Source organism: Histomonas meleagridis (genome assembly GCF_020186115.1).
Source record: "Histomonas meleagridis strain 2922-C6/04-10x chromosome Unknown contig_80, whole genome shotgun sequence".
Taxonomy (NCBI): Eukaryota; Parabasalia; order Tritrichomonadida; family Dientamoebidae; genus Histomonas; species Histomonas meleagridis.
The window spans coordinates 1-130,000 of NW_027150918.1; the positions used below are offsets into that span (position 1 = coordinate 1).

The 130,000-nt window shown below is 31.0% G+C and overlaps 39 protein-coding genes across 39 annotated transcripts; 24 read left to right on the forward strand and 15 right to left on the reverse strand.

Moving 5' to 3' along the window:
* Positions 1-9,764: 9,764 nt before the first annotated feature.
* GO595_008924 (uncharacterized protein) lies at positions 9,765-12,459 on the reverse strand (the record flags this gene model as incomplete). Its single annotated transcript, XM_067922552.1, has 2 exons — positions 9,765-10,622; positions 12,280-12,459. 2 exons carry the CDS (start codon positions 12,457-12,459, stop codon positions 9,765-9,767), a joined length of 1,038 nt encoding a protein of 345 aa, XP_067770867.1.
* Positions 12,460-14,614: 2,155 nt separating this feature from the next.
* Positions 14,615-16,075, forward strand: GO595_008925 (Lipase family protein; the record flags this gene model as incomplete). The annotated part of the gene is made up of 1 exon (XM_067922553.1): positions 14,615-16,075. One exon carries the CDS (start codon positions 14,615-14,617, stop codon positions 16,073-16,075), a length of 1,461 nt encoding a protein of 486 aa, XP_067770868.1.
* A 9,835-nt stretch (positions 16,076-25,910) lies between these two features.
* GO595_008926 (transposase) lies at positions 25,911-27,293 on the forward strand (the record flags this gene model as incomplete). Its single annotated transcript, XM_067922554.1, has 1 exon — positions 25,911-27,293. The coding sequence occupies one exon, from the start codon at positions 25,911-25,913 to the stop codon at positions 27,291-27,293; it is 1,383 nt and encodes a 460-aa protein (XP_067770869.1).
* A 1,813-nt stretch (positions 27,294-29,106) lies between these two features.
* GO595_008927 (uncharacterized protein) lies at positions 29,107-29,709 on the reverse strand (the record flags this gene model as incomplete). Its single annotated transcript, XM_067922555.1, has 1 exon — positions 29,107-29,709. The coding sequence occupies one exon, from the start codon at positions 29,707-29,709 to the stop codon at positions 29,107-29,109; it is 603 nt and encodes a 200-aa protein (XP_067770870.1).
* An 8,102-nt stretch (positions 29,710-37,811) lies between these two features.
* GO595_008928 (Proteasome subunit alpha type-5) lies at positions 37,812-38,567 on the forward strand (the record flags this gene model as incomplete). Its single annotated transcript, XM_067922557.1, has 1 exon — positions 37,812-38,567. One exon carries the CDS (start codon positions 37,812-37,814, stop codon positions 38,565-38,567), a length of 756 nt encoding a protein of 251 aa, XP_067770871.1.
* Positions 38,568-39,005: 438 nt separating this feature from the next.
* On the forward strand, positions 39,006-39,956 carry GO595_008929 (uncharacterized protein; the record flags this gene model as incomplete). Its single annotated transcript, XM_067922558.1, has 1 exon — positions 39,006-39,956. The coding sequence occupies one exon, from the start codon at positions 39,006-39,008 to the stop codon at positions 39,954-39,956; it is 951 nt and encodes a 316-aa protein (XP_067770872.1).
* Positions 39,957-40,158: 202 nt separating this feature from the next.
* On the forward strand, positions 40,159-41,319 carry GO595_008930 (Kelch motif family protein; the record flags this gene model as incomplete). The annotated part of the gene is made up of 1 exon (XM_067922559.1): positions 40,159-41,319. The coding sequence occupies one exon, from the start codon at positions 40,159-40,161 to the stop codon at positions 41,317-41,319; it is 1,161 nt and encodes a 386-aa protein (XP_067770873.1).
* Positions 41,320-41,889: 570 nt separating this feature from the next.
* Positions 41,890-42,306, forward strand: GO595_008931 (histone H3.2; the record flags this gene model as incomplete). The annotated part of the gene is made up of 1 exon (XM_067922560.1): positions 41,890-42,306. One exon carries the CDS (start codon positions 41,890-41,892, stop codon positions 42,304-42,306), a length of 417 nt encoding a protein of 138 aa, XP_067770874.1.
* Positions 42,307-42,587: 281 nt separating this feature from the next.
* GO595_008932 (class I SAM-dependent methyltransferase) lies at positions 42,588-43,370 on the forward strand (the record flags this gene model as incomplete). The annotated part of the gene is made up of 1 exon (XM_067922561.1): positions 42,588-43,370. The coding sequence occupies one exon, from the start codon at positions 42,588-42,590 to the stop codon at positions 43,368-43,370; it is 783 nt and encodes a 260-aa protein (XP_067770875.1).
* Positions 43,371-43,455: 85 nt separating this feature from the next.
* Positions 43,456-43,983, forward strand: GO595_008933 (ribosomal protein L18ae; the record flags this gene model as incomplete). Its single annotated transcript, XM_067922562.1, has 1 exon — positions 43,456-43,983. One exon carries the CDS (start codon positions 43,456-43,458, stop codon positions 43,981-43,983), a length of 528 nt encoding a protein of 175 aa, XP_067770876.1.
* Positions 43,984-52,117: 8,134 nt separating this feature from the next.
* GO595_008934 (uncharacterized protein) lies at positions 52,118-52,813 on the forward strand (the record flags this gene model as incomplete). The annotated part of the gene is made up of 1 exon (XM_067922563.1): positions 52,118-52,813. One exon carries the CDS (start codon positions 52,118-52,120, stop codon positions 52,811-52,813), a length of 696 nt encoding a protein of 231 aa, XP_067770877.1.
* Positions 52,814-53,837: 1,024 nt separating this feature from the next.
* GO595_008935 (Bromodomain containing protein) lies at positions 53,838-54,197 on the forward strand (the record flags this gene model as incomplete). The annotated part of the gene is made up of 1 exon (XM_067922564.1): positions 53,838-54,197. The coding sequence occupies one exon, from the start codon at positions 53,838-53,840 to the stop codon at positions 54,195-54,197; it is 360 nt and encodes a 119-aa protein (XP_067770878.1).
* A 1,889-nt stretch (positions 54,198-56,086) lies between these two features.
* On the reverse strand, positions 56,087-56,776 carry GO595_008936 (CAMK family protein kinase; the record flags this gene model as incomplete). Its single annotated transcript, XM_067922565.1, has 1 exon — positions 56,087-56,776. The coding sequence occupies one exon, from the start codon at positions 56,774-56,776 to the stop codon at positions 56,087-56,089; it is 690 nt and encodes a 229-aa protein (XP_067770879.1).
* Positions 56,777-58,765: 1,989 nt separating this feature from the next.
* Positions 58,766-60,673, reverse strand: GO595_008937 (C2 domain containing protein; the record flags this gene model as incomplete). The annotated part of the gene is made up of 1 exon (XM_067922566.1): positions 58,766-60,673. One exon carries the CDS (start codon positions 60,671-60,673, stop codon positions 58,766-58,768), a length of 1,908 nt encoding a protein of 635 aa, XP_067770880.1.
* Positions 60,674-62,455: 1,782 nt separating this feature from the next.
* Positions 62,456-62,857, forward strand: GO595_008938 (potassium/sodium hyperpolarization-activated cyclic nucleotide-gated channel 1; the record flags this gene model as incomplete). Its single annotated transcript, XM_067922568.1, has 1 exon — positions 62,456-62,857. One exon carries the CDS (start codon positions 62,456-62,458, stop codon positions 62,855-62,857), a length of 402 nt encoding a protein of 133 aa, XP_067770881.1.
* Positions 62,858-63,108: 251 nt separating this feature from the next.
* Positions 63,109-63,615, forward strand: GO595_008939 (uncharacterized protein; the record flags this gene model as incomplete). The annotated part of the gene is made up of 1 exon (XM_067922569.1): positions 63,109-63,615. The coding sequence occupies one exon, from the start codon at positions 63,109-63,111 to the stop codon at positions 63,613-63,615; it is 507 nt and encodes a 168-aa protein (XP_067770882.1).
* Positions 63,616-63,953: 338 nt separating this feature from the next.
* Positions 63,954-64,865, reverse strand: GO595_008940 (uncharacterized protein; the record flags this gene model as incomplete). The annotated part of the gene is made up of 1 exon (XM_067922570.1): positions 63,954-64,865. The coding sequence occupies one exon, from the start codon at positions 64,863-64,865 to the stop codon at positions 63,954-63,956; it is 912 nt and encodes a 303-aa protein (XP_067770883.1).
* A 551-nt stretch (positions 64,866-65,416) lies between these two features.
* On the reverse strand, positions 65,417-65,923 carry GO595_008941 (uncharacterized protein; the record flags this gene model as incomplete). The annotated part of the gene is made up of 1 exon (XM_067922571.1): positions 65,417-65,923. The coding sequence occupies one exon, from the start codon at positions 65,921-65,923 to the stop codon at positions 65,417-65,419; it is 507 nt and encodes a 168-aa protein (XP_067770884.1).
* A 350-nt stretch (positions 65,924-66,273) lies between these two features.
* Positions 66,274-66,552, reverse strand: GO595_008942 (60S ribosomal protein L37a; the record flags this gene model as incomplete). Its single annotated transcript, XM_067922572.1, has 1 exon — positions 66,274-66,552. One exon carries the CDS (start codon positions 66,550-66,552, stop codon positions 66,274-66,276), a length of 279 nt encoding a protein of 92 aa, XP_067770885.1.
* Positions 66,553-66,865: 313 nt separating this feature from the next.
* Positions 66,866-68,962, forward strand: GO595_008943 (uncharacterized protein; the record flags this gene model as incomplete). Its single annotated transcript, XM_067922573.1, has 1 exon — positions 66,866-68,962. One exon carries the CDS (start codon positions 66,866-66,868, stop codon positions 68,960-68,962), a length of 2,097 nt encoding a protein of 698 aa, XP_067770886.1.
* A 320-nt stretch (positions 68,963-69,282) lies between these two features.
* On the forward strand, positions 69,283-69,633 carry GO595_008944 (putative exosome complex exonuclease rrp40-like protein; the record flags this gene model as incomplete). Its single annotated transcript, XM_067922574.1, has 1 exon — positions 69,283-69,633. One exon carries the CDS (start codon positions 69,283-69,285, stop codon positions 69,631-69,633), a length of 351 nt encoding a protein of 116 aa, XP_067770887.1.
* A 182-nt stretch (positions 69,634-69,815) lies between these two features.
* Positions 69,816-71,438, forward strand: GO595_008945 (uncharacterized protein; the record flags this gene model as incomplete). The annotated part of the gene is made up of 1 exon (XM_067922575.1): positions 69,816-71,438. One exon carries the CDS (start codon positions 69,816-69,818, stop codon positions 71,436-71,438), a length of 1,623 nt encoding a protein of 540 aa, XP_067770888.1.
* A 192-nt stretch (positions 71,439-71,630) lies between these two features.
* On the forward strand, positions 71,631-72,242 carry GO595_008946 (serine protease family; the record flags this gene model as incomplete). Its single annotated transcript, XM_067922576.1, has 1 exon — positions 71,631-72,242. The coding sequence occupies one exon, from the start codon at positions 71,631-71,633 to the stop codon at positions 72,240-72,242; it is 612 nt and encodes a 203-aa protein (XP_067770889.1).
* A 228-nt stretch (positions 72,243-72,470) lies between these two features.
* GO595_008947 (small GTP-binding protein) lies at positions 72,471-73,073 on the reverse strand (the record flags this gene model as incomplete). Its single annotated transcript, XM_067922577.1, has 1 exon — positions 72,471-73,073. The coding sequence occupies one exon, from the start codon at positions 73,071-73,073 to the stop codon at positions 72,471-72,473; it is 603 nt and encodes a 200-aa protein (XP_067770890.1).
* A 5,983-nt stretch (positions 73,074-79,056) lies between these two features.
* Positions 79,057-79,371, forward strand: GO595_008948 (uncharacterized protein; the record flags this gene model as incomplete). The annotated part of the gene is made up of 1 exon (XM_067922579.1): positions 79,057-79,371. The coding sequence occupies one exon, from the start codon at positions 79,057-79,059 to the stop codon at positions 79,369-79,371; it is 315 nt and encodes a 104-aa protein (XP_067770891.1).
* A 3,104-nt stretch (positions 79,372-82,475) lies between these two features.
* GO595_008949 (cell cycle checkpoint protein RAD1) lies at positions 82,476-83,339 on the reverse strand (the record flags this gene model as incomplete). The annotated part of the gene is made up of 1 exon (XM_067922580.1): positions 82,476-83,339. The coding sequence occupies one exon, from the start codon at positions 83,337-83,339 to the stop codon at positions 82,476-82,478; it is 864 nt and encodes a 287-aa protein (XP_067770892.1).
* Positions 83,340-84,151: 812 nt separating this feature from the next.
* Positions 84,152-84,631, reverse strand: GO595_008950 (V-type proton ATPase 16 kDa proteolipid subunit; the record flags this gene model as incomplete). The annotated part of the gene is made up of 1 exon (XM_067922581.1): positions 84,152-84,631. The coding sequence occupies one exon, from the start codon at positions 84,629-84,631 to the stop codon at positions 84,152-84,154; it is 480 nt and encodes a 159-aa protein (XP_067770893.1).
* A 617-nt stretch (positions 84,632-85,248) lies between these two features.
* GO595_008951 (CAMK family protein kinase) lies at positions 85,249-86,709 on the reverse strand (the record flags this gene model as incomplete). Its single annotated transcript, XM_067922582.1, has 1 exon — positions 85,249-86,709. One exon carries the CDS (start codon positions 86,707-86,709, stop codon positions 85,249-85,251), a length of 1,461 nt encoding a protein of 486 aa, XP_067770894.1.
* A 4,570-nt stretch (positions 86,710-91,279) lies between these two features.
* GO595_008952 (40S ribosomal protein S20) lies at positions 91,280-91,642 on the forward strand (the record flags this gene model as incomplete). The annotated part of the gene is made up of 1 exon (XM_067922583.1): positions 91,280-91,642. One exon carries the CDS (start codon positions 91,280-91,282, stop codon positions 91,640-91,642), a length of 363 nt encoding a protein of 120 aa, XP_067770895.1.
* A 101-nt stretch (positions 91,643-91,743) lies between these two features.
* GO595_008953 (protein KRTCAP2-like) lies at positions 91,744-92,142 on the forward strand (the record flags this gene model as incomplete). Its single annotated transcript, XM_067922584.1, has 1 exon — positions 91,744-92,142. The coding sequence occupies one exon, from the start codon at positions 91,744-91,746 to the stop codon at positions 92,140-92,142; it is 399 nt and encodes a 132-aa protein (XP_067770896.1).
* Positions 92,143-92,345: 203 nt separating this feature from the next.
* GO595_008954 (cytoplasmic heat shock protein 70) lies at positions 92,346-94,289 on the forward strand (the record flags this gene model as incomplete). The annotated part of the gene is made up of 1 exon (XM_067922585.1): positions 92,346-94,289. The coding sequence occupies one exon, from the start codon at positions 92,346-92,348 to the stop codon at positions 94,287-94,289; it is 1,944 nt and encodes a 647-aa protein (XP_067770897.1).
* A 4,155-nt stretch (positions 94,290-98,444) lies between these two features.
* On the forward strand, positions 98,445-100,010 carry GO595_008955 (cytoplasmic heat shock protein 70; the record flags this gene model as incomplete). The annotated part of the gene is made up of 1 exon (XM_067922586.1): positions 98,445-100,010. One exon carries the CDS (start codon positions 98,445-98,447, stop codon positions 100,008-100,010), a length of 1,566 nt encoding a protein of 521 aa, XP_067770898.1.
* A 516-nt stretch (positions 100,011-100,526) lies between these two features.
* Positions 100,527-101,108, reverse strand: GO595_008956 (uncharacterized protein; the record flags this gene model as incomplete). Its single annotated transcript, XM_067922587.1, has 1 exon — positions 100,527-101,108. One exon carries the CDS (start codon positions 101,106-101,108, stop codon positions 100,527-100,529), a length of 582 nt encoding a protein of 193 aa, XP_067770899.1.
* Positions 101,109-102,574: 1,466 nt separating this feature from the next.
* Positions 102,575-103,252, forward strand: GO595_008957 (uncharacterized protein; the record flags this gene model as incomplete). The annotated part of the gene is made up of 1 exon (XM_067922588.1): positions 102,575-103,252. The coding sequence occupies one exon, from the start codon at positions 102,575-102,577 to the stop codon at positions 103,250-103,252; it is 678 nt and encodes a 225-aa protein (XP_067770900.1).
* A 708-nt stretch (positions 103,253-103,960) lies between these two features.
* GO595_008958 (TBCC domain-containing protein 1) lies at positions 103,961-105,556 on the reverse strand (the record flags this gene model as incomplete). Its single annotated transcript, XM_067922590.1, has 1 exon — positions 103,961-105,556. The coding sequence occupies one exon, from the start codon at positions 105,554-105,556 to the stop codon at positions 103,961-103,963; it is 1,596 nt and encodes a 531-aa protein (XP_067770901.1).
* A 111-nt stretch (positions 105,557-105,667) lies between these two features.
* Positions 105,668-106,279, forward strand: GO595_008959 (pyroglutamyl-peptidase I; the record flags this gene model as incomplete). Its single annotated transcript, XM_067922591.1, has 1 exon — positions 105,668-106,279. The coding sequence occupies one exon, from the start codon at positions 105,668-105,670 to the stop codon at positions 106,277-106,279; it is 612 nt and encodes a 203-aa protein (XP_067770902.1).
* Positions 106,280-111,763: 5,484 nt separating this feature from the next.
* Positions 111,764-114,732, reverse strand: GO595_008960 (uncharacterized protein; the record flags this gene model as incomplete). The annotated part of the gene is made up of 2 exons (XM_067922592.1): positions 111,764-111,776; positions 112,652-114,732. The coding sequence occupies 2 exons, from the start codon at positions 114,730-114,732 to the stop codon at positions 111,764-111,766; spliced, it is 2,094 nt and encodes a 697-aa protein (XP_067770903.1).
* Positions 114,733-121,211: 6,479 nt separating this feature from the next.
* GO595_008961 (uncharacterized protein) lies at positions 121,212-122,762 on the reverse strand (the record flags this gene model as incomplete). Its single annotated transcript, XM_067922593.1, has 1 exon — positions 121,212-122,762. One exon carries the CDS (start codon positions 122,760-122,762, stop codon positions 121,212-121,214), a length of 1,551 nt encoding a protein of 516 aa, XP_067770904.1.
* Positions 122,763-124,885: 2,123 nt separating this feature from the next.
* Positions 124,886-126,280, forward strand: GO595_008962 (CK1 family protein kinase; the record flags this gene model as incomplete). Its single annotated transcript, XM_067922594.1, has 1 exon — positions 124,886-126,280. One exon carries the CDS (start codon positions 124,886-124,888, stop codon positions 126,278-126,280), a length of 1,395 nt encoding a protein of 464 aa, XP_067770905.1.
* Between the last annotated feature and the right edge of the window lie 3,720 nt (positions 126,281-130,000).

Consider the following 130,000-nt stretch of genomic DNA (forward strand, 5'->3'; position numbering starts at 1 on the left):
GTGTGTGTGGTACTTGTGTGTGTGGTACTTGTGTGTGTGGTACTTGTGTGTGTGGTACTTGTGTGTGTGGTACTTGTGTGTGTGGTACTTGTGTGTGTGGTACTTGTGTGTGTGGTACTTGTGTGTGTGGTACTTGTGTGTGTGTGGTACTTGTGTGTGTGGTACTTGTGTGTGTGGTACTTGTGTGTGTGTGGTACTTGTGTGTGTGGTACTTGTGTGTGTGGTACTTGTGTGTGTGGTACTTGTGTGTGTGGTACTTGTGTGTGTGGTACTTGTGTGTGTGGTACTTGTGTGTGTGGTACTTGTGTGTGTGGTACTTGTGTGTGTGGTACTTGTGTGTGTGGTACTTGTGTGTGTGGTACTTGTGTGTGTGGTACTTGTGTGTGTGGTACTTGTGTGTGTGGTACTTGTGTGTGTGGTACTTGTGTGTGTGGTACTTGTGTGTGTGGTACTTGTGTGTGTGGTACTTGTGTGTGTGGTACTTGTGTGTGTGGTACTTGTGTGTGTGTGGTACTTGTGTGTGTGGTACTTGTGTGTGTGGTACTTGTGTGTGTGGTACTTGTGTGTGTGGTACTTGTGTGTGTGGTACTTGTGTGTGTGGTACTTGTGTGTGTGGTACTTGTGTGTGTGGTACTTGTGTGTGTGTGGTACTTGTGTGTGTGGTACTTGTGTGTGTGGTACTTGTGTGTGTGTGGTACTTGTGTGTGTGGTACTTGTGTGTGTGGTACTTGTGTGTGTGGTACTTGTGTGTGTGGTACTTGTGTGTGTGTGTGGTACTTGTGTGTGTGGTACTTGTGTGTGTGGTACTTGTGTGTGTGGTACTTGTGTGTGTGGTACTTGTGTGTGTGGTACTTGTGTGTGTGGTACTTGTGTGTGTGGTACTTGTGTGTGTGGTACTTGTGTGTGTGGTACTTGTGTGTGTGGTACTTGTGTGTGTGGTACTTGTGTGTGTGGTACTTGTGTGTGTGGTACTTGTGTGTGTGGGTACTTGTGTGTGTGGTACTTGTGTGTGTGGTACTTGTGTGTGTGGTACTTGTGTGTGTGGTACTTGTGTGTGTGGTACTTGTGTGTGTGGTACTTGTGTGTGTGGTACTTGTGTGTGTGGGTCTTGTGTGTGTGGTACTTGTGTGTGTGGTACTTGTGTGTGTGGTACTTGTGTGTGTGGTACTTGTGTGTGTGGTACTTGTGTGTGTGGTACTTGTGTGTGTGGTACTTGTGTGTGTGGTACTTGTGTGTGTGGTACTTGTGTGTGTGGTACTTGTGTGTGTGGTACTTGTGTGTGTGGTACTTGTGTGTGTGGTACTTGTGTGTGTGGTACTTGTGTGTGTGGTACTTGTGTGTGTGGTACTTGTGTGTGTGGTACTTGTGTGTGTGGTACTTGTGTGTGTGGTACTTGTGTGTGTGGTACTTGTGTGTGTGGTACTTGTGTGTGTGGTACTTGTGTGTGTGGTACTTGTGTGTGTGGTACTTGTGTGTGTGGTACTTGTGTGTGTGGTACTTGTGTGTGTGGTACTTGTGTGTGTGGTACTTGTGTGTGTGGTACTTGTGTGTGTGTGGTACTTGTGTGTGTGTGTGGTGTGTGTGTGTGTGGTACTTGTGTGTGTGGTACTTGTGTGTGTGGTACTTGTGTGTGTGGTACTTGTGTGTGGTACTTGTGTGTGTGGTACTTGTGTGTGTGGTACTTGTGTGTGTGGTACTTGTGTGTGTGGTACTTGTGTGTGTGTGGTACTTGTGTGTGTGGTACTTGTGTGTGTGGTACTTGTGTGTGTGGTACTTGTGTGTGTGGTACTTGTGTGTGTGGTACTTGTGTGTGTGGTACTTGTGTGTGTGGTACTTGTGTGTGTGGTACTTGTGTGTGTGGTACTTGTGTGTGTGTGGTACTTGTGTGTGTGGTACTTGTGTGTGTGGTACTTGTGTGTGTGGTACTTGTGTGTGTGGTACTTGTGTGTGTGGTACTTGTGTGTGTGGTACTTGTGTGTGTGGTACTTGTGTGTGTGGTACTTGTGTGTGGTTCTTGTGTGTGGTACTTGTGTGTGTGGTACTTGTGTGTGTGGTACTTGTGTGTGTGGTACTTGTGTGTGTGGTACTTGTGTGTGTGGTACTTGTGTGTGTGGTACTTGTGTGTGTGGTACTTGTGTGTGTGGTACTTGTGTGTGTGGTACTTGTGTATGTGTGGTACTTGTGTGTGTGGTACTTGTGTGTGTGGTACTTGTGTGTGTGGTACTTGTGTGTGTGGTACTTGTGTGTGTGTGGTACTTGTGTGTGTGGTACTTGTGTGTGGTACTTGTGTGTGGTACTTGTGTGTGTGGTACTTGTGTGTGTGGTACTTGTGTGTGTGGTACTTGTGTGTGTGGTACTTGTGTGTGTGGTACTTGTGTGTGTGGTACTTGTGTGTGTGGTACTTGTGTGTGTGGTACTTGTGTGTGTGGTACTTGTGTGTGTGGTACTTGTGTGTGTGGTACTTGTGTGTGTGGTACTTGTGTGTGTGGTACTTGTGTGTGTGTGGTACTTGTGTGTGTGGTACTTGTGTGTGTGTGGTACTTGTGTGTGTGGTACTTGTGTGTGTGTGGTACTTGTGTGTGTGGTACTTGTGTGTGTGGTACTTGTGTGTGTGGTACTTGTGTGTGTGGTACTTGTGTGTGTGGTACTTGTGTGTGTGGTACTTGTGTGTGTGGTACTTGTGTGTGTGGTACTTGTGTGTGTGGTACTTGTGTGTGTGGTACTTGTGTGTGTGGTACTTGTGTGTGTGGTACTTGTGTGTGTGGTACTTGTGTGTGTGGTACTTGTGTGTGTGGTACTTGTGTGTGTGTGGTACTTGTGTGTGTGTGGTACTTGTGTGTGTGGTACTTGTGTGTGTGGTACTTGTGTGTGTGGTACTTGTGTGTGTGGTACTTGTGTGTGTGTGGTACTTGTGTGTGTGGTACTTGTGTGTGTGGTACTTGTGTGTGTGGTACTTGTGTGTGTGGTACTTGTGTGTGTGGTACTTGTGTGTGTGTGGTACTTGTGTGTGTGGTACTTGTGTGTGTGGTACTTGTGTGTGTGGTACTTGTGTGTGTGGTACTTGTGTGTGTGGTACTTGTGTGTGTGGTACTTGTGTGTGTGGTACTTGTGTGTGTGGTACTTGTGTGTGTGGTACTTGTGTGTGTGGTACTTGTGTGTGTGTGGTACTTGTGTGTGTGGTACTTGTGTGTGTGGTACTTGTGTGTGTGTGGTACTTGTGTGTGTGTGGTACTTGTGTGTGTGGTACTTGTGTGTGTGGTACTTGTGTGTGTGTGGTACTTGTGTGTGTGGTACTTGTGTGTGTGGTACTTGTGTGTGTGGTACTTGTGTGTGTGGTACTTGTGTGTGTGGTACTTGTGTGTGTGGTACTTGTGTGTGTGGTACTTGTGTGTGTGGTACTTGTGTGTGTGGTACTTGTGTGTGTGGTACTTGTGTGTGTGGTACTTGTGTGTGTGGTACTTGTGTGTGTGGTACTTGTGTGTGTGGTACTTGTGTGTGTGTGGTACTTGTGTGTGTGGTACTTGTGTGTGTGGTACTTGTGTGTGTGGTACTTGTGTGTGTGGTACTTGTGTGTGTGGTACTTGTGTGTGTGGTACTTGTGTGTGTGGTACTTGTGTGTGTGGTACTTGTGTGTGTGGTACTTGTGTGTGTGGTACTTGTGTGTGTGGTACTTGTGTGTGTGGTACTTGTGTGTGTGGTACTTGTGTGTGTGGTACTTGTGTGTGTGGTACTTGTGTGTGTGGTACTTGTGTGTGTGGTACTTGTGTGTGTGGTACTTGTGTGTGTGGTACTTGTGTGTGTGGTACTTGTGTGTGTGGTACTTGTGTGTGTGGTACTTGTGTGTGTGTGGTACTTGTGTGTGTGGTACTTGTGTGTGTGGTACTTGTGTGTGTGTGGTACTTGTGTGTGTGGTACTTGTGTGTGTGGTACTTGTGTGTGTGGTACTTGTGTGTGTGGTACTTGTGTGTGTGTGGTACTTGTGTGTGTGGTACTTTGTGTGTGTGGTACTTGTGTGTGTGGTACTTGTGTGTGTGGTACTTGTGTGTGTGGTACTTGTGTGTGTGGTACTTGTGTGTGTGGTACTTGTGTGTGGTACTTGTGTGTGTGGTACTTGTGTGTGTGGTACTTGTGTGTGTGGTACTTGTGTGTGTGGTACTTGTGTGTGTGGTACTTGTGTGTGTGGTACTTGTGTGTGTGGTACTTGTGTGTGTGGGTACTTGTGTGTGTGGTACTTGTGTGTGTGGTACTTGTGTGTGTGGTACTTGTGTGTGTGGTACTTGTGTGTGTGGTACTTGTGTGTGTGGTACTTGTGTGTGGTACTTGTGTGTGTGGTACTTGTGTGTGTGGTACTTGTGTGTGTGGTACTTGTGTGTGTGGTACTTGTGTGTGTGGTACTTGTGTGTGTGGTACTTGTGTGTGTGTGGTACTTGTGTGTGTGGTACTTGTGTGTGTGGTACTTGTGTGTGTGTGGTACTTGTGTGTGTGGTACTTGTGTGTGTGTGGTACTTGTGTGTGTGTGGTACTTGTGTGTGTGGTACTTGTGTGTGTGGTACTTGTGTGTGTGGTACTTGTGTGTGTGGTACTTGTGTGTGTGGTACTTGTGTGTGTGGTACTTGTGTGTGTGGTACTTGTGTGTGTGGTACTTGTGTGTGTGGTACTTGTGTGTGTGGTACTTGTGTGTGTGGTACTTGTGTGTGTGGTACTTGTGTGTGTGGTACTTGTGTGTGTGGTACTGGTGTGTGTGTGTGTGGTACTTGTGTGTGTGGGGTACTTGTGTGTGTGGTACTTGTGTGTGTGGTACTTGTGTGTGTGGTACTTGTGTGTGTGGTACTTGTGTGTGTGGTACTTGTGTGTGTGGTACTGTACTTGTGTGTGTGGTACTTGTGTGTGTGGTACTTGTGTGTGTGGTACTTGTGTGTGTGGTACTTGTGTGTGTGGTACTTGTGTGTGTGTGGTACTTGTGTGTGTGGTACTTGTGTGTGTGTGGTACTTGTGTGTGTGGTACTTGTGTGTGTGGTACTTGTGTGTGTGGTACTTGTGTGTGTGGTACTTGTGTGTGTGGTACTTGTGTGTGTGGTACTTGTGTGTGTGGTACTTGTGTGTGTGGGTACTTGTGTGTGTGGTACTTGTGTGTGTGGTACTTGTGTGTGTGGTACTTGTGTGTGTGGTACTTGTGTGTGTGGTACTTGTGTGTGTGTGGTACTTGTGTGTGTGGTACTTGTGTGTGTGTGGTACTTGTGTGTGTGGTACTTGTGTGTGTGGTACTTGTGTGTGTGGTACTTGTGTGTGTGGTACTTGTGTGTGTGGTACTTGTGTGTGTGGTACTTGTGTGTGTGGTACTTGTGTGTGTGTGGTACTTGTGTGTGTGGTACTTGTGTGTGTGGTACTTGTGTGTGTGGTACTTGTGTGTGTGGTACTTGTGTGTGTGGTACTTGTGTGTGTGGTACTTGTGTGTGTGGTACTTGTGTGTGTGGTACTTGTGTGTGTGGTACTTGTGTGTGTGTGGTACTTGTGTGTGTGGTACTTGTGTGTGTGGTACTTGTGTGTGTGGTACTTGTGTGTGTGGTACTTGTGTGTGTGGTACTTGTGTGTGTGGTACTTGTGTGTGTGGTACTTGTGTGTGTGGTACTTGTGTGTGTGGTACTTGTGTGTGTGGTACTTGTGTGTGTGGTACTTGTGTGTGTGGTACTTGTGTGTGTGGTACTTGTGTGTGTGGTACTTGTGTGTGTGGTACTTGTGTGTGTGGTACTTGTGTGTGTGGTACTTGTGTGTGTGGTACTTGTGTGTGTGGTACTTGTGTGTGTGGTACTTGTGTGTGTGGTACTTGTGTGTGTGGTACTTGTGTGTGTGGTACTTGTGTGTGTGGTACTTGTGTGTGTGGTACTTGTGTGTGTGGTACTTGTGTGTGTGGTACTTGTGTGTGTGGTACTTGTGTGTGTGGTACTTGTGTGTGTGTGGTACTTGTGTGTGTGGTACTTGTGTGTGTGGTACTTGTGTGTGTGGTACTTGTGTGTGTGGTACTTGTGTGTGTGGTACTTGTGTGTGTGGTACTTGTGTGTGTGGTACTTGTGTGTGTGGTACTTGTGTGTGTGGTACTTGTGTGTGTGGTACTTGTGTGTGTGGTACTTGTGTGTGTGGTACTTGTGTGTGTGGTACTTGTGTGTGTGGTACTTGTGTGTGTGGTACTTGTGTGTGTGGTACTTGTGTTTGTGTTGTGTGTGGTACTTGTGTGTGTGGGGTACTTGTGTGTGTGGTACTTGTGTGTGTGGTACTTGTGTGTGTGGTACTTGTGTGTGTGGTACTTGTGTGTGTGGTACTTGTGTGTGTGGTACTTGTGTGTGTGGTACTTGTGTGTGTGGTACTTGTGTGTGTGGTACTTGTGTGTGTGGTACTTGTGTGTGTGGGTACTTGTGTGTGTGGTACTTGTGTGTGTGGTACTTGTGTGTGTGGTACTTGTGTGTGTGGTACTTGTGTGTGTGGTACTTGTGTGTGTGGTACTTGTGTGTGTGGTACTTGTGTGTGTGTGGTACTTGTGTGTGTGGTACTTGTGTGTGTAGGTGGTACGTGTGTGTGTGTGGTACTTGTGTGTGTGGTACTTGTGTGTGTGTGGTACTTGTGTGTGTGGTACTTGTGTGTGTGGTACTTGTGTGTGTGGTACTTGTGTGTGTGGTACTTGTGTGTGTGGTACTTGTGTGTGTGGTACTTGTGTGTGTGGTACTTGTGTGTGTGTGGTACTTGTGTGTGTGTGGTACTTGTGTGTGTGGTACTTGTGTGTGTGGTACTTGTGTGTGTGGTACTTGTGTGTATGTGTGTGGTACTTGTGTGTGTGTGGTACTTGTGTGTGTGGTACTTGTGTGTGTGGTACTTGTGTGTGTGTGTGTGGTACTTGTGTGTGTGGTACTTGTGTGTGTGGTACTTGTGTGTGTGGTACTTGTGTGTGTGTGGTACTTGTGTGTGTGGTACTTGTGTGTGTGTGGTACTTGTGTGTGTGGTACTTGTGTGTGTGGTACTTGTGTGTGTGGTACTTGTGTGTGTGGTACTTGTGTGTGTGGTACTTGTGTGTGTGGTACTTGTGTGTGTGGTACTTGTGTGTGTGGTACTTGTGTGTGTGGTACTTGTGTGTGTGGTACTTGTGTGTGTGGTACTTGTGTGTGTGGTACTTGTGTGTGTGGTACTTGTGTGTGTGGTACTTGTGTGTGTGGTACTTGTGTGTGTGGTACTTGTGTGTGTGGTACTTGTGTGTGTGGTACTTGTGTGTGTGGTACTTGTGTGTGTGGTACTTGTGTGTGTGGTACTTTTGTGTGTGGTACTTGTGTGTGTGGTACTTGTGTGTGTGGTACTTGTGTGTGTGGTACTTGTGTGTGTGGTACTTGTGTGTGTGGTACTTGTGTGTGTGGTACTTGTGTGTGTGGTACTTGTGTGTGTGGTACTTGTGTGTGTGGTACTTGTGTGGTACTTGTGTGTGTGGTACTTGTGTGTGTGGTACTTGTGTGTGTGTGTGTGTACTTGTGTGTGTGGTACTTGTGTGTGTGTGGTACTTGTGTGTGTGGTACTTGTGTGTGTGGTACTTGTGTGTGTGGTACTTGTGTGTGTGGTACTTGTGTGTGGTACTGTGTGTGTGTGGTGCTTGTGTGTGTGGGGTACTTGTGTGTGTGGTACTTGTGTGTGTGGTACTTGTGTGTGTGGTACTTGTGTGTGTGGTACTTGTGTGTGTGTGGTACTTGTGTGTGTGTGGTACTTGTGTGTGTGGTACTTGTGTGTGTGGTACTTGTGTGTGTGGTACTTGTGTGTGTGGTACTTGTGTGTGTGTGGTACTTGTGTGTGGGGTACTTGTGTGTGTGGTACTTGTGTGTGTGGTACTTGTGTGTGTGGTACTTGTGTGTGTGGTACTTGTGTGTGTGGTACTTGTGTGTGTGGTACTTGTGTGTGTGGTACTTGTGTGTGTGTGGTACTTGTGTGTGTGGTACTTGTGTGTGTGGTACTTGTGTGTGTGGTACTTGTGTGTGTGGTACTTGTGTGTGTGGTACTTGTGTGTGTGGTACTTGTGTGTGTGTGGTACTTGTGTGTGTGGTACTTGTGTGTGTGGTACTTGTGTGTGTGGTACTTGTGTGTGTGGTACTTGTGTGTGTGGTACTTGTGTGTGTGGTACGTGTGTGTGTGTGGTACTTGTGTGTGTGGTACTTGTGTGTGTGGTACTTGTGTGTGTGGTACTTGTGTGTGTGTGGTACTTGTGTGTGTGGTACTTGTGTGTGTGTGGTACTTGTGTGTGTGGTACTTGTGTGTGTGGTACTTGTGTGTGTGTGGTACTTGTGTGTGTGGTACTTGTGTGTGTGGTACTTGTGTGTGTGGTACTTGTGTGTGTGGTACTTGTGTGTGTGTGGTACTTGTGTGTGTGGTACTTGTGTGTGTGTGGTACTTGTGTGTGTGGTACTTGTGTGTGTGGTACTTGTGTGTGTGGTACTTGTGTGTGTGGTACTTGTGTGTGTGTGGTACTTGTGTGTGTGGTACTTGTGTGTGTGGTACTTGTGTGTGTGGTACTTGTGTGTGTGGTACTTGTGTGTGTGGTACTTGTGTGTGTGTGTGGTACTTGTGTGTGTGTGGTACTTGTGTGTGTGGTACTTGTGTGTGTGGTACTTGTGTGTGTGGTACTTGTGTGTGTGGTACTTGTGTGTGTGGTACTTGTGTGTGTGGTACTTGTGTGTGTGGTACTTGTGTGTGTAGGTGGTACTTGTGTGTGTGTGGTACTTGTGTGTGTGGTACTTGTGTGTGTGTGGTACTTGTGTGTGTGTGGTACTTGTGTGTGTGGTACTTGTGTGTGTGGTACTTGTGTGTGTGGTACTTGTGTGTGTGTGGTACTTGTGTGTGTGTGGTACTTGTGTGTGTGGTACTTGTGTGTGTGTGGTACTTGTGTGTGTGGTACTTGTGTGTGTGGTACTTGTGTGTGTGGTACTTGTGTGTGTGGTACTTGTGTGTGTGTGTACTTGTGTGTGTGTGGTACTTGTGTGTGTGGTACTTGTGTGTGTGTGGTACTTGTGTGTGTGGTACTTGTGTGTGTGGTACTTGTGTGTGTGGTACTTGTGTGTGTGGTACTTGTGTGTGTGGTACTTGTGTGTGTGGTACTTGTGTGTGTGGTACTTGTGTGTGTGGTACTTGTGTGTGTGGTACTTGTGTGTGTGTGGTACTTGTGTGTGTGGTACTTGTGTGTGTGGTACTTGTGTGTGTGGTACTTGTGTGTGTGGTACTTGTGTGTGTGGTACTTGTGTGTGTGTGGTACTTGTGTGTGTGGTACTTGTGTGTGTGGTACTTGTGTGTGTGGTACTTGTGTGTGTGGGTACTTGTGTGTGTGGGTGGTACTTGTGTGTGTAGGTGGTACTTGTGTGTGTGGGTGGTACTTGTGTGTGTGGTACTTGTGTGTGTGGTACTTGTGTGTGTGTGGTACTTGTGTGTGTGGTACTTGTGTGTGTGTGGTACTTGTGTGTGTGTGGTACTTGTCTTGTGTGTGTAGGTGGTACTTGTGTGTGTAGGTGGTACTTGTGTGTGTAGGTGGTACTTGTGTGTGTGGGTGGTACTTGTGTGTGTAGGTGGTACTTGTGTGTGTAGGTGGTACTTGTGTGTGTAGGTGGTACTTGTGTGTGTAGGTGGTACTTGTGTGTGTAGGTGGTACTTGTGTGTGTAGGTGGTACTTGTGTGTGTAGGTGGTACTTGTGTGTGTAGGTGGTACTTGTGTGTGTGGTACTTGTGTGTGTGGTACTTGTGTGTGTGTGTTACTTGTGTGTGTGTGGTACTTGTGTGTGTGTGGTACTTGTGTGTGTGTGGTACTTGTGTGTGTGGTACTTGTGTGTGTGTGGTACTTGTGTGTGTGGTACTTGTGTGTGTGGTACTTGTGTGTGTAGGTGGTACTTGTGTGTGTAGGTGGTACTTGTGTGTGTAGGTGGTACTTGTGTGTGTAGGTGGTACTTGTGTGTGTAGGTGGTACTTGTGTGTGTAGGTGGTACTTGTGTGTGTAGGTGGTACTTGTGTGTGTAGGTGGTACGTGTGTGTGTAGGTGGTACTTGTGTGTGTAGGTGGTACTTGTGTGTGTGGTACTTGTGTGTGTGGTACTTGTGTGTGTGTGGTACTTGTGTGTGTAGGTGGTACGTGTGTGTGTGTGGTACTTGTGTGTGTGGTACTTGTGTGTGTGGTACTTGTGTGTTGTGTGTGTGTGTGTGTGGTACTTGTGTGTGTAGGTGGTACTTGTGTGTGTGGTACTTGTGTGTGTGTGGTACTTGTGTGTGTAGGTGGTACTTGTGTGTGTAGGTGGTACTTGTGTGTGTAGGTGGTACTTGTGTGTGTAGGTGGTACTTGTGTGTGTGGTAGGTGGTACTTGTGTGTGTGTGGTACTTGTGTGTGTAGGTGTTACTTGTGTGTGTAGGTGGTACTTGTGTGTGTAGGTGGTACTTGTGTGTGTAGGTGTTACTTGTGTGTGTAGGTGGTACTTGTGTGTGTAGGTGGTACTTGTGTGTGTGGTACTTGTGTGTGTAGGTGTTACTTGTGTGTGTAGGTGGTACTTGTGTGTGTAGGTGGTACTTGTGTGTGTAGGTGGTACTTGTGTGTGTAGGTGGTACTTGTGTGTGTAGGTGGTACTTGTGTGTGTAGGTGTTACTTGTGTGTGTAGGTGTTACTTGTGTGTGTAGGTGTTACTTGTGTGTGTAGGTGGTACTTGTGTGTGTAGGTGTTACTTGTGTGTGTAGGTGGTACTTGTGTGTGTAGGTGTTACTTGTGTGTGTAGGTGGTACTTGTGTGTGTAGGTGTTACTTGTGTGTGTAGGTGTTACTTGTGTGTGTAGGTGGTACTTGTGTGTGTAGGTGTTACTTGTGTGTGTAGGTGTTACTTGTGTGTGTAGGTGGTACTTGTGTGTGTAGGTGTTACTTGTGTGTGTAGGTGTTACTTGTGTGTGTAGGTGGTACTTGTGTGTGTAGGTGTTACTTGTGTGTGTTGGTGTTACTTGTGTGTGTAGAGTGGTACTTGGTGTTACTTGTGTGTGTAGGTGTTACTTGTGTGTGTAGGTGGTACTTGTGTGTGTGGTACTTGTGTGTGTAGGTGTTACTTGTGTGTGTAGGTGGTACTTGTGTGTGTAGGTGTTACTTGTGTGTGTAGGTGGTACTTGTGTGTGTAGGTGTTACTTGTGTGTGTAGGTGTTACTTGTGTGTGTAGGTGGTACTTGTGTGTGTAGGTGTTACTTGTGTGTGTAGGTGGTACTTGTGTGTGTAGGTGTTACTTGTGTGTGTAGGTGTTACTTGTGTGTGTAGGTGGTACTTGTGTGTGTAGGTGGTACTTGTGTGTGTAGGTGTTACTTGTGTGTGTAGGTGGTACGTGTGGGTGTAGGTGTTACTTGTGTGTGGTAGGTGGTACTTGTGTGTGTAGGTGTTACTTGTGTGTGTAGGGTGTTACTTGTGTGTGTAGAGTGTTACTTGTGTGTAGGTGGTACTTGTGTGTGTAGGTGTTACTTGTGTGTGTAGGTGTTACTTGTGTGTGTAGGTGTTACTTGTGTGTGTAGGTGTTACTTGTGTGTGTAGGTGTTACTTGTGTGTGTAGGTGTTACTTGTGTGTGTAGGTGTTACTTGTGTGTGTAGGTGTTACTTGTGTGTGTAGGTGTTACCTGTGTATGTGGGTGTTACTTGTGGATACTGTGGTGTGGTATGGGGGGAGGGGTGAGTATATCAGATCACAATAAATTGGAACCAGTATGTTATATATACACATATATTTATTAATTGAATTATACTTGGATCAACGAAATCTCATTTTGGATTAAATCAAAAAAAAGTATTTTAATTATATAAAAATCAATGATGAACTTGTTTATTTTTTGGTTTGCTTTAGAGGAGTAATTATTTTCAATATTTTGCTTAGATTATCTTTGTATTTTTTGATTTGTTGGTGATATTTTTGCCAGATTCTTCTCTCTTGAAGAATATAATGTGCAGCCAGAAATATTAGGTGTTTCACTGCAAATGAAGTATCATTTGGAAGATTCATAAAGAATCTAAAAATTAACTCTGGTACTACGCAGTATTGGGTAACTACAAATATTTCAGTTATCGTTCCAATTGGTACAATAACGGAAATAAACAAAATTATCGAGCTGATGATAAATGAAATCGAAGGAACATAAAGTAGGACATTTAAAAAGAACAATACTGCCTCCGAAATATAAACATGATCAAGAATTGAGCAAAATAAAAAGTATGTGCCTCCTACAATATCAAAAAATAAATTACATTTGTTAAATGAATCTACCGTTATAAGAGAGCCAATCGCTAATGCAAATTCTATAAATAATATAATTGTCGTAACAAGTTTGAAATATTGGTTGATACGTTCGACTTCATTATTGGGTAACTCATTATTCTCGCGATTTTTTACTTCTATAGTTGAATGTTGCGTGTTTTTATTTTGGTCTTTTGTATCAGTAGACATTTTCACAATTTGGTTGTTTGGTGAATTTATTTCAAATTTTTCTAAAAAAATGCCAAATAACCCACTGTTGCAAAAAGTAAAACGCCTGACTCCACCTTATTCACTTTTTGATATAATTTGTATGATTATTTATGCCGTTGTAAGTATGAATGTTGCTGAAATCAACGGTTATCGGTTTTCAAAACTCCATTAATTCAAAAAGTTGGGTACTTCGAAATATTTTAAACGTCCTCTATCGTGTTTGTATCGAGATATATGTTGGTTTACATTAATTACTTTACAGAAAAGTGACGTTTAAACAAACTGAGTGAAGATAAAAATCTCAAAATTAACAAATGAACAAATTTTGTATATCAAAAAATAACAAATGACTTGGAGTGCTGGTATATCTGGTAGGTATGAAGCAACTTCGAAAAAAATTTTAAGAAACATTCATTCCAATACAAAAGTGACAACTCCATATCTTTTGATGTCATATATTAAATTCGACTTGCGATTTCCACCCATCGTATATAGCGATCATACTACGATCTTGATATTATGGATATATAATATATATACATAGTCGCACATATGATTAATAAAAAACTAAGTATTATATCATGATTAGCACAAGATAAATTTATTCTTTCATCATTAAAAAAAGTGACAAAAATCGACTTTTGCATAGTTTATGTCGAACGATAGGAGCAACGATGAGTGACTACAGAATTCAATTTGAATGATGGTAAATATTATCAAAATTTCCATTTTTTTCAAAAAAATACGTTTTTTTTTTACTTTCTATCATTGTAATTTGTAAACAGACAAATCAAATGATTTTTGGGTTGTTAATGAACGAAAATTTTGATATTTAATCATAGAATCGTGATTTGTTATTTATTCCGAATAATTATATGAAATCTTGATTTCATTGAATTCGATGGAAAAAGGAATGATATAATAATTTTCGTAATACCTTAATAAAATACTAATTTAACCTGGATAAAAAATTTATTATCGATAATATGGTTTCTGTGTAAGTACATATTTTTCTTGAAGTCTCTTGACAAACGATACATTTTTTTCTGATAAAAACGATCCTCGATAATTATTAAATTTATTAGATGTTTTTTTTTTAAATTTTTGTATTTTAGCAATATGTCCAATCCGAATATGAGTCAATACCACCGTTTCTTGAACAAGCTTTATTCTGAAAATTGTTTTTTATAACGATACAAGCTGATTGAGTAATTTTTATTCGTCCGCTGATTCAAATTTGACTCGTAACCGCTTGAACATATGAAATGATATCATTATATTTCTCATATAGGTTTTATTTTATGTCTTCGGCAAAAAATAAGTCGATACTCTCATAAATTATTAGTTTTGTGTTTATATCTTAATTAATTTTTAAATTCTTTCTTATCATATTTTGAATTTTGTTAAATTTTGTATATTCTCATTATTCTAGATAACATATCATTTAATTCACAGATTTAAAATCGAAGAAATATAAAATAATTTGTGTAAACTATTATAAAATTATAATATCATTATTATACTAAATTTTTTATGAATGACTTTTATATAAAATTTCATATGAAAATTATTTATTATCTTATTATTATTTTGCATCATTTAGAAATATTTAAAAACTAATTCAAGTACCATTGTCTATCGGGGATGCTTGTATTATATACATTTAAAAAGCTTTGATTAAAATGGAAATTATACAAATAAGCTAGAAAGGATTTCTGCTTGCCAGTCTTGATGCTAAATATAGTTCGATTTAAAGGTAGTTTTTCCCGCTACAACATTTGGGGTGCCTTACCGACTGTATTCAAAAAGTGGAGATATAAAATTCAGTATGATTATCAGCTTTTTGAATCTCATACAAATAATTTTAGAAATTCTCTCAAAAAGTGGAGAAAGTGAAGTCATGTACATGTTGTAAACAAACAAGTACCCAACCGTAAAAAACCGAACAAAACACAAACCTATAAAAACGGTTTCTATTAATTTTCAGTAAAATTTGATCAGAGTTAGTCAGCTTGAATACAAAAATTTGAATTATTACACAGAAAAATTTCCAAACCGCTTTTTAATGCAAAAAAATGCCATGAAAGGTTAAAAAAACTTATCTGGCAAAAATATTTGGCACATCACAAATCAAATGGGTCTTGCGAGTCTCTTCGTTTTGCTCAGTTCCCAATGGAGAATGTTAGCTTCTCGCCTTCACTTAATAAAACTTGAAATACCCTCAATTGACATGGATAATCAAAATATATTCAAGAGAGTACTTCAACTTACATCTGACTTTGAAGAAGACATGTATTGTAATACATATGATATGGCTAGTTGTGGTAATAATTATTTTAAATTTACAACCAACCCAAGGTATTCAGCAGGTAAAACAGTTATAACATTTAGTGCAAGAATAGTTGATCATCTTCCAAAGTTATTGATATGGGATTGGGATGGTGATGCAAATCTTGGAATACCAGCTACGAGGATTGTGGCCCTTCGAGGAACACATTCTGAAGAGGAATGGATTGGAAATTTTGAGTGTACTGAAATGACAGGGGATCAACTTGGAATGGGTATAAAAGGTTGGTTCCATAAAGATTTTAGAACTACTGCATTAAAAGTATGGAAAAACATTAAAACATATATCGAGAATTCAGATAAGCCAATCATTATCACAGGGCATTCACGAGGAGGTGCACTCGCAGAACTTCTGTTTATACTTGCAAAGAAAAACGTTCAAAACAAACCAATGTATTGTTTTGCTTATGCGCCACCTCCATCAATGATATTAGATACATCGGAAGAATACTTAACGGAAGGTATTTATGGGTTTATTCATGGAAATGACCCAATACCAAGGTTTACAATTGCTGCAATACATGAGGCAATATGCAGAAATGTAATCACTTGCTCAATAGGTTATATAACTGTTTTTGTCAAAGAAGCATTCAAATTTTGTTCACTTGCGCTCCCACAAGAGGTGTGTAATTTACTTGATGGCCTTGGCTTTGTTCTTTCAGGTATTTTGGATTTAATTACATATTCAATTAGTGTTAAACAAAAAACTTTTGCAGTATCAGCAGCTAAGAAGCAAGCTGGACTTCTGGTTGATACATTTAAAAAATATATTTTGAATCCATCGAGTTTTCATATCACTGGCCATCAAGGGAAGCTGTTTCTATTGAATTGGAGGAATACTGAAAAGTCAGGAAAAGATTATGATGTCCATACAACAAGAGGTTGTACAGAATATTCCACTCCAAGACAAATTTCACCAAATGGAAGATTAATGATTAGTTGGAAAACTTCGACTCAAAATGAAGGTAAAAGTATTATTGATCATCACGGAGTAATATATCGACGTGCTATTCATGATGATGTTTGCTTACCCCCTTTTCAAAATAATGTATTATTAGATTATCAGTCATTAATTTTAGGATCAAATAGAACACTTTATAATAACATAATTTCGAACATAAATTCAGAAGAAAAAATAGACTATCCTTCATGGGTTCCATCTATAGACGATGGGGATGATTATGTTTCATGTGATTTTAGTTGTATGGAAAAAGAAGGCTTTGATCCTTCTACAACTCAATTTTTTTGATGTGTTTTTTAATGCATTTTTCGTTTTTTTGTTTTTTCTCTCTCATTTTTTTGAATTCTAAATTTATTTCGAAAAATATTATTACATTATTAAATGGAATTTCGCATATTTAATTTCAGAATTGAATTTTGCTTTTATGATGATTTGTTCCTTATTTTTCTTAATTTTCTTCCTTTTTTCCTTATTTTTCTTCAATTTCCTTCCTTTTCAGGACCATATGAGAAAAATTCATAAATATGTAATAGAACGAATTTTTCATTTTATTTTAATATAAGATTTAATTATCTGTCATATTTTATCAAAAATCTTAATTTTTCAATGAAAAAATAATGCATCATTAGATAGAAATATTGATTATTTTTAATCGTAATTATTACATTCTTCCATCACGAGATTTCTTGAGAAAAAATAAATTATCGGGGAGACCGTTTATAAATTTCAATTATGTGTACCTCTAAATAAGATTTTTTTTTCTTTGTTAAATTTGGATTCTATGAATATTATATAATTTCCCTAAAAATCAATTTTTTTATAATAATATAAATAATAATGGTTATTCTAATAATAATAGTTTAATAATTTCTCGCCTATTATATATATCAATAGATTGATATATCAATTATTTGAATGTACAATGATTTTCCCGTTGATTGATGCATAATTTTTTTGATCTAAGAACAAAATAATTGTATTAAACTTTGATTTTAACCTCTATATATGGATTAACATTCCTTCTTACATTATTTATATTATCTCTCACAAAAACTAGACTTATTAAAAATACAGATCACGATCGAAAGTGGGTGATTAATTTTATGTTTCATATTAAGATTTGGAAATTATTCGAAACATTTAACACAGAACTTACGAAAGCATCTAATAATGGTGATCTAGAAATAGTTAAATTACTTCTTGAACATTAAGGAATTGATATTAAGATTACGATATGGTGTTTATTATAAAATGGGTTGAACCGTTAAAAAGTGATCGAACCTCAAAATAAAGCAAAAATATCTTCTTTAATTATCAATATTTTTTTAAATTTATAAATACATTTATTATAAAAATGACTATTCAATTATATATTGTAATATTATATTCAGAATTTAGAGAGAATAAAATTAGCAAAATCGATTATTTATAAATTCGAGCCTTTTTTTCTTGCTTATAGGATATTGAACTAAGTTATTTTTTAGATATTTCTAACAACCAGCTCACCTCATGTTTTATATTTATGTTTTATTATTTACAATTTTTATCATGTTTTTTTACCCCATAATTTTTATTATCAATTTTTTTTAAATTTAACTTTGACATCTCAATGGTAGGATAATCATATTTGAGTTAAAAATTCTATGCTCACAGAAAAACTCCATAATCACTTCACTTCTTTAGATGGAATTCTACAATGAATTCTTCGCCATAAACAGATTCATTTTCGATCATTTAATCACAAAGCAATAAAGCCTACTCTTTCTTCTCTTTCTTCTTGTTTGTGTTATTCTGTTTCTTCATTCCGTACACAACTTTTAAAGTTTAATTATCCAACAAGATTGAATAGACTTATTTCATTAGCAAAATCTGCCACCGTTAATTCAGACCCCCCTCAAATTTACCTTTTACTAAAAGATTGTATTGAAAATGATAAACGTTTGAATACTCTTTACATTGAACACTTTAAACCGTTAAAACCTTATCATTTCGACTTTTTAAATTTACTAAGAAAATATTCAAGTTATTCTTCACCACCAATATTGGATGTTGACAAAAATTATGAATTAGATTATAAAAATTATTTTATGTGGAATAGTTATATACATATTATGCATAATATTGAAATATTCAATCGTAAGATGGAAGAAATGTATGATAATATTCTTGAAATCTTCAAATTATATGTAAATACAGATGTAATAACTGATATATTTAATCGTCCCTCAGATTTTCAGATAAATAAATATATCAGAGAGCGGAATGGCCGTATAGTGGATTTGTGATAGCACATTAAATTCATATCATCATGTGAACAGTTATGTAGAAAAAGTGGGTTTCCGATAGAGACGATACAATAATCAAGAGGAAAATGTGAATTGATACATTCAATCTGACTATACGGCCAATTGAGTCAAAACGTTATGTTTTGTATACTTTACATACGATTTTTTGATAGAATCGATAACAGTTAAATAGAATTATTTATAAGAATGAAATGCCATCTTTCTCACAATGTCAGGGCAAAAAATTTTGCTCTGCAAGCTCCTCCAAGTACAAGTAATAATAATACATGTTTTATTCCAGATCTTGGGAAAAGATCTGGAAATGATTAAAATTATTTTTCAAGTTCGCAACCTCAAAATATCACAGTACAAGCTCCTCTTAGCACACATAATAATAACACAAGTTTTATTCCAGATATTAATGAATGCATCCTTTCTCAACATCCAAATCTTGCCCAATTTGTGAATCCAAATCCTGTTCCCAAAAATGTTTCTTACAATAAGGAGACAGAAAAAAGGCAAGAGAAGAGAACGAAAATGTTTGCCCTGCAAAATAGCTTTATAATAAATAATCCTCAGTGTGCAACCGATTTAATACAGGAGTTGATAAAGGCATCGACTAACGAATCCATCCTTTCTACGAAACAGGTAATGATTTACATGGAAAAACTTACTGGAAAGACCTTCGCACAAATAAGAGAGAAGCATAAATTATGTGGTGATAAAGTTGTTGGACGAATATTATTGAGAACAGCTTGTGGGGAATATTGGGACAAAAATCTAAAGGGAGGTGGGGAGACAATCTTTCCTGATTTGGATATGAAGAAGTTTATAGATATAGTTCATGAAAGAGAAAATGATATACATTGTTTGTCAACATGTGAGGCAATAAAAATAGCAACAACTCTCATAAAAAGAGAGAGCTGAAAAGACCAGAAAACTATTGGAAATATGCAACTGCAAAAAAATATTAACGAGAGTGAGAGAAATACATCCTGATGTAACTTAGTAGCAAAAAATGGCTAAAGCAAATAATCTAAGTGTGGTTCCTGCTGCTGAATTTGAAACATTAAGAAGAATTGCTTGTGATAAAGTTGCAATAGAAGCCTTTTTTTCCAAGCATTCTCACCTACTTAAGAGGGATCCTGCATTAATTTTTAACATGGATGAAACTATAGTTTCATCAAAACAGAAATATAAGGTATTGGTAACTCAAGGCAAAATGCCATTTACAGAATCATCTCCAGTATTTCCACACATCACTGCTTGTATAACGGTATCTGCAAGTGGATATGTTATGAAACCATTGTTTTACCTAAAGGATAAAAAAATATTAAGTGGGCTTAAAGAAGTCAAAGAACTTGAGCATTTTGCAACATCACCAACAGGTTGGACCAACAAAAAACTATTTACTTACTGGGCATATACATTCTTAGCTGAAATTCAAATTAATAGACTTCAGCTTAAACCAGAACTGAGAAAACAGAGGATTCTATTGCTGGTTGATGGACATAAAAGTAGGGCCAATTATAATGTTGCAAGATTTTTTGAGATGTTTGGGATTGATATATTAGTATTTCCTGGGCATACTTCTCATTTATTAAGGCCTTTTGATGTTGCTATAGCTTCACCATTGAAGACAATATATAAGAAAAAGTTATTGCAATATGAGCTATATTTATTTGGTAATACTGATAGAACTCAAAGGAATCTCAAAGCTATAAGAATTATGATGATAAAATGTCTGGTATCTGCATTATCAGAAGCTGCTTCAATCGATGATATTCAAAGCGGGTTTAGAGCCTCAGGATTATATCCATTAAATCCAAAAATGCCTTTATCTAGTCAATATGCAATGGACACTTCTCTAAGAACCAATTTTTTATGAATTATATGACAAAATTCAAAATGGAAATTTGGTAAATAATCACCATTTGAATGGAAGCCTGGAAAACTTGAAATTTGTTTATGAAGTAGATAATAATAGGAATTTGACGACCATTGAACCAGTTTATTCTCTAGAAAAAATGAAGTGTGATATCAAATTTTTCTATGCATATATAGAAAAAATGGGGGGAATTTTGACACCTGTTCCAGATCTGATCATAGAAAATACCAATGGAATCAAAAGAATCCACTTAAACGAAAAATATCGCTAAATAAACAATTAGCCTAGGATATTCTATTGTTATATATGTCAAAAATGAATGAAACATTTTACATAAACAATGTTGAGTCTGTTGAATCTATTTAGTTCAGTTAGACAATTTTGTTGGTTTAAGAAATGATAAAATATAAGCTAATAATCTCATTTTGTGTTTAGGAAGTAAAATTGATCAAAATATGTTTATTATTTATTCTTAAAATTTACTCTTATGGTGTTCAATATCTTTGATATTTTAGTCGCTGAAATCTGAATATTTGACGTGATATTTTTGTTTTTATTTTTTCTATTCAATTTTGAATAGCATTTTTTCTATGGTTTACATCGATAAAGGTGAAGTGATAATAAATTTGAATAGTTTATATGACTTCATATGACCAAATAGTAATTCAAAAAAACCGTGATGTAGTTAAATCCACTATACGGCCAATTCAATGACTACCGGTTAATTCCGCTTACTGTATGTCATTCATTCAATAATCAAGAAATCAATAAATCAAACATTAATTTAGCAAATTTCGAGAGAAAATTTAACAATGGACAGCGTTATATATTCAATCAAGTTAAGAATAGATTATTAGCCGGACAACAATTAACTGCATTTATAAAAGGAAAATCAGGGACAGGAAATAGTTTTCTCATCAATTCCATAATAAATTTGTTGAAAGTCAATAAAATTCCATATGTTGTATGTGCTTCTGCAGGTGTTGCAGCAAGTTTAATAGATGGTAAAACAGTTCATTCAACATTTGGATTATTTACTATAAAAAAAATGATATTGAAGAAATTATCTGTTCATTGGATGTTTCAAAGCCAAATGGACTAGCTATGACTTATGCTAAAGTGATTATAATTGACGAAGCAACAATGATGTCTGCTAAAGTTCTTTCTGCGCTTGAAAATGGTCTGAGAAAAATTATGGCACAGGTAAAAAGTCCATTTGGAATTTCTCCTTTTGGCGGCAAAAGTATTCTATTATTTGGAGATTTAGCACAAGTACCTGCAGTAACAAGAGCACCTGACGATTTTTTAGAGTCACTTCAGCAATTTCATGAAATGTAGCACGATGGGAATTGAAAACACTAATGCGGCAATCAGAAGATGAGATAATATTTATAAAACTTTTCGGAAAATATCCGGCAGCATAAAAAAGGTGAAACTCTAGATCCTGAAGTAGAAAAACTACTTAAAAAGAGATTTTGTCCTGGAAAAGTCGATGATTTACTCGAAGCAATAAATTTTTTTGTTGGTGGTGATAATCCTAATGGTATGGTTATTACATTATCAAATCAACATGCACAAATGTATAACATGTTAAAATTAGAAAAGAGGAACGAAATCTTTAATTGCAGAAAAATTAAGATTGATGCACAATTTTTCGTTCGTCAACAAAACTCTTATGTTGGTAATATAAATGATGGAATAGAAGATGCTATAAGAAGACAATTATCAATTTCAGATATACGTGCTGCTACTAAATCTGAAATTGGAATTTTGTGTGGAGCTTTGAAAAAAAAAAAATATAATTCGATCATTCCATTTAAATTAATAATTTCTAATGGTGCAAGAGTCATGCTACTTCAAAATCTTAATGTTGAACGTCATTTAATAAATGGTTCGAGAGGTTATGTAAATAGATATGATGAACAACTTGATGTTCAATTTATTCGATTTGATACTCAGGATAGCAGTGAAAATCCAGTAATGGTAACAAGAACAAAATCAACTAAGTATCAAATTAATAATGGAAAAATTATTTTTATGTATCAATTCCCTGTAAAGTTATAATGGGCAGTTACTGCACATAAAAGCCAAGGTCAAACACTAGAAAAATGTGAAATTGATATCGGTGAAAAGGCTTTCGCCCATGGATCACTTAATGTAGCTTTATCTAATGTGAAGTATTCAAATAATGTAATGCTATTTGGTTTTGATAAATGGCCAGATGATGGACCTACATTTCATATAAAGTCTCATATTCAAACAAAACAAAATGAACAGGCCGAAAATGAGTTTGAATAAAAGACCATAAACAAATTTTTTTTTTAATTTTGATATGTGTGAGTTATATACGAGTTTGTTGATATTTAAAACAACTAAACGCTTTAACATAGTTTTCTTTCTGTTCTATTGTCACTTTTCTTGTTAGTTTTAATATCTAAAATCATTTGGTGGTAAAATCAATTTATAATTGTAGAATATAAAAGAAAGAGTAATATCTTTATTTCAATAATAATTGATAATGTATCAATTTATGGGATAAAATGTATTCATCAAAATTTGTAAAATAATAGTGATGAAATAAAAAAGTTAATCAATTTAAGAGGATATATCATTTATAATAATTTAAATAAATTTTAAGTATTAGTTTTAAAACATATTTGCTTCCGCATAGTTTAAGAAATAGATATAGAGCTGCATTCATCAATGAATTGATTTGACCAAGAATCAGGGAACATTCGTTCGTAATATTTAAAAATATAAAATATTTATAATATTTTGTTAATTTCATTTGTATTTTCTGAAATAATATTCATATAATGAAATGGAATTTATTATGTACATTATTAAAGTTTTTATGTAAAAAAAAGACGCTTACAACCAAATAAAAGGTCGTTTCAAATCAGGAAATCAATTTTTTTCATTTTCCAAAGAACTATATTTGAAAAAATATAAATAAATAAGTATGCACATTGTATTCAATGAAATTATCTAACTAAATTCTGTTATCTTATATATTTATGAGCAATCTTAAAAATTTCAAAATGCTTTTTTGGGCCATAGGATTAAATACAGAAGTTCGAATTCAATAAATATATAGAACTAACAAAAGTCAATATTAATTTATATAATTTTATATAGTTTTGATTATGTTTTTAAGTTATACAAGATTTTCAATATCTATAGACCAGAGCAAAAATTCAAAAATCTGTCTTTGCAATTTTTTATAATTTATATGTTCTATAAATAGGATAATTCTTGAAGCAATTTATTCATTATTGGAGGCTCTGGACAAAGAAGAAAAAATGACTTTTTGAATTAATTTTGCGGTTACAAATCCATCAGAATTTAAATGTGGGCAGTCAAATTTTAATACTTTACAAAAAAAATTTGAAAGCAAATCCATCAGGGTTCGTTCCTGCACGAGTGAACGATACTCACAACAAGGAATCACATCCAGTCTTTGCTTAGATGACTGTTTGTGTATTGTATCGTACACGAATATAAAGGAAAGTGACTAGATTCAAAGGAAATATCAAAATAATAATTATATCTTCATAAAAATTCGTCCACTGTTCTTATATGTTAAAATCTGATATGTATTAAATACATTACAAATAATTTCAGAATAAAAAAAAAATCTATAAGAGAAATAGTTAGATGACAGTGTCATTCTTGTAAAAAGTGATGTAATAAAGGAAAGTTATGTTTAGAAAATGAATGATACGAAAAAAGTTAGAACAAAGAAATCACATTAACATTTTAGGAAGAAATTATTCAAATTCAATATTCTTGAAAGTAGCTTTATTGAAGCATTTTGTCATGATCATAAAAATTGCATATATGCAATTCATATGAAAAATATAAAAAATTCCAAAGGAAAAAGATGTTCTCAATGGAGATATCTAACTAAGATAATTACTATCTGTAATCATATTTCGTGACATGTGGAGTATATTGATATTATAAATGTTCAGAACCTTTCATAATCCGTAATTGTTGGTATAATCACACTCATGAGAAACGTGAAGGGTTTAATGATAGAGTTTTAGACAAGGAAATTATCTTGTTCTATATTTAATGTTGAATATTTATCATATTTTTGAATCATAAGTTCTTTCTTAATAATAACTTTAAATCAATAAAATCAGATAATAATTTCTTTTATAAAAACCTAATCTCTAATTTTAATCGTGTACAAAAAGCCATACTGCAATGGTGTTTCCAATTCTTTTGACATATTCATCATAGCTCAAAAATGTGGACATATGTCGAAAAGCTTCAATATAAATTTTTGGACGTTTATCAAAAACATTTGTAGATGATTGAACTAAAGAATGCAACGTATCATATCATCTTTTTATTTTTCTCCAATTTTGATCATATATGAATGGCGCCGATCATTTCCATGCCAACAAACTTAGTCAATTAAATTGTATACCATTTGTCCTTATTCAATTACTAAAGCAAGGTCCAGAATTTTTTCGAATTGTTTACTTATTATGTAATGCAATTTATGAAATGACTTTTATTTCATTTCAGTATTGATTTAGGCATTCACCATTATGTTGTATGCATACAATACATATGTAATAATCTGAATCATACAAATTAATGATAGTTTCTTGTGGAATTCGGTTCCATTCTCCTTTCATTGCTAAGTATAATTCATCTTTGTTTCGGAAAATTCTACCTCGATATTTTTCTTTGATTATTACCCATAATTGCTCTATGGGTGATAAATCTGGCGAAAAACACTTAACTTCCTTCTTCCATTCAAAATTTGTTCAATAATTTCATGACATGGCTGATGAGGACCTGCTCCATCCTATCGCCAAATAAAATTGGGAATACTTTGTCCAATCAAATATAAAATAATATTTTCTGCGAGCATTGAGGCATCTGTCAAAGCGATCATTCGTGGTGAACACTTAAGGTCAAGAGTTTTAAACCCATTTGGCCCAATTCCTCCCCAAACCATCGGAGAAATTGGATGCTGTTCATTGAAAGCGAACGAACCTTCTGGATAACAATATCTTTTTCTCCAAATTCCTCTCTTTTTCATGTTTTGTGGAACCATACTTTCATCAGTAGAAATAAGAGATGGCATTGAAGGATAAGATAATATATAATTACTATAATCTAGTTGCTTTGTGTTTTTCATCCAATGGTAGCATATCTTTTACTTTATGATTTTGTCCACTGTTCGTTGCAATTGTATGAATTGTTTCATGACTAGAATGATAATTCTCTGCTTGATCTCTTAGAATTAAAAATGGTGAGTTCTGTACTTCTCAAATCACCCTATTTTGTAGTTCTTCAGTTTGTTTAATCTTTGGTCCCCTTTTGGCAAAACAATTCATGAGTATTTTCACAATTTTTGTAAAAACTAAATATAGTAGAATTCGGTCGACCTACCGAAGAAGATATTACTCCAAATAATAAATTTTGGTTTCTCATTGATATTATATTTATTTATTCTTCTTTGCTTAACTCTTTTTGTTTCATTTTATTGTTATAATAAACGTCCTCAGAATTGAGAGTAGTCTGTTCGTGCGAACATTCAAACTGCGAGACATTCAAATATGGCAACAGACTTAGTGAAATATATTTCAATATCTATTCAAATATGGCAACAAACTTAGTCAAATATCTGACAAATGGAAAACCTTATTTTATTACAAATTCTAAAGAAATAATATTTCTACCCATGAGGTGGTATAAAAAGGGCTTACAAAAATCAAACGAAACATGTTATAAAACTTTTTTAAAAAATGTGTTGCCATTTTTTAAAATTTCAGGAAAGAATTTAGAGTCACAGCAAAAACCCCGTTGACTGTGACACATTACCATTGACAAAGTTTTGAAAAAGTTAAAAATTGATATTGATGCATTCAAAATTTGTGATACGATCAAAATCTTCTGACGTTTTTTCACTTCATTAAATGTTCGGATGCTGGAGAAACCCGAAGAATACTTTCAGGTTCCACACAGCAGAGGCATTTATGAGAAGCCGTGTACTCTTGATCAATTAGACCTTGGGGCAGTGGGTCCGGACAAAGCAAAGATTGCATATGAAATATTACAATGGAACTCTAATGCATCCTCAAAGCGTGAGCAAATATATAACCTCTATTATTATGGAAATAAAAGAGAACTCAAACTTTCGATGTCAGACATTGGGAAGATTTTTGGTGTATCTAAACAAAGGATTTCCAATGTAATAAGTTCTTATTGCAAGTGGAATGGAGAACCTGGAATTATTGGGCGTCCATCTTCACTTAATGATCAACAAATGGGAAGATTAAGTAGTTACATTTCTTCACAATATAACCAGAAGACCCCATGCACAATACAAAGAATAGTTAATTTCGTTTTTAATGCTTTCGAAATGATTCTAACTCCAGAATCTGTAAGGCATATGATATCTAACTCGCAGTTATTCAGGTTAGTCAAGGGGACAAGAATGGAAGCAGATCGTGTCCACTGCGATGAAGGCCAAATAGATGAATGGTTCAAGCAATTTCATGAAACATTTGAATTTCCAATACCAGCATCATTTGTTGCAAATGTTGATGAAGTAGGATTTGGTGGACGCGAACTTGATCGCGCTGTTTCTTGTGTTGTACCGATGGAATATGTTGGAAATGAAATTCCAATTGGGCAAGATGTTAATGTGGATCACCACACAATGATTGCTGCAATAGTTGCAGATAGTTCAGTTATCAAACCACTAATTGTTATTCGAAGAGAAACAGTTGATTATGAATTATATCAGCTGGGATACACAACAGATAAAATAACATATCCCAAAAGCGATACTGGGTATATCAATGCAAGGATATTTAAGGAATGGTCGGATGATTGTTACTTGACAGATTTGCAAATAAGACGACAAATAACTGGATATGATGGTCCAGCAATTCTAATCCTTGATGGGTGTTCGTGCCATGGAGCCGATGGTATTGATGACTATTTATCCGAGAACAATGTATATCTTAGATATATTCTTTCGCATTCGAGCACTCAATTGCAATTTCTTGACATCTGTGTTTTTGCGAATCAAAAAGGAAAAATGGCCAACATATATCTTGATTCAACACTTTCTTATCAAACAAAAAAAGTTATAAGGATTCATGATTCATATATAATGTCTACTGTTACAAGATGCGTTGTCAATGCCTTTTGGAGAGGAGGACTTCTAACAGAATATTCTCGAAATGACAATATCCTCTACATCAAGGTTGATGAGAGGTATGCTGATCGAGTACGGCACTTCAGAAATTCACCGAATTTTTTAGTCTATTCAAAAAATAGAAAGAGAACAAAGTTATGAATAAAATATTATTTTTTTTTATAAAATCTCGACAAAAAATTGTTTAAAATTTTTCGATATTCAAAAGATAACATGGGTCAACGGGGTTTCTACCGAGTCAACCCCCTTATTGCTGCCACTCTAGATTCATCAAAGAAAAACGAAAAAATAAATTTAAATGATCCATTAGTTTCTGTCATTTTGATTGCTAGTTACCATTATAACAAAGTTATTTTCTGACGTTACTTTTAATTCACTTAATTCTTAATCGAATCCCTTCCATCTGATCAACAAAAATCACCAACAAAACACATAAACAAGTCAACACATTACATATTTCTTTAAGGGTTAATTCAGATGTCCCCAGGGAACAGTCACCGGGGACATGTCCCCGGGTGTTCAATTTTTTAACAGTCATTGTGAAAATTTATGGATTTCAGCAGTGGATTTTTTTTTGATGTTGGAGAAAACCGAATAAATTGAGTTTATCGGTAATACAAAAAGTTAAAAAGACGATTAAATTGCTTTTAAAAAAAACACACTGATACCCTACCCATGAGGTTGAACAAAAGATACTTCCAATGTTTTATTTATTAAAAAATCGTCTAAAAATGTTTATTAGCACCACCCAATGGTCACTGCCTCTAATTGTGAATGTGTTTGATTCTGTGAATGTGAGCGTTGGCATCAGGAGTCATCCTTCAATTGTCGTTCCTTTGGATGTTTACAAATCTCCAAATGTCTCGCTTTGATATGTTACCAACGTCTAATAGATGATGTTGGTACTTTAGAAAAGGCACTGTTGGCGATGTTTCGTCCCAAAAATAATGCATTACTTGGAATTGTGATGTTTTTCAATGATGAACATGAATAAAATGCACAATCCTCATATATTTTCACTTTTTCTCCAAAAGAAAATGTCTCCAATGCCAACATGATTCAAATGCATAATTCCCAATCGATGTGACCGCACTCGAAATTGTGATATTTTTCAACGAAGTACGTGAAGCATATACGTGTTCCCCAATTGCTTCAACGCTTTCTTCAACGTGATTCATTCTGAAACGAAAAAGTCATTTTTTGACAAATGTTTTGGGAAAAAATTTGATGCAAAATTATTATACGATCAATAACTGTTGATACAATGAAAATTTCTATATATCCAAATCACATATGAATGTAATAACATTGAATTCAAAAACGACGACATAGAATTGAAACACACAATATACATTCATGGCATGAGTTTAATCGTCTTCACCGCTGGCTTTTTCAATTTTTAATGGACTTCGAAAACCTTTCTCCTTTTTCATTTACATGTGGATCGGAGCTTTGCAATTACCTCAAAGAGTTAGCAACCAGAAATGGATATAGTATTTATTTAAAAGATTCGAAAAATTCAAACAGATTAAGATTTTTATGTTCCAACGCTCACATTCACAGAATCAAACACATTCACAATTAGAGGCAGTGACCATTGGGTGGTGCTAATAAACATTTTTAGACGATTTTTTAATAAATAAAACATTGGAAGTATCTTTTGTTCAACCTCATGGGTAGGGTATCAGTGTGTTTTTTTTAAAAGCAATTTAATCGTCTTTTTAACTTTTTGTATTACCGATAAACTCAATTTATTCGGTTTTCTCCAACATCAAAAAAAAATCCACTGCTGAAATCCATAAATTTTCACAATGACTGTTAAAAAATTGAACACCCGGGGACATGTCCCCGGTGACTGTTCCCTGGGGACATCTGAATTAACCCTTTCTTTAATTTTTTTGAATTAATAAAGTAATTAAAGTTTTGTTTTACAATCTGTTTAAGGGCTTTAACTCTATTCAGATTCACTTGTCTCAGACTCTGTTTCATCCGAACTTTGCTCTGTTTCCTGATCGCTTGTGTCTGCTTCGCTATCTTCTGAATATTGTTCATGTTCACTTGACTCTTTATCACTTACTTCAGTATCACTTTCACTATCATTTTCAGTGCTTTCATCAGTATCCTCATTGTTGGACTCAGTTTCGTTTTGGTCATTTGATTCTGCTTCACCTGAATCAGTTTCATTTTCTTCTGTATTTTCTTCATCTAATTCTGTTTCTGTTTCTGTTTCTTCATCACTTGTTTCTGATTCCTTTTCTTTATTCTTTTTAACATTTTTATTTTTCTTATTGTCATCATCCGATAACTTTGTATGTTTTAATTCTGGGTCATAATTTTCTTCCAATTTTTTATCATTTTTCTTTGTTCTATTTTTACTTTTAATATTATCAACAGATTGGAAATTAAATCGATTTGATTCTATGCTATTTAATGAATTCATTGTTACTTTATTAAAATCACTTCCTCTATTGGTAATATCTGAAAATGTTTGTGTTGGAAGAGGAATACCGTATAACTTTGATAAATCATTTAAATCATTTACGTTCATATTTCCCATTAATTTCTTGTTTTGTTCGACAGCCAATTCAATGATTTCATCAATTATTGGATTCTGTTGTAATGATAAACTTGATTGAATACCAAATTTATTTCTATTTCTAAATAAGTTTTGATTAACTTTATCTTGTAATTGAGCAATTTTATTTAATATATCACTTTTTTCATTTAATGTCTTATTTAAAACGATATTTTCTAAATCAATTTTAGGAACTTTAGCTTCTAATAATGATTTACTTTGAGCACAAGCTTCTAGATAATCATAAATTGTTTCGATATTTGTTACACCACTTCCATCGATTTCTAATGATTGAATATTATTATTTGCTCTTATTAAATTTGAAGCAGTTTTTACTCCAATTTCACCAATTTTGTTATGACTAAAATTAATATTTTTTATTATTTTATTATCAAACAAACCACATAATATTGGTATTGCTTGATTCATTAAATATGTTTTACTATTACCTTTAATTGTTAATACTTCAAGTGTTTTAGATGTTAATAAAGCAAGAATTGTCTCAATAATATTTGGATTCTTATGACCAAAAGTTCCTGAAATTGATAATTTCTTTAATTGATGCATAACATGAACATTTACAATAAATTCATTTAATTCTTTATCAGTAATTCCATTATTATCAATATGAATTTCGACTATTTTATTCGAAAGTCCTTTAGATAAGAATTCAGTTAATGTTTTAATTTTACTTCCATGAAGTTTTAATCGATTTAAACCTAATGAAAGTTGTTGAATTTTTGTATTTTCTTGTAATGCTTTTAATACACTTCTAAAAGCTTTATTTGATATTGAACAACCAGAAATATCAAATTCTTTTAATGTTGAAGTTCTTAAAAGAAATCTTGAAATATCATATAATGAATCATCTGTTAACTTACTGTCTACAATACGTACAACAGTTAATGGTTGATTACATCCATCAATTAAATCAGTAATAAGTGGCGGCTTAGATAAAGGTCCAAGTGATAAATGTTGCAAATAGAATTTCTTATTACTTTTTAATGTTTTAATCCATTTCCTTATATTTTGACAATTATTTTTTGATATTTTATTACCAACTAAACTTAATTCTTTAATTTCATGAAGATTTTTATTATTTGTTAAACTTTGGAAAAGATTTGTTATTGCTAACTCATTCATTTGTACATTGTTTAATCTTAATCCATATAAAGTTGATTTATATTTAATTAATGAAGTAGTAAAATCATTAATATCTTCAATTACATTGTCACTAAGATCCCAAAACAAAATTGAGTTTTTCTTCGAATGTTTAATTGCATTTGATAATTTGTTACACCCATTTGTTGCGCCAACATCAACAAGACTTATGATTTTAATGTTTTCATTTGAGATAACTAATGACGAAATAGCAGAGATAATGTTTTTACTGGAAATATGGTTCAATGAAAATGATTGAATATATGGAAAATATTTTAGAGATGATGCAACTGGTTGAAAATCAGCTGCACTACCAAGATTTGAATCAACAATATGTGTCGGAAGTTGTTTGGAATCGAAAAAAGGATTATGGGCTTGAAGTAAATTATGGATGTATTTCACAATTGGATGATTATATCTGACTTTATAAAATGAACAATATGCATTATAAGTAAATTGAAAACGTTGAGAAAATGACATTAATGGTTCAAGGCGTCCTATTTTGCCTTTTTTACGAGTAACAACTTTCCACCGATGACGATCAGGAAGTAATGACGAAGCAACTGCATAATTTTTTGAAAGATTCCGTGCAAACATAACACAATCTTTTGATTTTATATGCAATTTCCCGCAGGATTGTGATTCAATCATTATTGTTTCCGAATCAATGATTTCAACAAAAGATATTGAAAAGAAATGAATAGAATATAGAACTTCTAGCACCCTATCCTTTTGGTTTTGTATAATAATTACAACAAAATGTTCTGTAAGAAGGATAATTGCGTTATCATCTTTAAGTTTATCGTTTTGAATAGATCCATGAAATGACATATGAATTTTCCTTTGATACCTTGGTGCTAACTTCAACACCTGATCTTTTTCTACCCTTGACAAACCACTGTTTGATTCTTTCTGCATTTTGATTCTTTTTTCTCCCGCCACAAATTTGAAAGAAATTTTTTTTGGACGATGAAATATAAATATATCAATTTTCTTATCAAAAATCTTTCTGGAAAAAACTTTTTATACAACTTTTGTAATCCACCATCTTAAATTCATTGTATTTAAAGTTTCATCCTATACTTGGTTCAACATTTTATATTTTTAATCATGGCAGAAAAATATCAACGTAGTGAATAAGTCAATTTTTATCTTCATATCTGTTAATTTTACTTTAAAATAGCTTTTATTGGACAACATAATATGTAAAACCATGTTGTATACATTTAATTTGATAAACAAGAAAGTTTTGACTATTTCAATTGAAAATATAAACACATGCTACTTACAATTATTTTAAATTATTTTGAAAAAAACATTATTTTATCATTAAAATCAATTCTTTTTAGATCCTTGTTTACAGTAGTTTATCTTCATTCAAAAAACATGTACAATTTTTTTTATTTCAGGTCAAATGTCTTTAATAAACGTACATTTAATGAATGAATGCAATCTCAAGAAAACATTAATATCAGCACTAAAAAAGAATGGAGATTTAGGAAAAATTGCAGCTGAAATTAGAACAGAAATTTATAATTTACTTATTAAAGAAAATGTGGATCAACGAAATATCCCACTTTGTCAAGAAAATCTAATTATTAACGAATTAATACGTGAATACTTTCATGCAAACGGAATGGTTCACTCCGAATCTGTTTTTTTAAATGAGACAGGTCAGCCAAAAGATCAAATGAACAGAGAATTTCTTGCTCACAATCTTGAAATTGTTCCATTAAATGACCAACCCTTACTTAATTTGCTTGTTCGGAAATACAAATCAGTTAAAACTATGTCGTCTCCAAATGAAAAAAATGGAATCAGCTTTAATGAAAACGGATTTTTCCAAATAGATTCAAATTAGCAATATTAGCAAAGTCAGTTGAGATAAAACTTAGCATGTTAATATTTTTGTAAATAAAACATCATTTTTGCTGTATTCATGTCACATGTCGCATAAAAGCTTTTAGTTGAGCTCAACACGCGCGCCCGTTAACTTATGAAATTTGTATCAAATCTGACACTTTGGGCTTAAGGAAAAGCAATACTCTAAATTTATTTTTAATGCAATATTGGCGATATGATATTTATACATATACATAATGTAATTCAGAATAATTTCATAAAATCAATGAGAAAAAAAAATTCTTATTTCTTTTCGTATTTTTTTGTTCTTTTTGATTCTTTTCAAATAATTATAATATTACATTCTCATCAAATCAAAGGAAAAATAAATATTAAATATATTTTCTTTTTATTTATTTTCTTTTTTTCTCATTCGCTGCAAAAATTCGATTGGGAAACGTCAACATTAATTACGATTGCAAGTGAATTTACACAACGATACAAAAGCTATGCAAAGCATGACAATATTGTCATTTCAAATGGAATAACTACAATTCCAAGTCAAGCTTTTAGAGATTGGATATCATTACTTACTGTTGTAATTAATAATTCAGTAGCTTCTATTGGAGGAAATGCATTTGATTCATGTATTTTACCGAAAAATGTTTCATTTGGGGAAGGGATAAAAGAAATTGGGAATTATGATTTTACTGTACTAGTACAGTTTCAACATTATTAAAAAATCCTTTTATTAGATGTTATGAACTGATATCTATAAATGTTTCCAAGGATCATCCCAATTATTATGATGATGATGGAATTTTATATGATAAAAATGTTAACATGAATGAAACTCATATTTTATCCATATGGACAGTTATCTACAATATTTAAAATACCAGAAACAGTCATTTCAATTGGAGAAAGTGCATTTGCTTATTGTTATTTCATGGAAAATATTTCATTTGGAAAAAACATAACAAGCATTGAATCAGATGCTTTTAGAGATTGTTCGTCATTAAAAAATCTAACATTTAATATTGCTCTTACAAAAATTGGATCATATGTGTTTTCTGGTTGTACTTGCCTTGAAATTGTCTGTTTCAATGAAGGTGTTCAAACAATTGGATCTTTAATGTTTTACAAATGCGAGAAACTTAAAGCTATTACAATTTCAAGTACAGTTTCTTCAATATCAAAAAATCCATTTCTTTGTTGTGAAAACCTATAATTTATTAAAGTTTCCAAGAAAAACCCCAATTAATTTGTTAACTGAAACAAATACATTTACACAATCAAATACATTTTCTTCGTATAATACTAATACAATTTCATCTGACATATCTTTATCACATTCATTTGTTACTTCATGTGTTTTATCATTTACACAATCATTAAGTAATTACACTTCATATACAAATTCATTTATTTTTACAGAAATTAATTAAACATTTACATATGTCACAACATTAATTATATCTTATTATTATACGGCTACAATTTATTCTAATTATTTCACATCTTATACTGATTTTTATATACCTGGAAATGATAATGCAAAAATAGCAATAAAACAGTTTATACAACTGTTTATATTGGCGTTGGAGTTTCTACAGGTGTAGTTACTGTTGTTTTATTAATCACTATGTCATTAATTTGTATTCGAACACAAATATCGAAAAAGTGAAGAACATCCAAAGCAGTTGAAATAAATAGCCAAATGGATATTTAATGAATAATAAGAATAAAAATTAGAAAAACATCAAAAATAAAATAATTTTGCTTTTCACATATAACTTAATTTTTGAATAAAACAACAAAATTGTTTAGTTTTTCATTATGAATTTCATCATAAATCTTATCAAGCACTTAATTTAATAATTAACTTTATTTTTCATAATTCAATAATTCTTTGTTTGGTACTATTGCCACTTTTCTTGCTAATTTTACAATGTATATTGGGAAATATTAATCACAATTAAGTTTCTTGTTAAAAGTTAAAAATAAGATATATAAAGATGGATAAGTGTAGTTCTAATTAAAAAAAAAACTTTGAATTTTTAGGGAAAACATCAAATTTTGTCACTTTTCTGACATTACACAAACAATGGTAGCGCTAAATTCCGATGATGAAAGTTGGTTGTAAACCCTGGATATTCAATATTTTATACATAAAAAACCGTCAATTTTCCAAGAATGTTTCTGCTTTTTCCTTTTTTTAGTGTATCGATTCTTGAAATCCTTGTTAATAAAAACATCCATGCAACTGGAGAAACCCTATATGAAGCGCTTATAAATCAAACGTTATCAAATGTATCAAATTTTACAGAAGTGGATGTTCTTAGTGGGAAACTTATAATTGGAGAAATCAATAATTTTACCTTCGTTGACACTGTTATAAATATTTCAATTTCAAGTAATGTTGAAATTGTTGATATTTATGAATTTTATGATTTAATAGATTTTATTAATATTAAAACTCTTAATGTTGATGCACATGTTGATATGGTTGATTCAGTATTTCGATTTTTCGAACATATTTATTTTGGTAACACATTAAATATTTCTGATAATGCATTTAAGGGGAATAATGTTTTGATTACATTTGATTCGCCTACTATCGCGTATATTGGCAATTACGCTTTTCAATTTTGCCAAAATCTCGAAACCTTAATACTTCCAAATGTCACAGAAATTCCACCAAATGCATTCTATGGATGTTTATCTCTTAAAAACGTTTTTCTTCCGAAGTTAAAAAACAGTGGTGAAATGGCGTTTATGCATTGTAGTTGTATTCCTTCAATAAATTTTGAAGAAATTGAACATATTTCAAATTATATGTTTTCTCATTGCGGCTCTATTGAAAGTATTAATTTACCAAATGTAATCACAATTGGAAAATATGCATTTGAATACTGTTTTTCATTATCCGATGTAAAAGTCCCAAAAGTTAGGAATATTTCAGAAGGAGCATTTTCAACCAACATCAATTTAGTAGAGTTTCATTTAGAAACACTCACATATGCTGGTGGTCCTTTTCTTCAAAACTGTATTTCTTTGGAGGTGATTATCATATCTAAATTAGTTCATATTCCTGATTATTTATTTACAGGCTTTACCCAATCATTTTCAATTGGAGTAAAGAATGTTAGGACAATTGGAAAACATGCGTTTGAGCAATGTATAATTCCAAGTGAAGATTTCTCTGAACTTAATATTAAATATATTGATGATTACGCTTTTTCAAAAATTAAAATTTATAATACCAATATTAACAATAAATTATCATTTCCAGAATGTGAATATATTGGGAATTACGCATTTTCAGAAACAGAAGTTGAAATTATATCATTACCAAATCTTAAATATTGTGGGGAAAGAGCATTTTGTGAATGCAAAAATCTTAAAGAAATATATTTTCCTCAACTTGAAAATTGTTCTAATTATGCATTTGCAAATATTACAAATCTAATTAATATTACTTTACCTATGCTTGAGTCAGTTGGAATTTATCCATTTTTACATTCAGAAAAAATATCATATCTCAACTTACCAAACCTAAAATACGCTCAAGATGACTTTATGACACCACTTAATATTACTCACTTTGAATTTCCTTCTTTACTTAATATTGGTTCAAATGCGTTTACGCTTGCTAATGAAATTGTTGAAAGCATTAGTTTACCAAATGTTACAATTATTAAAAATTATTTTTTAATTAATTGTAATAAAATAACAGAAATAGAATTACCAAAACTTAGCAGAATTGGTTTTTATGCATTTATGCATTGTGATAATTTAATTAATGTTTCATTACCAAAACTTGAATGTTTTGAATCAAATTTATTTTATAAATGTAATAAAATTCAAACAATTTATTTACCAGCACTTGAATTAATCGGTAATAATCTTATCTTTGAATGTAATCAAGTTAAAAATATTACATTGCCAAATGCAAGTTACATAGGAGACACTGCATTTGTTAATTGTATTTCGCTTGAAATATTAAATTTAAGTCGCGTATCAATGATTGATAGAGGTCCAATTGCTATAAATTGTAGTTCATTAAAACAGATTTATATGGATTTCATTGAAACAGTACCAACAAATCTTTTCAGTAACATGACGAGTATTCAATATGTATCTCTTCGTCGTCTTACAACTTCAAATGGTTATATGTTTTATAATTGTACTTCTCTGAAAAAAATATATGCTCCAAATTTTGGAGAAATGAGTCAATCTTCATCCGGCTATGAATTTTCTCATTGTTCATCTCTTACTAGTATTTCGTTTTCTAAATCAACGTATATCATCGGATCAAATACATTTGAATATTGTACTTCTCTTACCACAGTTGATTTAGACTGTTCAAAAATTACTGAATATGCATTTTTGGGGTGTACCAAACTTGTTAATGTCACGTTAAATTCTCTTGCACAACTCCCAGCATATTGTTTTAAAGATTGTACATCGCTGGTAAATATATCACTCTCTACTGTTATCACTATTACTGGTGATTATCAATTCGCAGGGTGTGTTAACTTGCGGCTCTTAAATATGACAAGTTTATCCACTGTTCCAGTTTCTTCTTCACATATTTTTAGCGGATGTACAAACTTAAGTGTTATTTTATTTCCTTCTAACCCTCCACAAAACTTTAGTGAAAACATATTTGATGATACGACTGTTTTAAGTATTTGTCTTCCAACTGAAGATTCTTATGAGAATTATAAAAATGATTGCAATGGAACGAGTTGTGAAGATGATTTATGGAAGGGCGTATCCATCAATTTTAAGACAGTGAAAAATAAATGCAGAAATTACATATCATATGATTCATCAGATATCACGAAAATAATCCTATGTGTTGTATTGCCATGCGTTTTGGTTATAGTAATTTTAGTAGTAGTTGGTATATTGTTGTGCAGAAAGAATAGGGAAATTGCACGCGTGCCTCATGTTAACATTAATATTGTTGATCCTATGTTTATTTAAAAAAAATTTGCAAATAAACGGTCGTTTTAATTTGGTTGTTCAAACAGACTTACTTGAAAAATTGTCTGCTTTTTATTCTTGAAAAAATGTTCCAAAGTTCTTCTGAGTATGATCGTAATGTTAACACATTCAGTCCTGATGGTCGTCTTCTTCAAGTCGAGTATGCAAATGAAGCTGTAAAACTTGGTTCATCAGCAATCGCAATTCTCTGCCCAGAAGGTGTTGTATTTGCTGTCGAAAAAAGACTTTCGTCACCACTTTTAATCCCATCATCAGTAGAAAAAGTTTATGCCATTGATGATCATATTGGTGTTGTAATGGCAGGACTCACAGCAGACGGTAGAACAATGGTTGATCACATGCGTGTGGCAGCTCAAAATCATCGATTTTCATTTGGTGAACCAATTGGTATTCATGCAGTTACCGAATCTGTTTGTGATTTAGCACTTTCATTCGGAGAAGGAAGGAAAAAGAAACGCGAGGGGCAAATGTCACGTCCATTTGGAACAGCTCTTCTTGTTTCCGGAGTAGAAGATGGAAAACCATATCTTTATCATACTGATCCAAGCGGAACATATACTAAATGTCGCGCTCGAGCAATTGGCGGAGGTAGCGAAGGTGCAGAAGCTATTCTCCGTGAATCTTACCATGACGGTCTTACGCTCAAAGAGGCAGAAGACCTTGCATTGTCAACTCTTAGACAAGTTATTCAGGAAAAATTAAGCGAAAATAATATTGAAGTCGCATGCGCCAGAGCCTCAACGGGAATGTTCGAAATTTATACTGCTGAACAGAGACAAGAAATTGTGGAAAGACTTCCACCACCACTTATTCAGGAATAAAAACAGTTTTCATTAGAACACTTCAATTTTATTTCTTTCTGACAGAAATTAAAACATTATGCAATTTGTTAAACCTTTTTTATGATTGCCTTTGGTATTATCATTTGAATTCACTTTTCCATTAATGGTATAAAAAGTCGAACGCATAAACTTTTTAAAAAGTTGAGGACGTTTATTTTCAAATAAAAAACTGGTTTTTCAACCGATAACCGCAATACTAAAGGAAAAGTGACCAAAATATTAAACGTAATCCAATTAATGGATGAAATTTATTATTTTGAAGACAGTGGAAATTGCAAAGCCGCATATTCCAGTGACGGGAAAGCTCTAGATAAATCTGCTGCTCAATTATGGGCAGCTGTACAAAAATTTTTAGATGTTTGTCATTCAAAACACACAATTACTTCCCCTTCTGGCAAAACAATTTCAATATTTCCAATGCTAAAATCAGATGAAATTATGATTTATATAGGGCGTAACTCATATCCAGCATATGCAATTTATTGTATGCAAAGATCACAATGTGTAATGGTTGACTCTTTCGAAAATAATTTTCTTCGTCCTATTCATATGAGTGGAATCCACCTTCATAATTTATTTGGAGCCCCACGTTATTATCCACATGCACCAAAATCAGCACTTGCAGCTGAACCAATTATTCAAGATCTTAGCTTTCTCAAATCCACGAAAGTTTATGCTCTGTATTCTCAGAACATGATTGTTGCTGCCAGTAGTTGGTTTTGGAAGATGACGAAACAAGAATTACATGCAGTTGATCTCTTAACACGAAACAGTGAAGCACCGTTCACTGACCAGATCTTTATTAGAGAATCTGGTACCATTGAACGAGTTGTTGTTGTTCTTCTCTTTAAAACAATGAAATTAGCTATCGTCTGCGGGAGTACGTTTAATCTTTTGAATGAAATTTCATCGTCCATCCCACAATCCCTTCGTCAACACATTTCTTCACTTGAACAAATTGAGAAAGTTCCACCTGTTGTGAATAAGCAAAATGGTATTGTCGGATGGATTGTTCTTGATTTAGCCACACATCGATTTTTTGGTGATGTTCCTGAAAAACATGAGAAAAAGTTTATTACAATGATTTGTAAGGCATATGATATCCAAGACAAAACAAATCGTATTTGCGACATATCAGTACGTTTGGAAGATCATATGTTTTTCTTCATGCCACAAGTTCTTGTGAAGAATGACTTCTTCAGTCGATCTCCACATTTTTGGAGTATTTTTTTATTACATGACTTCAAGAAGAGTGTTGAAGAGATGAGACATTTTGCAGAGAAATTCATGTTAAGTCTTATTCAGTATGTTGAACCTGTTAATGATTTTAAAGTTGAAGATTTTGTTGTTGTTAATAAAGTATCTTAAATTGTTTAAATGATCCTCTTCATAAATATATATTAAGGAAATCATAGAGCTTGCAAAATAATCAAAATGGAATTTTCTCTATTTATGGTCTATAGTTGTTATCAAATTTAAATTCAATCAGGTCATTTGCATCTGAAATCGACTTTTTGTTTAACTATTTCATGTAACATGTCAGCCGTTCATTCAAAATTTATAAATAAAAATGGGAAACGAAACCAGTCAAGCAGACAAACAGACATATGCTAAAACGTATGACTCATTTCAGTATACACCAGTAACTTCGCAACGTACCGAAGCAAATTACACATCAAGTTTTAAACCTGATTTAATTAAAGAAAGACCAACACAATTAATGAACACTGCTTATTATGGAAAGTGGTCAATGCATTTATCAAGTGGAATTTCTCCAATACCACGAATAGGTCAATGTCATGTTTACGATCCAGTTACAGATTCTATAGTTATTGCATATGGTTCGGATCCAAATAGTGTTTGTCTTAATGATTGTTGGGCTTTGAATTTGGGAACCATGAAATGGCGCCTTATTAATAGACAACTTCATGAGCCTCGGCAATATTGTTCTGCTTGTTTAATGGGACGCAACATGGTTATTTTTGGCGGTGCTGCAAATGGACAATTCTTTTCTGATCTTCATTGTATCAATTTAGATGATGGGTCTGTTCATGATATTCCAGTCACAGGAACACTTCCACCAGCTCGTATCAATCCAGCTCTATTTACCTCTGACAAATATCTCTTTCTTTGGGCTGGTTATGATGGCCGAATTCATAATGGCTTATATCGAATTGACATCACAGAAGGTGTTTGGCAGAAAGCATCAACCTCACAGACCGGGATAGCAGCCCCTGCTTTTTGTTTTTTCCAGGGGAAGTATTTCATATTTGGATCATCAGGAACACCAATGAGTACATTTGATCCCTCTACATGTCATTTCGAGCCTTTCCCTTGTACTGGTACAGAGCCTTCTGCAAACTTACCACATGCCACACTAATTGCTGGCGATGAGTATATTTTCCTCGTTGGAGGTGAATCGAGCCAAAGATTTATGCACATATTTGCACTTGATGTTAAACGTCAGTGGTGGTTTGCATTTCATGTGCGTCCTGATAATAATACTTTATCAATAAGTGACGGAATTGTTAATAATTCGGGCCTTTTCATGTTACCAAGAGAACACTCAACATCTGCTGTGTACTCACCAGCACAGAGAGCACTCGTAAGTGTAATGGGATCGAGGTTTCATGAACCTGCACCAATATTCAAAATATCTGTGGATACAGCACTAGCATTTTGCCATGCGAGAAGTGACCTTTACGAGATGTATCATTTTACAAACCCATAATAATATTAAACATTTTTTATTGTTAAGGATTTGGATTTTAATACATTATATTACTAATAATAAAATGCAGTTAAATTATAACGAGTTCTTAATGAAATTACTGGAAGTTTTAGATAAAGATACACAGTATATCTATTTTATGCGCTTCCAAACAAGTCAAAGTCAAAAAAGTCATTTGTTTATACATGTAACTTTTATTGGTAGTGTCATCATTAGGCATGTGCTTTGGCAAAACCATAGCTTTAAATCAAATTGTACTTAAGTACCAAATGTCACTTTTAATTCAATTCCTTTTTCTGGTACCAGCAAAGCTATATTCAAATAAAATGAAACAAGCTTCCCGTCCGGCCAAAATATTTATTCATGTTACACTAATTTATCTGCAAAATCAAAATGAATATATTTTTAATCAGATACGATAAGGAATGAAAACTTAAGTTGATTGTCTATACGTTTAGATTTTTAAGAATGTATTGAATTTTATGTGGATTAAAACGACATTTAAATCCAATAAAAGCCGCGCTTTTTGAACAAATTTGGCGCCCTAAAAAAAGCAGCTCATTTTTTTTAATGGCTCGTACAAAACAAACAGCTCGTAAATCTACTGGTGGTAAGACTCCACGTAAATCACTTGGTGCTAAGGCAGCTCGTAAGTCAACACCAGTTGTTGATTCACAAGGTGCTAAGAAGCAACATCGTTTCAGACCAGGTACAGTTGCTCTTCGAGAAATTCGTAAATATCAAAAGAGTACAGATCTTTTAATCCGTAAGCTTCCATTCCAACGTCTTGTTCGTGAAATCGCTTCTGGATTCCGTGGCGATCTTCGTTTCCAATCATCAGCTATTGCAGCTCTTCAAGAAGCTTCAGAAGCTTATCTTGTTGGTCTCTTTGAAGATACAAACCTTTGCGCTATTCATGCAAATCGTGTTACAATCATGGAACGTGATGTTCAACTTGCCCAAAGAATCCGTGGTGAGCGTAACTAAAGAAAAGATATATGTTCATTTAAGATTTTCTCAATATGTGCTTTTTTAAAAGGTGGTACCTTCAGCTTTTCTTCATATATTGACGAATATGTTTATTTTATAAGAAACAGGTAAGAAATATATACAATTGGTAAAAATAAAAAGATTGGAAACCGTAACTGTAATTTGGTTGCAACTTCAGCTTCGTTTGGAGCGATCGAAAGTGAAATAAGTAAACTACACAATATTCAGAGGCCTTTTAAAATAGTCTATTTTAAAAATTTTTACTTCATTTTTCGCTGATGTCAAAGTGTGAGTTAACTGGTGTACCAGAAACACTTTTAATACCTCTTCTTGCGAGGGCACTTGAACAAGAAAAACCACAAAACGAAATTCGATTTTCTGATCCAAAAGCACTTGAGATCAAGAATCAAATTGATTATGATTTTACTAAATTCGACAAGAATTTATCAATGACTGGTTGCCAATCTAGGACAATTCTAATTGATCGATGCTTGGGGAATCTTATTAACGAAAATCCTAATTGTGTCTTTGTCAATCTTGGTTGTGGACTTGACACCAGATTCTTTCGATTAGATAATGGGCAACTTGATTGGTATGACCTTGATTTACCCGAAGTTATAGAATTCAGAAGAAACTTTATTGAAGATACAGAAAGACATCATGCTATACCCAAAAGTATATTTGATGAATCATGGTCTAATGACGTTAAGGTAAATGGAAGGAAGGTAATTATTTTATGTGAAGGAACATCAATGTATTTTACTCGTGAACAAAATATTGAGATGTTAACATATCTTAAAACTAATTTTCCCGGAGCTTCATTTGTTGTCGAACTAATGACTCCATTTATTGCTTCACACAGTGATATGCATGATACAGTATCACAAACATCAGCACATTTTGAATGGGGAACATATGATCCAAAAGAAATTGAAGCAATGTGTCCTGGTATTAAGTTCATTGAGTACTGGAGTGTTTCAGATGAAATGAAATGGTGGGCTCAACTCTTCCGATACTTTAATAATTATATAGCTCATTATGAGATTAATAAACCAGTTTAAAATGACCGTTTAATTTTTTTAAATAAATAAACGTGTTTTGTCTTGATTTCAAATAACATGTCGGTTTGGTCCATCCTTTTTACAGATGCTCAAGAACTACGAGGTCATTGCACGTCCTCTTCCAACTGAAGCAGTTCCAAACCCAGCTGCTATTCGCGTTCAAGTTTTTGCTCCTGATGAAGTTATTGCAAAATCAAAATTCTGGGGTGTTGCTCGTCGCATTGCTCGTCTTAAGAAATCACATGGTGAAATCCTTGCAGTTAAGCATGTTATTGAACCTGAACCAGAGCGCGTTAAAAACTATGGAATTTGGTTAACTTATCGTGCTACAAATTCAATTAACAACATTTACAAGGAATTCCGTGACACAACAACAGAGGGTGCTGTTTTACGTCTTTATCAAGAAATGGCTGGTACTCATAATGTTCAAGCCAAGAATATTTCCATCATTCGTGTTAGCGAAATCAAAGATGAAGATGTAGTTCATCACAACCTTCGCATGTTCCTTAACCCTGGCGTCAAGTTCCCAATCCTTAAGAAATCAATACGTCCAACACATCCATCACAAAAGAAGATTTTCTCTAGCAAACGCCCCACAGTTTGCGGTTTCTAAAATATCACGTTAACTATATATATTGCTAGTTTTTTGTTATTTCATTTATATATATATCATATGATGAGTTTTGAGATGAAAAATTAACGGAAAAAAATAGATAACAAAAAATTATCATCTACAAACATTTCAAATGTTGTTCACAACCTTCTCATGTTCCAGGACAATGACGTCAAGTCCCCTTCTCAAAAGGAGATTCTTACCACCAGCGCCCAACAGCTTGTTGCTAAACAATAACTTTTACCAACTAACACTATCTTTTTATGCAAAAAAATTACATTGATTATACATTGTTAAAATTACAGACAATGAATTAGAAAAAATCACTACAATATTCATTTTAAGATTGAATTATTTTTTATACATGGATATCCATGGATATAAAAATAATAAAAAGAAAATTCCGTTTGAAATGTTGCGTGATAATAACATAATCCATCAAATTTGAACACCAATTCAAATACGTCTGGATTTCTTGGAGATGAAGGTTTAAACAGCAAAATTAACACTAAAATTTGTTTTTATTTTTTTGTACATAGCTTCCTTTTTTTCCCCCTAGAAAAAAGAAATATAACAATAAAAAAATTTATCAATTATATTAAGACAGTTTTTTGCTCATATAATGAAATCGAAATTTGCAACAAAATTATAAAATAAAAATCAAAACATAGCATGCACCTTTCTACGAAAATCTTTAGCATTTGTATGTACGAAAAATGTCCTTAAAAATCATTGTTTGTACGAAATGATGTAATTTTCTACCAGCCAAAAAATTTGGAATTGATCTTTAAAATATAAAAAATAGGTCATTGTGTTCTATTTTTGATTAATGTCATTAACCTACAGAATTTTTCACTAAATATAATGAATATCCATTGTGGGAACCGTTAATTTGGCTGGTTCAGCTAGGTAAATGCGTTTAATTCATTGAAATTAAATTCTTTACACTGTTTGTAAACTATTAAAATTTTTTTTGCGTTTTGCATTTTTGGTTAAACGACATGTAAACTATTCAATTCTCAGGGAAAAATGGAAGGAAATTGCGATGAATTTGATAAAGAAATTAGAAAAATACTTAAAAAGAAAGTTTCAAAACTTCCATTTCCAAAGGACGTAGTAACAAATAGAACATTCTCACCAGAGACAAGTATTTTAAGTAATGGTTATGGTATCGAATTAGAAGATTTAAGGAAATATTCTTCTACTCTTAGCTATATTGAAAGGGAATTTAGCTCAATGGAAGATAGAGCCCAAGATACAAAACAAATTGGAATATTTTTACTTCAAAATTTTATTCCATTCGTTTATGCAAACATATTAGAAGCATCCATTGACACCTGGATTATTTTTTTAAAAGCCTTAAATTTGTCGTATAAACTATTAAATTCTAATTATCAAGAAATAATAATTAAATTATTTCATAATGTTTATAAAATTTCTGCGGGCTATCCAGGTTTATCTTCCATTTTTACAGAGTTACATTCTTTATTATTGACATTTGGGAATTTACCAGATTATTTTTTTCGTGAGCATTTAACTATTTGCAATATATTACTTCATTTTCATAAAGCTAAAACAAATACTGAACATCAAATCAATGCTAATATTCATATATTATATATTTTAAACATTGCAACAACATTACAGAAATTAGAAGTTTCTGTAAATGATTCATTATTAGCGATTTATAATTGTGTTAAAGAAATGATTACAAATAATATTAATGATTCTTTAATTATTCCAACACTTGGACTTTGTGTTGAATTTATTCGCCTTACTAAATGTGAATTTCCTAATTTTCCACAATTAATATATGAAATAATTGAACGAAATCCACTCCAAAACATTGAGTTTCCAATTGTTTCTACAAATCCAAATGATTTATTTCATGAGATTAAATCAATTAGTTTTTATTTAAATCAATCTAATCATATCATAGGTAAATTTATAGAACTTACACAATTATTATCAAAAAACTCAATTTTTATTTTTTTAAAAACATTATTTAAATCTAATGATGATGAATTATACAGTGTTAACTTAACAACTTTTACATTTCTTTTTTTATATTTTTTAAGACTTGAAAATAATAAATTTATAAAACTATTTAAAGATACAAAAATTACACTTCCTGATTTATTTCTTAATAAAGAAATATTTGATCCAAATATAAATATATTTGAATCAATAAACAACAAAAAGTTATCGATTTTAATACCAATTCGATTTTTAGAATTTAAAATCATTATTAGTTATTCAACTTTATTTCAAATCCAACAAATATTTATATCATTTTTTATTAATACAAATATATCATTAGTAATTGAAATGATTCTTAATATGAATCAATCTTCTTTAACATATAATTCACAATTTATTGATTCATTCAAATTTTGTATTGAAGAAAAATTAAGAATTTTTCCAGATAATTTCGATATGTTCTTACAAATTCTTTATACTTTGTTAAAAAATCAAGTTGAATTATCAAAAAAAATTTCCGAAAGTGAGTTTTTCATTGAGAAATTAATTTCTTGTCTAAAAAATAATGAATGTTCTTCAAATGTTTTAAATATTTTTTCGATTTTATTAGTAAATTATAAAAATGATTTTGATTTGTTTTCTAATAGTTTAATAATAAAAAGTTTTTTACAAACTATGAATGAACAAAATGATTTATATTATTATTGGATCGAAATATTTACTAATTTCTTAAAAGATTTATCATATGAATTCAAAATTGATTTTGCTCATAATTATTTATTAATAATGACAACAAAATTTGAAACTAATACATTAGAACCTATAAAATTTCTTAAATTTCTAAAAAATTTTATGGAACCAAATGTAGTAGAAAACATTAAAATCGAATGGGATAATATTAATAAAGGAATTTTATCGATTGAATTTAATGAAACAATATATAAATATTTATTAAAATTAATAAATAATAATCAATCTAATAACATCCAAATTAAATCTAAATATTCATATGAAATAGCAAAAATTATTTTAAGTACTCAATATAAAAATGATTTCTTACAATTACTTAAAGAAATTACATCAAAATCAAGAATTCAATGTTATAAATGTTATCATTATAATTTCCATTCATTAATACTTCAAGAAATGGAATCAACAACTAATGAAACGATTTTCAGATTATTATTAAACATCTTTACAAGAATATCAATGGTAATTTGTGATCGACAAACATTATTTACATATTTACGTTATTTAAATCCTCAAAATTATCAACAAATTGAAGTATTTTATCCAGAAATGTTAAAATATATGGAAAAGATTATATCTTATAAAGAAGATAATGTTGATACTTTTTTATTATTATCTTCAAGTTTAGATTATATTACATTTCCAGGAATTTCATTTAAAGATTATTCAAATGGTTTTGCATTATCTTTATGGTTTTTAATTTCTGATTTTTTTGATGATTTTATAACGTTATTAAATTTCGAGAATAATAAAACAAATATTTTAATAAATTTATATAATGAGAAAATCGAAATTAAATCATCAAATGATTTATTTGATCCAATTACACATAATTTTATTATAAAAATTAATCAATGGAATAATTTATATTTCGAATATAATTCATCAAATTATATTAGAATATTATTAAATAATAAATTTGAAATTAAAGTAAAATTAAAGACAAACGTTTTGTTTGAAGGATTTGATCATATTTATATATATAAAAATAATTTTGATAATAATAAAATGGCTGATATGTTATTTACACAAATTAGTTTTTATTCATTACCTGTACCGAAAACATTAATAAAACAAATATATAAAACTCCAATAAAGAAATTTCCACTTTTATTAGGTGAACCTAAATTAATTTTCTTATATACAACAAAATTAGAAAAAAATAATACATTTTATTATGTAAAAAATCAATCAAGTCAATATCATGGAATAATGTTTAAGTTTGTTAATAAATTTGGAAGAGTTTTTGAAGCATCTAAAGGTATTCCTTATATAGTAACATTGATACAATTTATTACTGAAGATAAATATAAATATCTTAAAATTTTAATCAATTTTTTATTTAAAGTATTATCAAATAATACGACTTTTTTAGAACAAATGAATTCATTTGGTGGATTTTCAATCATAAGTTATTTTTTAATAGAAAAAGAAAAGTTAATTACATGTGAAATATGGAAAATGATATATAAATATAAAGAAACATTTCATTCTTCAAATGATTATAATTATTGTCTTTTATTTCATTCCGAATTATGGAAAAATTCGAAAATTTCAACAATTCAAATTATTTTAAATGATTGGCATAAAATTATAATAAAAATTACTGATAAAGATGAATTACAAAACATTTTTGATAAAGTATTATATTTCTTTCATAAATGTATTTTATCACAAAAAATTAATAAAAAAATATTAGAATCATTTGAAACTATATTAATTAAATTATTTCAATGTATTAATTCTTATAAAAATATTGTTTTCTTGATTAGATTAATAGAAACTAAAAATATTAATGATGAAATAATATGTTCAATATTACAAATTTTAGTAAATAATCATGATATGAAAGAAGAAATAACAAAATTTATTTTAAAGACGAAAATTATATATTGTTCAAATGCAAAAAATTTATCAATTTTAATTAATAATTTTGTTTCAACAAATGAAGATTTTTATGAACAATTTTTGTTATTTTTTGTTCAACAAATTGATCAATTATCAATTGATGTATTACATGAATTAACAAAATATTTATGTCAAACAAAAAACATTCAATATATTCCAATAATAATAGTATTATCATATAAATTAGATGAAAAAGATTCAAAATTTGTTTATAAATATATTAAGAAATCATTTAAGACTAAAAAATTTAAACAATATCCAAAAACTACATTTTTTACATATTTCTTAAGTTTTGCAATTTTATTTAAATGGAATAAATTAATTAATTATATTGATGAAATATTAATTGAAGATTTTAATTTCTTAAATTGTATGTTATCATGTTTTGATATTATTTTAATGTTAAAGAAAAGTAATGATCGAACAATAATTAATAATTTAATTATTAATATTATAAACAAAATTAATAACGATGTTAATCTTTTAAATAATTTTACTTCATTAATTTGTTCATATTATTTTTATAATTATCATTCATCAATTATTGAACCTACAAAAAATATGATTCCTACAATTGAATTCGATATATTTCAATTTAATTATTTTATACAATTAAATTTTGAACCAATTTATGGTGCACATATATATAATAATGAATGGCAAGATTCAAAATCAATATTTCATTTAATAAATTTATATAAAACTTTAATACAAGAAAAAGATTTAAATATTTTACCATTTTTTATACTTTGTTCATTTTTATATAAAACTAATTCACAAGAAATAATTAATATAATTCAAGAAATCTTTGAAGGTTTAACTCAAAACAAAGAAAATGAAAAATATTTTTCATTAATAGCTTATAAAACACCAGAACAAAATATAAATTCTTATACAGTTACTGAAAATGTAGAAATTTCTTATCAATTATATGATGAATTTTATAAAACATTAAAAATATATAAAATCGAAATTCCTGTAATTAAACCATTAATAACAGAAATATTAAAGAAATTAAAATATAAATCACAAATAAATGATTTTCGTAAACAATGGCAACGTTTATATTCATCATTATCATATAATCGTTCACCATTTTATCAACATAAGAAACATCAATATTTTAAACGAGGAAATCAATTTGATTTTCGTTTTAGGCCAATAATAGAAACACAAAATAATCATTTTGATAATCATTCTAAAGAATCAATGTTAAGATGGCAACGAGCTAAAGATATCCAATCTAATGAACCATTATCAACAGTAACATATTTTAAAGATTGTGAGAAAGATCATAAACTATTATTAACTATAATGAACCAACAAATCATTTGGAGTGATGATTGTCATCGACAATTAATAATTCAAAATGAAAATGATATTGGAATGTTTTATGTCACCGCAAAAGGTTATTATTATTCTGCAGAGAATAAAAGTGTTTTCATTAAGAACACTAAAGTTCAATATTTGTTTTGGTGTTGGAATGATCAAATTCCTCAATCAATACAAATATTTACTACAAATCATAAATGTTATTTATTTGTTTTTCCGAAACAAAAATCACATAAATTCGTATCAAATCTAAAGAAGATTTCTTTACCTAATAAAATATTTTTCCAAGAAAATCCTCCAAATATTGAAATAGAAAACCTTAAATTAACTCAACGTTGGAGAAATCATCAATTAAGTAATTTCGATTATTTAATATGGTTAAATTTATTATCAGGAAGATCATTTTTAGATACAAGAATTTATCCTGTTTTCCCTATTTTATTAGTTGATTTTGATACTAAAAATTTGGATTTTGAAGATCCGAAAATTTATAGAGATTTATCAAAAAATATTTTGTATCAAAATTTGACTGGTTTACGCACGCTTAATGAAACAATTAAATGCTCTGGCAGAAATTATCTGTTTTCAGCACTTTACATCAGCACTTTTTTGGTTGCATTATATTTAATACGTTTAGAGCCTTTTACTTCATTACATATTAAACTTCAAGATGGTCGATTTGATGTCCCATCAAGATTATTCTTTTCTATTAGAGGTAATGTTGAATCGACAATTCGAATTTGTAAATCGATCAAAGAATATATTCCAGAATTTTATTTTGATTGCGAATTTTTAGAGAATTCAAATAATTTTGATTTAGGTAGAGATGATAAAGATGTATCTATTTCAAATGTCAATCTTTCTAATGAATGGGAAACACCAGTTGAACAAATATATAATCATATTTGTGCATTAGAAAGTAATTACGTACGTAATAACTTAAATCTATGGATTGATTTAATATGGGGCGTTAAACAATCATCAGCAGAAGATATGAATACATTTCCACCACAAGTTTTCCCTAATGTTTGGAGCAAAATCAAAAGTCATACTGAAGAAAGTTTAGTTGTCGAATTCTTAAATTCCGTTGGAGAAATTCCACAACAATTATTTACTTCTCCACATCCGACATCACAAAAAATTAAAGAATCTGAAGAACAGCGAATTTTTTTCTTGCAAAATATTGTTGCACCTGTTGTTCAATTTAAGACACTTAATAATTCATTTGATGATTTAAAGGTTTATACTGTTCTACAAAACAACAAATTGTTTTGCATTCGATCTGCTTCGTCATATTTCGAAGTTAATTTTAAGTCAAAGAAACTTGTAGTGTTTCCAAAGACGCCAAAGTTAATATCATATTTATCTGATACTTCATTTGCTTATGCGGCTGAGAACTCATTGTTTTTACGTGTGTTCGATGCGAATACTCGATCAATTATAGTTAGTAATAACACACCACACTTATCAACGATTTTATGCATTTGTTCATTTGAGAATTATATCATTAGTGGTGGAGAAGATTCTTGTATTGGCTTATGGAAATATAAAGAAAAAGACTTACGAATTAATTTAATTAATACATTAATGGTTCATCATGACGCTGTTATATATTGCGTAGCAAGTGTCGAATATGGAATTGTTGTTACATGTTCAAAAGATAATTCATTAGTGATTAGTACCTTACCACAATTATCTTTGTTAAGAGTTATTGACCTTGGATTTAAGCAAAATATACATGTAACTGATATTATAATTTGTCATTCAATGGGTACTATTGTTGTTATTGCTGAAGGTAACGATAAATTTTATATAAAAAATTATACGGTTAACGGTCGCCCGATAGGAGAAATTGAATTGGACATCAAAATCATCGGAGCTGCAAACGCTTGGAATGATAAACAATTCGATTATATAGGAATAGTCGACCAAGAAAATAGAATTGTAATTTATAACGCTGTAACATTGAAGAAGAAAAAGATTTTGTGGAAATGTGAATCGAAAATTACATCAATTAAGTTCGAAAATGAATTTTGTCGTTTCGTTGTTTCAACTGATGATGTTTCATTAGTATTTGTCCCTGCTAATATTGATTAAATGTGTTTTTTCTGTAAATTTTTATGTTTTAAAACGTTTTCTTATTAATGTGCGTTTAAAATTCCAAATGGAAGCTGCAGTTGAAAGGCTCAAAGTTACGTGCGATGATACTAAATATTCAATTGATAAAATAGAACAAAAAATAATTGAAAATATGCCAGAATCACGTGAAATTCTTGAGCTATGCCAAAGATTAAGAAATGCAAAATTCAGATTATTAACTTTAAAGACTAATGTAACAAAGTTAACACTTGCACAAGAAATGCTAAACCAGGTTTTAACAGAAAATTTATTCCCTGCTTCTGCAATAATTGAAAAAGCATGTTATTCAAGAAATTTGCCAAAACCAAATGTTATATTTTCACCAAAAGATGATCACACATATGCCAATGAGCCACAGTTAACGCCTGTTAAGGCAGCTCCTGTCAAACAACCAATTAAACAGACACCCAAAAAGTCAAATCAACAAAAGTCTTCTTCTCGAAACGCTCCGGTTGCTAAGTTCGTTGAAATTACTGATAAAGAATATTCCACACTTGACACGCGAACGATGGGTCATGTTGGACTGAATGAGCTAAAAGATCTTCATCAATTTTTATGGAATTATTCACAAGAAAACGAACCAAACAAAATTATTACAAAACAAGAAATCATTAACGCCGGAATAAAAGTTAGAGTTCTTCATGTCGCACTTCGTTTCTTGAAAACACTTAAAAGAATTGACCTCACTAAAGACGGTGACGTTAAATGTGTATTATCATGAAATATATCATTAATAAATTTATCCGTTTTAACTTTCATAAATTTTACAGTGGGTATTTTCTAATTCAGTTATAACATTTGGAAATTTTGCATTTTTTGCTTGTTATTCATTAATAAATTTTACCATTCCTGAATCAGTGACATTGGGAATGCTGTATTTTTTGCGTGTAAAAATCTTCAAAATATTAAAGTAAATAAAAAGAATGTTGTTTATTCATTCTATGAATAAAACAATTTATAGTGAAGCTTTTCGGAATATATCCACAGCTATTGCTATGGCATCAGATTCATTTCAAGGTTCATTCTTTGATAGTTTAAGTGCTTCTAAGGGATCTACAATTAATGGTTGCCAATCAATATTATCTCATGCATTTTCTCAACCATACACATTTACAAAATCAAATTCATTCACAAAATCAAATACATTTAGAAATCAAATATAATAAATGTTTCACGCTCTTCTTTTGCTATTTATTTTCAATCTCTAACATTAATTCTTTCTTTGTCTTTCACAGTGATAAGCACTGCCAATTCATTCTTATCACATTCTCAAAGTCTTACTTAGTGGGATAAAAGGGAATGAATTTAGCATAACGTTTCTTCTCATAAACAAATTTTATTATGATTATTTTTAACATTTTAAATTTTTTTCTCCCAAAAAATGAAAAAATTTTATTTTATGCAGTGAATCGAACCTCTGCCTTTGAGCCTCGAACACATACCTATCATTTTATGGTTAACAACTACCATTGAGCCAAAAAATTTTTGTTTATTATTGGTCACATTATCATTTAATTGATCAACTTAGAAAAGCACAATAATTTCGTGCTACCAAGGGCGCCCCAAATCAGAGGTACCAAATGAACAGAACTTCTTCATCTTCAACGATGACAAAAGTCCAGAAGAGAACATGTATCAACATCACTCGCAAAATAATGGATTTTCCAATTTCTGTTTTTTTTTTGGCTCCCGTAGATCCAATAAAAGATAATGTACCTGATTATCTTGATAAAATAAAAAAACCAATGGACCTTGGAAAAGTAATGACACGCCTCGAAGAAAATTATTACCCTTCAGTCGAAGATTGGAAAAAAGATGTCAACTTGATTTGGAAAAATGCAACGACATATCATTCCGAACAAACATGTATTTACGTTATTGCAAAGGAGTTAAATGATGCTTTTCGAAAATTATGTGAAAATATTCCAAGAACAGAACTCGAAGTTTGGACATGCAAAGTTCGGAAAACCCATCAAAAGCTGATGAAACTTATAGATGCAAAGCCTGATTTAACAAAGAAGTCCAATATTTCTCTTGGAATGGTGCCAAAGCCAAGGCAAACAAAAATTTTCCTTCGACAAAATTCGACTACATCTGTTTCGTAGTATGAATAATAAGTAAAAGTTGTTAAAACTCTCAGATTCGTTATATCTTTATACATGATTTAATCAAATTTCTCTGAGTTTTTAATTTCCAAATCAAAAATATATAAAATCTTTTTAAAAATGTAAATTCAAGAAATATCATCACAAAATGATTTTGATTTTAATCAATTTATTGAACCATCACTTTATGAAAGATGTTCATTTGTTAATCAAGATAATATTTCATTAATTGATTATGCAGCATTTTTTGGTTCTATTAATTGTTCAAATATTTACTTATGAATGGAGCAAACGTTGAAGATACAGGTAAATATGCAATTGCAGGCGGAAATGAAGAAATCATTCATTTGTGTGAACAAAATCATTCATCATTTAAAGATGCATATGAAGCAGCAATTGAATTCCATCAAAATGATATCTTTAAATATCTTTATGATAATAACTTTTAAGAAATTAATTTATAAGAATTAGGAACGTTTTGTATTTTATATCATAATTATGAAATATTTTTATTTTTACTTACAAAGATATTGATGTTAATCCTAAAAATATTTAGTTGTTTTATTTAAAATTTAATTTAATAATTTTGGATTTTAAAATAATATTTGAAAATTATTTAAATTATTTAAGCACAGCACTTATTTATGCATCTGAAAATGGTCATACAGAAATTGTTAAATTACTTCTTGAACAAAAAGGAATTGATATTGATACTAGAGATATTTATTTGTTTTGTCTGATATTTATTTTTATTATTTTAACCTTCAAAATAAATGTCCCAATTACACATATATTTATCTATCAATCTAAAGTAAAAAGATTAAGATTTTTTTTTAATTTTATAAAACGGAAACTTTATTATTTATAATTTAATCTTAAAACCTTATCATTAAACAAATGCTGGGTTTTAATCTCAATTTCCAGATTTTTTGATTTATTACTTGTAATAAATACTTGTATTTTTTAGTATAAAATTAATACATAAAAGCATCAAGAACATTATCAGCTCTATTACATTTTTATTTTCTTATTTTACAAAAACATAATTTGGAATTGAATGTGATTTTGTAACAAATTTTTGCTTAAACAGAAGAATCGTTTAAATGTTTTTATTAATTCAGCTTATTATACATTTTGAATCCTTTTGCTTTTCGTTATCATTATTTGGCATTTTTCTTTCTGATAATTTTACCAAATACTTTTTTATCATTTCTTCGAACATTACATTTATTCCATCTCCAGTTACAGCGCTTGTTTCGAAGTATTCGACTTCATTTGATAGTTCCATCGCTTTTAATCTTCCTTCTTCAAAAGAAATTCTTCTTTGCTCGTCAGGAATATCGCTCATATTCCCACACAAACAAACAACTGCGCCTTTTCTATTTCTTAGAGTCATTCGATAAAACTCATTTACATTTTCAAATGAATTTTCATTATATTCATTCCAATTCCCAAGAGAAAAAACAATAATTACTATATTCGCACATTCACAGGATCCTTGGACAATAGGTTTAAATGCTCTCGAACCACTTATGTCATAAATCTCAATATTTATTGTAAAGCCATTGATTTCAACTGATTTTTCATATTTATCAAAATTAATTGGGTATCCATTATTTGGCGGCTTTTCAAAAAAACGTCTTATGATTTCAGTTTTCCCAACTGCAAAATCACCAACAAGAGTGATTTTAACATCGATCTCTTTGGGAATAACTGTTGGCGCGTCATATGGATTCCTTCCATGTATAACAGTATGGTTCATTTCGAAATTAAGATATCTTTTATCAACATATAATTCAAGATTTGACTTAACGATTGGATAATTAAGGATGTCATTGATATTTGGGCGATTTGATGGATTAATAGATAACATTGACTTCACAAGATTTTTATATGTCTTGACTATATATGGATGGAATCGGTTCAAAATCGCCTTTCGACACTGACGCATTGATTGCTTCGAAAGTTTTACCAGAAAATGGAGGCTTGAGACAACAAAGTTCATAAAGAATACATCCCAATGACCATATGTCGGCTTTAGAACCATATGGCTCACCTGAGAATACTTCTGGTGATGAATATCCAGGAGTTCCACATTTTGTTGCACATAATTCATAAGTATTTTCAAGTGGTCGAGCAATCCCAAAGTCTCCTAACTTAATTGTTCCATCCTTCATAAGAAATACGTTTTGTGGTTTAAGGTCACGGTGAAGGATTTTCCGGTCATGTATGTACTTAATAGCAAATGCAAGTTGGATGAAGTTATGAAGAATTTCATCTTCTGAGAATTCTTTTCTATTGTTTTTAAAACATCGAATTTTTTGAGATAAATCACCTCCGTCTGCATATTCCATAACAATATAAAGATATTCTTTTTCCCAGAAGCCATCAACATATTTAACAATATTTGGATGATTCATACTTTTTAGAATTTCTGCTTCTTTGATATTTTCGATTGGTTTCATTGGCATATACATTTTTTTGATAACAAACTTTTCCTTTGATGATTTACGCTCTGCAAGGATAGCCTCGCCGAAAGTTCCTCTTCCAAGTACTTTAATTGTTTCGTACTTTTTCATCTGGATGTTAACATACGTTTATTTGGCATTTTTAATTTGTAATGTAAAGTTGTTAATTTTCAATTTTGTTTATAAAAAGTGTCATTAAAACCGTTTAAAATCTAATCCTATTGTTTATTCTCAATAGAAGTTAATGAACAAGTTTCAAACAGAATTAACTTCTATTACACAAGAATTTAACTCAAGTGACCCAAACGAAATCCTCTCTGCATTCGAAAAACTTAAGAAATTTCAATATGATTTGCAACCACAAACTTTTTATTTTGCTCCAATTATGCTGAAATTTCTTTGCTCTTCTAATTCAGCCATTCAAATGGAAGCTATTAATTTTTGCCTTTGTTCTCTACAAAGCCCTTTTTATGAATATGATAACTCAGTATCAATTTTCAAAATCTTATTAAAAAGACCTGAGATTACAACAAAAATTATCAAGCTTTTAATCAAGTTAGAAAGCCCATCATTAACAAAGGGAATCTTAAGTGAACTTCAACATATTTCGAAATATTCAGATTCTTATACTCACAAGTTAATTCTTCATTTGCTTTATATTTGCTATCTTAAAGATCATTCTTTTCTTGATATTCTTTTAAAACAATGTCATCTTGCAATTTATGATCAAAATTTAAGACTTTCTGGAATATCCATCCTTCTCGAAATAGATCACGAAATTGATGATGAAACATCAGACCTCTTAATTTCAATATTACCAACAAGTAATTATTATCTTTTTTCAAAGATCATTCTATTAATATCAAAGAACAGTTCTAAAGATTCAGCATACATTTTAGCTTCACAAGCAGACAAATATTTTTCAAATCTTAAACATTGTGTTTCATTTATTCCACTTGTCCAAAAATCCGAAAACTGTCACTTTCTAAAGAAAAAGTTAATTGAATGCTTTGAAAGTTTCATTCAATTCGACGGTTCAGAAAACGATAAAATTTCTATAAATTCCATATTAGAAATCGAACCTAATACCAAATTAAAAGATGATACTATTCAAAAATTATCATCTTACAATGATAAGTCATTACAAGTAGGGCTACTTCTTTATAATAACAATGCAAATATCATTAATTTCAAATCAATAATTAAAAGATCATTACCAACAATTACAAAAACAAATGATTTCTCAACTATTGAGAAGGCAATGATACATTGTATGCCACATGATAATTCATTTTACAATTTGATTTTTGATATTTACAATTGTAAAACATTTTCCTCAATTAAAGCGGCGTGTAACATATTAAAATCTCTTAAAGAACCAAATGAAAAGAAAGAATTCACACAAAAAATAAGTGAAAAAATGATATCTGTTGAAGAAAATGATTTTTGTTATGTTATATCGAAGCTGATTTTAGAATACTCGAACAACCCTAAGGACTTTCTAATCGTTATTCCAAGCAACATTGGAATGACGAGTGTAAAATTCCAATGTTATGTGATTGGATGTGCGATTCAGTTTTGGCTAAGGCTTAGGTTTAATCTCGACCATGGAATGATGCACAGGTTGAGTTCTTTATCCCAATCATATTACAGAGAAGTAAGAATAAGAATTGCAGAGTTTTTCGCAATAATAACAGAGAAATAAAATGTGTTCAATGTGACGATGAAAGTTTTTCATAATAAACGGATCACTTTCTATTGAATTTCCTTTTTCAAATCAAGTACTTTACGCAAAAGTATCAAAGAGCAAAAACATGAAAAGTATTTTCAGATTTAAGATAAAACCAATTCCAAGAGGTTATCCTCCAAGATTTGAGATAGAAATTGCAGATACAAATTCTGGTGAAAGTGAATATAATTTTGTTGTTGGTGAATTTGCATCAAATGAATGTTCATTTGAAACAGATGAAATTATTTGAAAAGCGCCAAATTTTATCCAAATGAAACTGCTTCGTTTAGTGTAAACACAATATAAAAATCGATTGCATTCACTCATTAAAAAAATCAAATTTAATGTTGTGCGGTGTTTACTCCTTCGATTTAGAATTCCTTATGGTGGTCTAATCTGATCTTGAGAACACCGAAGTCAGTGAACTTCTCCAAAAGCTTTGGTAATTTAGGTGGTCTATGAAGTTGGATAACCTTTTCAGCTTCTCCATCATCGAGATCACGAACGTCGATCTTAGCGATACCGATTGGTACGTCCTTTAATATCTTGTGGTCTTGGTAGACAATGATTTCGAGTTGTTCACCCTTCTTCACCTTCTTGAATTCGAATTCCTTGTTGTAGACTGGGTCTTGTGTGTCATGGATAGTTTGTGTCTTAACCATTTCACCCTTAGCGTGTTCCTTACCGAGAAGTCTAAGTGTAACATAGGTATCACTTCCGTCGCTATCAGACTTGATAAGGTTGTTGCAGCCAACAATGACACCCTTAAGTGATTCGTTCTTTGGCTTGATCTTGTATTCCTTCTTTTCGTAAACTTTGTGGATGTGATAAACTTCTTCACTTGATGAAAGTGCTGAAAGTGTTGTTGAGCAGTTGGTGTAGCCAGAGAAGCTTGTTGAGTAACTTGATGAGTAGCTTCCGAGTGTGAAGTTTGAGCAGTGTGACTTGGAGTGCTTCTTCTTTTCCTTTGGCTTAGAAACGTGTGCACCGAATGGTGTATCCTTAGCATCGGCTAAGTGGAGAACAATTGTCATCATACCTGTCTTAACATCTTCAAGCTTGTAATCCTTTTCAAGGATTTGACCAACCTTAAGATCGGAAAGTTTAACAACGACTCTACCAAGTTTGTCATCCTTTAAGATATCTTCATCCATAACTTGGAATGAGATTTCTTGATCTGGTGTAACTGGGACAAAGTGCATTTCTTCGTTCCAAACTGGGCTGAGTGTGTTTTGGATGGGCTTGGTCTTTCTTTGTTCATTACCAAGCTTGACTATGACATATGGATCGGATTTGCCATTAGCATCAGCTGCCTTAAGATCTTTAGCAGAAACAACACGGACGTGGAGGGCAAGTTGTGGCTTGACTTCGCTTTCGGTTGTGAATGTAAGCTTAACAAAACCTGCATCTCCTGGTTTGGAATCCTTAGCTGGCTTCTTCTTTGACATCTTGACAAGTGGGATTTCTACTTGTTCACCGAACTTGATTTCGGCAACTTTGATGATTGCATAACCGATTTGATCGTTCTTCTTGAGATCAACTTTCTTATCCTTGTCGAAGACAACAATTTCGATGGCATCCTTAGTTTGGTCAACTCCGTTGATTTCAACTGTTTCATTCCAGACTGGTTCAAGTGAGTTTTCGATGAATTTGGTATGAACACGTTCGGAACTGCCTTTGATGTTGAAAACAAGATATGGATCTGATGTACCATTACGGTCAGCAGCAATGAGACCTCTAGCGCTGTGGCAAACAACAGAGATCTTCATGTTTCCTGTTGGGGCACCCTTCTTGCTGCTTCTTGAACCTCTTCTTTCTCTCTTCTTATCATCCTTCTTGTCATCTTTCTTCTTGTCATCCTTCTTGTGTTCCTTCTTTGGCTTTTGAGCATCACCGAAAGCTTGGATTTCGAGGGTGAGCTTACCAGCCTTCTTTCCCTTACCCTTCTTCTTGGTCAATGTTAAGTCCTTGGTGATCTTAGCAACATCAGCACCAACCTTGAAGTCGGAAACCTTGAATTGAAGTTCATCAATCATCTTATCGTCCTTAGCAACATCTTCGTCGAACATGTTAACAAGGAGAACATCATCAGGCTTTTCAGTGACTAAGTCGAATTCTTCATTCCAGACTGGGTTCAATGTATTCTTCATGACCTTGGTCTTGACAGATGATTTTTGGCTCTTGAGACGGAGAACAACATATGGATCAGACTTTCCAAGGTCCATTTGGAGAAGGTCTTTACCTTCAACAACCTTTACATGGAGACGAACAGCACACATTCGTTAAGTGATGTGACGCTGTCATTTCTCACAAATTTGATTGGAATAATGGAATTGAATAAGGCCAACCTCATTATCGCAGTTTCAAAAGTGAATTAATTGAAAAAGCTGATTGTAAACTTTTAACTGAAAAAGCAATTGTGAAACGACCACCTTTTGCAAAGTGAAAGATACCCTACTTACAGTCAAAAATATTGAGATAATTTTGGGAAAAATGACTTAAATGCCATGTTAAAGATCTTTTTGAGTTCCTTTTATGATTTGAATATTTCCATTTTGGTGAAAAGACTTCTTTAAATGAATAAATTAAGTGGTTTTTTTAATATTAATTTTCATTTTTTTTAAGTATTCAGCAATGATAATGAAAAACGAATACTAATGCAGTTCTGCTTAGTGAATACTTTTTTATGATGTCTGCTTTTTAGAATGAGTGCATTTTATTATAATTTTTTTTTTTTATTTTCAAATTTCATTTAGATGTCGCATTGGACGGAAGTATGTTGGTTGTTGGGAATGGAGAAATAGCAAAAATTTAAATAAATAATACTTTTTTGTGACCATGAGAAAATAATTATTTTTAAAGCTAAACTTAACATTATACCTAGATTAAATCATTTGGTAAGCGATGCGTTTTTCGAAAACATTAAACTGAAATCGAAAAAGTAAATAATTAAAAGAAAAATCTTTTTTATCAGAACAAAATTTTAAAACTAATAATTTTTGAGACAAAAACGCACTTAAGATACATACTCATTTATAGACTTTTAGATATATTGAATTTTATCATGAATTTTTTTTTTATGAAAAATTGGTAAATGATTTAGGAATAATTAGACGCACTACTTAGTTACATAAAAGCTATAATTCTCATTCATAAGTGAACAAATAATATGAAACTTTCAAAATATCATTTGTAAATTATTAGAAAGTAAAACCTGCATAAAAGATATATTTATTTACAAGTCCTTACATAAAGAGAAAACAAAGATAGATACTTGAAATTGAAATTGAAATCAAATAAAACTAAATTACATTTTTTAATTTTCATCTGCTTTACATTTGCTTTGGTGATTTTTTTATCTCTTAAAGTGCTTGTACAATGTTAGAAAAAAATTATTTTATATTCATATATATAATCTCATGCAAAAGTTGAGATATTAATTCTGTTTAAAATAATATTAAAATCAAAAGCAAACCCTTAGTGACTTAATGATAAAAAAATCAGAACATAAAAAAATTTTTGCCGAAAATTTTGTTATCAACAAAAACCAGAAAACTTAATTGATTTTATTTTATTTGGCGTAATTCCAACTGCGGCTTTTTGATTTAGTGGCAACCAACAAATCACTAATTTGATAGTGGTTAAATATAAACCATTCAAATTCACTTTTTGAGCGTCTTATTTCATAAGAATAAAATACCCTTAACATGTCACCAAATTTTTCACCAACCGGAAATTGAATGGAGCAAGTCACTATTTGCCGTTCAAAATCTTTCAATGAACTTTTTGTATGGTTTTGCTGTTTTTTGATTATCTATTCATTTTCCCAAATGTTGAAGAGAACACAAATCAAGTCATATCCAAAGTTCTTCGAGCAACTCTGTCAAGCAGATCAAATTGATTACGTTAATCTTCAAAAAAGCATCATGAGATCTTTTCTTATATCCAAAAATCCAAAAATTTGCGATAACTTTCAAAATGTTTTTGATTTGATCAAAGGATTTGTACAAAAAGAACCAGAAACACAAAATATAAAATCACTTGTTTGTGGCATTTTTTGGATGAATGATTATATTGTTATCAACACAAGACAGCTTCAATATATCATTGGTAAGTGTAAGTCATCTATCAACAACGGAATCCAAGCTATAGGATACGTTTTAGTTCCTACAACAGCAGAAATTGCAATTGAGCTTGGCAAAATCTTTCCTTTCTTAAAGAATAACTTTTCTGAAATGAGGCAATGGACAGTACGCAAGCTTCGTACACAAGAAGAAGTTCCTGTTAAAGTTAAGCAAGCTCCAATTACTGAAAAACTTGATATATTCGATTTTAATCCTTTCAACCTTAATGTTGAAAACGCATACCCGGATGATACAGCTACACTTTCACCTGTTGAAGTTCCATACATATCAGATCAATTTTTTGTTGACCAAGATCCATTATGGTTTCACTATCACTAATTATACTATCCAATAATAAATGTTTTTAATATGAACAAATATTGCTTCAATAATTATTTTTTTTTTTTTTTGATTTAAAAATTTTGATGATTTAAAAATTTCAACATCAATTTTGTAATTACCATTTAATTCTTTTTTCGATTTGTCGTGATAAATAAATTATCATAAGTATCTGCTAGAAATGGTTTTGATCTTCAAATGAGAAGCGCTTTTCATCTTTGGAAACGATCAAAATTGCTTCAAAAACTGTAATGGAGTACAACAATTCCTTTTCCGAAAAAGACCAAACTTCTTTGAATATCCCTAAATCTCCGCTTGTAGATGCACAAAACGAACTCGAAGAAAACACAAGTACGTTCAAATTATTCCAGCCATCAAATAATAGCTCAAAAAATCGAAAACAAAAAGGAAAAAAAGAACAAATAAACCTTCCTGAGCTACCTCAAATTCCATATTCCATTCCAAAACTTGAACTTCCTAACGAGTATATCAATACAAGTTTATTTGATTTAGATTCAATCTCAAGTAATTTGGATAACAACCTCAAAAACCTTTCAGAAATGTGTCATGATGCACTTCAAAATCTTATAAAACTTGAGGCGAAGTCAAAGAAATGTGTTCATTACTCAAAACTTACAAAAGCTATTAGTGACTCATCTCTCCAAGAAGCAAATCAAATATATGAAATCTATGATGAGCATAGCTTTAGCTCAATCATCCAGAATTCAGTGAAGGAAATTTTCAACCTTAAATCCTGAAATTCCAGCCCAAAAAGAACGTTAATTTTAACGGTCGCATACCAACATTTTGGCATTTTTTGGAAATTTCTGCCATTATTGACATGTTCGTTGTATCTTGTCCAAGTGATACGGTTTAACGTCTTTGTTCAAATAACCGTTAAAAATGGGGTAGCCAACCAGATATAAATTCACTTTTTGTCGTATACTAAAAACAAAAATTATTTTACTTTCTTTGCAATAAAATGCGCAACGTTGTTTTTATTTTCTAAATAAGAGTCATTTAAAAAAAAAAATTAAAATTTTATTAATTACATTTGATCAAAATTTACATGTTATTTTAACATATTTTAATGGTTTTACAGAGACATCTGTATCTTCTCATAATTATGGAGAAGAAGTCTAGTGTCAATATGCCGAAAAATATTGCAAAACATTTGACAAAAACACTGAGTATCATTCACAGGAATAAGATGTAGTTGCTCGTGGCCCAGAACAGAAGCAATTGCAATGATTGTTTGTTTAAATTGAGTTAGATTTCCACTGAGTAACATTGCAACAAACATAAGAAGACGATCTTCTTGTGTTCTGCATTTGGCATAAAAGGAATCGCAATCAGCTTTGAAGAAGTCAAATGAATCAACTCCATGATCATTTATTACCTCAAATGTTGAAGGTGAAAGATTTAAAAGTGTTGCACGTACGCACATAAAGTCTTTTTTAGGATCGTATTTGTCCTTAGAGATAATAGTCCATGCATCACGAACATATTTAAAGAGGAAAACTTCAGTTTGGTCGAACGTTAATTTTGAACCGTCGACGAATTTGAATCCATTTTCATCGGCGTCGTCGGTTAGGAATGCTTGAAAAATTGTTTTAACCATTGATATGAATTGGGATGTTGGTGGAAATTCCCCAAAGTAATGTGTGAACATTGTCATAGAAAGGTTGAAAAACAATTTCTTATGATACTCTGTTTTGAGATGAGGTTTTTGAATCCATTTCTCAATACATGCAACAAATTCTCTTAGCTTAAAGTGATGTCTCCATTGCCCTTCTGTGGTAGACTCCCATTGCTTTTTAAGTTGTGCATAATCTGAATCAAAATTTGGATCTGGATTAATGATTTTTTGTAATAACAATGGATACAAAACTTTTGGAATTTCAGTTGTAGAGAGTTTGATTGTTGATAAATTCATGGTTTCAATATCTTCTTTTGTTAATGTTTTCATTGAACAATTTGGAATATTAGCATCTATTGTCCATAACATAAACGCATCAACGGGTCTTTGGTGGACATTTATTGAAGGTTGATATTTGGTATGTTTAAACAAATCTAAAAACTTTGAAATATTATTTGAATTATTTTTGGGTATATCCTTTAGCCAAAATGTTCTCCCATCGTCGATTGGTTCGAGGTTAAAATGCTTATTTAAAAATTGAATAATTAGATCAATATCCTTGTTGTTTTTCAAAAGAAAAAACCTATCTTGACCAGAGACATGAAAAGCAATTTTTGTTGGGTTATCTTTAAATAACTGAAATGTGCTGTTTGAAGTTAGAATATCAGTACAAAGAACAGATTCATCATCATTGCATCTTAATATAATAGCATCATTTTCTTTTAGCAGCCGTAGTTTCACACTAAGTTTTGAATTTTCATCAAGTAGAATTACAGCATCTAAACTTAAGTTTTGCATTTTTTGAAGATTTCACATGACATGTCTTAGATTTTTAATTTTTGCCTTTTCGAAGAAAATTTTGTTAAAACTATACGCGAACAATTTTAGGCTAAAAATTGGCATTATGTTGAGAAACATATTTATTCAAATTGAATTGAAAGAATGTCATTGATCAATTGTTTCCTTATTTGTCTGTCTGCTTCATTTCGACCATTTGATGGGCGAACGATCATAGCCATTCCAAATTTGATTTTGTCGGATTTCTTTCCATACTTTTTGGCACGCCAAAATCTTTGAATCATAACAGCACAGAAGGATGGGTAGCAATCAAAAAATTTGTCAATACACTTCACAAGTGTTTTGGAATAGGACTCAATGTTAAACCCTCCACCAAATTGAAGAAGTCCAATTTGTGCAATAATAGAACGTACTTGTGCAACATTCTTCAAGAATGGATCTTGAGATAAAAGAGATGGAACAAGTGGATCATTAGATGGCTTATCGAACAAGTCCTTGAAAAGATATGTTGTTGACTCATCACAAACTGGTAGTGGTGTGAGGCAAGACAAGCTGTTTTCGTTAATATCAGGGAAATCGCCAAAAAGAGAAGGAACAACTTCTCCCATTTCTTCTTCTTCTTCCATCATTTCAAAGAATAGCTTGTCAAAGTGTAAAACCGCCAAATGCCACACAAAATTGGTGGTTATGACAATGAAAACTAGCTGGCCACATTTCAATGCGTTACTTCATTTAAAAATATTTTTTGTTTACAAAACTGTTTTTAATCCATGAAAAAATAACCACTGTATATCGTGGATATACAAAAATAAACTATTTGGAAAACCAAGGTCATTTCCAAGGCATTCCTTTTAAACATGAGAAAAATGCATACAGAAAAATATTTTTTGAAAAAATTCATATCCACTAATTGAATTAATTCATGTTAAAAAATGTAATTTAATGGATAAAAATTGATGGTTATTATAATCAGTTTAATTTACTTTGCTTGAGCTTCACGGAGACGTTTGATTGCTGCACGAGCAGTGAGAGCAGCTGGTGTTGATGGAATATAAGCGCCACCTGTTGTAGCCTTACCACATTTCTGGCATTTCCAAATTCCTACAACTGTTCTTCTGACGGATGTTTTTCCACAAAATGGACATGGGTACTTCTTACGTTGTGAAATTTCTATCTTCTTGATTGTCTTACGAAGGGAAGCACCATAGCGAACGCCATATTTACCAACAATTCCTACTTTCTTTGTTCTGCGAGCCATTTTAAAGAAAAGGATGGCCAAGCCGTTTTTGCAATTGAAATATTCTATCGTTGTTACCCAAGGTTACCCCGCCATAAATGTAAAGTATTTAAATCTAAAAAACTTTTGTTGCAGAATGGATTTCTTGAAAAAATGTTGGAATGAACAATTGGAACCAGAAATCTTTCTCGATGAAATAAACAGAAGGAGAGAAAAAAACTTTCAAAAAAATGTTTTTAAAAATCTCTTATCATTATGTGGAGAAAAAAACTTACCAAATTATTTGTTCATCCAATACCTACTGAAAATATGCGAATCAAAGCCGAAAATATTTATGGAAGCTTTCAGTGAAATAGATGATTTAAATCAAAAAGGAATTTTAAGACTTTTATGTGAAGTTGAAGAAAATTTTTTCAGTAGTCTAGAAATCAACTCCGATGTTTCTGCTAGAATCGTAGTTAATATTATTAGAATTTGTGTTACAAATGTTGAAGATGAAGATTTAGCAAAAAGAGCTCTTTCAAATTTATCTCTTTTCCCTTACTTTGCTGTTCTTATTGCATCAGCTCGAATGTATTTTTATAATGAAATTGTTGAACTTCGTCCATATTTTAGGAAAATTGTTCCTGTTCAATTTGATTTTGAAGCCTCACTTACATTTCCTATCGAACTTATAGATGATGCCATTATGTTGGATGATTTTGGTGATCCTGATCTTTTTCCACGCCATGAAATAATCTCATTTTTTGTTACAAATACAAATATATCATTACATGGATTTATTTCACAAAAAGTATTTTATAAGCTTTACTTATGCTTAGTTTCAGATTTTATCTCAAGTCAATCACTTCAAAGAGCTTTTGTCATTACAAATTCATTTGTTCAAATAATACGTTGCAACGATAGGAACTTTCTGAACGATACAACAGCGGTTTTATTTTCATCGGAAGATGTCAGAAATTTATTCCAAAAAATCAAAGAAAATGATTGTATTACTGATGAACCATATTCATTTATAGGTACTCCAGAAGATTTAAATGAAGTTGAACAACTTTTAATTGAGATTCCATATACTGGTATTGATCAAACGAATATAATTCAATCCATATATGCACATCCAGCATTATCATCATCATTTATACGATTAATAAAAGAACGAATGAATCCAGATAATGAATTACAATCTGAACATTATGCAAAACAAATGTTATCTGTCTATATTGATTTAACATGGTTTCTAATTGAACAAGGAACATTTTTCACATTTATTACTCATACGCTTGAAATCTCAATGGGAATAAGGGATGCAGATTGTTTTTATTCTGTTTGGATATTACCATTAACATTATTACGATATGCATATGGTAATTCATCACAAACAATTCGAGATCAAATTATTTCATATATCGAAAATTATAAAATGGAATATATTTATTTTTTAAAGAGTTTATTACAAATAGATTGTGATGATGAAGAAATACCTCAAACAGATTATACTGATGGAACTCTTGCAATGGAACCTGCTATGACTCTTTATCAATTATTAAGAAATGAAATTAATGTCGACGATATACTTCAAAATATTAATGAAAGAATTTATCTTTGGGTTCCTATTTTAATTTGGGCTTTTAAATCAGAAGAATCTAAAAAAGTAAATAGTGTAAAACATCCAAATTCACCTTTGATTAACTTCTTGTTCCATAGCGTAATGTTAAAATCGACAAACCCTGTAAGAGGTTGGAGATATGCTATGGGTGAAACTGATTATCAAATAATAACACTTTTTAGACCTGAAAACGTTTCCGCTATAAAGCAAACAATTTTTGAACAGTTTAACGTTCTCTCACGGCCCTCCCCAATTGATGCAGGTCAACTTGCGAAAATTTTAACAACATGGCGTGCGTGGGCAACAATTTTCTCATTTAATGAACTTTTGAAAGTTATATTAAGTCAGCTCGTTTGGAAAACAGTTCATAGATTAGTTCCTAGAGAAGAAAATAATCTTTTTCAATCTGTTGCTTATATTTTATCAATAATGATAAACGAAGAAAAGGATTTGATCAACGTTGCAATTGATATGATTCTAGATACTGCACGTAATAACATTGTGACTTTAATTAGTGGAGTTGGAATTGCTGGTTTGTGCTTAATTCTAATACTAACATTCGATGGACCTTGGGAAGAAGTGTATAAACGAGTGTTACAGTTTTGCATCGAATCACTTGAAACTGATGAATTATTACAACAAACCAAAACTATTTTTTCTTTAACCTTTATCCGAAAATCTTTTATAATTCCACGTTTGCGGAGCATTGTAACATCTGATGAAGTGTTTGATGCTCTACAGAAAGTTGATGATTGGAAAGCAATGATTGACTTCTGTATTTCGAGGCATCAATTCATTTCAGATCAAAATAATGTATTTAAATAATTATTTTGCCTTTTTTTTTTTTTTGTTTGTTAACAAATTATTACATATTTTTCTTCATTTAATTTTTAAGGTATCAAAAAGGCACTTAAAGTTTAGCACTTTTGTTCTAACTTGTGACCAAAAATTTAATGAATGTGAATTACATTCAATCAAATTATTTTTACCATCCTAAAAAAGAAGACATTGTAGTTGGAATAATTGATAGAAGGCAAAATGAAGATTGGCTTGTAAATATTGGATATTCACACAATGCATTATTACCTCAACTTGCTTTTGATGGTGCTACCAAAAAAACATGTCCAAAATTCAATCCAGGAGAAATGGTTGCTGCTTATGTTGAAGAAGTTCCAGAATCGGGCGAAATATTATTAAATTGTATACCAAGAACGAATGCAGAAAGACTTGGTGCACTTGTTGGTGGCTCTCTTCTAAGGTGTAATCCCAAGGCAATACAAATGATCACAGAATTAAAATTACTTGAAAAAATTACTCAAGTACCAATTCGTGTTGTTTTTGGTATGAATGGTAGAATCTTTATTGATGCTAGTACTGCAGAAATATCAGAAAGGCTTGTATTTGCTTTGATGGTAGCATTCGATAATCCAGATAATATAGTAGAAACTTATGAAAATCAACTAGCTCTCATCAAATTCCCTACAACAAACAATTAGAGTACCTTGTTTTTTACACAAAAATAAAAATTAATTCTTAATAAATTCACAAATTAAACAAATTGTTTTTTTCCATTACTTACGTAAAATTTTTCTTATTGTTGATCTGCATTTTTAATATTTTTTGTTCTAATGAAGAAATTTATTACAACAAAATATTTTGTCACTTTTTTGGTACCAAAATGTCGTCGCTTCCAGATGGAAATCTCCGTAATTCACCAGTTTTAGTTTCTGCATTTAATCCACAAACAAATCAATATCAACAAATTGGTAAAACCATTGTTGCTGCTATTCGTAAAAGCGGAAATATTATAATATTAGTTATGGGTCCTAATCGTCAAGCCATATCAATGTGTCCAGCTACACCACAAATAAACTGGGTCATTCAAAATGATGTATATTGTTCTTATGTTGATTCCCGTAATGCACGTTTTCTTCTTTTATTTGACAATGCACAAGAATGTCAACTTTTTACTGCAATTGCACTTTCTGCCAAGCTTGCACAATCACCAGAACCTATTTGTATAGTTCAATCTGATGGTCCCTTAATGAATGGATCAGATCGATTAAATGTTAAATATCGCTGTTATGACTTTACCCAACCAAAGATTGAAGCTCCTATTATGCAAGAAGACAATTTTGAGATCTCATCTACTGATTCCACCCCACTTACCACCATCATCAAAAGTGGACATTTTGGATCTAAGTTTATAGTACAATATCCAAACAACGTCATAGCCATAGTTGAGTCCATTTATGAGAAGAAAGAGCTCCCATCCATTACATCTTCGACACCACAATCTGAATCACCCAAATCCGACTCTCCCAAACCCAAACCAAAGAAGCCAAAGACACCAAATCCCGAACCCCCAGCTCCACAACCCCAATCCCAGCCTCCAACACCACAACCTTCGCAATCATCACCACAAATTCCACCACAACAAACATCCATTCAGCCAACTGAGCCACCACAGCAACAGCCAATGTACGATTCCCAGCTCGAATCCATCCGTAACGAGATGCAAGCCAAGTTCACCGAACTCTCGCAAATGATCGCTTCACTCCGCCGCACGCAAGTCGGCTACTCCAACATACCTCTTTCCTCGGATATATTGGTCAGTTCTGTTCAGCGCCTTCTTCACGAGAACCAAGTCAAGGATGTTCTCATTTCCGAGAAACAAGAGCTCATTAACTTATTACGCGAACGACATTCGGACACACGCGAACGCGATGCGCTTCGTATCCAATTAGCGGAACTTAGTTCAAAGCTTTCTGCGCAGCGTCAGTTGACACAACAAAAGCGCGACCAAAAGGAGAAACTGAACAAACAAATCGAAGAACTTCGCGAGCAAATCGAAAAGGCGAAAATCGATTCCGAGAAACGACTTAGCGAACTAAATCTTCAACTCGAAGAGGAGAAACAAAAGCAATTCCAAGAGTTGGAGCAACAACGTAAGCAACTTGAATGGAACGCGAAGAATGCCGAAGAAGAAGTAAACAAAATCAAAGCCGAATATCAACGAGCGCTTGACGAGAACAAAATGCTGAAGCAAAAGGCGTCGAAGGATATGTCGAAAGAACTCGAGAAGATGAAGAAGGCAATGCCTGTGCTGATGCAGAGAACTATAAAGCAAATGGTGTCCGGCGTGTACCAAATGATAAGGGATAACTTCGACGAGGAAACGGAATACGACGGATTGACTGTGATGAAGGCGATACGAAACGCGTTGCAGGCACAAACAAACGAAATGTTGGAACAAATCGACCCACAAGATGACGACGAGGAAGAAGAAGATGAAGAATGAATTCTTTCGATTCGTAATTTTATAATATGTTAACGAAATGAATAATGAGAAATCAATAAATAAAAATTATTTTGCTCAGAGTTGTTGTGAATGAAATTCTTGATTAAAACGTCAGTTGTTAACAATATAATTTACGTAGGAAGAGAAAACAAATCCAATGAAATAAAAAGACGTTTAAAGTTGTGGTTTTTTATGCAAGAAAGAAAGTTTCCGGCCAGTAAAGAAATTGAGCTCCGAAGACCACAAATTCTTTTTGTTGGAGATATGGCCATTGGCAAAACATGTTTTTTGCTTCGGCTGACTGAAGGCAAATTCATGATTATTAACGAAGCAGTGACTCCTGATTGTTATGAATTCAACATTATGTACGAAAATATTCCATATGCTATTCGTGGATATGAATTTGCCATAATACCAGGTTATGGACAATTTGATCCATTCACAATTTACCAAATAGATGTTATAATATTTTGTTTTTCACTTGTTTCTCTAAACTCTTTTCAAAATATTCGCGACGTATATCTTAAAGATAACCCAAAAATGAAGAGAAGACCTTGTATTTTGATTGGGTTAAAAAGTGATCTTCGCGATGAAAATAATCAAGAAGATCATAACATAGTTCCAACTTCACGTGGAGAAGAACTTAAAAATATTATTGGTGCATATGAATATATTGAATGTTCTTCTTTGACTGGTAAAAACATTTCAAAAGTATTACCAGCCGTACTTCGAATCATTGCATCTAAGGATTATGTACCTCCTTCATATAATGATGAAAGTGAACGAAAATGTGTAATAAACTAAATATCATAAATCTAAGTCATTAATTTAAATAATTTTCATTCATGAACTTGAAGTTAAGTCAAAATGAAAAAGTATTTTTTAATATTTTAATCATTTAAAGACATTAATGACAATAGCAATGCAAATGAAATAAATTTTTATATATTTTTATTGAAACTAATGACCAATTGTTCAAATGTTCAACACATATTGAAAAACGAAATAAATAAAAACATTTGGCATTGACATTCAGCAGCACGCATCTTCTTTTGTTTCTTTTTCTGGAAGTTTTCTTTCAGTTGAAAAAATTTTTTTCTCACAAATAAGTTGAAAAACATTTTCGAATAACAATTCAACATTTTCGCCTGTACGCGCAGAAGTAAAATATGTTTTCAAATCCATAGGATCTGTATAATCTAATGCATCACCTGTCGATACGCAAGAACCATCATTTTTATATAAATCAATTTTGTTACCTACAATGAATTTAATTGGGTCTTTCTCATCTGCACGCTCATCAACTTCTTTAAGCCACTCTCCTATGTTATTAAATGAATTTTTATTTGTAACATCATAAACACAAATAAAAGCTTGAACGCCTTTATAGTAAAGTGGTATGAGAGATCTATACTTTTCATCCCCTGCTGTATCGAATATGCTAATGCTAACTTTAGTGTTATTATAATCATATTTGCAAGAAACAGTTTTTACCCCAATACTTGTTTCATATTTGTCATTAAATTTTGAATACACAAAACTGTTGATTAGGGATGTCTTACCTACGTAAGAATCACCAATGAAGACAATCCTAGCTCGAAATTCGGGTGCTTCAACTTCATCATCTTGAATCATTTTTTTCTGTGATATTCAAAAAGCTTTCAATTTTTTGGTTTGACAATTTTGCTTAAAACATAATTTTCTCAAAAATTAATGAAAATTTTCTCCTTTATCAAAAATAAAAAAATTAAACCATATAATATTGAAATGATATCTTGAAAATTTAATTTTTATTAATATCTTATCTCAAAAAATATTAAAATTTACAAAAATCAAATTTTAAAACCTAAGATTGTCAAATGTATTCGTTTAAGTATTTATTTAATTTGGATATTTTCATGTTGATATTTATTATTTTTGCGATGTTTTTAAAGTTATCTTTGTACACTTATATTCTTTTTTTTTTTTCGATTAAGTATTTATTAAATAGATTCCTTTTGATGAATAAAAAATAGAATATTTTTGATATTTTCTTTTCTTTTCGAAAAATTAATTTTATTACATTCTTTTTTGATTCTTTTTTGTCAATACAATTTTTACGTTGATATTATATTATTATTCTCAAAAATTCAAAATATACTATATTTTAAAAAAAATATACATGTTCAAGAGCAGTTGAAACTATAAAGTCGATTGTTTTCAATGAAAGCGCATTCAAAATTCAATGAAAACCTATTGTTAATTGCATTGAATGAAACTTTTTGAGCGTTATTCCTTCAAAAGTCCGTTCGATATGCCAATAAATATCATTTTCTCTCATTTTTTAGGCTTTCCGGTAATTGAAATGAAATAATATGACGTCACTTTTTAATTTGAACATTATGTTTCAGCTTTGTGAAAATATTCCGATTGCTAAATCAACAAAACATTTCTAAACGAAAGTCATACAAATGAACTGGCAAAAAGGCGGCGCGGTTGAAGATTTCTGTATCGTTCTTGACTGATTTATTAGCAAGTTCCTCAAGTTTTCTCGCAAATGTGTTCTATTGTTTTATCCATGCACATCTTTTGCTTATTACAAATCTTTCCAAATTCAGGTAGAAAGATTTTTAGTGATCAATTATCTATTTCTCAAACTCTCAAACACACTCCTTACCTTACTTTGGAATCCAAAGGGTATACATATTTACCATTCTCAACCTATAACAATGAGAGTGTATCCATTAAAGAATCAAGTTTTATTATGATAAAAGCGAATGAATCGAATATCATTACAGAAGAATATCAGCATCATTTCTCTTTACTAAAGTTGCCGGTATCATATGTTAAACATTATTTTAGATTCTTCCCTTTGGTATTTAATCATTTTTCAATAAAAGCTCATTTACCAATTTCATTAAATAACTTCATGAAGAAAATGTTCAAATTCAATGAAACTGTTCAAGTTCTAATTTATAACTTTTTTATTTTGGGATTTTTTTTATTATATGAAATCAAATTTTTTAGGAATAAATTGAAAACAAACGAAAAGAAAAAACATAAAAATGTTTTAATTTTTGTAATGTTTTTCATGAATTCTTATCAAATATTTCATGAACATAATTCAACACTTTTAATCATAAATACAAATGAATTTGAAGATATTAATGAATATCAAGATAACACGAAATTTATAATTATCAGTGAAAATATTTATACAATTCCAGGTGGTTCATTTTCAGAATGGCCTTCAGTTGTTTCAGTTAATTTTGGTAATTCTATATCAGACATTGGGAATTATGTGTTTTCTTTATGTTCTAATTTAGAAACGATTATTTTTGGAGAAAATGTTACAACAATTGGAGGTTCAGCATTTTCATCATGTTCATCAATCAAAAACATTACAATTCCAAATTCAGTCACAACAATTGGTGGTTCATCATTTTCATTATGTTCTAATTTAACGATATTAACACTTGGCTATGGAATCAAAGAAATTGGAAATTCAGCATTTGGGAATTGTTATAGTCTTCGATGCATTTATTATTATGGAGATTCAGAACCAAGTATTGGAGAAAGTGCATTTTTTAATGTTTCAACAAGTGTTATCACATATTCAACATACATTGGAAGTAAATTTGGAAATTTAGATGTTGCCAAAGAGAACACAGAAGGAACATGCGAACCACTTCCAACACGTTCATTTAGTCAGTCGAATACATTTACTGAATCACTTCAAAGTGATATTTCATTATCATTTTCATATACATTAACAATTACATTATCAATTACACATTCATTAACTATTTATGAAACACAAACGAAAACATTTTCATTATATATAAACAATTCGGCATTTTCATATATTGAAACAGAATTTATTTATTACAGTTATACAGTTGTTATTTATTCGACTTATTATAATTATTATTCCAATTTCTTTACAATGTTTCATACTTCCAATGAAAATTCGCCAAATGGAATTACGACAAATGTTTTGATTGGAATTATTTGCGGATCATTTGCATTTGTTTTGATCATTGTTGGAATTGTTATATTTTTAGTGAGAAGTAATAATAAGAAAGAAAAATCGATTTCAAAGTTACAGTTTAAGGATACAACAACATCAAGTACAAAGCAAATCGAAGAAGTAAATAGTTTAGTTGAAGATATTGTGAAAGAAGATGAAGACAATTGGCTATGAATAAACTGTGTAATGATAAATATTTTTGTTTTATTTATATATAAAATTATTTTGTTGTTATACAAAATAAAATGTAATCATATTAACGATGATGTCATTCTGACTTTTTAATGTTTTCATAATAAAAAAATTTAATTTTGAAGTGTTTAAGTAGTATCACTGACTTTATATATAACAAGGCAAATATTGTTGAATAAATGATCAATGATTTCAAATTATGCTTTAACTTCTATTAAATGTTGACTCTTTTGAATGAACATTACTCGGATACATTATCCTTAAAAGCAAAATATCTTGTTTAAATCAAAGATACATTGAAAGGGATTATGTACATGAAGAGCTTCTTATGTAATATGTTTATTTTAAATAATGAAGGGACTTTAAATCATCAAATGAAAGAATTCTCAATGCTTTAAAGAAAGATGAAATTTTATCATGATGGAATCAATTTTAACAAGTGAACGGCACATCAAATTAGAGCATAAATCCAACTCTATCACATATATTCATTATGTTATTTAAAAGTGTCTTCATAATGTTATAAAGTCGTTTCTTTGATTGTCTTTTTAAAAAATCGATTCAAATATCTCAAAATCGATTTGAAAAACTTCAATTAAACAACAGGTTTTTTAATGTTTAACCGTGAGATTTTAAACTTTTGTGAAAGCCGATATATATATATTTGGTGGAGGGCCCGAAATATATTACAAGCTGAAACATGAAAATCTTTCTTTTGTTCAGCATTTCGATCATGGCAAAACGATTAATAACCGATATAAAGCTTATTACACCTTATATCATTCAAAAAGAAATATTACAAATACAAAATGACAAAAGAAAAGAAGGATTGACTTACCAATGTGATAGAGAAGTTTCAGTTAATGAAATTATGATCAAAAAATTCAAAAGATTTAATAATAATTATAAAGTTTTGATAAAGGTATTTTCTTTAAATTCAAGGCTTAACAATAAATCAGCAACAATTGTACATCATGATTTTAATAACAAACAAAAATTTCCACAATCATATTTTTCAAACATTTTGAAAAAATACTTTAAAATCGATATATTTGTCAAAAATGGAATATTTATGAGAACTTTTAACAAATCTTATGAAGATATATCTTCGATTAAACGCGAATCTTCACGTTTTTTGATGATGCAAAACGATATCGAAGTCGGACCAAATATTTTAAATGTTTTACTTCAGTTAACCATCATTTTTTCAATGATATTTTCGGTTATTTATATGAAATTTTATCAGAAAAATACAATTTCGGTTCAGAAAATATTGACGACCAAATATGTATTGGAAGTAAAAGAAAAGAAAAAAATTGAAAATATTTTTGTTTTTATTTCTGTTTTTGTAATGTTTTTCATGAATTCTTATCAAATATTTCATGAACATAATTCAACACTTTTAATCATAAATACAAATGAATTTGAAGATATTAATGAATATCAAGATAACACGAAATTTATAATTATCAGTGAAAATATTTATACAATTCCAGGTGGTTCATTTTCAGAATGGCCTTCAGTTGTTTCAGTTAATTTTGGTAATTCTATATCAGACATTGGGAATTATGTGTTTTCTTTATGTTCTAATTTAGAAACGATTATTTTTGGAGAAAATGTTACAACAATTGGAGGTTCAGCATTTTCATCATGTTCATCAATCAAAAACATTACAATTCCAAATTCAGTCACAACAATTGGTGGTTCATCATTTTCATTATGTTCTAATTTAACGATATTAACACTTGGCTATGGAATCAAAGAAATTGGAAATTCAGCATTTGGGAATTGTTATAGTCTTCGATGCATTTATTATTATGGAGATTCAGAACCAAGTATTGGAGAAAGTGCATTTTTTAATGTTTCAACAAGTGTTATCACATATTCAACATACATTGGAAGTAAATTTGGAAATTTAGATGTTGCCAAAGAGAACACAGAAGGAACATGCGAACCACTTCCAACACGTTCATTTAGTCAGTCGAATACATTTACTGAATCAAATATATATGCACAAACAGATTCAATTCCATTCTCAGAATTATGTTCAATTAGTCAGTCGAACACATTTACTTCATCACTTCAAAGTGATATTTCATTATCATTTTCATATACATTAACAATTACATTATCAATTACACATTCATTAACTATTTATGAAACACAAACGAAAACATTTTCATTATATATAAACAATTCGGCATTTTCATATATTGAAACAGAATTTATTTATTACAGTTATACAGTTGTTATTTATTCGACTTATTATAATTATTATTCCAATTTCTTTACAATGTTTTACACTGATAATAATAATCAAAACAATGATAATAAAACAACAATTATTATCATTTCTGTTTGTGTAATTGTGATAGTAATAGCTATTATCATATCATTAATTATATTATTGAAACATATTAGAAATAAAAAAGAAGTAATTTATGAAAATGATAAATCAGAACATAATGAAAATGAAACAACGAATACATTTACTACGGGAATAAGTAATATAACTATTGAAGAAGATCCATTCGCGGAAGATTTCCGAGAAGAAAAATTTATTGAACAAATATAATTATCAATAAAAATACGATTTTTATGAATATTTGATATTGTATACAATGATAAGCCTAAATATAATCAAATCCTATGAAAAAAAATATTAGCATGAAGCATAACATATATATATATAATGAGGTAATTCAAAAATATATGGTTCATTCACATTACAAACTATAACTTTCACACTTACATATAATTAACATAGAACTCATTATAAATCATTTAAAGAAACAAGTTCCAATGGTAAAAGAATTTATTCAAATGTAAAGAGTAAGGTGAAAGTAATAATAAATCAAGAAGTAAATCCAAAAAATGAGAAAAAGCATTCAAATTCATAATTTTTTTAAATTCAAAATTCTCTATAACAAATTCTGATTATATATCATATTTACTGATAGTCACATGTAAAAAACATTATAATTCGTTAAAAAGCATGAATAATGTTTTATCAAGCTATTGTTAAACAAATACATCACATCAAAATTGGTTTGTCTCTATGAGCATATCTCTCCCCAAGATGAAAAACACCAATCAAAACATAAAAATAGAAAAACATTCAAACAAATAATTCTCTACATCGAATTATGGTCATATTTCATCTTTGCTGAAAGTCACATGTCAAAAACATTATAATTCGCTAACAAGAAAATTCTTCATCAACTTATGTCTAAACAAACACAGCGAAATTTGTTTTCCTCTGAGATCAGCGGAAGATGAAAAACACCAATAAAAACGTTCAAATTAATAATTATTTATTCGATTTCCCAATTCTCTGCAATCCTAAACAACAAATTCTGATCAAATTTTTCCTCGCACATTGTTTTGAACTTTGTTCTGCACATCAAATTCGTTCTCATGTTCTTACACGGCAGCAGCTGCTCGAACGTCACTGCCAGCAAGAACACAATCGACTTCGCGGACATTACCATCGGCTCGACGATCGGCAGTTTGATGTTGTTCACTTTCTCCATCAAACTGACGGAGTACAACGCCTCGAAAATGGGCGTAACGACGAAAACGATTTTGTTCTTGAGCTCCTGTTGCGGCTTCAGCTGGAACTTTGTCTCGTTGAACAAAATTATGACATTTGATTTATCCTTCAAATCGAATATTGCGTTCGATTCTTCTTTTTCTGCGGCCATTTCAGGTGCTATGAACCCAACTAAGTGATTAACTGTTTGAATTGTTGGTATTTTACATCTAAGATTTGGCAAATTTAATCGTTTCGAATTTGTTTCATCTATATCAATTAAATTACCAATTCGTTGTATAAATTTGTATAATGATTCTGTCATCACATAATTGTTAGTGATATTAATATCATTTGACATAATGTGTAAAATCGGTATCGGCAAAACCGTCGGCACTTCTTTTTGATCGAAGCCGTTTATAACCGACTTGCAATCGGATACTTTATGAAACCGTATTTTCCTTGAATTATTTGAATCGAGTAACCCCGTTGTAATCAAGAAATCAATTAGTTTTGATCGTTTCGATTCAAATTTCAAGTTTGGAATATTGAAATTCATTTCACTCCAATTATTCCATTTTGTTGTTTCTTCTACAAATTGTTTAGCGAATGATTCATTTGAATTTTTAAGGTATTCTTCATCGATAGGTTTAATTTGTGGGGATTTCAAACCGATTTTAATTTTCGGTTCATTAATTTTTTGATTTTTAATTTCATCTGTTTTATTAATTAAATTATTATCGAAACTTTTAATGTTATTCAGTAATTTAACTTTGACGATTGATTTACCGAAGTTTCCTCTAATTATTAAAACCAATTTTTTGTTATTTTCGATTGAAGTAATTAAAATCAAGTCATCGATCGTGAAACAATTTAATTTATAATTATCTTTGAACTTTTCGATTATCTCTTTTTCATTTATTTTCTCGTTAACTATTTTCCCTGTCATGAAAAGTATTTGTGTACAATATATTAAATATTTAATGTAATTATGTCTTGAATTGAACCAATGTTTTTTCTCTTTAACGTTTAATAAGTTTTTATTTAAGCAATTAATCAAATCGAAATAAGCGTTTACGTTATTTTTGTTTTTAGTGAATTGTTTCGGATTAAATTTAATGAACGAATAAAACATTTGTAATATTACAATGATTAAATTATTATTATCTTCTTCATCAACTTTAATCTCTATAAAGTTATTAACAATTTGTGACAATAAATTTTTTGAAGAAATTTCTTCAATTAAATTATTATTATTATTATATCTTATCAAAACACTGATAAATATTATTATCACTAATAACTTCGTAATGTCTTTGTTCGATTTAATTAAATTAGAAATCAAATCAATGGAAATTACATCTTTAAAACTATTACAAAAACATAATAACTCAAAAATGTCAATCGAATCTTTCGTGTAATTCCATATCGATGTGAATCCTTCTTTTATGTTTTTGTTCTCATCTTTACATATTTCAATCGCTGATATAAATCCATTTGTCATTGAGTTACATAATAAATCTGATAAATATAACTTAAATGGTTCAATTGAAATTAAATATAAATTATTGATTTGTAACTTGGCTAAAAATGGTGCAATTTTTGAGCCTGTAACTAATACTAAATTAGAATACGCTAAAAAAGATGTGAACACTAATGGATGTTTCTCATTAACAAATAATAATATGGAAGTAATTAATCCAATTATAATTTCATTCAAATCAGCTACATCTAAGTTTTTGATAATGCTGAATAAAGTATTCAAATTGATGGAAACCGCCGGATCAAAAACTGGATCCTCTATCGTAGGGAAGAACGATAGGTATTTGCCAAATAAACTTATGAAAACTGATGCGTCATATTTCGCAACAAAAAGTTTCGACTTGGATGCTGATATCGCAACGTTAACAAGTAAATTAGAAATGTCATATAACATTGATATGTATTTGGTAAAATTATCGGGAACATTCGCTGCAGATTTATAATTTAATGATTTTAATGTATGATAAAATATAAGTGGTAACTTACTAGAAGAAATCAATTCATTAGGAATAAATGGTATAATAGGTTCATTAAACGTGTTTTCATCAGCTACATTATATGCAACTTTTAACAATTTACTAAATGTCTTTAATATGACTTTGCACCAAAAGACTGTAAACTCATTTGTAACACTCCACTGAGCTGAAAACGCAAAAATTTTCGTCCATATTCGTTCGTAAGGATATGGATACATATATAAAGCACCGAATAAACATTCAAGAAATTTAGAACGTAATGAAATAAGGCTTTTGTTGGTGGATCCCTTTGGATTTGGCGTGTTCATTAAGGAATCTGTGATGCCAACAAGAATTTGAATTAATGTAATCCAAGTTTCCCGATTGAGATTTTTAACATCAATGATAATTGAAACATAAATATCAACTATCGAAAATAAATAGTCTAAATATTCTTTGTTTTTAGATTCTGGAAATGTATATAAAAATGGTTGTGAAATTTGACAACATATTTTCGCAACACAACAATTTTTAAAGTCTGGATTAAAAAATTCATGAGAAAGGAGATTCTTTGTAAAAGTAATTGCTTTCTTATGATTTTGTAATTGTTCTGGTGGAAGTGATAAAGCTGCAGCAAGTACTTCAATTAAGAAAGAAACTTTCTCTGGTGTATCTGATATTTGAGTAAAATCTGCACTTGAAATAAAATCTAAATATAGTAATGCCGTCTTCTCAATGATTTCTTCAGGATATACTGAAAGAACATAACTTTTGGGATTATCTCGATATATACCTTTTTCGATAATTGAAGGAAGAATGAAAGACTTTTGATTCATTGTGAAGTTTAACGTATCCCAATTTTAAAAGTGTCACTAACCGCTCAGCTCACAAAACAGCGGTTGTTTGTATTCAAGTAACGGCTTTGCATAGAAAAAGTGAAAAATCGAAACCAAAATAAAATATGTCCATTTTACGCAGAACCTTACATATCGTCCAAACAACACTCTTTTTATGTTGACAACTTACAGCAGAAAGCTTTTTGCTAATTAATAGACTTGAAAAGATTTTTGTACGTAAATCCGATCAGTTCAATATATCCTAGCAAGCCCAAATGTCTGTTTTTTCGTCTAAATTTTTTGTTACGTTATTTTTCCATTGGAATATTCGACATAACAAAAGTAAAGTGAATTTGCAAATTAAATTTCTTTTTCTAAAATTTGGTTAAAGCACATCTATCATAACAAAAACGATTTACAACAAATTTTTATTTACATTATTTCCCACTAAAACAATAATTACAATAATTTTTAAAGTAGTGATTCCTCCGAAGGCTGTATGATGAACTCTACATAGATATCATTGCCTGAAACATTACTACTTTTTATTGCCTGTTGTACAGCTACCATTCCATTGCTCTTAAATTTGAAATTTGTCTCATTTGAAATAGACATTGCTTTGAGCATTGGTGTTAAGGACGAAACAGGATAATGAGCAACGAGCTTTTCTTGTAAATCGAGTCTAATGCGTTTCAAGATTGGTTGTGAAAATAACATAATTGACTCAACAGCTCCATATGCACCTTCAGCACGAACACCAAAGGTTTTCTCGTCTGGGTCAATAGACATTGATATACCAACAGATTTGTTTTTTTGTTCGTTTGGAAATCGAAACATTTCACGTGCATTTGCTGAGGCTATTTGGAACTGTGCAACTTCTGGTGAATCAAGTGATGAGAATGCATCTGAAAGATTTGGTTGATTACTTTGATCAGCCGGATAATGAATTGTCCGAATTGAACATTCTGTTAAAGATCCTCTATCATGAATTTGAATTATCAATTCTGAGTCTGCTACTTTGAATTCTATTGTTGATGCTGTTTCGGTAAATACGCTTAAACAATAAGCCAATGAAGTTAAGTTAATATGAAAATCATATGCGTTTTCAGTAAGTAATGCATATTGTCTAAACATCGAAGCACCTAGAAGAACATTTGCTTGTAAAACGCCAACATCTTCAGTTAAGAATAATATTCCATTTCTTGAAACATTTACAGAACATGATTGATTTTCTGGTTGCTTCCAAGCAATTGCAATTAGTGATTGGGCAATGGCTTTTGGCGAGTCTGATGTACACGAGAAAACGAATTCAGTCATTCGAGTGAAGTCACACATTTTTTCTATCGTTGTTCACTGGTGAAATCTTCTGAGAGTTCACTGATGAAAATGTGTTTCGTCATTATCATTTGTTGTAATATGTTTTGGCTTTAAATATATCAAAAAAGAAGTTTTATTAACAAACAATTGTTTACAATAAAAAATGGATTGACTAATTAATGACCAAACTCTTCATCAGGTATGTATGGGTGTGAATATTCAATCATTCTATCTATTAGGTCAGCATGAGTAATGAACATTCGACGACAACAAAATCTATTTATTCCAAGTTGCTGAAGAGCATCAGCAACCGAAACACCATTTCTAAGGAGGTCACAATATGGTGCCCATTTGTTAGCAATCATACGACCACACGAAAAACAACGAATTGGAATAAGCATTTTTTGAATTCAAACAAACATTGTGAAAATGAGGGGTGATCATAAATTTGAATATAAATCTTATATGATATAATAACATTTTTAATGAATTCCGATATCGTTCATCGGTTAGGATATGTGGTTTTCATCCACGGGAGCGGGGTTCGACTCCCCGTATCGGAATAAATTTTTTATTTTTTTAAGCACTAATTTTCGTTGGTTGGTGATAACAGTTCTTGAGTTAGGTGTGAAAGATTTTGGAGTTGCAGGCTGCAACTAAGATAATATCCGCTCAAAACTAAACAAGCAACAAAAAAAATAAAATATTTGTAAAAGATAAATTAAAAAACATCAGCAACGTATCTATTTGTCTTGGCTTTAGGTGAAAAACGATCTCATAGGGCTTGGTATATATTTTTTTTTTGATATTTAATTTTAATGATGAATTGCTTATTCGCAATTGGCTGTCTTTGTACTTAAAATAATTGAGACAATGAAACCATAAAGACCAAGAACTTCACCGAAAATGAGAATAAGCATAGCTCCCATGATCAAACGTGGTTGTTCAGCCATAGCACGAGCAGCAGCATCACCAGCAACACCAATGCACATACCTGAAGCAAGACCTGTTAAGGCAACTGAGAGACCGCCAGCTAGATTTGCATAACCTCTGAAAAGTGGATATGGTGGTCTAACGCTTGGTGCAATAATAACTGCAGTAACTAAACCATAAATACCGACGATACCAGCCATAATAATTGGCATTAAACCACGATAGATGAATTCAGGATGCATTGAACAAACAGCGAAAACGCCAATAGCTGATTTGGCAGTACCATAACCAGAACCAATAGCTGTGAAGGCAAGAGCAATAGCGACTCCGAGGAAGGAGAAAAATGTAGCGACAACTGGGCAGTCTTCGTTACTCATTTATGATCACACTTTCGGTTTCTATGAAAAATTGCAGTTACTTATCGTTACCAACTTTTTAACGATATCATTGTTATAATCGATTATAACAATGTAAAACATTCAAACGTTCATTTTGTTTCTAACGTTTCAGCAGGAAATCTCTCTTCGCATTTTCTCTTTCATTTTAATTGGACAAATTTCCATTTTTATTTAAAACATAACAATCAAAGAAATGTTCAGTAAAGCAGGAGAAATAATCCTGTTGATGGATGTCTAAACATAATGATGTTTATTGGAGAATAGCAGTAATTGTTGAAGGAGTTGTAATATTGGAAACAAGTTCAGAAGAAATTCAAATATTGTTATCAAAACTCAATTACACGATAAATTGTGATGAAATACAATCAAAGTGAAAATATTATGTTGATAAAAATATCATTTTTTATTCTCATGAAAATTGCATTAAATTGTAATAATGACAACTTATAAAAAGTAATACTTAAATGCATTAAGAACATTATCAGCTCTATTACATTTATATTTTCTTATTTTACAAAAACATAATTTGGAATTGAATGTGATTTTGTAACAAATTTTTGCTTGAACAGAAGAATCGTTTAAATGTTTTTATTAATTCAGCTTATTATACATTTTGAATCCTTTTGCTTTTCGTTATCATTATTTGGCATTTTTCTTTCTGATAATTTTACCAAATACTTTTTTATCATTTCTTCGAACATTACATTTATTCCATCTCCAGTTACAGCGCTTGTTTCGAAGTATTCGACTTCATTTGATAGTTCCATCGCTTTTCTTCTTCCTTCTTCAAAAGAAATTCTTCTTTGCTCGGCAGGAATATCGCTCATATTCCCACACAAACAAATCATTGCGTCTTTATTATCCTCAACAGCCATTTGATAAAATTCTTTAACACTTTCGAATGAATTTTCATTATATTCATTCCAATTCCCAAGAGAAAAAACAATAATTACTATATTTGCACTGCGACAATAGAATCTAGTCAAATGTCGAAATACTTTTATGCCAGATGTATCCCAAATTTTAATATTTATCGTGAAATCATTGACTTCAATCGTTTTTGTTAAAGAATTCGAAATTGCAGACATTTCAGTGTCATAAGGGATTTCCAGAAATCGCTTTATGATATCTGTTTTCCCTACTGCGTAATCGCCAATAATTGTAACATTAACATCGATCTCTTTGGGAATAACTGTTGGCGCGTCATATGGATTCCTTCCATGTATAACAGTATGGTTCATTTCGAAATTAAGATATCTTTTATCAACATATAATTCAAGATTTGACTTAACGATTGGATAATTAAGGATGTCATTGATATTTGGGCGATTTGATGGATTAATAGATAACATTGACTTCACAAGATTTTGTATGTCTTGACTATATATGGATGGAATCGGTTCAAAATCGCCTTTCGACACTGACGCATTGATTGCTTCGAAAGTTTTACCAGAAAATGGAGGCTTGAGACAACAAAGTTCATAAAGAATACATCCCAATGACCATATGTCGGCTTTAGAACCATATGGCTCGCCTGAGAATACTTCTGGTGATGAATATCCAGGAGTTCCACATTTTGTCGCACATAATTCATAAGTATTTTCAAGTGGTCGAGCAATCCCAAAGTCTCCTAACTTAATTGTTCCATCCTTCATAAGAAATACGTTTTGTGGTTTAAGGTCACGATGAAGGATTTTCCGGTCATGTATGTACTTAATAGCAAATGCAAGTTGGATGAAGTCATGAAGAATTTCATCTTCTGAGAATTCTTTTCTATTGTTTTTAAAACATCGAATTTTTTGAGATAAATCACCTCCGTCTGCATATTCCATAACAATATAAAGATATTCTTTTTCCCAGAAACCATCAACATATTTAACAATATTTGGATGATTCATACTTTTTAGAATTTCTGCTTCTTTGATATTTTCGATTGGTTTCATTGGCATATACATTTTTTTGATAACAAACTTTTCCTTTGATGATTTACGCTCTGCAAGGATAGCCTCGCCGAAAGTTCCTCTTCCAAGTACTTTAATTGTTTCGTACTTTTTCATCTGGATGTTAACATACGTTTATTTGGCATTTTTAATTTGTAATGTAAAGTTGTTAATTTCCAAAATTGTTTATAAAAAGTGTCATTGAAACCGTTTAAAATGAATTCAAAAAGTCCGACGATAAAGTTGGGTTATCATTGTTAGATAACCGAAGCAAAATATTATTAATGTATAAAAAAGTTTTGGGTTAATAATATTTGATATAGATAATTTTATTTGAATGAAATACTATTCAGAAAACCAATATTATAACCGTTTCCCCAACAAATCCTGGGTAATTTTATGATTTATCAAAAACTACATATTATTAATTAGTTTAACTATTTCTTTGTAACCTCTTCTAGATGCATAAAAATGTGCTGTTTTAAACAAATTAAATAATTTCCGAATATTCTTTTCAAATTTTAAATTATTAAAATAAGTTCTAAATAAAACAAATATATATCTGACGCATTAATGTCAATTCCTTTTTGTTCAAGAAGTAACTTAACGATTTCTGTATGACCACATTTTGATGCATAAATAAGTGCTGTTCTAAATTTTTTATATAATTTCTAAATATTATTTTCAAATTTTAAATTATTAAAATAAATTCTAAATAAAACGATTAAATATCTTTAAAATTAACATTGATTCCTTCTTGTTCAAGAAGTAATTTAACTATTTCTGTATAACCTTTTTCGGACGCAATCAGAAGTGCTGTTCTAAATAATTTAAATAATTTCCAAATATTATTTTGAAATATAAAATTATTAAAATAAATATCTATAGCATTAATAGCAATTCCTTTTTGTTTAAGAAGTAATTTAACTATTTCTATATTACCATTTTCAGATGCCCAAATAAGTGCAGTTCGAAATATTTATAATAATTTTCAAATATTATTTTGAAATCCAAAATTATTAAAATAAATTTTAAATAAAATTAAAAAATACCTTTAACATTAACATCAATTCCTTCGTGTTCAAGAAGTAATTTAACTATTTCTACATGACTTTTTTCAGATGCTAAAATAAGTGCTGTGTTAAATATTTATAATAATTTCCAAATATTATTTTGAAATATAAAATTATTAAAATAAGTTCTAAATAAAATGAATAAATATCTTTTGCATTAATATCAATACCTTTTTGTTCAAGAAGTAATTTAATTATTTCTATATAACCATTTAAAGATGCACATATAATTGGAGTCAAATATTTTTTATATAATTTCCAAATTTTGTTTTGAAATATCAAAAGATCAAAACTAACTTTCAACAAAATAAACAAATATCTTTTACATTAATATCAATTCCTTTTTGTTCTAGAAGTAATTTAACTATTTCTATGTTCCCGTTTATAGATGCAAGTGTAAGTACTGAATCAAATTATTTAAAGAATTTCCAAATATTATATCGAAATATTAATTCATTATAATAAATTTTAAACAAAACGAACAAACATTTTTAGGGTTAATATCAATTCCTTTTTGCTCGAGAAGTAATTTAACTATTTTTATATAACCATATTCGGATGCATACATAAGTGCTGTACAAAATAATTTGAACAATTTCTAAATATTATTTTGAAACATTAAATCATTACAATAAACACCAAATAAAACACATAAATATCTTTAATATTAATATTAATTCCTTTTTGTTCTAGAAGTAATTTAACTATTTTTGTATAACCACATTCGGATGCACAAATAAGTGCTGTTTTAAATAATTCCAAAAAATTCCAAATATTATATTATAATATCAAATTACCAAAGTAAACATCGACGAAAACAAATGAACATCTTTAGCATTAATACCAATTTTATAATGATTCATAATATATATAATAAGTTCAACATTTCCTGATTCTACTGATTTTACCAAAATATCACTGGTAATTTTATTGTTTTGGAGAAAATGTTTAACAAGATATAAGTTTCCAGTTCTTGCTGATTCATTAATAATAGAATCATTAATTCGTAATCCTTCTTCGATCAAAAACGAAAGGATTTCATAATTACCAAAATCAATACATAAGATCCCAAAATCATCATTAATATTAAGTGGATCTTTTCTTCGTGTTCTTTTTTGTGATTTTTGTAATGGATTTTTTTCTAATTTATTGTCATAAACATATTTAAACACATCATTTTTATGGAATTTAATTGCAGTTTCATATGCACCTTCAAATGATATATTGTTTTGTTCACATAAATGAATTATCTCTATATTTCCCCCTGCAATTGCATATTTACCAGTATTTCCGACTTTTGCTCCATTCATAAGTAAATATTTAAAACATTTAACTGATCCAAAAAATGCTGCATAATCAATTAATGTAACAACATTTTTCTTATTAACAAATGAATATCTTTCATAAAGTGATGGTTTGATTGTTTGATTAAAATTAAATTCTGTTTGTGATGATAATTTTTGAAGTTTTTCTATTTCATCATTTCGAATTATTTTTGAGATTTCATTTGGATTATCGCCTTCTTCAACATATTTCTTATGAAGTTCCCAATCATTCTTTGATAGTTCATCAAAAGCTGAAAAGAATTCATCGTAAAAATGTGGTTTATCATGTGAATTCTTTATCCTTTTGATTTCTTCTTCAGTCTTAAATTGAGAAAAATATAAAGTATTTAAATTGTCGACAAGAGCTGAATCAATTAAACCTTTTTCAATCATGTTTTGAAGAAGAAAATATGATTCTGCTGTTTCTAATTGGAGCAAATATTTACTAAATATATCAACTAATTTGTCATTTTGCTTTTTTAATGATAATAAATATTGTATACATACGTTTTTATTAGATGTTTTCGATATAAACATTGAATATAATAATCTTGATATAAGAAAATTAAATGAGAATGGATAATCAGAATCAAACATGTTCATAACTGCTTGTGAAGATGATTCAATATTTTCAGCATTAACTCCAATGAAAATTTGTTCCAATTTTTTCACAAATTCCATCCAAGCAAAAAAATGAACTCACAGTTGAAGCTAACGATACTTTTTATATAAAATATACAAATTTTTGTTTAGCACAACAAATTAGAATTCTCCTAATGACTATCAAAGATTTTTTCTAATTTAATTTCTAATTTACTTCTATGAAGAAATCTTATTAAAAAAGTCATGTGAACATTGAATTAGATCACCGATACATGTATAAAAAAAGATTTTGTGTCAACTGGCTTGTATAATATATTATAACTGTTTCATTTATACGTTGATTAAAAGGTATTCTAAGATGATTTTTATTAAATTTATTTCTTGATACATTTATAGACCGAGAAGAACAAAATTCAATAAAGGAGCTCGTCACGTTCTTCATTCGTTTCCAGACAAATGATCAACTGCAAGTTGAAACTGAAGTGAGAATTTAGATTTGGAAAGAGGGAACAAAACGTTCGCCTCAACGGTTTTGCCATAAATTTGAGAAAAACCGCCAATGCCTATCGTTATATTTGAATCTTTGTTTGAGAGTCCAACAAACCCATGAAGCTTTGCAAACGAAACCTTTTTGAGCTCCACCTCTTGCTCCAAACTTATTTTCCAAAATGACATGCAATTGGTAAGATTATCAGATTTGCATAACCAATTGGGAAGAGTTATGGGAGCCTTATGACATGACTTAATAACTGTAAATTGTTCATTTCGTGGAACTTTTTGAGGTGAAAGAATCAGCCCAACATCAAAATTAAAATTAGTCATATCAAATAATCTAATCTTTATTTGCGATTTTGAAACAGTCATTGGAATTGTATTTGCTCTTTGCTGAATTAGGCCAAATTGGAAAAATGCTTTTTGAGCAAAATAAATATATTTATTGATATGAGAATTATATTTAATAATAGTATTGAGATATGGCTTTATATAAAAGTAAGACTTTCTGTTTTCTTGTGGTGTGACTGTTTTTATACCAATTGCTCCCTTTTTGTTTGAATCTGATGATAAGCATGAAAATTGAAAAATATTTGTAATGAGGTGTATTCCATTAGGCAAGGAAGACCTTAAATGAGAAGTTTTCAGTGTTACAAAAGGAAAAATATTTTTGTTTGAAAAATTTGGGTATTTGATTAAAGGTTTTTTGTACTTTGCTATTATATCAAAATCTCGTGAAAAATATGATCTTATCTGAATATCAAGATCATGTTCATTTCTTGTGTGACCAAATGAAATTTGAAATCCGAATTTTTTGAATGTTGGAGATAATTTTAGAGGGAGAAATCCATCTTTCTCATTAATTTGTGTATGAATAGATGTAAAAGGAGAAAAGAAGAAATTTCTTTTCCTTAATATTTTACAATTATCTATAAAAGGCATTGAGTTAATGCGACATTTTAAACTTTGAAGGATATCATATTCATCTGTAACCGAAATTTTCTTTTCTCTTGTTTGTTTAATAAAATGAGAAAACTGATCTTTTGGGAACCAATCAGGGATTTGTTTGAAGTTGACCTTGCTCGTTGGGATCCCCATTTACTGCCAAAACAGATTTGACCGCTTTTTGCCAGCAAGATGTGTAAACGGTCGAAATTGGAATTTCACAGTGTCTGTTTGGCCTTCCTTTAACAAATGAGCTTACCAACAGGAGACGAAAAGAAAGAAACAACACAGGTTCAAAATACACAGCGTATTCGCCTTACAATCACATCTTCAAAACTTCCAAATCTTCAAAAGGTTTGCAATAACTTGGTTCAAAAATTAAAGGCTGAACATCTTAAAGTTCGTGGTCCAATTCCAATGCCACGTCGCCGCCTTAGGATTACCACACGTCGTGCACCATGTGGTAATGGTACAGAAACATATGATCATTTAGAACTCCGTATATATAAGAGAGTTATTGACTTTGTTGGAACACCTGCAGCTGTCAAACAAGTCACACAAATTGGACTCGAACCAGAAGTACACGTTGAAGTTTCTGTCATAACAGAGTAAAAAACCTTTGAGATTTATTTTATATTTATTCACAAGCCGATTAAAAACAATTCAAACCAATGTAATCCATTCAATTCTTCTTTCTGGTTTTTTCAGTCTATATGAACGCGCCAACAATTGAATCATCGAGAAAACTTTCAGGCATTTGTGCAGCTGTTCTTTCAGTTCTTATGGTTGCTCTTCGCAAAGTTTTCAGAATGAAGGCTGAAGCAACATTTCTTGGAGGATTTTTCGGAGCAATTCTTTTCTTTTTCCTTATAATTTTTATTGGAAATACTAAAGCTAATCGTGGGAACAATAAGATTGGATGGATTGAACTTGCACTATGTGAAATTATTGCATTGATAGTTTCATTTATTGTACATCCTGTTTGTATCACAACATGCATTTTGTTTAGTATTCCTGTTGTTGTTTACGTAAAATGGGCGGCTACAAAATTATCCAAGACTTCTACAATTTCATCAACAAACAAAGCTTCCAAAAAGAAAAAGCAAAACTAAATAAATCAGAGTTATTGTCCTAATTTACTTGTGTAAGAAATAGCTTTTCATGTTTGGAGATTTAAAAAAAGGACATTTTTTAAACGTTTTCCAATCTAAACGTTCTTAACGATAACGAATTCAATACTTTAAATGGTCGAATATTTAAATTGAATCATTAAATGCTCAACCAAAAAATGCCTTCATAAGATCATTTTTTTATTATGTCAGCTATAGGTATTGATTTAGGTACAACATACAGTTGCGTTGGTGTTTTCAGACACAATCGTGTTGATATTATAGCGAATGATATGGGTAATCGTACAACACCGTCTTATGTTGCATTTACAGAAGACGAACGACTTGTTGGTGATGCCGCAAAGAATCAAGCAGCCATGAATCCAACAAACACAGTCTTTGATGCTAAACGCATGATAGGACGTAAGTTTAGTGATCCAGTTGTTCAAAAAGATATGCAACATTGGCCATTCAAAGTTGTACGTGGAGAAGCAGATCGTCCAAGGATTCAAGTTCAATGGAAAGGCGAAACAAAACAATTTTATCCAGAAGAAATCTCAGCAATGGTTTTAGGCAAAATGAAGGAAATCGCCGAAAGCCAACTTTCCAACAAAGTTACTGATGCTGTTGTTACAGTTCCAGCATATTTCAATGATGGCCAACGTCAAGCCACAAAAGATGCTGGTGTTATTGCAGGATTAAATGTATTACGTATTATTAATGAACCAACAGCCGCCGCAATTGCATTTGGTCTAAATGAGAAATCCGATAAAGAGCGTCATGTTTTAATATTTGATCTTGGCGGCGGTACATTTGATGTTTCATTACTTGATATCGATGGCGGCATGTTCGAAGTGCGTGCCACAGCAGGCGATACACATCTTGGCGGAGAAGACTTTGATAATCGTATGGTTAATTACTTTGCAGATCGATTCCAAAAGAAGTTCAAGTGTGATTTAAGGCAATCGCCACGTGCATTACGTACATTACGAACAGCATGCGAACGAGCTAAGCGAACATTATCCACAGCCACATCCGCATCCATTGTTTGCGATTCATTATATGAAGGTCACGACTTTATGGATAACATTTCACGTGCAATGTTCGAGAACTTAAATGATGAATTATTCAGATCGACGATGACACCAGTTGCACAAGTATTAAGGGATGCGAACATGTCCAAGTCCGATGTCACCGATATAGTTTTAGTCGGAGGTTCATCGCGTATTCCACGTGTTCAACAATTGTTACAAGACTTCTTCAATGGCAAACAGCCATGCCGTGGTGTTGATCCAGATGAAGCAGTTGCATACGGTGCAGCAGTGCAAGCGGCAATTATCAAAGGCGATACATCAGACACAGTGAAAGATATTTTGTTGTTAGATGTTGCACCACTTTCATTAGGTATCGAAACAGCGGGCGGAATGATGACAGTGCTCATTCCACGTAACACGACAATTCCAGCGAAGAAGTCAAATGTCTTCACGACCTTCTCAGATAATCAGCCCGCAGTTACAATCAAAGTTTATGAAGGAGAACGTTCGCGAACATGCGACAACAATTTACTCGGCACATTTGATTTAACAGGTATTCCGCCAGCACCACGCGGCGTACCACAGATTGAAGTTACATTCGATGTTAACGCGGATGGTATTATGAACGTTTCGGCACAAGATAAGTCGACAGGTAACGTGAAGAAGATCACGATTAAGAATGAGAAAGGACGTCTTTCACAAGCAGATATCGACAAAATGGTTGCAGACGCAGAGAAGTACAAAGCGCAAGATGAAGAAGTGCGTAAGAAAGTGGAAGCGAAGAATGCACTCGAAGGATACTGCTTCGGCGTACGCAACTCATTAAATCAAGAGCAGTTCGCTAACGCATTGTCACAATCAGATAAGGACACAATCAATAGAGAAATCAATGACACGCTCGCATGGATCGACGCTAACCAAGACGCAGACGTCGCGACATTCGAAGCGAAGCAGAAGGAACTCGAAGGCAAACTGATGCCAATTATGCAAGCGGCTTATCAACATGCGGCAGGCGGCGCACAAGGCGGAATGCCAGGCGCGAACATGCAAGGAGGAAGTGGACCATCAGCAAATAGTGGACACTCATCAGGACCACGTGTTGAAGAAGTTGATTAAATCAATAAAATGTAATTACAATGAATAATTTTGCCTAATTTGAATTTATTAACAACATTAATTAAGTGTATAGGAAAGCAATAAAATTTGTTTTTAAGATTTAAAAAATTATAAAGTCCATTCCTATAAAATCAATAAAAGAGTTCTTGAAACATAAATATGATCAAGCAACGTAACAGGAAATAAAAACAATATATCATTTGCAATGTAATACAGTAAATAATTTAACATATAAAAATGTTGTTTGACATTAAGATTAAAAAAGATTTTTATTTGTTTCAATAATTTGATATTTCAAAATAATATTGTGATTTTATTAATCAAAAAAATGTTACATTAATTGATAATGCACATTCTTTGGATCAATCAAATGTTCTAAATATTTGCTTATAAATGGTGCAAATGTATTAAATATAGGTGAGTATGCTATTGCAGGTGGAAATGAAAAATCATTCATTTATGTGAACAAAATCATATCTTTGAATATCTTTATGAGAAAAATTTAAAAGAAAAACAAAATCAATTTACATTATAATCACTAGTGATGAATCTTATTATTCTTATGATGATTATAATGATATAATTACAAAATTATGTGAATTAAGAAAGAAATGTATAACATATCATCCTAATTTTGTTCATTTTTGCTTGAAGAAGGAATGAGCATTAATGATGATTTTTTTTAATGAATCAGCAAATATTGGAAATATATTTATTACAAAACAATATTAATTTATTCTGCATCAAGAAATTTTGAACTTGTAAAATATATTCTTGAACTAAAAACTATTGATCTAATGCAATAGATATTTATTTTCTTAATTTGAAATATATTTTGTCAATTTGATATCAAAATAATGTTTGGAAATTAATTTAAACATATAAAATAGCACTTATGAAAGTATCTGATAAAAGGATGATAAAATAGTTTAAAATTCTTCTTGAACAGAGAGAAATTAATGTTAATGCTAAAGATATTTATTTGTGTTATTTAGAATTGGCTTTAATGATGATCTATTTCAAAACAATATTTGGAAATTACTTTTAATTTTTAACACTGCACTTATACATGCAACTGAACAAGGCCACACAAAAATAGATAAATTACTTCTTATACGAAAAAGGAGTCGATCTCAATGCAAAAAATATTTTATTTGGTTTTATATTATTGTATATTATTAATTTAAAATTTGAAAATAATATAAGGAAATTATTTTAGATATTTTAAATAACACTTATTTAGGTATCTCAAAATGGCTATACAGAAATTGACAAATTACTTCAAGAAGAAATTCTCATGAATACGAAGAAACTCCTCCAAATGTCACCACTTTTAGCATAACAAATTTGTTGCTTACGTAATAAATAATTTACATTATTTCTTCAACTCTTAAAGTACGTGCTTTAATTATTTGTATTCATTCCAAACAATTTAATCTCATCATAACACAAATTTCTTGTTTTCCTAAATGCAGAAGATCTGATAAAAATTTTTATACAAAAAAAACATAAAAAAACAATTCTTAAGACCGTGATACGTACGCCTGACCAGACACTCCTATTTTCGCCCATCTCTGGGATCCCCATGGCATTGGCTGATTATTATCTGATTTATAGAATTCAAATTCGTTAATCTCAAGTTCTGGAAATAGTTGCAAAGCTAATTGTCTATCAACTTCCCATAAGCTCTGGATGAACCCTTGACTAGCGGTCTTATTAACTTTGAAAGGCTCTGTGATAATTAGTCTAATTTTATCATCAAATATGCAATCAGAAAATGCCTCTGTTATTAGTGAATCCGTATCAAACACAGGAACCATCGCTTGAGCAGGCTCTTTTATTATATTCATCACATCCGCTTGCTCAAGTTTTGTTGGATTTTGACACGCCGATAGACAAATATTATGCCAAACGATACACAAAAGTGACAATTTGTTTCTATCGTTTATGTTTTCAATCAAATTTTTGACTTTTGAAATGATCAACTTAGAAAACATCGTGTTACTTGCAAAGTGATTGATAAACTCCGAAGAATACGTCGTCATAAGAATAAACCGTGTAACAGCTCTTGGGTTTTCACTAATCGATTTGAAGATTTCAACTTTTTTATCTAATGGGATTTTATCAAAAATTTTTGACAAATATTCTAAATGAAGAAGAGAAAGATAAGCTTCACTTTGAAGGGTGAATAGTAAAATGTTGATGAAGAGAGATTGTTGTTGATTATCGTTGATGTCAATTTTCATAATGTTATTACAGATTAAGTTAACTGCTGGGATAAAAAGGGTTGTCTGCCTTGCCTCGTTTGCGAACTTCATCATATCTAACAGGGGAACTTTTGCTGATATAATATTAAGTGCATTTTTTGTAGCCAAAGATTGGGAGAAAAGGACCTTCTTTGTCATCTCGCAAGCCACTTGTGGGGACCCAGCGATATCGTCAGCGCATTCAAGAAGTAATGCAGCAAATGCAGGATCAATAGGTGAAATTGAATATAATTGTTTTAATGACATAATCTTATATCCAAACCAATGTGAATAAACATGTGCAAGTGCAGATGTTCCATGACATAAAAGTAAGTTAAGCGCTTGTTGAAATGAATTTCTGAGTTTTTGATTGCGCACTTTTATGATAAGCATTGAAAAAAATTGAATTAAAATTTCTCTGTTTGAAAAAACAAAGACTTTGAGCAATGGAAGCTCAACAGATGTCATTAAACATGTTATAATGGATGCAAATAAGACCTGGGTTTGAAGGTTCGAGTTTTTAAGAAATGTTTTGATAAGATCTGGAAATTGACAAAAGCCAAATAATAAAGAATCGATACCAATGCAACCACTAAGACTAAGACGATGAAGAGGAACAAGGGTATTGAAGCTTGGTGATTCATAAAAAGATTTGATTGCAAGATATGCAAATTTGTAGAATCGGAAGGATCCAAAAACATCTTTATCTTCAAACGAACTTTCAAATGAAAGCAAGTATGAGTTGGAAAATGGAATTGATGAAAATGGAACATCTATAAATAATATGGATTCTGGAATGTTTTTGATAAGGTAAATAAACAGTTTGAAAAAGTTGTCTGTTAACATGTCCTGTTGAATGAAATGTTCAGTTAGTTGGGAAAGTTGGCTTGACAAAGATTTACAGATTTGATTAGTTAAAATACCATCTTGTAAAAGATCATGTAGATATTGATCTGCATCAGAACAATTAAAACTATTCATAAGGTGATGAATTAACATGCAAGTTTTGCAAAACTTTGAATCAGACTTTGAATCATTTGGAATTAAAATCGGGTTTTTCACGATAATTGAGGCTAAAACAGAAGGAGCAAGCACCTCTAAATCAACAACCAATGCAGGGGTAAAAGGTTGAATAATGTCTTGAGTGTAACTTGGCATCACTTCAATTAATTTCATGAGGACTTCTTGATATTTTTGTTGATGTCCCTTAGATGTACCGAACTTCTTACTTGTCAGCCGGTAAATTAAAACTTTAAGAACTTGAAAATGTGATATCGGTGTCGGAATCAAAAGATAATGCTGAAGTATTGGGAATTGCTGTAAATAATCTTCCAATTCAATAGAACTAGCATTGGATTTGTTACTGTTTTGTAAAGCCTCAAAATCAATGTCAGTTAAAACAAGATAAGGCTGGAACAAAACAAAAGTGTAGAAAGATACAAACAAACCTTTTCAATATTTTTATCTGTTTATTAAAATATTTTTTGTTATCTTAGCCACACATATTGAAAATATTCCATTGAGATCAAATAAAATAGAAAGTGTATATACATGTCACATAATCGAGATGCTTAAATATTTTCGCTAAAAATAATATTCATAATAAAATATAACATGATTCATTTTGAATGATGGTTAAATAATTTATCGATAATATATTTTCATTTTGAAATGTACAGCGTACTCGAAATTTCAAAATTTTTGACTTCTTTTTAATAATCTGTTTTAATACTCTTCTTTCTCATAACAAGATAAAACACGAAAGTGTGATCGTCTTTGTTTCAATTTTGAACCAATCATATTTCAGAAATAGTAGACCATTGGTATAACGATTATATCCCTTTGAAAATAATGCAGCTTTTCTGTTTTGGAGTGGCATTTTTTGACTTAATTATCAAGCGGCGCCATAATGCGAAAGCAAACCCCCCGAAGATATGTACTCGGCATTGATCTTGGAACTACATATAGTAGTGTAGGCGTATTTACAGGAAATGAAGTTGAGATACTTTCGGATAATTTTAAAGAAAAATCAATTCCATCAGTTGTAACATTTACAGAGAATTCTGAAATACATGCAGGAACTTTAGCAAAAGAAGAAGCAGTCAGAAACTTGGATTCTACGGTATATGATTCTAAACGTATGATTGGTCATAAATATTCAGATGAAGTTATTCAGAAAGGAATAAAAACATGGCCATTCAAAGTCATTCGTGGGTGTGAAGATATTCCAAAAATCCAGTGCCGATATGACAGATTTAGAAAACAATTTTTACCAGAAGAAATTTCATCTTTTATTCTTAAAGAGCTAAAAAGCATAGCAGATGACTTTTATTCAGCTGATATTAGAGAAGCTATTATTACTGTACCAGCAGATTTCAATACCCAACAGCGCTTATTAACCTACAAGGCAGGCGAGTTAGCAGGCCTTAAAGTCTTACGCGTTGTCGATGAACCAACAGCTGCGGCTATTGCATATGGTATGAATGAAAATGTTGAGAACAAAAGAACAATTCTTGTATTCGACTTTGGTGGAGGTACTTTAGATGTTTCTCTACTTGAAGCCAACAAAGATAAAATCTACAACGACGAACAAGTTCTTGGATGTAAGGTTATTGCAACTTCTGGAGATTCAAATCTTGGTGGTCAAGATTTTGACAACAATCTCCTTAACTACCTAGCTGAGAAATTCAAGGAAATAAATCACTGTGATTTTCGTGAAGATCGAAGAGCACGACTTGTAATGAAAAATAAATGTGAGGTTGCAAAGAAAACACTTTCAAACAAAAAAAATGCCACGATTTTAGTCCCGGGGTTGTATAATGGTTTGGACTTCCAGTACGAAATTCCGCCAGAAGTATTTGATGAAATAAATTCAAATCTTTTTGATCGTATTCTGGCGCCCGTTAAGAAAGTTATTGATTTTGCTAAAATTCCAAAATCATCAATTGAATACATATTAGTCGGAGGTTCATCACGTCTTCCAACTGTCCAAAAGATCCTTAGAGACTTCTTTGATGGAAGAGGACCTTCACGATTTAAGAATCCAAACATTGGTTTAGAATATGCTGTTGTCTATGGAGCTGCATATGTAGGCTATGACATGACTAACAGTAGTCATTCCATTATTCGAATTGAATCTACATTACCACATTCATTAGGTGTTGAAGTCCATGGCGGAAAAATGGAAAAGATCCTACACCAGAACTGTCCAATTCCCACACGAAAAGTTGATGAATATACCACTGCATCGGACTATCAGAAGGAAGTTCGAGTTAAGATATATTCGGGCGAAAGTGAAATAGCAAGTGAAAACAGTTATCTTGGCGATATTGTTCTCTCAGGAATCACAATAGCCGAAAAATCTAAGCCAGTAATCGAAATAACTTTTGAAGTAACACATGAAGGAATACTGAAAGTGTACACAAAGGATAAAAAAACTAACGCCCAAAAAGATGTTGAAGTAAAGTATACCTAAATAAGTATTAATAAAAAGTTTTTAGAAAATGTTTTACTTGTGAATATATTTTTGATTTACATAACATTACACATTTGATATAACTGCATACACATTACAAACATTTTACTTGTTGATTTCGTTCCTCTTTTCCAACATAACCTTTCCAAAAGTTTTTAATTTTTATCAAATTTATAACTTACCGAAAATCATAGATCAGACAAAAAAGATGAAAAAACATTACATCGACATTAAAAATTGACACACAATACATATTTCAATTTATCAAATATTTGATCTGCTTTGGCAATGTAGCGAAATTCAACTATTTATGAAATGACGATGTACATGCCGACTGAGATCGAACAAGCAGCCTGTGCGTTGTGCGGTTCTTTCGTTCTCTTTCATTTATTGTTGGGATTTTTACTCAAACTTTTTGAACCAAAAATTTTGTGTGAAGTAATTGAACACTTTACGACACAATTGAATCGTTAACAAAAAATTGACGTCAAAGACTTTTTAGTAAGTCTAAAACGTTTATATGGCTGCAACAACAGTTGCAACTGTTCCAGCAACTTTGACAACCTTTGTTACGGTCTTGACGATCTTCTTAAGGGAGAATTTGTTTTCGTCTTCTGAATCTTGAACAAGTGCATAGTATGTTTCAACTTCTTCATCATCGTTTGTGATTTCGTCGATAACATCAACAACCTTCTTTGTCTTGTCAACAACATCCTTAACCTTCTTGACGATCTTCTTGATGGAGAACTTGTTTTCATCTTCTGCATCTGGGACGATTTCGTAGTAAACTTCTTCTTCTTCTTCATCGTTTGTGATTTCGTCTATAACATCAACAACCTTCTTTGTCTTGTCAACAACATCCTTAACTTTAGAAATAATTTTCTTGATCTTGAATTTGTTTTCGCTTTCTGGGTCTTGAATGAGGACATATGAGAAGTCATCATCATCATTTGTAGTTATTTTCTTGATTGGTTTTGTGAAATTACCGAAATGGTGTCTCTTGTGGCGAAATTCTGGGAACTTCTTGTGTGGCATCATTGGCTTACGGGTAACATTTGGAAGCCTGATTGAACGCAAAGCGAGCAATGCAAATAACATTTTGGCAATTTGACATTTTCATTCTTTTGAAATGAATCCGTTTGAATGAAAACACAATAAAGTATTCAATAAACCGTTAGATGTTCTTCAGTCCTCTCGATTATCGGAATTCAAAAAGTGGGTGTAAACATTCAAAAAGTAAAGGAAAACATGTTTTATGAGGTCAATAGAATTTAAAATTTCAGCCTGCCAAATGTAAATCTACATAACCGTTATATGAAAACATAATTATCTTGTTAATAACTAATTTATCATTATATTCTAGCCATTATTCAAAATATAATAAATAAATCCATTATTAATTTTCGATGTATTAAGCTATAATATTTGTTGAAGCCGAAAATGATAATTTTTTTGATGAAAAGAAAAAACAGTTATTCCACAATCATCAAACTTTTTGAAACGCCGGTGACTTGTTGTAGATCACTGTAACCAGTGAAGTGAGATCGTAAACATAACATCTAAAAAAGAGTGTAAACATTTTAACAACAATTCAGAAACAAAGCACAATAAAAAATAGCAACTTTTTTATGATCGGCACTTATGTGCATGTTATGAAAAACACATTGGATCGAATTCAATATGCAAGCGTATTCAAATTGTTGCATCAATATCTTCAGGATCGCTCCACGTAATCTGAATATACATTATTTTCGTTTTGTTTTTTTTATCTAATAAATTATTAAATAAGGCGTTATATAAAATTATTTATTTTTTTTATATTTGCATAAAATGTCATTTATATATTGAAAAAAAATTACTTTAAATTTATCACATTAAGAAATAGGATATCAGACATTTTTTTACAATGATGAAATATATAAAAAAAAAAACTTTCTACTTAATTTGGATTTCAGCTATTTCATTAAACCTAGTGAGGCTTGGATTTATATATAAATTTGCATAATTTATTAGCCCGCCATTTAAATAAACGGTTTCATATTACGTTATTTGGTGCTCACAAATGTCAAGAGAGCAAAGCCAAAGCAGTTTTTCTACAGATGATATGGAAGAACTTCGAAAGGAAGCCTCTAGCCGTAAATCGTTGTCATTTATTGAAGATGATAAATTACAACCTTTCCATGATTATTTATGGGAACTTAAAGAAAAGTTTCTTGAAGACGATGAATACATTGAAGCCAAAGATGCATCGGAGCTAATGGAAAGATGCAAAATTGAAATTCAACATCGAAGTTCGAACTCAAATTCAATGGGTTCAAGATCACAATCAAAAGCAAATGATTCAGTCACGAATCAAATGGTTCAAGAGTATGTATTTTTTCAATTCCAAAAATGATAATATTAATAATTATTTTTTTTTTGGAATTAATTTTATTCAATAACTAACACATAGATATTCCAAAAAGATACAAGAACACGATGAAACTACAAAGCAAAAATATTCCAAACTTCAAGAGAAACATAAACATGAACTTGAAGAATTTGAAAAAGAATGGGAAGAAAATATGCCTGATAAATATAGACGTCCATCACGAAAACTCATTGAACTTCGGCAAACAGCACATAATCTTGCGTTATGTGGGAATTTTGATGAAGCTCAAGAGCGCAAAGTCGAAGCTGAAAATCTTGAAATAAAAGAAACAGAAGAAGCTCAAAAGCGCCTTAATAAAGAATATTCGATTGCAAAGAACAAACTCATTAGAAAACAAGCAGAAGAAGTTCGCGCATTCCAAGAAAATGCACAACAGCAAAGAGATATTCTTATCTCGAAGAAGCACGTTGCAGAACAGGCATCAAATAACCGTAAAAATGTATTGAATCTAAAACCGTCACAGAAATCGCGCCTAACATCTTCGTTAAGATCAAGCGGATCTCCAACTCGCCCAATTGTAACAAGAAGATCACATAATAGAAATATTGAAAAGAAGCTCCCACCTTTGAGGCCACCAAAGGAAGAAGCACAACAAAATAATAAGACAAATAGTCAATTCAAAGATCCGAAAAAACAACAAAAACATAAGCCAATAGAAGAAGAACATACCAACATGGAATCTGACAAAAAAGATGAAGAATTAGAGTTAAAGCCTCTTGTGATTGAAACAAATCAAAACGAAAATGAAGAAAATGAAAATGAAAGTAATAACGAACAAGAAGTACAAACTCCGAAAAGCGAAAGTGAATAAGTGTGTTCAAAACAGTAGTTATAAGGTGAATAAATTAAAATTATTAGATAAAATTTTATTTAACATTGTGATCAGAAAAAACTGTACATACATTCTACAAGGCGATTGAAAAAAAACATCGAAAAGCATTTAATTTTTCTCGATTAATCGGATATTTGGATGTTTTTGGCTTTCAGCATATGAATTATTAATTTCTCTGACATCTATGTGAAACCCACCAGTAATGTACCCAGAAATATGAATAGGAACATTTAAACCTGAAGTATGAAATAAAATTATATCATTTTCTCCAAACTTCAAATCCAATGATGTACTTTCGTAGGTATTTAAAATGAATGTTACTAGTAAAAAATCTGCATTATTATTAACTTTAGCGAAAAGAGATAACTTTCCTTCATCAGGACGAATATCATCTTGTCCAACGCAAGCCGTCGTCAAATAACATTCAGTACCTTGTGGCACTTCTACATAACATTTTGTTTCTGGATTAACGATTGCAGACCAAAATGAAGTAAATTCGTCCGGAAATTCCATCTAACCAAAGTAAGTCAATTTCAAAAAAAATTTTCATTTCTCGAGAAAATTCAAGATGAACAAAAGATTAAATCCACACCCAAACAAAAATATTTTTCATGCAAATTCATATTTAGAAGCAAAGATTGGGATTTATTATTTCATATGATTTCATTCCAAAATACACAAATATATTTATTCTTCTTGGAATAAAGTATAAAGCCAATTCGCTTGTTGCATAACTCCTTCATCAGCAACTAATTTGTTTGAATAATTCTTAAATTCTTGGACCAACTTATTAAATAAATCAGGACTTTTTTCTTTAATTCGATCCAAATCTGCCTTCAACGATAATATCTTCTTTCTCTTATTTTCTAATCCCTGAAGATATTCAGGTGGTATTATTGGGTTAATTACAGAAGCGGTTTTTTCCCAATTGAATACAACCGAAAACAGACTGAACCGTTCGGGTGCCATCTTCTCGAATTGGGACACCCCGAGGGACCCCATCACAATTGGGTCACCCCAGAAATTGAGTTGCGGATTAATTCCAATTGAAAGAATGTCAAGCCCAAACTTTGTATAGAGGGCGTTATAAGGGGCCAAAGTAATACGGGTACAGTTTCCAGTAAGGAGTGGCTTTGTGTTAGTAAGAAGATATGAAGTACAACGAGTACATGCATCAAGATGAACCATACGAGATGCAGCAATGACCTTATTATTAAGTCCATATGACATATGAACACATGTAGCTGCTCCAACAAATACAGTGGAGTCCTTACAATTGCTAATGAAAACACATGAAACTGGTCCACAAATATAAATTGTGGAATGACGACAATCATGGATAAAAACTTCACATGGAGAAGAAGGATCAACAAATTCATAGTGTTGAGACCTCTTTTCGATGAGAATCGGCTTATCGAGAATAATTGTTTGATCAGTTTCTAGATCTTGAACAGCACGAGGAGGTGAAGGACGGTACGCTACTGGTGACGTAAAGGCTGTATCTCGGAGATCGGACTCTTTTAGTATGCTAAGTAACGCGTATACAAGATGTTCAAATTTAGCAGTGGACTCTATTTCACAATCTTGGAGGAGGTCCAAGGCAACAATGAGGTCAGAAAACCTGTGGTTGTAGCTTGGGCCTATCCATGCAATAATTAAAAATGATAATGATTGGAGATGAATCTTCGTTAAACCCTTTGGAGCATATAACTGTAAGAACTGTGGAAATTCTTTGAGGAAATACCTTAACATAAGTTGTAACGGTGAATGTTCTTGTCGAGATTTTAATGGTGACTTTAATGTCATAACACGAGTAACAGAAGTATCAGACGCAGAAAGTCTAGAGCTCATGGGCGATAACTTTGGGATTGACTTTGATGGGAATGCTTCCAAATTTGATATTTCAGATACACCTCTGAATTTTTTCTTGACAAGTAAAGCAAACAAGAAACAAAGCATATCAGTAACCCTTAGTGTATGTGATGGTAAGCATGATGGATCTGCAAGATATAATTGAGATTGAAGAAGAGCTTCATTTGCATCTTTTGTTATGAAGCATGTAAGGGTAGAGTATATTGCTTGGACTTGATTTTCATTAAACTTGAAGATTTGTGATACTGTATCCTTAAATTTTTTGAATGGAAGAATATCTGTTAAATCTTCGAAATTTTGTGCAAAGCGTCTAATTTTCTCCAGAGATATTTCGGTTGTGCAAAATGTTGGGATTGCAGCAAGTTCAAATACTTCCCAGTTCAGGCAAAGCTTAGAAGAAAGCTCAGACATGATTTGAGAACTGCCAAATTTGTTAGAATAATTCAGCGGTTTTGTAAATATTTGAAAAACTGGGATGTGATGTACGTTAATAATCTGTATCGTCTTCAAAAATGCCACAAAATGAAAGTTTTAGTCACTGGTTTTGAGCCATTTGGAGGAGAAAAAATGAACCCTGCTTTAGAAGCAGTAAAATTACTTCCAGGTGAAATTGCAGGTGCTGAAATCATTAAATTAGAAGTTCCCGTAGTTTTTTCAAGATCTACAACTGTAATAGAAAAAGCTATAAATCAATATAAACCAGATATAATAATTAGTGTAGGACAAGCTGGTGGATATTCTCATATTGCTGTTGAAAGAGTTGCTGTTAATATCGCACAAGCTTCAATTCCAGATAACGATGGTGAACAGCCAAATGGAACGCCCTTAAGAGAGGATGGAGAGATGGCATATAATGCCACAGTTCCAGTTGATGCCATGATTCAAAATGTGATTGATCACAAAATCCCATGTCGTGTTTCATTTTCAGCAGGAACTTATGTATGTAACGCACTTATGTACAATGTTTTGTACATTTTAAATAAGCAATATCCAAAATCTCGTGCTGGTTTTATTCATGTTCCATTTTCAACTGAACAAGTAGAAAATAGACCAGGAAAGGTACCATCAATGCCTTTAGATACAATTACCAATGCTATTAAATATTGTATAGAAGCAGCAGTTTTGAATAATTAAATCGAATGACTTTTTTATTTCCCACAAATTTTTTTTGAACACCGGATCATGAAGCTCTCTCTTAAAAATGGAAAAAAAATATTAAAAATTTTTATATAATTTAAATTTGCTAATAATGGTGGATCATTTTTAGTATAAAAATCTAATAAAATTACAACTATTGTAAACTTCATTGTATCATGACTAAATATAATTAAATATATATACAGCAGCATGTTGAAAAAAAGCTTGTTCTTCAGAAACGACCGTTTATATAAACAAATGTGAGGTGAAGCTCTGACACTTTTTAAAATACATAATTGTGAATTTGAAATCTACTCAAATAACATATCAAATTCTTTTAGACCTTGAAACAATTATATTTAATTTAGATCAAGAAAACCTAGGATTATCTGTTGGATCAATATTTCAACTTTTGTCAACACCTACATGTTTCCCAAAATCGATTATTTATATGATACCAAGATATTTTTATTCATCTTTTATATCACAACATTTAGATGTTAACTTATTACTTGATTACCTAATAAAAATTGAAGAAAACGACGAAATAGTCCCTTCAGTAATTGATCTTTTTATAAATAATCTCATCAATTCAATTTCAGAAGAGTCACATTATGTTCTTGTAAAAATGCTTGAACGAAATTTAATTAATTCGTATACCTTTAAAAATATTCAAGATAAATATTTATGGCGTTATAAAAATAATGAAAAAAACAAATTTTCTTCTCTTCTTATCAGAAATTATGAAGAATTTTCAAGGAATGATTTTGAACTTCATAAGAAATATGTTGAAGAAGGAGTTAATTTAGATGAAATCTCAAAAATAATTCGAAATGATGATATAGAAAAACTTCAAGAAAAATCATCACAACCAAATTTTGATATTAATCATATAATTGAACCATCACTTTATGAAAGATGTTCATTTATAAATAAAGATAATGTTACATTAATTGATTATGCAGCATTTTTTTCAGCAGTAAAATGTTTTAAATATTTACTTATGAATGGTGCAAAAGTAAATAATACAGGCAAATATGCAATTGCAGGTGGAAATGAAGAAATTATTCATTTATGTGAACAAAATCATTCATCTTTTGAAGATGCATATGAAACAGCAATTCAATATCATCAAAATGAAATCTTTAAATATCTTTATGAAAATAAAATTAATGAAATAGAAGATTTATCAAATCTAGGAATTGAGTGTATTAAATATGATAATTATATTCTTTTTTCATTTTTAGAAGAAAAAGGAATGAAAATAAACGAACAAATAGCAAAAATGTCAGCAGAAAATGGTAATGCGTTTATCATAAAAACATTTACAGAAACTCATCAAACTCCAAATTATTTTTTACCGAATTTAATAAAACAAGGAAATATCGAAATAATTAAATTACTTCTTGAACAAGAAGGAATTGATATTAATGCCACATGTATTTATTTGTTTTATTTAATATTTATTTTAATAATTTTTTATTTCAAAATAATATTTAGAAATTATTCAAATTATTTCAAACAGCACTTATAGAAGCATCTTCATATGGTTATACAGAAATCGTTAAATTGCTTCTTGAACAAAAGGAAATTGATATCAATGTTATAGGTATTTATTTGTATTATTTAATATTTGTTTTGATAATTTTCTATTTCAAAATAATATTCAGAAATTATTTAAATTATTTCAAACAGCACTAATAGTTGCATCTATGAAAGGTTATACAGAAATAGTTAAATTACTTCTTGAACAAAAAGGAATTGATATTAATGTTATCGACATTTATTTGTTTTATTTAGTTTTTATTTTAATAATTTTATATTTCAAAAAAACATTTGAAAATTATTTAAAATATTTAATACAGCACTTATTTGGGCATCTGATAAAGGATATATCGAAATAGCTAAATTACTTCTTGAACAAGAAGGAATTGATATTAATTCAAAAGAAATTTATATATTTTATTTAGAATTTGTTTTAATAATATCATATTTCAAAATAATATTTGGAAATTATTTAAATTATTTCAAACAGCGCTTATGATTGCATCTGATAAAGGTCATATAGAATTAGTTAAATTACTTCTTGAACAAGAAGGAATTGATATTAATGCTAAAGATAATATTTCTATTAATAATTTGAAATTTCAAAATAATATTTGGAAATTATTTATATTTTTTAAAACAGCACTTATGTTAGCAACTGATAATCATCGTACAGAAATCGTCAAATTACTTCTTGAACAAGAAGGAATTGATATTAATTCAAAAGATATTTATTCGTTTTGTTTATTATTTATTTTAATAATTTGAAATTTCAAAATAATATTTGGAAATCATTTAAATTATTTAGTACAGCACTTATATGGGCATCTGATAGAGGTTATACAGATATAGTTAAATTACTTCTTGAACAAGAAGGAATTAATATTAATGTTAAAGGTAATTATTTATTTTATTTAGAATTTATTTTAACAATTTAAAATTTGAAAATAATATTTGGAAATCATTTAAATTATTTAGTACAGCACTTATATGGGCATCTGATAGAGGTTATACAGATATAGTTAAATTACTTCTTGAACAAAAAGGAATTGATGTTAATGCTAAAGATATTTATTTGCTTTAAATAAAATTCGTTTTGGTGATTTTATATTTCAAAATAATATTTGGAAATTATTTAAATTATTTCAGACTCCACTTATTTGTGCGGTTCAAGCCAATAAAATAGAAGCAATTAAATTACTTCTTGAACATAAAAGAACCAAAGTTAATGCTAAAGATATTTATTTGTTTTGTTCAATATTTGTTTTAATAATTTTATATTTCAAAATAATATTATATTATACACCACTTATGTATGCGGTTGAAAATAGACAAGCAGAGATAGTTAAATTATTACTTGAACAAGACAATATAAAGACTAAAACTGGATTATTTGTATCAAACTATTTTTTCAAAATTAATTAAATTTTTTCTGTCATTACTTGATACGGCAACTTCTAATGGATCCACAGAAATTGTTGAATTACTTCAATACCACGATTCACAAGAAAAGCAATGTTTTATTGAATAAAATTTATCAAAAATGAATTTCAAAGGTGCACTTTTCGATCGGCTTTGATAGAATTACGCTCAAAAAGTGTAATGAAATCCCATACAAAAACGCATCGTTGTATAGAAAGTTATATCGTAAAACTTTTTGTTTTATCGTTTTTAATTCAAAAAGTGAAATTTGAAACTTTTTTTTATTTTTAATTTGGGATAAACCTTTTTCACCTCATTTTGTCCAATAAATTTAAATTTATTACTAAATAATTTTTTATTTATTTGTTACCGAATAATTTATTTTCATAATATATGACACTGTTACAATAAGACTTTACCATATCCACATTCACATTCGATGCAATATCATTAATATATTTCAAGATCATTCTAATGATATTATCAAACGAAGCGTTTGGATCTGTTTGACAGTATCTAATGAACTCTTCACTAAACTCAGAATTCGTACCAATGATTTCTTCGAACATATAAGAAAACTGGATTAAGTCATTTCTAATAGTTCCTGATACTAAACCATAATCAGATATCATTGGGAATCTTTGTGAATTCAGCATTACATTTGAACATTTCAAGTTACCATGAATTATATTAAACCGATGCAAAAACCGTAAACCAAAAGCGACGCCGATCAAATTTATGACTTTTTGAGTGCTATTCAATTTGCTTAACGAATCCTTTAACGATCCCTCGATTCTATACATTGAATACAACACATTTGAATTGCTGAAATTGAAGTCGCAACCGTAATATTTCAATACGCACGGATGAAGTAACTTTGCCAAATACAAAATCTGGTTTCTCAATCCTTGTGTAACGTTATTCAAAAACTTCGCCGATAAAATCAAACCGTTTTCCTTATGGTAAATTCGAAAAGTTTTCCCAAGGATACCATTTCCTATTTGGTTTGTCACAACGAAGTTATTTATGCTAAAGTCAGTCAAGTTTTGATTTAAGAAGTAATTCAACCCCAAATGTTTCAACGGCAAATTATTACAAATGATAAATGAATGTTGTGAACCAGAAATTATATCATTCGGTGTCAAATCGTTAAAGAATTTGATACTTTTTGGTAAATTTTCGGCATTAGTTTCATCGAACAAAAACAATTGATGTAATTTATTTGATCCGCAACCGAACACTCTGTTATCTTTTGTAATGAACAAACTGAAATCCTTACCCAATGCCATTGTTTCTATTTTCAAGGAACTTAAGAACTTACATTCTTCGAAATTAATATTAAATATTGTTTCTGTTCCAAGTTGCAAGTTATTATTTTCTCCGCACATAAACACTTGTCCACCATTCGTTAACACAGCTATATGTTGATAATAACCGAATACGTAATTACAAATATAATTTGATAATTCATTGATCAGTTGAATTTTATCATCGACAATTTTATATGCTTTTCCGTCAATAGTTATTACGATAGTTAAGTTCATATTTGATGCTACGTCATATACTTTACAAGGGAATTTATATTTTTGTACTTGTGTATTAGTTACGTTCATATATAAATCTCCATTTGAATCAATAGCACAAAATGTTTTAGCACTTGTTGAAAGATAAATAATTTTTGTTGGTAATTTAAATATTTGAGGTTGCGAAGAATATATTGAACAATATATTAATTCATTATTTGTTGTTAAGTATAAAGTATAATTATCACCACATTTAACATTTTGGATTATATAATTTTCGAATTCTATTTTTACGTAATCATTAAATATTTTATTTTTGTTTGTTCCAATTTTATTTTTATTATCATCACCGATCACCAAAATTGTATTATTTTTATATAAAAACACTGAATGATTATTACCTGCAGTAATATTTAATATATTATCATAATTAATTGGCATTAAATAAGGTTTATCTTTAATTTCATTATTACATATTTGTTTATAAGTATTATCACCACATCCATAAACTTTGACATTTGAATCATTACTGAAATAATATTTATCATTTTTATCGACGTTAATTACATGTGCATTACGTATTGTTGTTGATATAAATGTATTAATATCATTAAATGTTTTGACTTCTTCTTTAGGTATATATTGATTTATTATATTTGTATTATAAGTTACAAATCGTTTTAATGTATTAATATTATTTATCATGAAAATAGTTTTAGTACTAAAACTAATTATATTATTAACTTTAGCTTTCAATTGTATAGTTTTCGATGAATTATCATAACATGGTAATAATTGTCCATTACTATTTGAACCTAATGCATACATTTTATTATCTTCTGTTAACAAAATAACAAAATTTTGTCCAAAATGTATTTCTTTAAATGTATCATTCGAATATCGAATTTCAAAGAAATAATCCGAACTAATTAATTCGTTTTTATATGGTAATTTATCTTCTGTCCAACCAGTAATGAAAGCTTTTCCATTTTCAGTGATGAAACCTAAATGTTTATATAGTCCAAATACTCTTTTGATGGGAATTTCGGTGAAATTTTTGAACTTTTGAAATGAACTATAATTCTTTGATATATAACATTCACCTTTTTCAGTTAATACAAATGTATAATTCTTCGAAAATGAAATATCTATAGGTCTTTCAGGGAAGTTAAACTTAAAAGTCGATTTTCCTTTAAATAAATGTATTTCTCCATTTAAATCAATACAACAAGGATTTAATGGTGAACCAGAAATATATACAACAGGTGACTTAAACTTAATGAAATAAGGTTCATAATTACAATCAATTGAACATAACATTAATGATCCATCAGATAATAAATATAATGAATAATTATCTCCACAAAAAACTCGTTTAATTGTTCGATTATTTAATTTGTCGAATTTTATTTCTGTTAAGTTTTCATATCTTTTTCTTTCTTTTGTACCAATTTGAAAGTTTGTATCATCACCGATTACATATATTAAATTCTTTTTATAGATTAATATTAAATGATTTAATCCTAATCCAATGGATTTAATATCAATTGGTGTTATGTCTAATGTTAAATTATCAGAAAATATTAAATTCGGTTTTGTGATTTCATTCATAAATTTAAGTTCATGTTGGAAAATGGCTCTATAACTTAAAAGTTTCTCATTAAAATATGTGAATAAGTTTTTGATTTCATTTAAGTTCAAATCTTTCATTAACATTTTGAGTTTGTTTCGAATGGTTTCACAATTCGATGGTAATATTTGTAAATCGATTTGATTTTCATATTGTTCTCTTCCGAAATTCTTTTGAATAATTTTCACATATTTTTGCGTGTCGATAATTGGATTCTTTTGATTAAGAAATATTAACACAAATTTATACCGTTTGTTATTAATTGGTACAAATTTACTTAAGTTATTCATAATGTTAATGTCATTGTCATTGAGAAAGATAAATGAGATTTCACTGGCCCCAATTGTGAAATATGAGAGTTTGGAGACATTATTGTTCTCTTCGTGTGTGTTTAATATTGTTAACGCTTTGTCTTTGTCATAACTTAAACTAATTGGATATTGTGAATTATCTTCAAATTCAGTATCAAAGATTTCGTCAATTAATTTGTCATTGTCTTGAAATGATATACATGAAATTATCGCTGTTTCTAATGATTCACCAAAATGTTTGAGTTTCTGTGATAACTTTGGCTCTTTATTACACACTTTAAGATATACTAATGGTGTGGAGATCGAGTCATATTTCCTTAAAAACGATTTAACTCGGAACTTTCGTGGATTTTTATCAATGAAATCTGTTACTCCAAAATATCGCATCGCTTGATGTGGAATTTTGAATGTGTTTCCGATAACAATCGTATCGTTTTCACCAGTGATAACCGTCGATGGTTTGAAGTCCGTTAATTTAAACATTTTCGGCGTTTTAACTTTTGATGTTTTTTTATCATATAATAATTGATTAGAATTGTTCTTGCCATAACAAACAAGTAACCGATCTTTGTTTATCATTAAGACGAATTTGGACCCAATACCAATATTAATGATATCATTTTGTGTTAAAAATAATTTGTTTTTGGAATTATAGATTTTTGATGTTCCATCTCTTTCGATAAAACCAAAATATTTCTCATATCCAAATAATCTCCAAAGTTGATATTTGGCATTAATAACATGATTCGTGGCTATTTTATCTTCGATTTTGAATAATGCACCATCAATACCTAAAGCATAAATTGTTTTACCACAACAAACAGCATCATAAATAACGACCGGTATTGAGATAATTTCATCTAAATTATTAAAATATGTATGAAGTTGTCCACTTTGATCAATACCAATTAACGTCTTCGAGTCACTTTTGATGTAAACCATTGGAATCGGTGGATGAAATTCAATTCCGCCGCTTTTATAAGTTTCTGGTGAATGTAATAATACATTTCCATTACTTAATAAATAGGCAGTAAAGTTATGCCCACAAGTAACCATTTTTACATTTAAATGTGTGATTTTGATTTCGATGATTTCTTCAAAAAAGATTTTTCGCGCATCACCTATTTGTGATTCACGATTGTTACCATATGCAAAAAGACCTCGTGTTGATGCTATAACAAAATGTTCATATCCAATTGACATACTAATGATGTTTGTCACTTTTTGGGGGACCGTTAAGTCCTTATCAGAAAATCGAAGCGCAAATCCATAGTTAATGTTAAAAGATGAGATCTTTTCTTTGGGTATTTGAATTATACGATTCCATGTGCTTGCTGCTACATTAAAACTAAATGGTTTAGTTTCAACAAGATCTAATGATAAGAATCCTGGTGAGATCCCAAGAGATCTAAAGATTTCGATGAGAAAAACTTTTTCAAACGGTGGGATTTCAAGTTGCTGTGAATATTCTTCCCAGATTTCTTTGATATCCCATAAAATTTGCATTTCAATATTAGAATCATTGAATTTGTTTTCAACTACAATGAATGAAATTTCAAATTTTTTGGATGTTCCACAAAACAATTCCAAAATAACACCATCGAGTAATGTTTTTAATTGTTCATAATAAAGAAGTGAATCAACTTCTTCAGGAGTGACAAGGAAAATTGTTTTTTCACAAAATGAAAGGCCAAAGTTAGCTGCTAAAAGTGAGTTATAGTTGTTATAATAAATGCTATCATATGATATAAACAAAATCTGAGTGGTACGTAAAACGGAAAGATAGCTTAAGTTTTGCCTTTCTGCATATGGTGTAGCAAACAATCGATTTAACGCGAGTGCTTTTTCACGATTTGAAACTCCATATATAAAAAGAGTATGCAAACTCTTTGATTTTTTAGGTTTGCTAAAAGCATGCATAGTTGAACCAATTATTGATCTGTTACCATCGATGAATTGCTTGATGCAATCAGTGGACATTTGTGCAATTGCAGCTGTTGGAATTGAATAGTTTACCATGCTGAATTTTTTTTTGACACTATTTGAACTGTAGAAACGCATGACATTGTCACTTTTTTCTCTCAGAAATTTACCACAAATCACATGTGTTTGCATCACTTTTTACTCAAGAATAAATAAGATCCAGAATACATTCATAAAGTTACAAATAAGTTTTTAATATGATTAACGATGATTACAACAAAGAATTTGAAATATTTATACATATAAAACTCTTTCGTTATATTTGTATGTAGCTATATTAACAAAAAATTAGAACAAACGATTGAGAATATTTGATTTTTATTCAATAAAATTTATATTTTAAAACAATACACAACTACTTCTTTGTCTAAAGAGGGAACCCATAAAAAGCTAAATTTCATAATGAAGATTAATATTTTTTTTCTACCTTTTAATTTTCATGAAAATAATTATATATTTAATTATACCATTTAGAATTTTTTTATAATATATTACACAGCATTTATCGTTGCATCGAAAAATGGACACACAGAAATAGTTAAATCACTTCTAGAAAAAGAAAGTATTGACGCTAATATTAAAAATATCTGATTATTTAATTCAAATTCATTTATATTTGGGATATGATTAAATTATTTCTAACAGCACTTGAATTGGCATCTCCAAATAAAAACATTATATAATAATTTTATTTGACAATTTATTTACAATAACTTTTATTAAAACATATAAAATTTTTATTAATTTTCATGGAATTACATCATCAAACAGAAACACAGTGTCGTGTATACTTCTCGAACTTTGTTCATTTACCACCGCATCGCCGAACAGCTGTCTAAACTTCAAATGGTTTTCAGTCCATTTTATCGACAAAAACGCGATGTACACTTTGTGTCCACTTCCGCTTATATCCATTTCATAATTTATTTTATTATTGTAACCCTTTAACATGAACTTTGGGTTATTATATTTATTACAGTTTACCAAATCCGAAGTTTTATTTACGCAACCATTACAAATTATATTTATATATATTCCAATGAAATCATTTGGAACATTTATATCGAAAACGACTTTATTATTATTAATTCGTGTTATTTTATAATTATCTTTATTAGGCTTATCATAGTTATATATGTTATCATTGTCATTTAAATAGAAAATCGGACCATTCGTTTGTAATGGAATTTCTTTCGTTTCATAATATTCGACGTTTGTGTTTTTAGTAAAAAGTTTTAAGTAATTTATTACCGTGTCTTTAGGTGTAGCTGGTTTAAAGAAATGTTCAGAAGTATTATCGGAATAAATATAATTGATAAATCCGCCGCGTAAACAATAGTCTTTCGAATATGGATATGGACTTAATAAGAAAAAGAATAAGATGAATATACAAATGATTATCGGAGTTAAATATTTCTTAACAAATATCATAAACTTCGACTTCTCTTCTTGGTTGGTATTACTACTGTTGATGTTATATGGAGTTTCTAATAAACTTAGATCTGTTGTGGTTGAAAAAGTATCGTCTTTTTTAGCTTCTTGAAGAACTGCTAAGTTTAAGGATGAAAAACCAATAAATGTCGAATGGATAAAATAGATGACAAAAACAAATAAATCTCCAACAATACCTTTTTGTCTTGACGTAAATTGTATAGCGGTCAAGTAAAGCATTGAAAATAGTAACGATGTTGTAAACAATTGAATTACGTATATCGTCCAACGCAAAATTTCATATCTCCAAATGAAAAATATAATTTGTTCAATTGTTATAAAGAAAAATACTAATGTCGTATCAAGCATAATTGTTGCTAACATTATTACGCAATCATAAATTAAACGAATTGAAGACCATTCTTCAACTTCAAATAAATATTGTCCAATTAAAAATAATGACAAACCATAAAACAAAATTAAAATCGTATAAAGTAATTCACTACTTGCATAAGCATTAGATGAACATGCATAAACCATACAAGCAGTTACAACATAAATTACCAAAATGCTCATCAAAATTATGGCACTTTTGCCTAAATCTTTGAAAAAGGACTTGATGCGATCTTTTTCAATGTAAATAATCAAAGCCAAAGAAATGACAAAAAAGATTGGAACAAGAACATAGAGTGCGATGTTAGGCATAATTATAGTGAGTGGTGCTATACCATAACTTGCTACATTCTTTTCGTTCATCGGTTTATACTTTAAAATGAAATCTAAAAGTTGATTTCCGGCCATTTCAAGATCTAAACTATTTGTTATACTATCATATTTCGTATGATAATGTGTACCATGTCCTAAAAATACAGCCATGGCACCAGTATATCCGGCTTTATCAAATACAGAACAATCACTGTTTGAAGTTGTAACTCCGGCATTAAATAAATCATTGAAAAAAGTGGCACTTATCGTGCCGCGCACTTTTTGATATGTTCTTTGTGTTGAATATGAACTCGGCCCTTTGGTAACTAATGCTAATGGTGAAGAACTACCCATTGACTCAAGGTTAAGATAATTATATGTTTCATTTGGATGAAGTTTGACAAAATTACGAGCTCCTTCAAGACCAAATTCTTCACTGCCATCAAATAAGAAATAAACAGGAGAATTAAGATTATTTTGATGTCGTAATAAAGCTTCAACACATCCTTCCATGGTAGCTACATGAATTGCATCATCATATGCAGTACCTCCTGATTCTAAAGCATGACCATCAAAATGGGCACATACAAGTAATGGCTTGTTGTTTTTATTGTCATTTTTAGGAATTAATTTAACCAGAATATTCGTTACGTTTTTCATTGAAATACCAATTGAATCATATTTTGAAATATCGGTAACTTCTTTAGTAATACTAACATCAATATTTGAATTATTCTTTGGAATTGCAATCAGCTTATCATAAAGACGATTTAAGAAGTTCCAATATTCATTAGTAAAAACATGTCTATGAGTTTTTACCATATCTCTCCAAAATTCGTATGTGTTTTTTGTATCGAAGTCAGTGTCAGGGTACATTTTTACCAATCTTCCAGAAGCTATCCTAACATAAAAAATAAAAACTAGAACACCAACAATATAAGCAGCAATAAACTTAAAAATAGAGAATTTAACAGTCAGTTTTGCCGTGAGCTTTTGAGGGATTATATACGACTTAATCTTTGCAAAGTCAACCATTTCCTTTTTAAAAAAAAAATCTGAGAACGTTAAAAAAATACTCAAATAAATTTTTGAATGATATTCTTTACAACAAAAATTTTTAATACAAAAAGCGGACATCCGTACGATCAAAAGTCATTGAATTCGAAATGCTCTTCTTGTGCCAATGGAGATGAAATAGGTTCAATGATCTGTTCATATTTTCGTATGACACTTTCCTTGCCATATTCTCGGGTTATGAGCTCTTTCATTATTCTGACCTCGTTTCTCATGACATTGTTGAATTCTTCATTATTTTGTAATAAAGAATTTAACGATCGATCATATTCACACGTCTCACGGATCTTCTGAAGAATGTTATACGCAAATGCATGTGAAATTCGACTGTTTGTAGTTTTCAATAAATCAGCATAAAATGGAACAAATGAATCCACAAAAGATTCTTGGAATTCGTTACTTCTAATGCCAATGATCACAACGTTTTGGACTGCCTTTAACGAAACAGTGTTATTTGGGAATTCAATCACAATGTTTTTCAAATTTCTAAATAAAAGATCGACGTCAATGTTTTGTAATGACTTTGGAAAATATCTTATGAGCTTTGCGATGAAGTTAATCGCATGCTCTTGAAATGGGTAAAATATTTCACATGCATTATCAATAGCACAAATTGCATTATCGAACAATTCGATAAAATCTTTGACGTTTGTTGGGAGACATAACTCTGATATCAATTCCCATTGTGAATTTAACACATGTGGAATATCATAATCTCGTAAATCAAATGCGACATGAATCACTGAAGGTTTCATACATTGACTAGCTAAAACATCGTTTTGTAAACATAAAGTTAATAATTTGTATAAACATGAAAGCTTTTCATCTGATGATTGAATTATATGATATTCATTAATAAGTTGAACAATTTTTTCTACAAATTTTGATGACTCCAAATAAAGATGAATAGGAGCTAACTCCTCATTGTTCTCCAACACTCGCTTCAATAATAAGCTAACTGCGTAATTATCTGAGAATTTGATGAACTTGTTGAAGAATGAAAACGCATCGCCGATAGATTCGGGGTACACCAATAAAACCGTTTCGCAAAGTTCGGCAAACAACGATAGCTGTCGATCAGTCACGTCTTCGTCCTTGGACAAAATTCTCTGGTAATTCTTCAAAAAAAAGTTCGAATCGGAGGCAGCTTCAAGAAGTGACACATTGTTAAGATGAAATAAAGATAAAGCTTCTAACGATAAAATATAATCTGTACCAAAAAGAATCAGATCAAGAAGTTCATCAACATTCATGACAGCGCTGAAGTTAGAAAACAAAAATACTATTTCGTAAAGAGTTTATCTTTTTTTTCAATAAACTTATGGAATAATGGATTTCGAAGAATTTCATCTAATGAAATTGATCCTTGAATTAGACGCTCACGAAGAGATGGTTGATTATTTGAACATCTAGAATTAGAAAATAAATATACAGCATACGAAAAAATGTTTTAGGTTCCCCGCGGGGAACTGCTCGCTCATTTTGAATCGTTATTCGGCCAGAAGCAAGAAAAAGGCGCCTTGAGAGAACGTTTAGGAAATATGACGTTACGTAACTTCAGTCGAAATTGTTAAATTGATCAAACTTTTTTCCCTAAAAGCATCACATCCATAAAATACCTTATGTCTCGAGTTAAAAATAGTGTTTTTACATTCAATTAAAATAAAAATTGTTATTTATAAAAAAGATGCAACATAGCTATCCTTCTAACCATATGTCTTATTTCATTTCAATCACGCGAAACACTTTTAAGTTTATTTAAAAAAAAGGTAAGAAATTTATTAATTTACATAAAAAGATCCTCAGAATCAAAAGTGCACAAGTGTATTTACTGAGAAGATATTTATTGCTGAATTAAAAATAGTAAAAATATTTTGGGTATCAAATTTATAATTCCAAAATGATTTTTTTCAATATCAAACTTTTAATGATCTAATTTTGTTCTCTAGGTTCTGATTGAGCTAAAAGAGATGCTGCAATAGAATCCATAGTTGCTTTGGCATTATTCGAAACAAAAAGAATTCCTGATTGATCTTTAATCAGCCATCCAATTTGTTTAAACTTACGAATACATTGAAATCTTGCATTCCGCGCAAGACTTTTCTCTATTTCTGTGGAAGTTTTATTTCTTGACTTTTCAACGCGAAGACAACTTTCAAAACTAGGATGAAGATAAAATTGATGAACAATTGTAGCTGCTTGTTTAAACCACCAACTTTGAATTAATTCTTTTTGTTCTGGTAAAAGAATTGCCTTATCAAAAGGACTTGAAAATTGACCGGATGCTTTTAAAAAAGATGCAAGAGCTTGAATGAACTCACGCACGGGAACATCTCGCACCGTTCCCAATGTCATTCTCGAAGAAGAGTTTCAGCTGGAAAAATGAACGACCAGCGGTTTTTTGAAAAAACTTTTTGTTTAATGTAAAGTTATCAAACACAAGTTTTAAAATTTTGTAAAATGGCAAAAAATGATTTCCCACGCAGTCAATATTTTAACAAATGCTGTGAAATTGGTGAAAACCGTTGGAATTGGATTATGAAAATAAATAAATTTTATTTCTCATTCTATGATAAAATTCATTTTAAAAATATGAATAAAATATGATCGCATTGGCATATTGGCTTGAAGTTTGTATTTGTTACGATATTTTAAAATTTGATTCAATTGCAACATTTTGTTGTTTTTAATTCAGGTATACTTGATATATACCAGAGGCAAAACATTCGAATAAAAACTGATTCAAATTAATTTGGTACCTCAAAACATTTAAAACAGCATTTATGAAAGCATATATCAATAATCTTGAAATTCTACTGGTAACAAAAGATTTAAGAAAACCACTCCATGTCAGTGCTGATGAAGATTAATTAATTATTGATTATGTTGAATAATTAAAACAACTTGAAAGTAAAGAAAAGGAAATTTATAAAATAAATTCACAACGAAGTAATTAATTTATTTATACAATATCTTTTATCCCATGAATCACAAGAACCAAACTACATTGAACAAATGTTTGAATTTGAATATGTTAATCCATAAAATTGTAAATTTAAGATTGCCTAATCCAATTTACAGATATTTTTATGAAAACATTATAACTCTCGAAAAAGATGATTGGGAACTTCATAAGCAATATATTAAAGAAGGGCATAATCCATATGAAATTGCAAAAGTAATTCAAAATGATGAAGCAAAAATTAAAAAGTAAAATACTTTCGACAGTGATTAAAATAAGTGTTTCAAACATAAAATATTAAATACAAATAATTTATAATGTTTATTCACAAAAAATATTTTATTCAAACATTTTTTCTTTTTCTTTTTTCTCGTTCCGCTTCGTAAATTTTTTCTTTTTCTTCTTCGATTCTTTTAACTTCTTTAAGTTTTTCCTCATAAACATCCAAAGTCTTAAAGAAATATTCCAAAATTTTGACAATTTTCTTCTTCTTTTCTTCTAAATCCGATTTTTTGGTTTTGATTTCGTTTTCCAAATTTTTGATTTTTTCTTTTTCTTCAATAAAATCAGTTTTGTTATTTTCAAGATTTTCATCGATTAAATTTTTTTCTTCGATCAGCTCCGATTTTTCGCTTTTTAACTCTTTAATCTTTTGGTATAAGTCCATTCTTTGGTTTAATAGCAAAAATTGCTTTTCTTCGTTTTCGCCCATTTCTGAATATTTATTTACACTTTTCCGTTGATATTTGTTTATCGAGCCAAGTTTCTTCCTTAGCTCCGAAAGGTTATAATTATTCGATTGAATTTGAGATTCAATTTCTTCGACTTTTGAATGAAGTGATGATACTGATTTAACTCCGAATTTTCGTTCAAATTCTAAATGCTGCGCTTTCAATGTGCTAATTGTGGTGTTTATACCATCAAGTTCTCTATAAGACTCGTTGATAAGCTTACTGATGCGAGAAATTGAGAACGATAGCTCCTTGCTTTTTTGAATGGAAGATGATCGTTCTTGGCGACGTTTAGAATAATCAGTATTCAAATTATTGATAGTGTTTTGAGCGGTTTCTATTTCTTTGTTAAGTTTACTTATCTCCTGTTCGAAAAAGCTGACGCGAGAATCCAAATCCTTTTTATCAGGGCGTTCTAATTTGCCAAGCTGTGTAAGTTGGTCATTTAAAGAGTCAATAAGTTGCTGGCTATCGGGTGATAATGGCAGGCGATTTTTTGAATTGTTAGATATTATTATCTTTTGCTCTAAGATGGGTATAGGTCCTTCACGGAAATAACGAACTCGATCATCATTGGATTCAAAACGTGGTGGAGCCCTCCAAACAAATGATTGCTTGTTGGTTCTTTGATTCCGATAGGAATCTTCTCTTTGTTGATTTCGATAATTTCCCTTTCCACGGTTGTAATTGCGATTGTAAGGTTTATATTGACGTTGGTAGTTATTTCTATTATAATTATTATTTCGATAATAATTATTTGATTTATTATTATTGTTGGTTGTGTTGTGACTTTCACTAGAAACAGGTTGTTGAGGTTTAATTGGCGCTTCAACTTTTTGTTCTTCTGGAATATCTGTTTTAGTTTCTTCGTGTTTTACAGGCTCATTAAATGTTAGCTGAGACCAAGGAGAAGCTTTCTTGATCTCTGGTTCTTCATTGTTTTCATTTATTTTGATTTCTTTTGGTGGATCTTCAGATTGATTATTTTGAATTATTTCATTCTTTTGTAAAACCTGATTATTTTCTTCAGCTGCGTTTGCTTCTTTTTGCACCTTTTGTTCCATAGCGAGTTTTTCTAATCTTTGTTGTCTTCTCTTTTCTCTCCGATTAGCATTTTTTGGTTTGTCTTTTTTCAACCAATTTTCTAACTCTTCTTGGCTCATCGCAGATAGTCTTTTTTTAAGTCTTTCATCAATATCATCAGGGATCTGATAATTAAAATTTTTATTCATGATTGTTGAAGTCAGCGAACGTTTTTTGAAATTTATTAACCGCATTTTCACATCATATTTCTTTCAAAATGCCACTTTTCTCGTAAATAAACAAACCTTATTCTTAACTTTATTGAAAACTGATAGTAAAATAAGAAAGTTTCGAAACATAGTCAATATATCAAAATTTAGAAAATATTCATGAATCAACACCTAGGATATGATTTAGTGAGATGTTTTAATTATCATAGACTATGACAAAAATTAATCTTTTGAATGTTCTTTAAAAAGATATCAATTCTTCGTTCAATAACCCATAGCAAAAGAACTTATGGAAAATTTTAGCTAAGATTTAGAGGAGCCTTATGCCAAACCATGCGATAAATGCAAAAATTATTTACCATTTATTCAACAAAAGAACGTTTAAATATAAACTTGTTAAATTTGGATCAAAATTGTTCACCATTGAAACTAGTTCTCATACCCCTTTGAAAATTCTTAAAAAATTATGAACAGTTTATGTGTAAATTCTGAGCAGCTATCGCAAACCATCTCAAAGTCAAAACTCTTTTGTTAAATTGGATCTCTCGTTTTTTAAAAATGTTTTTGTTATTGACGAAGATATCTAATACACTTAGAAAAACACCTACTAGATATATTATATGTCGTATATATGAAATCAGATTACTTTGTTCAATGTTCAATTTAAAAAACATTTGTTGCAAATTTGAAAATATTCAATTTGTACTTTCCAAATGCTCCAACAAACTTTACTATAACACAAAAAATCTCAAGTTTATATTGCTTAAAATATTTTTTTGTATCATTTCTTCATCATTTATTCAAACAATTTTTGATGTCGCCTTCATGATTGTTTCTTTATTATACAGAACCAAAACTAATTTGATAAAATTAATTTCTCAGAGTATTAATTATAATAAAAAATTTAGTTTAAAAATTCTCTATTTTTCAGTATTTATTTTCTTTTTTATTCATTCACATGAAGAATATAATTCAACAACGCAAACACTGATGATATCTAATTCCCAAGAATTCAAGGATATAAATAAGTATAAAGAGAATACATCACATCTCATTATTGAAGGGGAAATTAAAGAAATTGGATTCACTACTTTCTACAATTGGACAGTTTTAGTTAAGGTTGAAATTAGTAATTCAGTCAAAGCAATTGAGACTTATTCATTTGCTAATTGTTCTCATTTGGAAACCATATCAATAGGAGATAACGTTACAACTATTGGAAGTGGTGCTTTTCGATGCTGTTCTTCATTAGTAAATGTCATAATTCCAAATTTGGTTACATATGCAAAATTATTATTTTTTTTTTCACAATGAAATATGAAAGTTATTTTATTTATTTTATCAATAAATATTTCATGAGGTAGTGCTTATTTAAAACGGACACAAGTTTAATATTATTAAATTCATATTTAAACTAACTCATTAAAACTTAAAATAATAATAAAAATTTCAAATGTCTTCTGAGAAATTCTTAAGAAAATATGTCTTCTTTATCATAGTGATTCTTCTAACATTTTATCATAATAACAACTTAATTTAAAACAAAATATTTAGATATACGCTTAAAAATATATTTTAATCCTAAAGTCATTTTATCCTTTTGTTCACTCTATAAAAAAATTTATTTGTTATTCAAATTTTGTAACTTCAAATATGTTTATCTTAACGTATTATTTACGATGTAAACCATAGAAAAATTGGCTTCAATTTTATGAAAATCGCTGAACAAACTTGAATTACATGTTTTCAAGTAAATGAGGCCATCAATTCACAGTAAATCCACCACAGATATTAAAGTTTATGCGATGTACGATCAATGTTAAATTATTGCTACAAATGTCAATAAAAAGAGATAATTTTTTTTGGAATTGAACAGCCGAGTAAATCCTGAAAAAGCTTTTTGTAAAAGTTTTGAAATATTGATATAAACCTCTAAAAAATTCTGAGACTTTTGAGTTTTATCTTCGTTCAAATTTCAAAGATGGTTAAAACAACGTCTCGTTTGAATTCAGCCCGATCGTCAAATAAGGGGAATGGAGAACGAAAACAAAGTTCTTCCCCGTAATACACATATAAACAAATATATCATCGCCAAGCATATAGGCCACGGTGGCTATGGTGAGGTTTACATTGTTTACCATAAGAATTCAAGCGGACCTTATGCAATGAAAGTTGAATTGAAAAATGCTAAGAAACGAGGTCTTGCTGAAGAAATCCATTTCCTCAAACGTATACAAGGAACTTCACATTTTCCAAAATACATTACCTCGGGTGAAACAAATGAAGTTTATTACTTTGTCATGGAATTACTTGGCCCATCTACATCTTCACTTCGACATATCCTTCCTAACCAAAAGTACTCTAAATTTACGGCTACGTTTCTGGCAAGAGAGATGCTTAAATGTATCGAATGTTTTCATTCCCAAGGATATGTTCATCGTGACATCAAACCAGGTAATTTCCTTATCAGACCAAATCGTGAACATCCAATATGTCTTATAGATTTTGGACTCTCTCGGCGTTTTATTAATCGTACTACAGGAGAACCACTTCCAGAGCGTCCCGAGCCCGGATTTGTTGGGACGTGTTCATTTGCCTCCATATATGCCCATGAAGGGCGAGATTTAGGCCGTCGAGACGATATCTTTTCATGGTTATATACTGTTGTCGAATTAGTTGATCATCGACTTCCATGGCCCGGCAGTAAAGATCGAGATCGAACCATTGAGCTTAAGCACAACATTCAAGTTCCAGTTTTATTCCATAATCTTCCGAAACAATTTCAGAAGATATATCTCAAGACCATGGACCTCGGATTTGCTGATGCACCTGACTACCAACTGTACTACAATCTTATGGACCGCGCTATTCAAGATTTAGGCGGCGAGAATCAACATTTAGATTGGGAACATATCGCCCCGAATGTCATCAAAACAGTGTCCAGCATCTCGTTAGACATGGGTCCGTTGCCGAATGAAGTTGATTCGTCGGGTAACGAGTCTGCGAACAAAGATCAAGAAATCATTGAAGATGAAGCGAACTCACAACTTGTTCCAATTGGCTCCAAAGTCAGTTTCACCGAAATCCCGACCAACAACGACGCTGAAATTCGCCTTACTCCGAATTCTTCGTTCAGATTTAGCGCACGAATCGAAATGGAAAACGAAGAAGACAACGAAGAGGAGGAAGAAGAGGAGGAAGAAGAGTCAGTGAAGGAAGAAACTGATGAGAAAGAGAAAGAAAAGGAAAAAGAGAAAGAAAAAGTCGAAGAGAAGAAAGATGTAAGCGAAGAGAAAAATGTTAAAAGTGTTGAAAACGAAAACAAAACAACAGAACGCGAAGAGAAAAGCGTGAAAAAGAGAAAGAAGAAGAAGAATAGTGGCAAGGTCAATAACGAAGAAGTTGGATGCCAATGTTTGCTTTTGTAGCTACAATTAATAAATTAAATGTAATTCAATTGTTTACAACGTGGCTATGAAAAATCAGAACTTTTTATAAGGTTTATAAAATTTAAACGACAGAATCAAATGAATGAAAAACCAATCAAAAAGTGCCGCTGATTTTTTACAACCAGTTTACAAAAAATTTAGAAAATATTATATGAGATATATCAAAAAGTGGTATTAAACTATTGTTGTGATTGAGAAAGATGATTTTATACAAATTAACGGGAAAAAATATTATTTCACGACTGATTACACAGACCTTAATTCACAAACATTTATACTTCTGTTAAACTCACTCATCCAAGAATCAGGTGTAACTTCTGAAGTTGATGAAGCGGGAAGAATTGTTTTCAGCTCCGACACAGCCTTTACTATCAACAGTGCATCATATAATATTATTCAAATATCCGGATTATATTCTCAAGTACTTCCTATTCCTGCATCTTATAATGAACAATATGAGATTATTGCTGAAAGTGTCGGAAACACTTTATCAACTCCTGTTCTATATCTTCTTTCAAATGTCGGGAAAAGTTCATATCGAAATCTTAATGAAACAATCAACATATCAAAAATTGTTGTAAGAATTAATAACTCATTATCAGCAAACTTTCCGATATTTATATCGAACGCTGATTTTGAGATTGAATTAAACAGTAATGATCTATCACATTTACAATTAACATTAGTTGATGCTAATCTTCATGAAGTTCATTTATTGAATCCATTATACATCACCATAAGCGTCCAAGGTCTTCCTGATGAAGATTTATTCGCTATTGAGCAAAGCGAAAGCAATCGCTGATATAAGAGCAATAACAACAAAAATAAATTTTTTATTTTATTATTTGATTTACTATTACTCTCTTCGCTTTAATGTGAATTGTAAATGTTGCGTGAGGATCTTTTAATCTACTAAACTCTTGCCATAATTTTTTTGCATCAAACACACTCGCAGGTGATTCTTTTAACAGATCGAAGAAGTTTTCATATCCGATCCCATTAAATAATACAATGTCTGACAATGTTCTTTTAATATCTTTTGGGATACTCTTCACTGTTTGAATACATATGGTAACATTAATATTAAAATGCCTGAGCTTCTTTAATAACCTTGACATCTCCGTTTCTTTACTCCTCAGTAATGGATGTGATGCAAAGTCATCAAGAATGAGCCAGCAACGGTGAGGATAAGTTCTCCACTGATCTTTTGCCAACTTTTCGGTAACATATTTTAATCTTTTCTTTTGATTGTTTAAATTATGTTTTGTAAATAATCTTTCTACTTCTTCGTCAGTCTTTTTAAAATTGCTGTTGATATATTTAATGATCGAATTATATTTTAAAATCCGTCTCATATACATATTTAACCAGTCGAGTAACTGAGTATCTTTTACGGCAACGAGCTTACTCTTTTTAATTACTTCTTTATAAGTGTTGACTGTTTCATCGAATTTATTACTTGTGCTGCAAATTGTTATTAGCTCGAAGAAAGGCTCATTAAATAGTACTTCTTGTTTAGCAGCAAGTTTTAAATATGTATATCTCTTCCCACTGCCCATTGGTGCGATAAATGCACTTATTCCATTCTGTGCAAAAGGAAATCTGTCGTGAATAGGTTTTATCTGTGCATTATTTAATACTTCCATATTCTTTTGCTCAAGTTTTCCAAACATTGATTCTATATCATCAAATTTTTTATCTACTTCAGATAATTTATTTTTTCGCATTATTTTAATATTATAAAAATTATTTTTTTACGAATAAGTAAATGGAAGATTTTCAGAATTATTTAATTAGTGAGTACAAAGTACAGAACTATGCTGCTGTTGAATTCAAATATAACCATCCTGAAAACATTAAATCGGATTAGAAGTCGGAGACATATATTATCCAGCACGTCATTCTTGTCGGAGTAAAATTTTATGATAAGACATTAAAGTTGTTACATTCTGCCAACATTAAATTTGTTAATAATGTTCTAGCAAAAGTATGTGAAAAGAAATTAGTAAACATTGCTCCGGCAGAACTCAATAATGAATTTATGGTGGCGAGACCTGAAATTATTAAAACAATTACTGATAAATTAATTGCTAAAATTAATGACATAGGAACAAAGCTTAAATCTGTAAAGTGTTATTCGGGAAAACCAAATGCTAATATTTCGATCCCTGATGAATTTAAGCGAGAATTAACATGAATTTTAGATTCTCCTGTTAATGTAGATTCTAAAAATATATTTGATATGTGATTTGGCTAACGTTCAAGTTACGGTTGATGTATTTTTTATTTTTATATTTTTGTATACTTTATGTAAAAGCATGATGAACTGCTGATGTTGGAGATCTCCATGATTCATGTTAAATTAACGTTCGATATTAATAAACGGTCACAAATACCGAAACCTTGTGGTAATATTAACGGGCGCTGCTGGAGCAGCTTAGTCTGCGACTCACCGTAGAATTAACGGTCGTTGCAACATTGACGGCTAAAAGTGACGACTGCAGAGCTCGCTACTCTAAGTGAAGATTTGCACATCGTCAAAAATTAACGGTCAACATCAAACCTATGACTTCCGACGATCAATAACCGTATATTTTTCAATTATTCACGAATTTCTATATGTCCACAATATATTCTGTGGTATCACAAATATTGATCGTTTTGCCAGCAAATTAAATGGTCATTCGAAATATTTTACGTTTGAATATGTATATGTATACGTATATGTATATGTATATGCATATGTATAGGGGGTGGAAAAAGTGCGTTTGTCAACCTATTTTTTAATGAATAAAAAAGTAAAAGAAATTTTGTTTATTCATTATGATATGTATTCACCTTGAGTTTCAATTGTAATTAAAAGTCTGTTCATCCATTCATTATATACGGCTTTGAAGGTGTCTTTAGGAATATTATACAGTAATGTTTCAACCTTGTGAAAAAGTTGATCTTCATTTTCAAACTCCTCACCTTCGAGCATTCTTTGCAGATATCCGAACAGAAAAAAGTCAGAAGGTGCGAGGTCTGGCGAAAACGGGGGTTGCGGAAGTCTTTTAATCCCCAATTCATTCAATTTTTCATGAACCAAATGAGGCCGGGCGTTATCCATATGCAAAAAATATCCCTTCGTTGAAATTCTTTTTGCCAACACCTGTACAACTTCAGAAAAAAAATTCGATTAAATTTTTGGCCTATCGGGAGCATTGTTATTTATTTGATACCAGTTATAGACCATATAACAGATATCATTACTTTTTTCAAGGCAATAGTTTGTTTGGGTTTGTATGGTTTTTGCACTCCAGATTCAATCCACATCGAGTTTCTCCCGTTAACAAAATAAATCCAGGTTTCATCTTGCGTCAAAATGTGTCTTAGTCTGTAGTCATTTGAACTAAAAAGGAATTCAAATAATTCAGAAGCAATGGCAGCTTTTTTGGCTTTAATTTCTGAAGTCAACTTATGTGGGTTCCATTTGAAGTTAACTTTTTTCATCCCTAAAATATTAATCATTATATTTTTCACTGTTTTTGGATCTGCGCCTACATTCTTCGCAATTTTCTTCGTCGATGCATATGGATAACTTAATATAAAACTGGTTATTCTTTGATCTAAATCTGATCTTCTTGGTCTCCCTGTTTTTTTCTGTTCGAAAATTGAGAAGGTATGTTCATTCATCTTTTTTGTCCATTTCTGAACTGT